General features: G+C 42.5%; 1 protein-coding gene across 1 annotated transcript; it reads left to right on the top strand.

Moving 5' to 3' along the window:
• The first annotated feature begins 14271 nt into the window (after nt 1-14271).
• Nucleotides 14272-72443, top strand: LOC126148354 (uncharacterized). Its single transcript, XM_049915753.1, has 4 exons — nt 14272-14324; nt 43518-43797; nt 62109-62699; nt 70934-72443. Exons 2-4 carry the CDS (start codon nt 43522-43524, stop codon nt 71324-71326), a joined length of 1260 nt encoding a protein of 419 aa, XP_049771710.1. The 5' UTR covers nt 14272-14324; nt 43518-43521; the 3' UTR covers nt 71327-72443.
• Nucleotides 72444-124082: the final 51639 nt, after the last annotated feature.

Here is a 124082-nt window from a genome sequence, read left to right as displayed (position 1 = left end):
TTTGTGTACGAGGTATTAAATTAGTGTTCCTGTAGCTGTGGGAATCATTGGTAGAAAACGAGTTTCACACCAATGGGTACAGTACTGATAAATATTCAAAATGATTATCAACCTATGTCTGCGTTCATCCACAAACAGAGGCGTATTTGTAATATTGAAGCTAGACTAGGTATCCTTGTCTTCCTTGAGTGGGCATTGGAAGGCGTTTACACACACTTATACGAGGGTAATCCCAAAGGTAAGGTCTCCTAAGGGACACGCAAGTGCCAACGCAGGCACAAACGAGAGATCCTTAATTTTAATGGCAAGCAGAAACCACAGTGTTGGCTGCATGGTGGCAAGGTGATAAAGAGCAAGACTATAGATACGAAGGTCTCAGGTTTGAACCCTCACCAGTCCCACAATTTTTATGTGTCGTTTTACACATATTTCCCCTGGGGCAGTGTTTGTTGATGTGAAAAATTCCGAGTTGCACTGTGGTCCGAATGCCACGTAAAACTGTAGGTTCCCCTATTAACTGGCTAGGTAAGTCAACTCAAAGGTCGGATGAAAGCAACAGCATACCACAAGTCCGTGCCTATTAAAGCACTGTGGTTTTCAAACCACTCTTGCGACTGATGACTGCTTTACTTTCTATGGGTTCCAAAACTAATGATCTTCGGTTTATTAATATTTTTGTGTTTTAATGCTTAACTTTGATACCAGTAAACGTAAGTAACCAGCCGAGCACTGTCACCGTTCGAGTTGTCAAGGTGGTAGACGACGATGCTGTCGACCCCAGTTACAATTTTGGCCATGGCTATGTTTCAGTCGAATACCTCTATGGGCCTTTCTGCGTATTTCAAGATATACTTTTATACACTTGGTACGCTTCTAAATTGATATCTGATAGAGCTGTATTTAGCAACATGAATCAGATATGCTTTCCGTGCAATATATCGGACAACACGTCAGTGCAGCGAGATTTCGTTTATGTGTTGCGCATGGTGCAAGAAATATTTGTGTTTTGCTTGCTTCTGTGATAGGTTTCACCCCACTGAATGCGAGCAAGCTCACGAATAGACTGTCAATAAGTGGAATTACGCAATAACACACCTAAAAGTTCTATTTTTGCATTATGTATCCCGATGAAAATAACTGTAAACAGGTTATATGCCTACTTGCTTATTATTAGCGCTTCTCGATGCTTTCCTCAAAAAAGAAAAAGAAAAAGAAGAATGAGAGAGAGAGAGACAGCGAGAGAAAACAGGAATGTATTTCAAATATCAGCTCGGTGACGCCATGTTCATCTCGTGATGTAAAGCAAGGGTAGTTGATAGGTACTATCTCGTTGTACTAGCGATATGTATGGCTACAGGGTTCTTTGTTTTCTCTCTGAAACAACTAGAACAGAAATCAGTAGCAAAGTAGTAAGAACACCTACTCAGTGCGCCAATTAAACACTCAGCCATTCTTGGTTATTTTGTTAATCGTCTGTAATGCAGTAAACATCCTTGATTATTGATTTGTAATTACTTCCATTGTTATTGTTATTCGTCACCCCACAACAGCTCTCCTATCACTCACTGCCGCCGATGCACGTAACGAACGGATCAGGATTAATGGAATGTGGGATGTATCGTCACGGAGAATATACACATTTATCTCGGCGTCTTGTGTCGGGGTAATATGAAAATCTCAATAAGAAAAGACGACAATAACACCCAACTATTTCTGTCCACTTAACACCATGACGACATACAAATTGGCGTCTCACTGTATTTTGATTGCCGGCCGGAGTGGCCAAGCGGTTCTAGGCGCTACAGTCTGGAACCACGCGACCGCTACAGTCGCAGGTTCGAATCCTGCCTCGGGCATGGATGTGTGTGATGTCCTTAGGTTAGTTAGGTTTAAGTAGTTCTAAGTTCTAGGGGACTTATGACCTCAGCAGTTGAGTCCCATAGTGCTCAGAGCCATTTGCACCATTTTTTTTTTTTTGTATTTTGATTATAATTCGTTAGCCTTTTTGCGACCTCATTTTAATACCTCGTGGGAGCAGGCATAATATTTTGCTTTTTGAACACCGCATAATAACACACAAAGGTAGTAGATGGAAGGATAGAAAGAAAAAATCAGACTCATGGGTGTGGATCCAGTTCATCATAAGAAGACTAAACAAGAGGGAAACATTACGAAAGCAATGAATACGCTGGTTAGTATACATTATTTGTACAGATCTGAAGATGAAAAAGCGCAGGTCTGCACAGTGCCCGCATATGCACTTTAGTTTCTGTCTTAATGGGCATAATTTTTAGTTTCTTCTCTTCTGAATTATCAAATGAATTGATTATTACGTGGTACAGAATAATTAGGTAACTGTGTTTCTTACAGCTTCCATTCGCACCAACATTTTTCTACATTCTCGTGCAATTCATGAAAATCATCACAACACTTCACATAGATGCAATCGATTTCGAGGTGCAAAGTGTTTGTTATCTTACTTTTCGTGACAGGTTGGTGAAGTTGATTTCCAAAGACTTTTTATTGTACTGAAATAATCTTTTGTAACAAAGTAACAAGGTAAGTGTTTTATTCGTATATATTTTGTGGGCAACTGTAATCGTGATGGAAGATTACACGCCTGAATGTTTGACACAGCTGGTAGGAGAAAACGCTGCATATTAACCAAACCCCGCGCCTCCTCTCCGTATCCTCCTACGACACGAGCACAGGATTCTCCTCCTATAACGCTACAGAGCTGTTCCTAGCACAGCTGAGAATTGGCAGCATCCTCACAAACATTTGGCAACACTGTGACAGTGCAATCACTTCCGCGTATGGTATTGAACTGACTCGCTAAATTCACTAGATATCCCCTTTCCATTTGAATGACTCGTGGTATATAATCCTCACGTAAACTAAGACACTCAGACAGAAATTTCAATTTTTTGGCTAAAGAAATGCTATTCTTCACATAAGTGAAAACTTTTAATAACTTTCACGATGTGTTTTGAGGCTGAGAAATATCATGACGAGAGTGGCGTGCTGGCAGCAGTATGTCCGTAGCCCCGTGGTACCGCCCGTGTCTCGTGTTCCAACGGTTAAGAAAATCGTCAGTTCTAACCGTGGTAGGGGCAGCGCCAGCGAGCTTTCTTCGTGTATTATTTCATGGAGCTGCGAATTCGCAGAAAAAAATCTGTAACAAACTCAGAAGAAAACCTTTACACATCAAATCATGTTGGCAGCTCGACTCAGTAAGTTGTGTTAATGGTCGTAGATCTCGGCTTTCTGACTGCCAAGCTGCTATACAATACAAGTGTCTCTGAAGAAATTCGAATCGACCGTCAACGATACGAAATTCAATAATGTTCTTCACTTAAGACTCCCATGCCAGGGTGATAAGTATGAAGGAAATAAATTGATTAGCAAATCGCAAGAAAATACTTTCCGCTCAAAGTGCAATGGTGAAAAACTTACAGTGCTGCACAACAGGTAACGCCTCTTTCCGCTGCTGACAAGCAAATTTTGGGTTTCTAGGAATACGTATCTTTATTTATGAAATGCAACATTTACATACCTGTTGAGTATGACACAGCATACCATTTAAACACAGACCCAATCGAAATTTAAGTGAGTAGTATTTTACTAATTCGTGCAGATAGAGGCACGCTTGTGTACAGATACTCAGTTTTGTTAAAACAGACTTACTTTCATCATAAGGTGGGTAGTTTTATTTCATTTCTTACAATACAGTACACAGTTTTCGTAAGGTTTCTTTTAGTGTTGTTAAAACAATACAAAACATGAGAGAGAAATTAATCATCAACGATATATGCGAATTCTCTGATGTTATCTATAACAGTCTGACAATTCACATGCAGTTTATTGATTACATACATGTAGAAAACCTGTTCTGAGTTAAAGCTGTCAAACAAGGTTTGAAGAAGAATAAAATGCCACTACCAGAAGACAGCTAATCTAAAAAATACTATTCTGACTATTTTGGCACGATGCACTCTCCCCATACATAATACAAAAGCTTCGAATGGTTCAAATGGCTCTGAGCACTATGGGACTTAAATGCTGAGGTCATCAGTCCCCTAGAACTTAGAACTACTTAAACCTATCTAACCTAACGCACATCACACAACACCCAGTCATCACGAGGCAGAGAAAATCCTTGACCCCGCCGGGAATAGAACCCGGGAACCCGGGAACCCGGGCGTAGGAAGCGAGAACGCTACCGCACGACCACGAGCTGCGGACCAAAAGCTTCGAGACGCATCTGCTGCCTGGCCGTCTATTAAACCCGAAAAGAATAAAATGACGCAGAAGTTAGCCTTTTTTCCACATGCGGCTATTTTGGGTTGAGAAATGAAGAGAATTATGTTCAAAGTTCCATTAAATTGTTAACTTCAGGAGAATTGCGTTTTAAAGAAATGTAGTAGCGAATGTAATAGAACACGCGACGTCTTATCAACAGTGCGCGACGCTTACCGTTTCGCTACTAGCTGTGACGTAGCTACAGCACCTCTGGAAGTGAACAACAGTTCCTCCACAACATTCCACAGTGCTGTGAGATGATGCATATGGCCGGATCTAGACTTCTGAGAGACAGACAGTTACAGCATTTCTTTTGCACTCCACGATGGTTTCAATAAACAGATAGCGCAATAGAGTATCTCAAATGGAAAGGAACACTTCCTATTTAAATTTCTGCATCCTACACTGTTGGCAGTTCTGTGTAGGTGGCAGTTACGTTATTTTATTTCGGTAATTACAAAATAGAGTCGAATGTAAGCACTGGGTAGCCAAGGCAGCTAGTTCATGGCGATTCGGTCAACCAAGTAAATGAATGTACTGAACATCCTGCAAACCACTACATGGAGCCTGTGTGTCAGAATTATCATCTTGTGTGCCGCAACAGTGTTATGATAGAGAACTGAATCGTAGAGAAGAGGGTTTGGAGGTCTGTTGGACTGATGCTAGTTGCATATGATGTTGGTCTCGGTTAGATCCCAACTTCTGCCGATGTTTTTTGATAAGGAGAGGCAAGTGAAGAAGGTATAATGGCATTGTGGTCTGAAAATCACATTTAACATGATATTCCTTCTCTACCAAGTAGACGTTAGGTGGAACCACAATAAAGTAAGGAGTGGCGACATGTAGAAACTCTATCACCAGTAACCTTTCTTATACCAGTTATTTATTTCTAGTGACGAAACAGACCCTGTGTATTGTCACAGGACACTTATTCCGTCTTTTATTTGAGCTTCGGTATGTCGATAAAATTGGTTCTGAACTGGGAATGCAACTCAGACTGCCCTTAACGCGGAATTTGATCCTTTCGTGACAATACAGCCCGACTACAACTTGTTGTTTGTTCAAAACTGCAGATTCTTCAACATCTCCACATATTGCGCATGAATGGGTTGGAATCCTGGCCTAGCACTAAAATTTTCACTATGTATTATGAAGCTCTAGGAGGAGAACACCTATCTGCTGGTGGATAATAATTTTTATTTTTAATGCATTTTCATTCGTTGTCAACACTACTGTAACTGACGTTTTTGACTCCCAGTGAGACACAGAACTATTTGCGACATCACTGTAAGTTCAAGGATGTTATTCCGAGCTGCTGGTGGAGAAAAATTCGGTAAGTGTCGTCTCTTTGTGTGTAGTCAACAACGATATGTGTGGGGTTCGATTCCTAGTCAGCACTGAACTCTTTGTTATATTATTTCTAGTTCAAACACGCTCACATGTCGCTGCTGGTGTAACAAACCCATACTTAACGTTCCTTTTCTCTAGCGATATGTGCCGGGTTGGAGTCCTGGGAAGGAAAAATTAATGTTTCGTCTCGTCATTTCGATTAATACATTTAGCTACTGCCGAGAAAATCCTATATGTCAAAGTTGATTGTGCTTCGATAACAATCCGATTAGGTTCTGGGTTCGAATCACAGTCCAACACAAAGCTTTACCTCACTGCATTTCAAGTAAGTTACTTGTGAAGTAGCAATATTTAACATCTCTCGTAGTTCGTTAACAGGGACAATAGATGCTGGGTAGGAATTCGCGTCCGTTAAAAATGTTACGTTATGTAATTTAAAGTTGATATTTGATAACTGATACTGTCTAAAAATGAGGTATATCACTCTCTTTATGCCTAGTCAGGAATGGCTGTTAATTTCCGTCAGCCACGAAATCTTAGCCTGCATGATTGGTTCAAATGGCTCTGAGCACTATGGGACTCAACATCTGAGGTCATCAGTCACCTAGAACCTAGAACTACTTAAACCTAACTAACCTAAGGACATCACACACATCCATGCCCGAGGCAGGATTCGAACCTGCGACCGTAGCAGTCACGCGGTTCCGGACTGAAGTGCCTAGAACCGCACGGCCACCTCGGCCTAGCCTGCATGACCCGGGTTTGAATCCATATGCAGAACGAGGGGATTCGTCTAGTCATTTGAAGTTCATACATATTCTCAACTAGCTGCTCGTGAATAACGTAAATTTTTAATGACATTTTGTGTTAAATAACAAGTATGGTATGTTACTTTGAAGAGGAAATCATGAATACGACGAACTTACTACGTGCATTACGTATGTGACTTAATAATGAGAGTGCTAACATTTCAGGTATGTCATTTGTTGCAATAAATGTGAGCTTACAGGCCTTAGGAACAGTCTTGTCTGTGATGAGATGTTCCCTGATATTAGTAGTATCGTGGTATTACTTTACATCCTGAGTTATTGCGATACAGAGCAGTGTTTTCTAGTGGTGATTTGTGGGAACCATTTTCAATAGTCAAACGACTGTACCAAGGAGCGATTAGAGGACCTGCTAGACAGCTGCGTTATGTAGGTCGCATGGGAATCAGGTGAAATGCAATTCAGGATGTTCGGATACTTTTGAGCACGACTGTAGATAAAATCAGAAGTTAAATATCAAATGTTTTCACCAATAGCGAAAGGATGGACCCTTAATTGACGATAGAATTGTTTTTGCCTGACTGGGATTCGAACCCAGCATCTAGCACCGTCGTTTTCTCGCCAGGAACAGACGATAAATAGCTATTGTTGGTTCATCAGTAGCGAGATGGGCGCATGTTTAGCTAGACATTAGGCGACAAAAAGTTATGTGCTGAATGGTATTCAAACCCCTTACACGTGGTCATGAAGAAACTTTAACTATCAAATAGTTTTCCAAAAATTGCTAGGAATGGCATGTTTGTACTTTCAATGATGTGATGGAAAATACTCTTCTGGCTAGAAGTTGAATCCACAACATGTCGTCGTTGGTGATCACAACGAACACAACGTCAAACCCAAATCCGTTTGCACCAGTAGAATGGAGAGGAATGTTTGAACTTGAAAAGATGTAAGGAAACGTTTGATCTTGTAGTTGTGATAAAAAGCTCATCATGTGGCTATGAGTTGAAACGAACACGTTACAGCTGACAACGCACGAAGAGACCATGAAAATGCAACTACTTTTCACCAGTAGTTCGGAGTTCACATGCTAGGGCTTGAAATGAAATAATGAATATTTTGTGCTGATCAGGATTCGAAACCAGATAGGTGCCTTTCGAGGACGTCTTGAAGAGTTTGCAATCTTCGAGAACACAGTGAAATCGAATTCTAATCCCAGTCCAGCACAACAGTTTTCAACGTCTCAGTTTCAAATAAAGTAAGAGCCTTGTGAACTTACATGCCCATTGGTTCATTAAATGAAATACGTTTTCTAGTTTAGGACGGCTTGCTGGTGACAGAGTCTCTGCCTTACGGGGTTTTTCCATCTGTCACAGCTCAAACGAATGCCCAGTCGGCAGCGAAGGGATGTTATCTTTACTGCGGATATTGAACTACGGAGCTTACTGGCGTTCTGCACTTGGCGTTTCTAGGGGTGAAGGAGAGCTACTTGTGTGTGTTAAAAATCTACGCCTGACGTGAGATGTGAACCTACACGTTTTTCACATCAATACAAGATTAATCAACCAGACCACAGAACCCGCTGCCAAGCACATAATTATGAATTGCAGAGTTTTCATTTAGATGTAGATGCAGATGTCAAGGACCGCGTAAGAGGAAGGAGGGCGGGATCTGGAAATGGCCAGAAGTGCAGAAGTGCTAAATATATGCGTGAAATGCTTGCAAAGTATTGCTTACTTAGATGTGTGTCACAGTTCGTTTTATCTTAGGACCGAGAGATAAGGAAGGACTGTTCTCAGAACGAAGAATGGGTTATAGGGAAGGGGAGATCAAAGAATACGGTTTCCTAGGTGGTGAGAGGAATGATAGAGAGTAAAGACAGCAGCAATTAGAAGAGAAAATGTAGCGTCATTGGAAACCGCTAGATTTGTTTACAAAGTTTTGGGGGAGTGTAATAGAAGGTCACTTGCGGTGATAGCGCCAGAGAGAGAGAGAGTATGAGAGAGAATAGAAGAGATATTAACAACGAGTAAACATAAATGTTCAAATGTGTGTGAAATCTTATGGGACTTAACTGCTAAGGTCATCAGTTCCTAATCTTATACACTACTTAACCTAAATTATCCTAAGGACAAACACACACACCCATGCCCGAGGGAGGACTCGAACCTCCGCCGGGACCAGCCTCACAGTCCATGAATGCAGCGCCTGAGACCACTCGGCTTATCCCGCGCGGCGATTAAACATAATATGAAATCGTTGGCGTATTGTGTGGAGGACGGAGGGTGTATTCATGGACGTATTTGAAATAACAAAAACTGCTGTGACAGAGTCCATCTACGCTGGTTAGTTTGTAAGTATGTAGACAGGGTATAAATGAAATCAAAATAGAATACTTAACAAACTGTATATTCACAAGAAACCCACTTGAATTAAAAGGGCAACTCAAAGGAAAGCTAACCCATATTGTATCTTTTCTGTTGCCACGCGATCTTCCACTAGCTCCCAATGAGGAAAAATGACGAAAAAGAAGACTTAACAAAACATTTTAAGAACTCTAATATTTTATCCAGAATCGTTCATTATTTTGTACTTGTATCACGCGTCTTGGCATAGAATGTATAAGCCGTCGGACGTAACAGCCTGAAGAAGCAACTTCCTCCCAGGCTTCCAGGACGCAGTCCCAAAGAGCGTCCGCAGTAGTTGGTTGGTTTCGTGGCCAGTTCTCTCTTAATGTTCTGGCGACTTCAGCCCACATGTTTTCCATGGAGTTCATATCAGCCGCCCGTGGCGGCCAGTCCATGACGTTGACACCAATCGTGGAGAGCCGCTGCTGAACAAATGCAGACTTGTGAATGGGAGAATGGTCCTCTTGCAATGTGACGTCCCCTTCTGCGTACAGCATTCGCACTGACGGAAACGTCACATTTTCCAATATGTGGGTATACTGCGCGCTGTCCAGAGTTCCTTCTATCCTGTGAAGAATTCCCGCCCCTCTCGCAGAATTCCAGCCCCAGCAGGTAACAGATAGCCGGCCACTTCTTCTCGTCGTGGTTACATATTCGCGTCGATGGCGAGTCCCTTGCGGCCTGTAAACCATTCATGGACCGTCGTTATTGGTGGAAAACACCTTCTCATCTGTGAAAATGACGTTGTCCCACGACGCCCTCAGATGGAGCTCCGCAAATGCTAGCCGGTATAAAACGTTGTCTTCGCTGAGCTCTTGTTTCACGGCGGATCGTCGTACATGCAGTCCAGCGTCCCCCAGCCTTCGGCGAATCGTGTCACTGGAGCCGGGGAAGTTGGTCTCCCGCCGCAACTGCTTCGCGTTCAGAAAGGGATTTTCTCTGCTCCTAGACACTAGGTCCCTGTCTTCCTGCTGTGAAATCACTCTCTTCCTGCCTGAGCCAGGAGCCCTGTTGGTGGCGCCTCTTTCAAGGCAGGTCCTCCACCATCTCGTTGCAGTGGTATGTGGTACGCCATACCGTCTGCCAGCTTCTCTGATGGAACAACCTCCTTCCTCAATGAAAGCGACGATTCTACCTAAGCCGGACGGAGTGGCCGAGCGGTTCTAGGCGCTTCAATCTGGAACCGCGCGACCGCTACGGTCGCAGGTTCGAATCCTGCCTCGGGCATGGATGTGTGTGATGTCCTTAGGTTAGTTAGGTTTAAGTAGTTCTAAGTTCTAGGGGACTACTGACCTCAGATGTTAAGTCCCACAGTGCTCAGAGCCATTTGAACCATTTTTTGACTCTACCTCGAAAAGACCTCTCCCAGTGAGCGATTACTGCAGACAGCCTGATGTGTATTTCTGCTTGCCGCTCTTATACTGATTCCAGGAGAGGAGGTAAACATATTTACGTCAAACGGAGCGGCAGAGGCAGAGGCATGCAGCGCAGCCGTGCTGGCTCGTCCCGGGTTGTTGGCCCACCAACGCCACCGCCAGCTCGCTCACTTGCGTCTCGCTTCGGCCAGCCTGGCTGGCCCGTAGCTCGCGAGCCGCGGAAATTAACATCATGATATCGCAGATATTAGGCAACACGTTACTAGGGATGAGTAAGGCCTTAAGGTTTGCAACTAAACATGCTACTCCTAGCTACTACTGAATATGAAGTTGATTATTAACGTGTCTTCATAACGATGTGTGCGGCGTTCGATTCTCAGTCAGCATAGACGGTTCCGTCACCTTATTTCTAGTTAAGCGTGTGCACATATCGCTGATGGTGGACCAACATTGGACATTTCTCGTCTGTTCCTGGTTAGACAACGACGGCGGTAGGCGCCGGGTTCGAATCCCGGTCAGGCAATACAACTTCAGTCGTCATTTAAGGTCCCAACCCCACTACTGGTGACAAACTGTGATATCTACATTCTGATTTTACGTACTTATTCAACAATCCGATTAGGTGCTGGGTTCGCATCCTTGTCCCCAGCGTTACATGATGGCATTTCAATTTTAAACATGTGCATCCTTTATTCCTTGACAATGCAACACTATACAACGTCTTTCGAGGTTAATTACCAAGAAGGTAACTGTCATGTTAGGGTTCCTGCTTTCGTACAAACATTATCGTCATTTACGTTCAAGTTGAGAATTGATAACTGATACTGGTGCAAACGTCAATATTTGACGTCACTTCTGCCTAGTGATCGAGTCTCGATAAGGCACAAAGCTTTGCTTGGCTAACAATGGCTTTACACTCTGGGTTTGCATCCGGATCCAGAACGAAGACGTTGGTCATGTCATTTAAAGTACAACTTCGTGTACAAGTAACTGTTGATGAGTAATGCGAACAATGATATTACTTGTGATTCGCTGTTAATGTTGGGATTTCCGTAGAGTGGTTGCCGCCGTTAATCACGTTTTCTTTTAACTGCTTAGTATTACATAAAGTTGATACGAAACCACTCCCCGTAGAACGTTGAACGACGTTCAGCATGTGTTGGGTAAACCTTTTAGACAGCAAAGAACTGGTTTCCAATTGAGATTCAACTTTTATAAATCCGTACACTGTCTCAAATATTTAACTGTGCCTAAGGATTACTGAACGATTTATGTGACAAAACTAGTTTTCCCATAACATTTGATATGTCACTTATTGTAATTAAGTTTAGTTTACAAACGTTATGGACTGTCTGATCTCTTCTGTACTATCGTGGTGTTACTTTACATCTGGACGGACTGTCATAAAGACCGGTGTTCTCTAGTAGTCTCTAGCGGTACCCATTGTGTATCTTACAACGACTGTACTGTGGAGGATTGCAACTATATGCAAAACAGATATGCTATGTTGGTTGCATACATTCAGGTGCAGCCTACACGTTGGAATTCAGGGGTGACCCACTTTTTTTGCTGTTGAGTGCACTTTTTAAGATTACTCAGATGACATTTTAATTACTTCCTTTCACGTACGTCTCGTGAAACGACCACGACGACAGAATCAGAGATATTACAGCATACATACGGGTATGTGACTTGCGAAATGTAGCAGAGGAGGAATTAGTGTTTAACGCCCCATCGACATCGTGGCCATTAGAGATGGAGCATAAGCTCGGATTAGGATAGGATGGAGAAGGAAAGCAACCATTATTCTCAACTATGAAACAGATTCTTTGTATCCTATACAATACGAACTTCCATGACTTTGCCAGAGTTTTTACTTCAAAGGTTTTACAATATTATTTTCAATAGTTTTATCGTAACTATATTACAGTTTTTAAGTAGTGAATACTGACAAATTTAATAAAGTACATACATGTATATGAAATTACAGAATTAATTAACTGAAGAATTATAACAGACTATTTTCTTGTGTTATAAGGCGCTGTGTATTACCGAGAGGTACTTTTTAAGATTACTCAGACGACATTTTAATTACTTCCTCTCACGTACGTCTCGTGAAACGACCACGGCGACAGAATCAGAGATATTACAGCATACATACGGGTATGTGACTTGCGAAATGTAGTAGTGGAGGAGATTAGTGTTTAACGTTCCGTCGACATCGTGGCCATTAGAGACGGAGCATAAGCTCGGATTAGGGAAGGATGGAGAAGGAAAGCAGCCATTATTCTCAACTATGAAACAGATACAATACGAACTTCCCTGACTTTGCCAGAGTTTTTACTTCAAAGGTTTTACATATTTTCAATAGTTTTTTCATAATCATATTACAGTTTTTAAGTAGTGAATACTGACAAATTTAATAAAGTACATACATATATATGAAATTACAGAATTAATTAACTAAAGGACTATGACGGACTATTTTCTTGTGTTATAAGGCGCTGTGTATTACCGAGAGGTACTTTTTAAGATTACTCAGACGACATTTTAATTACTTCCTCACACGTACGTCTCGTGAAACGACCACGACGACAGAATCAGAGATATTACAGCATACATACGGGTATGTGACTTGCGAAATGTAGTAGAGGAGGAGGAATTAATGGCCCCGTCGACATCGTGGCCATTAGAGACGGAGTATAATCTCGGATTAGGGAAGGATGGAGAAGGAAAGCAGCCATTATTCTCAACTATGAAACAGATTCCAGAATGAGATTTTCACACTGCAGCGGAGTGTGCGCTGATATGAAACTTTCTGGCAGATTAAAACTGTGTGCCCGACCGAGACTCGATCTCGGGACCTTTGCCTTTCGCGGGCAAGTGCTCTACCACCTGAGCTGCCGAAGCACGACTCACGCCCGGTCCTCACAGCATTACTTCTGCCAGCATCTCGTCTCCTACCTTCCAAACTTTACAGAAGCTCTCCTGCGAACCTTGCAGAACTAGCACTCCTGAAAGAAAGGATATTGCGGAGACATGGCTTAGCCACAGCCTGGGGGATGTTTCCAGAATGAGATTTTCACTCTGCAGCGGAGTGTGCGCTGATATGAAACTTCCTGGCAGATTAAAACTGTGTGCCCGATCGAGACTCGAACTCGGGACCTTTGCCTTTCGCGGGCAAGTGCTCTACCAGATGGAAGATTCTTTGTATCCTATACAATACGAACTTCCCTGACTTTGTCAGAGTTTTTACTTCAAGGTCTGCAATATTATTTTCAATAGTTTTTTTCATAATTATATTACAGTTTTTAAGTAGTGAATACTGACAGATTTAATAAAGTACATACATATATATGAAATTACAGAATTAATTAACTGAAGAATTATGGCGGACTATTTTCTTGTGTTATAAGGCGCTGTGTATTACCGAGAGGTTCTTTTTAAGATTACTCAGACAACATTTTAATTACTTCTTCTCATGTACGTCTCGTGAAACGATCGCGACGACAGAATCAGAAATATTACAGCATACATACGGGTATGTGACTTGCGAAATGTAGTAGTGGAGGAGATTAGTGTTTAACGTTCCGTCGACATCGTGGTCATTACAGACGGAGCATAAGCTCGGATTAGGGAAGGATGGAGAAGAAAAGCAGCCATGCCTTTTCGAAGGAACCATCTCGGCATTTGCCTTAAGCGGTTTAGGGAACTCATGGAAAACCTAAATCAGGGTGGCCGGACGCGGGTTTGAACCGTCGTCCTCCTGTCTCGGACTCCAGAGTGTTATCCATTGCGCTACCACGTTCGGTGCGAAATGTAGATGCAGGTGTAGACTACTCACAGTTACCGCAGTGTGGGATGTCTCACATGTCAAAACACCACGAGACTCAGTAGGTCGGTAAGGAAGCTATATTATTCCTTTGTAAGATTGCATAGCTGCATTGGGAATTTATGCTCTGTGCACTGTTCTCCGGTATCTCTGCGATGTCTAACAGGTGATAAGGCTCTTTCTCCGAATCGGGCATCGGCAGGCAGCAGCCGATTAAGCACGATCTGCGCGTCAGTTTGCTCAGCTGCTTGCTGCTGGTTAGAGGTGTTTACGCTCGAAGGGAACTAAGGTAAGGCAGCTGTGATTAATCCCGTTATTGCAGTGTTACTGGACAGCAGTCACGATTAATGCTGTGAAATGTATCCTACTCGCAAATTTTATGGCTAAAGCTGTTTTCGATTATTTTAATATCAACTTTATTGGACTTAGGGACGTTCATTGTTAACTTTTAGAATGCAGTTTCGGCTCTGCTACTTTCGTCATAGGGTAGAGATGCTAGTTTCCTGCATCGCTATTAAGTCACCAACAGCTAATTTTAATGTTACTTGAAAATATGTAACGCTAGCACTTTGTCACAGACATCCTGCCAAGGAGTCAGTCAGTGAGTTTTGCAGAGTGGAATACGCTGATGTCTCATCATGGTCTGTTGAGGGGACGCCTTTCAGATGTCCCATGCGCTAAGTTGTGTCAGGTGCTTACAACACTACTCTCGAAACGTATCTGGGTACATTGATACCCCCTTGCGTGTCGTCTAAGTGGTGTAAAGCCATGTCTTAGTACCAAGAGGAGTGTAGTTTTCACGTCTTTCTTTGAACCAGAAAGAATCACTACATATCATATTCGTTGTGAATCAATACTAGAAATCTGATGTGCCATTAGGAAGCATCTAAAGATATTTTTATGGTGAGAAACAGTATTCGTGTCACAAAACCACACCTCGCTCGTATGTTGCCGGCACAGTCCTGCCAAAGCAAAACTATGAAACAAATTTTTATTCTTTGACTCTGTATTCGTCATCAAAGACAACAGTCTGTTCCTATCTCAGCACTTTACTAACAGGTTTGCAATTCAGCAGGCGAGACAAATATGATACAAACACAGACAGCCAGATGATGAGAGCATCGCTCTGGAAACGAGTAGCTGTGTATAAACATTGCTGTATTATATATTGTGCGTTGCATAAATACAGTGTGTCATCGTAAGAGCGTGCAAAAGCTTAACAGGACTGAACAATTTGAGGCAGGGAACCTGGGGTCGGAGAAGCCAGCTTAAGGAGATAATAGGAATAAAATCACGTTACTGTGTACTTCTTTTACTGACGTTACTTATAGCTATCTGCAAATACCATCATTTCTACCTTACAAAATGTGTACCTTTGCTAAAACTGACGGTCATCAACCTCAATGCAAGCATGACATCGGCGAACCTCCCCTCCTAATCCAGCGACCAGGAAATACAGCATTGAGATGGATGCGGACATCCACACTGAAGTGGTGCGGTACACCGTCATGTTATATCCACATCCTCTCACGAACAGCCAAGGGTACTCCTCCAACAATTCAGGATCAGTTAGATCTCTTTGCACGAACCTCTAGTGCAGGTGGCCATTTAGACGGCCAGGTAGAAAATATGGGCCAATGAGATTGTCGCCTACGATGCCGGCCCAAATATTCACAGCAAAACGTACTTGATGGTGTGATTCTACTACAGTGTGAGGGTTTTCCTCATCCCAAACATGGCTCTTCCTGCTGTTCGAAATACCTTCAGGCCTGTTAGTAAATAGCACGATTTGAAGGAAAACTGGTCGATCAATGTACTGTTGCAGCATCCATTGACATAATGCGACCCATGGTACAAAGTCTGTCACAAGCGTTGCATGTATTCGTTGTGGATGATATGGGTTTAATTGTTGTTCCTGGAGTATTCACCACATGCTAGTATGTGCAGAGCCCATTTCACGTACAATACGACTGGTACTTGTCGTGGAATTCGCTGACACACGTTCCAGCACCTCCTCTTCAAAATCGAATGTGCGAGTGTTCGTCACGTTGCCAGGTTCCTCGTTTCTTCTTTCCAATGAACCAGTGTCCGCCTCCGGTAGCTGAACGACCAGCGCGACAGAATTTCAATCCTAAGGGCCCTAGTTCAATTCCCGGCTGGATCGGAGATTTTCTCTACTCAGGGACTGGGTGTTGTGTTATCCAAATCATCGTCATCATTTCATCCACTTCGACGCCCAAGTCGCCGAAGTGGCGTCAAATCGAAAGACTTGCAGCCGGCGAACGGTCTACCCGACGGGAGGCCCTAGTCACACGACATTTACATTTAATGAACCAGTCTCCTGTATTCGTCGGTCGAGAAAAATAAACACTTGTCGTGACGGATGATGCCTGTTAGGAAATCGTTCCCTATACAACGTTTCAGCACCGAGAGCGTTGTGGCCGAGCGGTTCTAGGCGCTTCAGTCTGGAACCGCGCGACGGTCGCAGGTTCGAATCCTGCATCGGGCATGGATGTGTGTGATGTCCTTAGGTTAGTTAGGTTTAAGTAGTTTTAAGTTCTAGGGGACTGATGACCTCCGATGTTAAGTCCCATAGTGCTCAGAGCCATTTCTGAACCAAGAGCATTACAACGTACTTCCCCATAAACAAGGTGCATATCAGCAAATTCTGCGAAACTGTACCGCCACTGATTCACCGTATTGTACTGTGCCTCACTGAATAGCACTGAGTAATGAATGGATCTGTCGTTGATCCACGACCCCACGTTCCCTAACCCAAATTGTTCAGTGCAGCATTCTCAATGTGCTGTTACAGTTTTTCATACTCTTACGGCAACACTTTGTACAACGTGTATAAATCTATCTGTCTGCAAATGACGCTGTTTTCGCTGGAGGTCCAAGAAATTGTTTTCATGAATTTAAACGTATTTAATAGCAAATAACGTCTATGCAGAAACATGACGGGAGTATACAATCACAATTACATTTTCCATTCTTTTCAAATGTCTGCCTTTGCTTTGCGAATGGAGTTGTAGTGCATATAGTACACAAAAGGAAGAAACGGACGTCTCGAAGATGTTTAAATTTTCCCTTTAACGTCACTCTAATGCAGTAAGTACAAAGGCCATACATCGGTTTTTATTACGTATTTACAAAGCTGTGCTTGGAATGAGGAGAGCCCTTTTTTAGATTAGGGAGCTATATTCCAACAGTCGCTGACTGCCAGAGTGTCTCATAGGATTACCAATATCCATCGTATAGCTTTCTTTAAAAAAAATAATATAAAAATAATATATAAAAAATCCTGCAAATTGTGGCTGGTTATCTCGAGTCTAAGTTGGATATGAAACAAAGTCAATTCCAGTATAAATATGTAACCAAGATGTGCACCACCAACAGTAGTTATCTGTCGACAATCACGGGTAAAGCAATTATATAATCAGCCACGCAATTCTACTAAGTGTCTATGTGACTGGCTGGAGTCAATCTGTCCCTAGCAGTATGTTTCCTCACAGTTCACATCCAGAAATACACTCTGAGCAAAATAATGATTTCCGGCAAACGTGCATGACCATCTGATAAGCAGGCCTCGTCAAAACTCATTAAAACCCTAAACTGCCTTCTGCTTTCCATCATGCCCATTCGCTTCGTTCTACGGTTTCATCTGCATTTTATATTTATTAGTGCACGATTCACGTTTTTGTATCTTGCGTTATTTTTAAATGAGTGATATGAGACATATTGTAATTACGGAAAGATTTATGGTCAGAATACCATGAAAGCACCAGGCAATGAATTTTTTCTTCCTTATTTTCTTCTCTCGCGACTTCTTTTAAACAATAAATTCGAAGTGTGTATTTATAATGTAGTGAAAAAATGAAGCTGGATCACTTGCTGTGACCAAATAACTTGCACAGGCTATAAAGCTAGGTTTATGTCTAGTGAGAGATGTTTGCATTAATCACATTTAAGGAACGGATTTTCGCATTGGTACCGTTGCACTTCGTACGGATGTACTGCTTAAGAACCAGTTTTCGTAATTTGTGCTGTGAAAGCGTCAGCCTAAATGTCATCCAAAACTAAACTGTGATGAGAGCGGGAAAAAAGCAATGGTTTCGATGAGAGAGACATATACGCAGAGATATGACTTCCAAACGCCTATCCGAATTATCCTATTTTTCGATGATAGGAGTGCACCATAAAGTGGCCGTGCATTTTAGATGAGAACAAGTTATCATTGCATGAAGCCTTTGTTTCAGACATGACATTTTAAATACACTTGATTGATGTGCGAAACATAATGTTCGGTGTAGTTCCTTTCTACCTTACTCTGAAAACGTTTTCGCCTAACAATCACAATTGACTGAGGTCAATTTGTTTTTTCCGCTGTTACAAACTACGGTCTCCTTGTCTTTGCTTCCAGTTTTCTTCATCTACAGAATTAAAATACCGACATTATTTAACTTTTAGAAGATGTATCTGCTGTGTAAGATTCTTAGGTCAGAGTAAACTATTCTTGGGACTGTCTCACTCGCAGCTGTCAGTGCGAGGTGTCAAAGGAAATAGGAAATGTCAGTATTCCTGGAGTGAAAGGAATGGCCATTTGAAGGAAAAAAGTTACCAACTTGTGCTCTACTGTGAACAGTATCCAAGACAGAGTACAATCTTGCACATTCATTTTTTCGCTAGTTGTGCGCTATTTCCATAAGCTTATTGAATCCATGTGAACTGCATGATATATGATGAGTTGTACTTTGCTCCTCATGTAGGCCAAGCGATGACCACAAACCATCGTAATCATCTTTACTTGGGTTTTAATTATGTTACCTGCAATGAAATTTTCTCAATGGATGCTTATGTGGGTGTAATGGACGCAATTAGTAAACACGTATAAAAAAAGTCCTCGATCTGTAACGGCAAACTGAAGAAAACTTTAATTATTTGAAATATTTTTTCTATCATCTCCTTAACACTGACACTCCGTACATACTCTGATAGAGGCCTCGCAACTCGATGCGCAATAACGAAATAGCCCCGGTAAACGAGCAGAACATGTTTATCACAGCCGGCTTCACGTAGGACGGCGCTTCCGCGCATGGAGGCGGAACTATAGGGAAGCGCGGAGGTGATGAAATCTGCTCATGCGTGGCGGCACAGTGGCCAAACAATGTCCGTATTGCCAGACTGTGTTGTTGAGGACAACAGTCAGGTTCATTTGCCTTTGGTAGATCGTATTTTACATTCATTATAATGAGAATAATACCTTTTAAAACCGATTTGATCAATGGTCTTCATGAGAGAAATCTTGCATCACGTATTGACGTTACGCCACGCTCCACAGCTATTGTCTATGAAACGTCAGAAGCGAAGAACAGCTGATGCAGCTTTGTAAAGACATCAAGTATAATTTTCCTCAAAATGACGACTGTCCTAACGACAAGATCATCGAGAGTGTTTGCAATAACTGGTACTTATTGCGTTTTGTACTGTATTGTAAGTAAAACCGTAATACATAAAATTATCTTCAAGCTCAAACCGAAATCATGATGTTTGCTTGAAGCTGCTTCTACCCCACATGTTTTTTAAAAATGTGTATAATGCGTGTTTACTGCATTTCATTGTAAATCACTGTACCTAAACAAGAATTACTCGTAGCAAAGTATAATGAAAAAGATTAGCGTGAAAATTTTCAGTATGTTATCATATTTTTCGATACCAAAAGGCATTATGAGAGTAAACTAACTTATTCGACATTCAGTGAGAGACCGCATATATAATCGACTGAACAAGCAAACAAGTAACCATCTTCTGCGAATAACTCGAGAGAATGCTGACAGATAACGTCTAAAACCACCGATATCTCAACAGGTAACCCTCCCTTTCATTTTAACGCATTTTTCAATTCGTGCCTTGAAAACAACATGGGTATACTTGTCGAAATATTGGAGTTTTTGACGAATTTATCCGGCCGCATTTTCGAGATTAATTAGAACATACAACAAGCTGGGAAAAGCTTAACTTCTCCTTGGCAATGAGTTGAACATTATAGCCTGAACACTTCATAGGTCACAAACTTCTAATCAGAAAAGGGTATGAAGTTCTCAAATACTATGTATCCAACTGATATGTTGAAAAACACATTTTTAAAACCGAGTCTTATAACCAAGAAATATGATAACTGGCATGGTAATTGCAATGGCCGACTTAGTAGCAAGGTATGGCAAGAATTATTCAATGAACCACTTCTTGAATGTGATAGCGGTTATTTCCGAATGGTAGACACGGCTGTTTTTCTTACACCTAAATACAAGGTTACACTCAGGGGTGAAACCAGAAGAAGAGTCTGCATCCAAAATAATTATCCCAGAACCTTTTCCAATGGGAATTTTAAAACCACCAATTGTTCCTGATCCATATTAATGGCATAGTAGAGTAGCCGTCTTAGATTGTTTGCAGATGATGCTGTCATTTACCGTCTTGTGAAGTCGTCAGATGATCAATACGACTTGCAAGATGATTTAGATAAGATATCTGTATGGTGCGAAAAGCGGCAGTTGACCCTGAATAAGGAAAAGTGTGAAGTTATTCACATGAGTACTAAAAGAAATCAGCTAAATTTCGATTACGCGATAAGTCACACTAATCTGAAGGCTGTAAATTCAAGTAAATACTTAGGGATTACAATTACAAATAACCTAAATTGGAACGATCACATAGATAATATTGTGGGTAGAGCAAACCAAAGACTGCGATTCACTGGCAGAACGCTTAGAAGGTGCAACAGGTCTACTAAAAAGACTGCTTACACCACGCTTGTCCGCCCTATTCTGGAGTATTACTGTGCGGTGTGGGATCCACGTTAGGTGGGACTGACGGATGATATCGGAAAAGTGCAAAGAAGGGCAGCTCGTTTTGTATTATCGCGAAATAGGGCAGATAGTGTCACAGACATGATACGTGAATTGGAGTGGCCATCATTAAAACAAAGGCGTTTTTCGTTGCGACGGGATCTTCTCATGAAATTTCAATCACCAGTTTTCTTCTCCGAAACATTCTGTTGGCACCCACCTACATAGGGAGAAACGATCATCACGATAAAATAAGAGAAATCAGGGCTCGCACAGAAAAATTTAAGTGCTCGTTTTCCCCGCGTGCCGTTCGAGAGTGGAACGGTAGAGAGACAGCTTGAAGGTGGTTCATTGAACCCTCTGCCAGACACTTTATTGTGAATAGCAGAGTAATCACGTACATGTAGATGTAGTACCATCACTCATTTCCCCGCAGGTAGTCATGAAATGATTCTGATTCACCCATGTTTCATCAAGGCAATTCACTGTAGAACTACCTCCTTTTCTTGTATTGTGCATCTTCATAAGGAATGTCATTCGTGCTGCACCTTCTTTCAATTAAAAACTCTTTTCTTAACATATTTGATACCATTGTTTGCACTTACGCAGGGCTATCTTTGAAGCTAATTTGCTCATGTATAATTGAAACAAGTTTTTCTGATGTCCGTTATCCCCTAATTATATACGTTTCAAACATAGAAAGCTTTAAAATATCTTTATCAAAACCATCCATTGATGTTACAAGTTTCTTGCGATTTCGAAGCTTTTTCAGGTGACAAGAAACGAAATTTTCCTGAGTCTTACAGCTCTGACACTTCCGTTTACTAATCTTTGTACAGTTCTCTTGCCGACAAGTACTTCTGCAGTTCGTTCTTGGGTCTTCAAGCTGTCAGGAATGGGAGTTTCCCTTTCAGATTCACATTTGAAAAAGTTATAAATGCGGTACATAATCCTGCTGGTCTCCTTCTGAAGCACCTACATCTACATGATTATCTGCAATTCACAATTGAGTGCCAGGCAGATGGCTTATGGAACCACTTTCAAGCTACCGTTCCACTCTCGAACAACGCGTGGGAATAAAATACACTTAAGTCTTTTCGTGCGAGCTCCGATTTCCCTTATTTTTTATGATGATCATCCTTCCCTATTTAGGTGGCCACCAATAAAATATTTTCACACTCTGAGGAGAAAGTTGATTGATATTTCATGAGAAGAGCCTGCCACAGCGAAACCCGCCTTTTTATTATCATTGCTACTTTAATTAACCTATCATATCCGTGGATCTCTCTCCCCTATTTCGCGATAATCGTTGACTTCATATTTTCATTATTTAGAATCAATTGCCCCTTTCCACACCATACAGATATCTTGTCTGAATTGTTTGCTGTTTGTTATGATTGTCACATGACTCTCTAAGACAGTAAATCACATCGTCATCTGCAACAATCTAGGAGGGCTGTTCAGATTCGCACAATTGAGACGACACTCCATAGGCACGCAATTTTATTAGAAGTCGCTTGTGAGGAACTGCACTTTTAATGCCGTCACGTGACGTATTTATTTCAAAATCGTACTAAAACGTTTACAGACATACGTTCACAGCTATACTGCTACAAGAAAGAATATCTTCGTCTGAACGAAAAATTCGGTAGCTCTGTGAATGAAGCTGCATGGCTGACATCGAAATAAGTGTCCAAGGAATAGAAAATCAACTTAAATCACTCAACAGAGGAAAGTTCACTGGAACTGACGGGATACCAGTTCGATTCTACACAGAGTACGCGAAAGAACTTGCCCCCCTTCTAACAGCCGTTTACCGCAAGTCTCCATAGGAACGGAAGTTTCCAAATGATTGGAAAAGAGTACAGGTAGTCCAAGTCTTCAAGAAGGGTCGCCGAGCAGATGCGCAAAACTATAGACCTATAACTCTGACGTCGATCTGTTGTAGAATTTTAGAACATGCTTTTTGCTCGCGTATCATGTCATTTCTGGAAACGCAGAAGCTACTCCGTTGGAATCAACATGGATTACGGAAACAGCGATCATGTGAGACCCAACTCGCTTTATTTGTTCATGAGACCCAGAAAAAATTAGATACAGGCTCCCAGGTAGATGTCATTTTCCTTGACTTCCGGAAGGCATTCGATACAGTTCCGCACTGTCGTCTGATAAACAAAGTAAAAGGCTGCGGCATATCAGACCAGCTGTGTGGCTGGATTGATGAGTTTTTAGCAAACATAACCCCGCATGTTGTTCTCAATGGAGAGACGTCTACAGTCGTTAAAGTAACCTCTGGCGTGCCACAGGGGAGTGTTATGGGACCATTGCTTTTCACAATATATATAAATGACCTAGTAGATAGTGTCGGAAGTTCCATGCGGCTTTTGGCGCATGATGCTGTAGTATACAGAGAAGTTGCAGCATTAGAAAATTGCAGCGAAATGCAGGAAGATCTGCAGCGGATAGGCACTTGGTGCAGGGAGTGGCAACTGACCCTTCACTAGACAGATGTAATGTATTGCGAGTACATAGAAAGAAAGATACTTTATTGTATGATTATATGATAGCGGAACAGACACTGGTAGCAGTTACTTCTGTAAAACATCTGGGAGTATGCGTACGGAAGGATTTGAAGTGGAATGATCATATAAAATTAATTGTTGGTAAGGCGTGTGCCAGGTTGCTCTGCATCGCGGTGTAGCTTGCTGTCCAAGATGTGCGTTTCTGGATGAGGTATCGAATATATTGCTTCCCCCTACTTATACCTCCCGAGGAGATCACGAATGTAAAATTAGAGAGATTCGAGCGCGCACGGAGGCTTTCCGGCAGTCGTTCTTCCCGCGAACCATACGCGACTGCAACAGAAAAGGGAGGTAATGACAGTGGCACGTAAAGTTCCCTCCGCCACACACCGATGGGTGGCTTGCGGAGTATAAATGTAGATGTAGATGTAGATGTCGCAAAGCGTGACGGAGGGAGATTCTCGCAGTCTAGTTTGTAAGTTGCGGTCAGCCGCTCGGAGAGAGAGTGAATCTTATTGGTTGCTTGCAGTTAATGGAGGAGGATGCGCAGAACGGCTGGAAATTGGGCCACCGTGCTACATGACGCAAACTTAGTAAACACATGAACTCACGTCTCCTCCTTGAAGTAAGTTTTTACATGGACGGTACATGGTTAACTTAGAGTTGCACATAAACGGCACAATAACTATTTGTTGGGCTGACACACCTCGAGAAATATCGAAGCTAATGTTTGAATTCACTTCGGAATGAGGACGTTTATAACACGAAGCACTACGATAGCCAATAGCAAAGTCCTCACATGGCCCTGATGCAGAAGTCACGTCTCAACGAAGTCTGTTGACGGCACTGACTGCGTCACACACAGGAGGTGACTGAATCAAATATGGCGTCGAAGATCCTGGTCGTTCCTTTGCGAGATTCTGAATGCTGAACCACTGTTATGGTCGGCAGCTGTCCCAGACAGTTCGATAGGAATGGAGTGGCTTGGCACAGCTCAGCGCTGACTTTAATATCATGAAGGCCACAGAATACAGCTGGGTCTATTTGCGGACACCTGCCATAGGCAAGTTGGTCCGTGGGGCCAGCGACTTCTTGTGGCGATTATGCTGCCACCTGCTGGTTCAGTGGGCATGTGAGACCTTCTGACTGTCATCTGCTGGAGTAGCCCCTGCGCCTTTGCTGTGTATGCTACCTGCTTGATGCCGATACGTGTCTAGTTTCTGTGTGAAAGGGTGACCTGCTCTGGCATTGCACTCTCCCCCTCCCTTTTATGGACGAGAAGGCGTGGCACATCTCAAAGTTCCAGGAAGTGATGGTGTCCTCGCTGGCGACGTGCAAAGATGGAGATCTCAGATAGCTGCTGTCAATATCCATGAGAGTGGGCACAAGGGTCACTGGAGGACTTCGCTCGTTGGCGTCCAGAGACGTTGATGGTCTTATGTATCGAAGTGTCTGACTCTGGAACAAAAATCTACGAAAGATTTCCGACCGGAGGGGTCGTGGCACTCCAATAGCGCATCTAATTGATGTGTTTGCAGCATCTAAAACCATCTTCGATTTGCACTTTGACCATTGCCTGAACTTAAAGACATGCTACAACCCCCGGCACCCAGTGTTGGCTGCCCTTGGAGAGGCTGAACATCCTTACCTCATCCTGTAGCAAGTATCATTGATGGCTCAAGTGCTAGGCCTTGGAACAAAGGACAGTTTGATGAATAATAGAGATTTGGAGACGATGCAGCCTACCATCCAGTTTTTAGACTGGGCTAGTGGGTAAGAATGGTAAGAGGCTAAGAACAATGTATTTTCTGAAGAAAAAGTGCCAAATTCAGCGGATTAAACTGGGACCCATTATCTGCCACTATGGATTCTGAGAGCTGCTTCGTAGAAAAAATGCAAGCCAGTGCTTGGATTGTTTTCACTGAGGATTTTGGAGACATTTAAGAAGGTTCAAATGGCTCTAAGCACTATGGAACTTAACATCTGAGTTCATCGGTCCCCAAGACTTAGAACTGCTTAAACCTAACTAACCTAAGGATATCACACACATCCATGCCCGAGGCAGGATTCGAACTTGTGACTGTAGCAGCAGTGCGTTTCCAGACTGAAGCGCCTAGAACCGATCGGCCACAGTGGCCAGCGACATTCAATAGACATACGATAAACCACTGCCTCTCTCAATGACTATCAACTAGGAGTATCCAAAGAAAGGGTCCACAGAGTCTAAGTGGAGGTGAGACCATGGCAACAGTGTATCTGGCCAGGGAAACTATTGTCTGTTCGCTCTAACAGGTGGTGCATACTGGAAATATTTTAGCAATATCGTCGTCAGTACGTCTACAATATACATTTTGGTGAGCCAGTTGTTTGGTCAAGACTATTATCCGATGACCTGTGTGGAGGAGCGTCAAAATGCTTTGTCTGAGGTCTTGTGGAACCACCAATTGGTGCGATTATTGTCCTCATGAAGCAATAGCTCACTATTGAGAGTTGATAGTTCATTTTTTGATACGAATAGGCTTGCACTTGCTGGTGGTCCAGTTGTTTGTGGTCTGCTGGCTAACCATTGTTCTATAACCTAATTAGTTTCCAGATCACTAGGTCGTCTAAAGTTCGGCGAGTGACGTCTGCTGAATCCAAGGGAAAGTTGGCAACTACTTATTCTGCTTCAGTATCCATGTGGAAGCAGAATTAGCTCCAGGTTTTGTCCACAGATAAGTCATGAGAGGGTACTGCCATTGGCGAATTACAACATGGCCCTATGCTCTAAGTCATAGGTGTATCCCACTAGGAAGAATGCCCATCACAGGAGACGATGCACCATTCTTGTTGGAATGTCGGAGTTGGCTTCTAACAGTGGGGAAAAAAGTTTATGATGATGTCTGCTATATACATAATCGTCCAACTCTGTTCGACAAAAATAATAGTCAGGGCTTCCTTTTCTGTTTGTAATTACATTCCGATTGTGTTAATGTCTTCGAGATAAATGCAATAGGATAGTACACCTGGCCAACCTCAAGGGATAGACCCATTCCCAAACCATAGTCCTATGCAGTTGCTGTTACAATTAAGGGCATTGAAGATCATAGACCATGAGACATGTGGGATGAAGACGAGCTTCTTTGAAATCCTGGTAAGTCTTAGCGGAGTGTTGATGACGAAGATGTTTCTGATGCTGGATATAGAAGGAGTTGGAGAAATGTGTCACACAGATCAATATTTGCGAAATCTTACCGTCAGAGAGTTGTACAATGATGTCCTCTACTGTATAGGGTAGTCCTGCTGTATAGGGTAGGCATCAGTGACGGACTGGGCGTTAATCGTCGTTTCGAAGTCTTCACAAATCCTTAGCAAACCATCCAGTTTTTTTACAATGGCGATGGGAGTTGCCCTCTGACAGTTGAGAACTGGGGTCATGACGCCCTCATCCTGAAGGCATTGGAGGTTGCTCTGAAGTTTATCCCTGAGCGCGAAAGGAAAATTGTGTGCTTTAAAGAAGAGGGGCATATCTGAGAGGAGGAGTGTCACATGTACCTCAAATACTGTGATGCCGGTAGAGGGACGTGAAAAATCTGATTCATATTTGGAGCAAAAATCCCATAGGTATGAGCTGGCCAATTTGAGCTATAAATTATAACCTTCCCTGTATACATAATAATAATAAACACTAAATTTCATGTGATGCATAGCTTGGTGGAAATATTTTCATCTAAAAACATTCCTGTGACAGGTTTATCAGTTTAATTTGATGCTGCCGCTAATAATCAAATACACTACCACCGCATAATTTCTCTTCCATATCACACACAAATTTTTAGTATCTTTTCAGTTGCACACATAAATTGTTTGACTGTGTTTATCAATATTCAAGTACTTTCCTTGACAATTTCCTAAAATTTAACCACTGACTGCTAAGTTTCCCACAATGTAAAATTCAACTTAAAAAGTTAAACAGTCCCTTACGTTTAATACATCAATATACAACTACATTACATTTTCTTTGTATTTCTGTCCCACATTGTTCAATGGAAAGTAAAATAATTTATAAAATATAACATTAAAAGTTTCAGTTATTATACTAAAAAATTACACATATTTTATATTTTAATTCATGTTGCCCAGTTTAATAGGTTGTACATTATTACTGAAGTTGTAACAGTACAAAAGAGCTATTTCTTTCGGCTTTGACCAAAAGTTTTTAAAAAACCCAGTAATTACTTCAAACGGAAATTATCTGGTTTTTCTTTTTTTAACTCAGGAATTACTATAAACGGAAATTAACTGCTTCTTATTTTAATATTTAGCACTGGAATAAGATTCTGAAATCTATTTCTATTAGTATAGTATCTACCGTTCATTATTTACAACAACAACACACAACAAATACAACAGCGGTGCAGACCACTCAATAACACATGCACGTTAAGAACATTAACAGAAGAATAGTAACTATAATATAATAAAATAATGGAATAAATGATAATAAAATATTGAAATGTGTGGCTTTTTTAAAACGTATTGTATTAATGAGATTAATTTTTCGGCATGAATGGCAAGTACAATAAGCTGAGCTATGCCTGGAAATAAGTTCGTATTAGTTCATATTATTTTGCAGGGAGGGGGGGGGGAATAGTTTCTTTCTCTACTGTAGATTTGTGCTTATCCTTCTTTGTAATACTACATCTAGTCGCCGTGTTCACCTTCGAAGTCTTGACCGTGTTCCTACTGAGCTTATGGGATCTTCGTAATTTTCCAAAGTACACAGGTGGGCTTCAGTTGTTGTAATTATCGTACTATTTGAAATAATAACTCACACGACCTTTCTGTTAATAATACTGTATTTTTCTAAACGGTGCACATATGAAACACATACTCCTCACTTATTCATAGCGACCCCAAAATGGCGGTCTACAATTACTCGCAAAAACAAAAATGGCGTGCTTCTCACTCGTTCACCAGCTGAGCACGGATCCTTCCTTCCTACTACTGATACAAGAAAAACTCGTCCGTTTTTCAACTGAAAATCGCAAATACATGACGGTAGGCACAGGCTCTACGCTGGGCTACCGCTTCATCTTTTCTCTTTGCGTTTAAAGAAGACGAAAACATAAAAGTAAGAAATGTAAAAGGTTTATCACATATGCCCCACTACTGTATACTGTCAGAAATAAGTCTCTTTATTCAGGGAGACAGTATACAGTAGCCTTATTTACCTTGGGGCTTATAGTTTAGTCACTTTGTGCACGTCAGTGGAGTTTTAATACCCTTATGTTACTACAAGTATATCTACAAAGATCATTTCCTTGGTCATTACAAATTTATACATGTAAACACATTCACATATATCAAATAATTACATTCACATACACTCCTGGAAATGGAAAAAAGAACACATTGACACCGGTGTGTCAGACCCACCATACTTGCTCCGGACACTGCGAGAGGGCTGTACAAGCAATGATCACACGCACGGCACAGCGGACACACCAGGAACCGCGGTGTTGGCCGTCGAATGGCGCTAGCTGCGCAGCATTTGTGCACCGCCGCCGTCAGTGTCAGCCAGTTTGCCGTGGCATACGGAGCTCCATCGCAGTCTTTAACACTGGTAGCATGCCGCGACAGCGTGGACGTGAACCGTATGTGCAGTTGACGGACTTTGAGCGAGGGCGTATAGTGGGCATGCGGGAGGCCGGGTGGACGTACCGCCGAATTGCTCAACACGTGGGGCGTGAGGTCTCTACAGTACATCGATGTTGTCGCCAGTGGTCGGCGGAAGGTGCACGTGCCCGTCGACCTGGGACCGGACCGCAGTGACGCACGGATGCACGCCAAGACCGTAGGATCCTACGCAGTGCCGTAGGGGACCGCACCGCCACTTCCCAGCAAATTAGGGACACTGTTGCTCCTGGAGTATCGGCGAGGACCATTCGCAACCTTCTCCATGAAGCTGGGCTACGGTCCCGCACACCGTTAGGACGTCTTCCGCTCACGCCCCAACATCGTGCAGCCCGCCTCCAGTGGTGTCGCGACAGGCGTGAATGGAGGGACGAATGGAGACGTGTCGTCTTCAGCGATGAGAGTCGCTTCTGCCTTGGTGCCAATGATGGTCGTATGCGTGTTTGGCGCCGTGCAGGTGAGCGCCAAAATCAGGACTGCATACGACCGAGGCACACAGGGCCAACACCCGGCATCATGGTGTGGGGAGCGATCTCCTACACTGGCCGTACACCACTGGTGATCGTCGAGGGGACACTGAATAGTGCACGGTACATCCAAACCGTCATCGAACCCATCGTTCTACCATTCCTAGACCGGCAAGGGAACTTGCTGTTCCAACAGGACAATGCACGTCCGCATGTATCCCGTGCCACCCAACGTGCTCTAGAAGGTGTAAGTCAACTACCCTGGCCAGCAAGATCTCCGGATCTGTCCCCCATTGAGCATGTTTGGGACTGGATGAAGCGTCGTCTCACGCGGTCTGCACGTCCAGCACGAACGCTGGTCCAACTGAGGCGCCAGGTGGAAATGGCATGGCAAGCCGTTCCACAGGACTACATCCAGCATCTCTACGATCGTCTCCATGGGAGAATAGCAGCCTGCATTGCTGCGAAAGGTGGATATACACTGTACTAGTGCCGACATTGTGCATGCTCTGTTGCCTGTGTGTATGTGCCTGTGGTTCTGTCAGTGTGATCATGTGATGTATCTGACCCCAGGAATGTGTCAATAAAGTTTCCCCTTCCTGGGACAATGAATTCACTGTGTTCTTATTTCAATTTCCAGGAGTGTATATTTATATTACATATATTTATAAGATGGCAAGATGGTCGCCGGGTGAGATCACAGGTTTTTTTCTTCGTCCGCTAAAATAACTTATTTAAGAGGAAATATTGTCAAATTTAAATTTTCTTAGTTTTGTATACCTGCTGTAGTGTCCGTTCGTGTCACACAACTGAATATTAGCGTCCCAGCAGCGCTTGTTCTTGAAAAAACTTGTTCTTTAACTGAAGTCCGGATAATCGCGACATAACCCGAAATTTTGCGTGACATAAACACAAAAAATTCTATTCAAGTTTTCTTGATAGTGTAAAATTCGTTTAAAACAGACTACTTCTAGTTTCATCAGTTTCTATTGTCACAATAAAAGTGCAATTAAACGTTTCTAAATCGTATTTAACTAACACATTTCGTATTGTTTACTAGTTAGATAGACGCGATCTAGGTCTAAATTCATTCTTCCCTCACTGCATCTCTATATCAGTACAAAAAAAAAAATCGCACATAAGACCTTTGTGTGGTTTTTTGTTTACCCACAGCCAATCTCGCGTTCTTGACAAATTTAAAACATTCTTTAAACTTAATTATTCTTTCGAAACTGACCATGAGTGAGAAATGTGGGAGCTGTTATAGGGTAGAGAGATTTGTTGCCAATATTGTAGGAAATATTTTCACTGGGGGGAGGGGGGGGATGCAGTGGGGACAATGTTCGGAGAACAGAAGGGGCTCTCTTCTGGAACTGCAGAGAATGCAGTAGGAACATTTTGACTGGGGAACAGGAAAGGAAAATCTGTGCCCTTGAGGCACAGTTGGAGGAAGCAAGGAAGGAACTCACAAGGATCAAGGGAGATAGGGGGGAGGAGGGTGGTTGGGAACTGGCAGCTGATAGGAGGATAGGAAGAAAGAGAACGCGATCTGACAGTTTAGTCATTAACACTAAAAACAGGTATCTACCACTGCCAGAGTTAAGTGGAAAAGAGCTTAAGGTAGAACGAGGAGCAGGAAATGTGCAGCGCACTTCAACCGAGGCCAAGAAGCCTACGAATGTACAATGTGTTAGGAAGAAGAAAGTGCTGCTGCTATGTAGTAGTTATGGGCGAGGTGTAGGCTCTCAGTTGTAGGAAAGTTTAGGCGCACTGTACCAGGCCACCAGTATCTTCAAGCCAAATGCAGGGCTAAGTCATGTGATAGAGGACCTAGGGTCTTTATGTAAGGACTTTACAAAAGAGGACCATGTAGTGATAGTGGGTGGGGCGGGAAACAGTTTGGACAGGGATGGTGAATATGGCACAGGTGGTGACCTGGACAAGATAGCTTCCGTGACTTATGGCACCAATGTACACTTTGTTGAGCTGTTCCGGCGTCATGATCGACCACACCTTGATGGAGCTGTGAGGCGAATCAATGTGGTGTTAGGTATGTCTCTCAGGACAGCGAACTTTGCTCATGTTTCTCTGATGCCCATCGGGACTATCAACAGATGTGGTTTCACTATGTATGGCCTACACCTAAACAGGACTGGAAGGTATGATTGGTACAGCTGATTCATGAAAGTATAGGGAGTGGATCTCGGGTCACACATGGTCAAATACCTGTTGTCATAGGTAGGAAAAGTAGGTCTTTTTTAGGATAAATCCAGACAACAGGTTCCCCTGTCTAAAGAGTATCTCCAGCCCTTTAAAAAATACTGAAACAATCGCTCACATTATAGATTGTAACACCTCAAATATCACATATACCAAATGTCACAAAGAAAAACAAACCATTGGAAAGAGTAACATGGGGCATTTCACAGCCTTAACAATCCTTCATCAAAACATGTAATCAATAAAAAATAAAATGCAACTATGGAAATAATTAAATAATTCTGAAAATTTGTTTTGTTTGTGATTTATGTTGTCGAAAAATGTGGAATATGAAACCAAATAGCATGCAATGCGACCAGATTGATATTTAAATGCGGCGCTTTCCCCCTCCTCACACCCAGACAGCGTGTCGTGGTGGTGAGGAAAATGTGCGGCCAAACTGAGGGCCATGGCAAGGCTCGCGAGTCGAACTGTTGGCGACCCCTGTTGTAAGCGGAACCTTCGCTGAGCATGGTTGAAGCGAGACAAGGTGTGACCTCACTGGCAGCGTGCAGCTGAGAGCAGTCGGTCAGATGTATTTTTGGCAGTGATCGAAGATGGCGCCTTCGTTTTGCCCCCTTTCTGGTGGCGCCGAATACAGATACTACGGTCGTGCTGGTGGTGTCTACGGACGCACCGCAACTGTTACAGCGGAATGAAAATGTGGTATTGTTCTGTTAATCAAATATACTTGGTGCGAAACATCAATAGGTGGCAGGAAGAGAACCCCCTACCACCAAAATTAGTTGTTGTCATTATGTGGCTTCCTTGCATGTAGCATCTGTACAGTCTCGTTACAGAGCCAAAGAAGTTTAGGAAAACTATGAAAAAACTGAAAACAACACAATGTGGCAACAATTTACAATATTTTATTAATAGTAACTTCATAATACTTGAATGTCTATTTCATTTTCTTGCTCCTTCGTCCCGCATAGGTGGAAGGCTGGTATGGTTATTTGGAATGGTTATTTAAGGAGTCGCCAGATGCCCTTCCTGTCGCCACCCCGTTACTCCCCGTAATATGTGTACCCCATCTGTCTGTGTGTGATGTTATGCTCGTGAAAATGATGGAAAGATTTTCTAAATGTTTGTGAAACGCGTAACTGAGGCGGAACTGGGGTACCTGCTTGGTATTCACCAGTGAGATGTGGGAAACCGCATAAAGTCCGTAACTAGGCTGGCAGGCACACCGATTCTCGTCGTCAGTCTCCAGGCGGATTCGATCTAGGACCGGCGCACAACTCGGTCCTGGAAGAGGCACCTTAACATGTGCAAATATCTGCGGAGGTTACTTCATAATTTTTAACCGTAGTCTGAGGATAACGCATGGCAACAGTTAAGTATTAATTTGCACTAAGCTGCCTTTTAACTCTGGTCCGTTCCTGAATTCAGTGAATGATAACTTCGATTACTTGTAGAACATTGTAGCTCTTCTTGGCGATGGCTAAGCCCTGATGCCGTCTTGGGGTACTGCTGATACTTTGTGATGCTCTCTTGACTGGAGACGTGTATACGCTTATACCCACGTTTGGCGGAACCACGGTTATGCCCTACGTGCTCCTCTTCACCGAAGCAAATCAGTGGTGACGAACGTCTTTCAGGAGAGCTCCAATGTTTTGAAATCGCGTAGGGAGAGATCGGGGCTGAGTGGAGTATGTGTAAGGGCTACTCAACGAAACTTCTGCGATGTAGTCGAAACGACATCATTCAGCTGCAGGAATACACTTGCCCACATGATGCCAAGGTTATTTCGAGTACGTTGCAGAAGTTTCGGTGGAAAGCGGTTACTCATCCTCCATATAGTCCGGATCTCTCCCCTTACGATTTCTATACTTTTGCAATCCAGCCGGAAGACATTCGTGGCCGGCGATTGCCTCGGACGAAGATGAGCACGCCTGGGTGTAACGATGGTTCCGTAGACAGCCGCAAACATTTTCTCACGAAGGCACTGATTGCCTTGTCTCACAGTGGGGTAAATGTATTAACAGACACGGCGGCTACTTTCAAAACAATAAACAGTTTACTTATTTTTTCCATCTCTCTCCTTTCCATTTGACTGCCCCTTATAAAACAAAAAAAAAAAAACAAAAAACATTATAAAAACCACTAGATTTTAGATTTATTTTTAAAGGTCTCACCAGAAACCCGAGAAAACGCAACTAATGTCTGAGGGAAAGGAGAAAGGGGACTCATATGATACGTTGCTTGTGAGGAAAAATCTTCTTGTACCGGCCCTGCTGACATGTTCACAATCTGCTGCGACTACTCCTGGTGCGGGGATTATTATGCCATCTGGCAGCCGGGCTTGCAGAGGTCTCCACAAGACGGAACAGTGGTCCAACTGGACGGTTCCTCTGTTGCGATATGCACCATCCCTTCACAGTATGTAGCATCTATGGCGCAATTTGCAACTCACCATCCAGTTCTCTATGATTACGACTCTGCTGTGCTCGTTGGTATTTTATAGGTTGTAATCCTAGTGACAGTGAACAGCTTATGACGAATTTGACTTTTTGATTTCATTGTGATTGATTTGCAGTCCACCTAATACCTTCCCTTGCTAATAATATGCCTCCGCAAACTTTATTTGATGTTGATTATAGTTCAACTGTATTCAACGACCCGTATGTGATTATTACGTTGTGGCGACACTGTGTGAAACGTAGACTACCAGACATTCCTTCGACAGAGCTGACGTACCATTGTCTAATTTTGATGAGTGTGACGTAGCGGAAATGATCAGTGGAATGACGAAAGCTTTTGGAGTGTAATTTAGTGTTTATCTTTTTCGGTGCGACCTTGGAAATGATTGTGCATAAGAAAAGGTTTCTCAGATAGCACAGCGTGAACTAGCGGTTTTGACGACACCATCAGGCAAGAGGATCTCATGCTCTCCATTCCTTAGACACTTGGGATGTCAAACAGGAAACTGTTCTGCGATAGGGATCTGAACCTTGCCGCAACTGCTTCTTTGTTGGGCCAGTTCTGCTGATGAAATTTTTTTATATCACTGGAACGGTACTCGCTTGGGACAGTGTCGTCGTGGCATTAATGTATAGTTCTCTACGACACGGAGGCAGTTAATGAAATATGGTTTACAAATCAACTATTATATGACGCAATAGCACAACTCAGGTAACTGTGCAGCTTTGGTGTTAACTCATTAGTCTTCTATTCTCTGAAAATATTTCTGAAAGTCATCCATCAAGGCTATACGAAAAATGTGATAAATTCATTAGTGAGACACAGTTTGGCTCTTTAGGGAAGGTTTAGGTACAAGAGAAGCAACATTCGCACTACAAGTTATACTACAAAACTGCTATGATCAGCGTAAAAATGTAAGTCTCTGTTTTATTGACTAAGAAAACTATTCGATAGAGTAAAACATCATAAACTGATGGAAATTCTCAAAAGAATTGGTATATATGAGAAAGACCTCCACTGTATAGAGAATTTATATGCAAATCAGACAGTGCAGATTAAATTTGATAATGAGGTCACAGACTTGGTCAATACATGCATACTGTCACCCCTGTTTTTATACTCTGACAGTATTTTTCAGGAGACACTTGATGATGTGGAAAAAGGCATGAAGGTTAACGTAGTGTATATCAACAATATTCGCTATGCTGATGACACGGTATTGATTGCTGGTAATTTAGATGACCTTCAACAACTCGTCAACATAGTAGGGGATTACAGCAATACTCTCGGTCTGAATATTAACATCAAAAAGACTAATTTTACTATTGTCACGGAAATAAAATGTCCCATAGAGAACGCCCGAAACGCCTTCATAAAATTTAAGAATATTCTTACAGGCACAGTCCTAGACCGGTTTGTAAGCCGGCCGGAGTGGCCGAGCGGTTCTAGGCGCTACTGTCTGGAACCGCGCGACCGCTACGGTCGCAGGTTCGAATCCTGCCTTGGGCATGGATGTGTGTGATGTCCTTAGGTTAGTTAGGTTTAAGTAGTTCTAAGTTCTAGGGGACTAATGATCTCAGAAGTTAAGTCCCATAGTGCTCAGAGCCATTTGAACCGGTTTGTAAAATGCTACATCTGGTCCGTGCTTCTATATGCGATAGAAATACACCGTTTGTTGCAATATGCTTGGGACAACAGTACATTTTCAGGCGGACAAACTTTCGAAATTACAGTTGTTACAATTTTCAACAACAGATGGCGCTGCAAGTGATGTGAAAGATATAGAAGACAACGCTGTCTGTGGGTGCGCCATTCTGTACGTCGTCTTTCTGCTGTAAGCGTGTGCTGTTCACAACATGCAAGTGTGCTGTAGACAACATGGTTTATTCCTTAGAACAGAGGATTTTTTCTGGTGTTGGAATTCCACCGCCTAGAACACAGTGTTGTTGCAACAAGACGAAGTTTTTAACGGAGGTTTAATGTAACCAAAGGACCGAAAAGCGATACAATAAAGGATCTGTTTGAAAAATTTCAACGGACTGGGAACGTGACGGATGAACGTGCTGGAAAGGTAGGGCGACCGCGTACGGCAACCACAGAGGGCAACGCGCAGCTAGTGCAGCAGGTGATCCAACAGCGGCCTCGGGTTTCCGTTCGCCGTGTTGCAGCTGCGGTCCAAATGACGCCAACGTCCACGTATCGTCTCATGCGCCAGAGTTTACACCTCTATCCATACAAAATTCAAACGCGACAACCCCTCAGCGCCACTACCATTGCTGCACGAGAGACATTCGCTAACGATATAGTGCACAGGATTGATGACGGCGATATGCATGTGGGCAGCATTTGGTTTACTGACTAAGCTTATTTTTACCTGGACGACTTCGTCAATAAACAGAACTGGCGCATATGGGGAACCGAAAAGCCCCATGTTGCAGTCCCATCGTCCCTGCATCCTCAAAAAGTACTGGTCTGGGCCGCCATTTCTTCCAAAGGAATCATTGGCCCATTTTTCAGATCCGAAACGATTACTGCATCACGCTATCTGGACATTCTTTGTGAATTTGTGGCGGTACAAACTGCCTTAGACGACACTGCGAACACCTCGTGATTTATGCAAGATGGTGCCCGGCCACATCGCACGGCCGACGTCTTTAATTTCCTGAATGAATATTTCGATGATCGTGTGATTGCTTTGGGCTATCCGAAACATACAGGAGGCGGCGTGGATTGGCCTCCCTATTCGCCAGACGTGAACCCCTGTGACTTCTTTCTGTGGGGACACTTGAAAGACCAGGTGAACCGCCAGAATCCAGAAACAATTTAACAGCTGAAGCAGTACATCTCATCTGCATGTGAAGCCATTCCGCCAGACACGTTGTCAAAGGTTTCGGGTAATTTCATTCAGAGACTACGCCATATTATTGCTACGCCTGGTGGATATGTGGAAAATATCGTACTATAGAGTTTCCCAGACCGCAGCGCCATCTGTTGTTGAAAATTGTAACTACTGTAATTTCGAAAGTTTGTCTGTCTGAAAATGTACTGTTGTCCCAAGCATATTGCAACAAACGGTGTATTTCTATCGCTGCTCGTTTAGTTTTCATTGCCGTTTCAAATATACCGGTCATTTTTGAAACACCCTGTACATATTACAGTATCGATAATATTAATTATCCACTCCAGTACATAAATTCAATTACTCTCCATAAAATTACTTTCATGTTTCGCAACATTATATCAGTCTGAGGTAGCTCAGTGCTGTACATTGGACCCAGCTGTTCCAATCACCGTCCGACTATCTAGATTTAGCTTTTACGTGATTCCCTGAATCTCTGAAGGTAAGCGCCCGGGTGGTTCATTTGAAACGGCACAGTGGACTTCATTTTCCATGTATCCACAACATGAAAATGCTCTGCATCTGATGGCCTTGTCTCCGATGAGATTAGACCGTAATCTTCCTTACTTCTTTTCAGTTAAATATGAAAGTAAAGAACCATTATATCACGGCCATAACATTTTTGAACCCATCGTGACAACCAGCAAGTGACATTATCATTCACTTTGACAATGACATGGAGATATGAAGAGATAATGTTGCCAAGAAGTAGTGGACTTTGGAAATCGTTTATCTACTCAATCTGCAGAAGTAGGATTCTGCCCATTTCAACCTGCTTGGCTTATTAATCTATACTACTACATAGACAAGAGTCGTTGATTGACGTTCCTACCAAAAATTTGGAAGTGTACTTAACCGATTTACATCAAATTTTTGCACGATGCTCAAATGAACATTCGGAGAGACATATGCTACATATTTTAATGTATATAATATAATACGTAAAAATATGTGTAAAATATAAAGGGGAAACGTTGTTACCAAAAGTACTCGACCATTTTACTTCATATTTTTACACTATACTTTAACGAACATTCGCACAGACATAGGCTATATATTTCTTTGTACACATACATAATATATATGAAATATATAGATATATAAACATTGTTACCAAAAACTCGAAAACTTCTTGACCAATTTACTTCAAATTTTTGCAGGATTCTCTGAGAAACATTCAGAGGGACTTGGGCAATATATTTTTTTAAACAACAGTGACAGATTTCCTGTTAAATGAGAAAAAAACTGTGCTGTTCGAATGTGCAGTTTTGTTTTATTTCCCGCAGCCAGTTTTAACTATGATAACAGGACATTTAAACCATTAGACACATTGTTTCTCCCATATATGGGCATTATCGTTTCTCATTATCTATAATTTTAAACAAAAATCGAATGCACGATGATGTGGTATTTTGTTTTCTTCCTTGCAATCGGTTTTCATAGAAAACGGGAAAATTATATTTGTGGCTTAGCGGCTTATGATTAGAATGCTACTACGGGATCTGAATTTGCAACAATAATAAACCAATAAAGGACAGATCGGGGGAGGGGGGGCAGGAAGTGGATGTAGTTGGGTGGATGGGGGATATGGAGAGACAAGGGGGGAAGAAACAGTGGAAAGAGAAGGAGGAGGTGGAAATGGATGAAGAGAGTGGAGGAAGAGGTTGATAAAGAAGGGGGGGGGAGATTAGCAAATGGTTCAAATGGCTCTGAGCACTATGGGACTTAACATCGGAGGTCATCAGTCCCCTAGACTTAGAACTATTTAAACCTAACTAACCTAAGGACATCACACACATCCAGGCCCGAGGCAGGATTCGAACCTGCGACCGCAGCAGCAGCGCGGTTCCAGACTGAAGCGAGGGAAGATTAGGTCATGTACACAAGTCTCATACACATTTACCAACTGCGAAGCATTCTGGGTTCGTTAGTGTTAACAGAAAGGCAGCAGTTGTTTGGTTTTCATTCCAGATCTGACTTTGCCAAATTGATGAATCAGCTCTAAGGCTCCAAAATGTGAGGCCTCCAAATCTGGGAAGGAAATTAACATTTCACATTATTTTATTGACTGGAATTTTATTTTATTTTATTGACTGAAATACTCTCTTTCAAATTCTAAAGGTGGCAGGGGTAAAATACAGGGAGCGAAAGGCTATTTACAATTTGTACAGAAAGCAGATGGCAGTTATAAGAGTCGAGGGACAGCGGTTGGGAAGGGAGTGAGACAGGATTGTAGCCTGTTCCCGATGTTATTCAATCTGTATATTGAGCAAGCAGTAAAGGAAACAAAAGAAAAATTCGGAGTAGGTATTAAAGTCCATGGAGAAGAAATAAAAACGTTGAGGTTCGCCGATGACATCGTAATTCTATCAGCAAAGGACCTGGAAGAGCAGTTGAACGGAATGAACAGTTTCTTGAAAGGAGCATATAAGACGAACATCAACAAAAGCAAACCGAGGATAATGGAATGTAGTCGAATTAAGTCGGGTGATTCTGAGGGAATTAGATTAGGAAATGAGACACTTAAAGTAGTAAAGGAGTTTTGCTATTTGAGGAGAAAAATAACTGATGATGGTCGAAGTAGAGAGGATATAAAATGTAGACTGGCAATGGCAAGGAAAGCGTTTCTGAAGAAGATAAATTTGTTAACATCGAATATAGATTTGTGTCAGGAAGTCGTTTCTGAAAGTATTTGTATGGAGTGTAGCCATGTATGGAAGCGAAACTTGGACGATAAATAGTTTGGACAAGAAGAGAATAGAAGCTTTTGAAATGTGGTGCTACAGAAGAATGCTGAAGATTAGATGGGTAGATCACATAACTAATGAGGAGGTATTGAATTGGGGAGAAGAGGAGTTTGTGGCACAACTTGACAAGAAGAACGGACCGGTTGGTAGCACGTGTTCTGAGGCATCAAGGGATCACAAATTTAGCATTGAAGGGCAGCGTGGAGGGTAAAAATCGTAGAGAGAGACCAAGAATTGAATACACTAAGCAGATTCAGAAGGATGTAGGTTGCAGTAAGTACTGGCAGATGAAGAAGCTTGCACAGGATAGAGTAGCATGGAGAGCTGCATCAGCCCAGTCTCAGGACTGAAGACAACAACAACAACATATTATTTTAACTGTTTTTTGTGGGTCTGATACGTGACGAAGTGTTAAAGTCCTGTGGCTACGCAAGGGACACTCAGATGTGATCCTTTTGAGAATGACACAAGGCCACGCCAGTGAGCAACATGCAGTATGCGTGAATGAGCTCGCCGTTACAATAGAAATTCCTTTTCCGGTGCACAATGAGAGGGATACACTTCAAGAAAAGAAAATACAACGCGATATTCCAAATGTGATATTCGATGGTAATCTTTCACTTACAATAGGCAAGTAATTTTAATATATGTTTTTGTAGCAGATAAAATGTGTATCTTTTTCTTTTATATAGTAACAAGTTTTATAAATCAATCTTGGTACCTTTTTGTAGTCTTTTAAGGCACAGTAGTGTGATTATACTCCCAATGATGAAAGACTAGGGCGTTCTGTTCACTATTTGCAAAATGATCCGAGTTGTTTCCAGGCACAGGAATGCTTTTAAATTTAAGTGATCACAAGAGCACGATGCAAATTTGCTCAAATACTTATAAATTTAAGTGGTCACATCAACACAATGGAAAACTGCACGAACTGTTGAAAAATGTTTGTATATACAATAACTCTCTCCGCCGTTGCTACTTCGGCAGAGACGAACTGTGACAAAGTACAGATTTTCCAAATGGATTTTGTACGTTTGTGTCTTCTTAATCTATTTTTATTATTTTGCTTTGTTTTTAAAAAAAATGGTTCTGAGCACTATGGGACTCAACTGCTGAGGTCATTAGTCCCCTAGAACTTAGAACTAGTTAAACCTAACTAACCTAAGGACATCACAAACATCCATTCCCGAGGCAGGATTCGAACCTGCGACCGTAGCGGTCTTGCAGTTCCAGACTGCAGCGCCTTTAACCGCACGGCCACTTCGGCCGGCTGCTTTGTTTTCGTGGCAAACTGCAAATGTTCAATGTCACAGGCTTTTCCACTGAACAGAGCTGACACGTACACTGTGTATAAACAAGTTAATAAAATAAACTTTTATTAAACGTAAAAGTCAACTCTATTGAACGAGAAAGTATATTATCCACTACGCAAAAAAAAAATCATGTAGTGAATAAGATCGCCGTCTACGTTTTCCCTTATAAAAATTGTTTATTCCTATTTATGGGTACATGTTTTTGATACCAAATAAATATCGATGTTTCGATATGTTGTTTCATTTCTCAGCAATTTACCACACTAATAACTGATCGAGGACCTCCGCTATGAAGTTCGCTTTGACCATTAATAAACTTCGTTATCGGCAGTTCCTTAACTGTGTTTTTGTACTTCGGCGTTTTGTGTTACAAATGATGTGTCGTATCTCATTTTCGCTGTTCAGTACTGGACTAAGCGAACTAACGTCGTGTTGACGTCCCGTCTAGCGTGAAACCTCCACCGTTAGACGGCGATGTCGCCTTGACGTCTAGTGTGAATTGGCGTTTGGGCTTGAAGCTTACTCCGTGAATTTGTTGAGGGAACGTGCGGCAGCTTCTAGTGCGGAAAATGCGGGTAAACTCTTTGTGTGAACAGGCACTCACTTTTTTGGTGGCCGCGCTAGAGAGAGTGAACGGAGTGCGTTGGATAGGCTGCGATGCGGGCTGTGGTGTATTTCACGTATTGCCTTCAATCCTCCCCCTCCCTCGCCCCTCTCGTTTAAGAGAAGGATGTAAATGTTGCATGTTCTTACGACACGTATACGCCTTAGCTAAAGACTTACACTAGTCACCTCTCGGAAACGACATGAGGCTATATCGCGGACCCAACGTTCGTTTCGTGGACCTGGTATCCTTCCTAAGCACCTATATTCCTTGTGCAAGTTACTGATTAAAACTAAAGATACAATTTTGCCATATCGTGGTTGCGAAAATGCAATTATTCGGCGTTTGCAAGTCCTATACTTGAATTTTAACTGGTTTCACAATCAGCTAATGATTCAATGGACAACGTTGTGTCTGGTGTTCTTTCTTTATAACATCTTATAGTTTCCTTCCGTGAGCCTTCTCACAGCATTTTGTAGCTACGGCTGCTGTATGACCTTATGTTTTTTGTACTTCGGTAATATGTACTCACATATTGTCCCCCTTCAACCATTCGCCATATATACTTACATTAATATTTATAACTGGAGATCCCATTGATTTTGGTAACTTTGCTTTCAATATAGTATTTTACTCGAGAGTGTTTAGCGATTTCTTCAACCCCAGCCAATAATTTTCCTCATCGTTGCGTTCATAGAGCACCAAATTACACTTGTTTAGGACAGATATGCCGCAATCAGCAACTGAAATATATTTTCTTTCAGCGCAAAGTTTGTGACTGTAGAAGTACACAAGATAGGCGACAGATGCACAAAATATCTGCTGCGTATAATTATCTCTCAAATTTTCAGGGCATAACTCTGAGTCAGTAAACTCATGCTCGTATTAAAGTACAGTCATTTCCAAGAAATATGCTCAGTGTGTTAGGTAACATTTAGTTCAAGTCAGATTAAGTTCTAAGCTAAAATAATTCTGGTAAATTACCGACTCAATATCGAGCATAATTTCATTCAAATTGTTATAGTCATACTTAAGCTAGAAAACGTTTTAGTTTGTGGGTTAAAAATTCACAAAAAATCCACTCTTCTTTTGGAAATTTTTTTGAAATGCTTGATTAGATCTAAAAACAAAGAGTCATACACGAACAAAAATGAAATGCTTCATGAAAATCGGAAAATAAGTTGGTGGCAACTTTCTCCTCGAAAATTTTTCATAATGAACCTGTGTCTTTGGACCAACAAATAACATTCAGAGCTTTGTGGTGCACAGTGATAGGCCTGTCAAAAACTTTAAGGTAGTTTCTAGAAAGGAAGAAGCACTGGAGGTCGTCTTGTAGTGTCGTAGTGCATACAGACAGAAAGTCAGCCTCACCTTCAGCACACAGAGTCCATATAAGTCAAACTTGAAACTCATCCATTTCACAGTCCTGATGAGGCCGCCTGTTCTTATTTATTATTGTTTGCAACTAAAACTCGCTTCTGTCAAAGGGCATTCACTAAGTGTGACGAATATCTTAATGCCCACGGAAGTAACGTAACCACCTGTGAAGCAAACGTGTGTAAAAACTTTCTTTAAAATGGTTTTCAAGACAGAAAAGGTGAACGGAGTTCCGTGCTCAGTGCTCTGAGAAACTGTAGAGATACACATCTTTTATACCCTTCCCTTTCTGTGTTTCTTGACATAGTAATCCTCCTACAAACTGAACTTCTCCATTTGTTAACAGGACTATGGATGCGCCAGGAAGCAATGGTCCGGAAGTGACAGATTATATCGACCACTCCATGATGGAGGTGGCCCTGAAGAGACATTTGTCCTGTGCAACCATCACGGTGGAGTCCATCGTGGTGGAGCCGGCGAACAAGGCTGGCGCCGGCTACGGCAGCCAGATGTCCAGAGTGAGGGTCGCCTTCAGGAAGGGCGAGGAAGAGGCGACTCAGCAGCTGCCGTTGGTCGTGAAGGCAGACGTTGTCACGGCGGAGGAGAGGCAGAAGGGGGAGGTGAAGGTGAGACGCATCGCCAAACTGGTGGTGGTCAATGACTAAACTTTCTAGGAAGGCTAGACATAAAGTTTCATTTATCACTTTGAAAGAATCAAGCTACGTCCTTAAAATTTTGCGATGGTGTTAGTCTTTTTCAACATATTCAACCTTCAGTGCGACATATTTTTACCAACTATGAATGATGTAGTAGCGACCTTTTTGTTGAAGCCTACGTTTTGGCAGTTCAGGATAATCACCTGGTTGTCATTCTGGAAATGCCTGCCAAGCAATGGTTTCTTCATCTCAGGAAAGATGAAGAGGTCACTGGGTGCCATGTCTGGAGAATATTGGGAGGCAAAAACGGACAGCCCAAAGAAGCAACATGTCCTGTGCAAAATGAGCTGCGACTTTCCATGCAGCTCAAACACTCACGCAGACAACTTCCCGTGACTCTCCAATTATCTCACCAACGTATTTTGATAGAATTCTCCAGTGACGGTTTTCCCCTTACGAGAATAACCTGTTAGCGCCACGCCACAGCAGTCCCAAATAAATTCAGCAGCACATTCTCTGATGATGGTTGTGTCTCTGACATTTTTGGTTTTGGTTTTGGTGAGTGAACATGTTTCCACTGTTTGCTTTACACATTTATTTGGGGGCGTCGTCCATGGTGACCAGGTGGTCAAAGAGGTCATCTGGACTGGTCAAACATGGCTGTAATATTTCTGCTACTGCCTCGGTTTGAAGACTTTTCCCATGGGTGTGAACTGTCTCGGAATCCAGCACGCAGCGACCTTATTATTTCCAAACTGACGTGCAAGATGTTGAAAACTGATCTACGACTGATTTTAGCGGTCTCCACTATCTCTTCGATTGTGATACGCCGATTTTGGGATCACCATGGCCGCCACTACTCTTACGATTCCTGTTTTTTCGCAGAGAGATGGCTTATTACTTTGTTCTTCGTCATACAGATTTGTTTAACCACACTGTAAGCCACCTAACCACTGTGTCATATGATGCTGTATTCTTGCCATACACTATCGTGGATTGTTATGCGTTGATCCTCTTCGAACGTAGAAAACGAATTACCGCACAATACTCCAATTTATCAAGGGGCTGCTCCATGTTTAGCGACGTATTAAGGGCTTCCAATCTGTGCGAGAGCTAGTAACGTATCATTTCTTGGCCGCGACTGTCGGCGAGTGATGGTCACTATTGTGAACGACAGTGTCGGCTTCCGAGTGTCTGCGGGGGTGCAGCTCTATTCTACAGCCTGGAGATAAAGGGAATAGCTTGTTCTAATCCAGCCAACGGGTGATGTTCCGTCCCGACTGGGTGGTCCTCAGTGGCGAATGTGTTTCACACAGAATGGCTGGTATTTCCTGGTACCTTATGAGAAACGAACTCCTGAGAGAGTTAGCAGGCAACAGCACCTTAAAAGAGGATTAGAGGATTATGAACGTTAGCAATAAATGGTCAACTGTAGTGTCCGTTTTCTGTTCTGGAGGCTTATTTTCCAAAAAAAAAACAAAAAAAACAAAAAAACCGGTGAGCCGGGTTGGGCGCAGGAGGCGATTTGGGCCGTCTGGGTGGAGGTGTTGAGGAGGCGTATTTCGGAAGTTCGTAGGCAGCGGCCAGAAAAGCTTTTTTCGTGTATAGAAGATTTGGAAAGTTATCGGATGTGCGTTCCCTTTCACGCGCTTGGGAACGTCTCAATCTGTTGTCTGTGGTCGCGATGGATATTGCTGTTTAGCGCACACTCACTGTTTAAGGTGAGGCTACCTGACAGAGCGTGGAGCAACTGGATAGCTGTAGGTGTTATCTAATGGATGAACGGGTCTTGGCGAGTGTTTTTAGAAGATAACAAACTGAGCTTTGCTTCAATAGAAACTTGAAGTGCGGAGTTCTCATCTATGTCCTCAGCCTCTTTGACTTCAGACTGTGTTCTTTGATGTTTACAGAAGAGGTAGGAGATACTGGCTGCCGATGGCGTAGTGACTGATTGCTGTGTTTGTTACCTAATCTAGTGGTCGGACTTGGGAGCTTTTGAAGATAATGAGATGGCATCAGGACACTGGTTCAAATGGTTCAAATGGCTCTGAGCACTATGGGACTCAACTGCTGAGGTCATTAGTCCCCTAGAACTTAGAACTAGTTAAACCTAACTAACCTAAGGACATCACAAACATCCATGCCCGAGGCAGGATTCGAACCTGCGACCGTAGCGGTCTTGCGGTTCCAGACTGCAGCGCCTTTAACCGCACGGCCACTTCGGCCGGCTCAGGACACTGAATAGTGGTATAATGGAAGTGACTGTTTTAACCCTGTCTCGCGTGTCGAAGCAGGCTGGTGGCCATTGTTTGGCTTTATAGCGTGGATGTATCAGTATCTAGAAATTATCCAGCTCCACCAACAACGTTTGAGAGGAAGTCTATGGAGTTATATATTGCGACAGTTGGCTCGCGCTCCGAATGGCGCTACTACACTCTTGCTCTTAAATTAAGGATAATGCTGAGACATGGTGAAACAACGCTCTGGTGGGCGGTTTGCGGGTTTAAATCACTTCGGAGTATGACCATGCGGTGCATTTGACCTGCGGTCGTCGCATGGTGGCGCTGGCAGCAGACCACATAAGCAGATGTGTGTTAGTGCATGTCAGAGTACGGTGCGGCTAGTAAGTGTGCAGACGTTTTCAGACGTGATAATGGTGACTGTGTGTTGAAAATGGCTCCAATAACACATATTGATGACGTTATGAGGGGTAGAATACAAGGGCGACTGGAGACTGGTCAAACACAGCAGGTCGAAGCACGGGCCCTCCGTGCACCACAAAGTGTGATCTCAAGATTATGGCAACGATCCCAGCAGACAGGAAACGTGTCCAGGCGCTACACTACGGGACGTCCACAGTGTAAAACACCACAAGGAGACCGATATCTCACCATCAGTGCCCGCAGACGGCCACGGAGTACTGCAGGTAGCCTTGCTCGGGACCTTACCACAGCCACTGGAACAGTTGCCTCCAGACACAAAGTCTATAGACAATTGAACAGACATGATTTATTCGCCCGGAGACCTGCAAGGTGCATTCTACTGACCCCTGGTCACAGGAGAGCCCGTAAAGCCTGCCCCAGTTATGTTCACGGACGAGTCCAGGTATAGTCTGAACAGTGATTCTCGCCAGGTTTTCATCTGGCGTGAACCAGGAACCAGATACCAACCCCTGAATGTTCTTGAAAGGGACCTGTTTGGAGGTCGTGGTTTGATGGTGTCAGGTGGGATTATGATTGGTGCACGTACACCCCTACATGTCTTTGACAGAGGAACTGTAACAGGTCAGGTGTATCGGGACGTCATTTTGCACCAGCATGTCCGCCTTTTCAGGGGTGCATTGGGTCCCACCTTCCTCCTGACGGATGATAACGCACGGACCCACTGAACTGCCATCGTGGAGATGTACCTTGAAACACAAAATATCAGGCGAATGGAGTGGCCTGCCTGTTCTCCAGACCTAAACCCCATCGAACACGTCTGGGATGCTCTCGGTCGACGTATCGCTGCACGTCCTCAAACCCCTACGACACTTCAGGAGCTCCGACAGGCACTTGTGCAAGAATGGGAGCCTATACCCCAGCAGCTGCTCGACCACCTGATCCAGAGTATGCCAACCCGTTGTGCGGCCTGTGTACGTGTTCATGGTGATCATATCCCATGATGATGTCGGGGTACATGCGCAGGAAACAGTGGCCTTTTGTAGCACATGCGTTTCGGGACTGTTTTCTCAACTTTTCACCAATACTGTGGACTTACATATCTGTGTCGTGTGTGTTCCCTATGTGCCTATGCTATCAGCGCCAGTTTTGTGTAGGGCCACCTTGTGTGACACCACATTCTGCAATTATCCTAAATTTATGAGCATGAGTGTAGTTCGTCAGCTCTGGCCGCCGCCGTGACAGGACTTACCAGATGCTATGAAAGTTCCGAGACGACGGACGAGTAAGAACGTTTCAGACTGCAGTCACGTAACTGCAAATAATTGAAAAATTAATTACGTATCGTAATTTCTTCTAGGTGACAGCTAAGAATTTATAACTAAACCATATAAACTTCTAAATGTAAATATATTGTTTTGTATTTTGAGTAAATAGCTAGCCTATAGAAATATGATGGCACCAATTGACGGCTGAGTAAAATCAAGATATATGTTAGTCGAGTAGAACATCCTTTCAATTACTGTACGGCAGGAACTACACTGATCAGATAGAACATTATTACCACCGACATACTATCGATATAAAGCCTTCCAGGCGATAGCAGCATCACCTGGCAAGGAATAACTGCTAGTCAGACACACGCACTGTGCGTGTAGTATCAGTGAACAGTTTTAAGTATGGGGATAGGGAATTCCACTAACAGATGCAACAGAAATGCAAGTGAAAATGTCATGATGTCATAGAAGCTGTAGGATGCCACTTTGAACAACCTTTTACGTGTTGCAGAGATAAATAGAATGGTTACAGAAATATATAGATCCATCTGGTAATTATGTGCAGCAATTAATAACAGTGGCCACCTACCTAAATTCATAAAATACGGTATATTAAAAATATGACTTAAAACATAAATAGTAACAAACGAAGAAGAGAAAAGGACAAATGAGATAAAAATTAGTAAAGACTGAGACAGCAGTGTCCTGTTTCAGATAGACTTTTTAACTTTTGTGTTGACAATGTCCTTAAAACCTGTAGATAAGATAATTATCTAGTGTTTAAATTAGATAAATAATCTAATATAAGTACATTAATATTTGTAGATGATACAGTAATAACCCAAGAAAGGAAAGACGACTTCCGATTAGGAGTACATCGACTGTATGAAATGTGTATAGAATACAATCTTAAATGTTCACTACATAAAACGTAAGGTAATAAAGTCGAAAATAATAATTAACTACTAAGTAAGTAAGCAGCTGTCACATTTTAAATATCTGGGCTGCAAAAGGATTTAGGGTTACGATAATAACAGAGATGAAATTCTATATCTATATTTCATGGAGCATGTGGAGTAATATATACAACACATAACTACAGACACCGACAACACACAAAAATTAAACTATGGCGACTCCATTACTATGTTACGTAAGCGAGAGTTGGATAAATAAAAAGAAAGATGGCAGCAAAATACAAGCAGCAGAGATGAGACTCTTGAGGAGGGCGAAAGGCCACACGGAGATTTAATAAAGCTGGTCAATGCACATATTATCAATGAGGAAATAAATGAACACACAGAGCTGAATGGAAACAACATATGAGTACAATAAGAGCTGAAATACTACCAAATATATTTCGGAACTGCAACCCGAAATAAGAAAACACATTGGTCGACCAAGGCTATAGTTAACGTTAACTCTGTGAAAAAAAGAAAATGCACATGTCTAATTCCTGCACGTAAGACACGACGACGACGGTGACTCCTTTGATTTTTATCGTAGTCTTTACTTGAGGAAATACAGAGACAACAAAAACGTTGGCTGCCTGTTGCATTCCTTAAGCTAATTTAATCTAGGAACACGCAATTCACCCACCATTACCTTAGATAAAATAATATACACCCACGGTAAATATGAAATGTTCTTGTTGTTCCTGATGAATTTCGCCCCAGTCGTCTTCGGCTGAGAGCTCCCAAGTCAGACTGACGCATTTGCCCTTCTTCATCATTCTTCAGAATTAGTGTCATCATTGGGGAAACACCGTGTGCACCTTAAGAGCAACTAATTTTAGGCCTCCTCAGACACGCATTTCATACCTCTTCTGAAGAAAGTAACGCAAACGAGCTCATTGTGCCTGAGCAGAGTATTCGGAAGTCTCACTGTATGTAAACAAGTGTGACATACGAAGCAGACAGTCTTTGTTCTTACAATCAAATAGCATAAGAACAGGTAAATTTAAATGAAAATTCCTGCCAGATAAACAACGAGTCCTGAACCAAGACTCTAAGAGCCATGGCTTTCGCGGGATATCTCTTACCAGTTGAGTTATTCATCATCACACGTAACCAGTTTCGAAACACTTTGCACCTCTCTTCTACAAACCGTAACTGAAAGCTTACTTTTACCAATCACATTTTATTTTATTTTTTAGAGTAGACGTGGGTAGGGATACTGCAGATGGAGTGATGGAGACCGTAAATATCAAATATCTCCACTTTATTAACAGATGTAGGCACATACAAAACACAAGTCTCGAGCTGACTGAGCTAGGTACTGTTGCTACAGCGGAGCTGCAGCGCCGCCCACAGACAATCTGAGCAGTTCTCTTGGGTTGTTCGCAGATGATGCTGTAATTTACCGTCTAGTAAGGTCATCCGAAGACCAGTATCAGTTGCAAAGCGATTTAGAAAAGACTGCTGTATGGTGTGGCAGGTGGCAGTTGACGCTAAATAACGAAAAGTGTGAGGTGATCCACACGAGTTCCAAAAGAAATCCGTTGGAATTCGATTACTTGATAAATACTACAATTCTCAAGGCTGTCAATTCAACTAAGTACCTGGGTGTTAAAATTACGAACAACTTCAGTTGGAAAGACCACATAGATAATACTGTGGGGAAGGCGAGCCAAAGGTTGCGTTTCATTGGCAGGACACTTAGAAGATGCAACAAGTCCACTAAAGAGACAGCTTACACTACACTCGTTCGTCCTCTGTTAGAATATTGCTGCGCCGTGTGGGATGCTTACCAGGTGGGATTGACGGAGGACATCGAAAGGGTGCAAAAAAGGGCAGCTCGTTTTGTATTATCACGTAATAGGGGAGAGAGTGTGGCAGATATGATACGCGAGTTGGGATGGAATTCATTAAAGCAAAGACGTTTTTCGTCGTGGCGAGATCTATTTACGAAATTTCAGTCACCAACTTTCTCTTACGAATGCGAAAATATTTTGTTGAGCCCAACCTACATAGGAAGGAATGATCATCAAAATAAAATAAGAGAAATCAGAGCTCGAACAGAAAGGTTTAGGTGTTCGTTTTTACCGCGCGCTGTTCGGGAGTGGAATGGTAGAGAGATAGTATGACTGTGGTTCGATGAACCCTTTGCCAAGCACTTAAATGTGAATTGCAGAGTAATCATGTAGATGTAGATGTAGAATTTCCTCATTGCATTGAAACCCTTGATCCCTGCTAGGCTGTCACAGACCCCCTCCCCCCTCCTGGGAGTGCTGAGCACAGGTGGATGGAGGTTGATGCTGCTCAACTTCGCACAGGCGTGCGCCACCTCCCCCGCCGTGGTTGGCTGCAGACGCAGAGTCACGGGTGGACATCATCAGGTGTAAGCTGTCTTAATGCATGATTTATTTTTGCTCTTGAATTATGTGTAATTCATGTTCCACATAATCCAAGAAAAGCACCATCATACAGTGGTTTCTCCATCCTGTTCATGTATATGACATTATTCAGGAGGCACATTTGCACACACATTCTTGTAAACACTTCTCAGATATTTCCCTGCTGTAATAAGTGGGTGGAGTGGAGGTGGCCGGTAGTAGTCAAAAGAGGTGCTACTGTGAGATATTATCTGATAGCCGATGAGGTCGTCGGAAACGAGAGTGGCAACTGGTGGACGTTGAAGGAAGGGGCGCGGTGGATACGATGCAGTGGATGTGTCTTGTTCTGATGACGGAACATGGGGAGCATCAAAATGTCAAAGGTATTGTCGCCCCATCTAATTACTCTGTGAAGTCCTGAGTAAGACGGGTATAATGCCGGTCCAACAGTACCACGCGCAATATTGCGTGGTCTGAGCCCCCCAGATCTTTATAAACGAAGGTTTTCTGCAGTCCATGCGCTTGCGGTGATAGTATCTTATGTTATGTGATTTAGCAGACAAGCTGCGGCAGTTCTTTGACTTTAGGTAATTGTGATTGGTTCTTGAAATCCGCCGGAAGAGAGAAAGTTTGTCTGTAAAGGTGTTCAGCGAGAGATGCACGGAGATGTTCAGAAGCCATACACAATCTAGAAGAAGCCATGAAACGGCGGCTGTTCATTCCCCGCCATGAGAACACTTTTTAGGGTGTAGTGCCAGCGTTCAAAGAGACCATTACTTTGTTGATGGTAAGTTATCGTTCGAAAGTGCTGATCACCGCATACGTGACAGAGTTCAGTAAAAAAGTGCTGACTTGAATTGCCTGCCTTGTTATTGTTGGGACAGGGCAACGGAAACGAGAAATCCATTGACAGAATTGGTGTGGCCTCGAACAGGTGTGTTACTCTGTCAATAACTAAAAGGATATGTCGATATCCATTTGAATCGGGAAAGGGGCCCATTGGGATCTAAATGGACATGCTGAAAACGGACCTTAGGAAAAAAATAACGAATGAGTTGTGGTAGTGCACGCCATCCTATTTTGGAACGCCAGCAGATATCATGCGTCCAAGATTTACAGTCTTTCTTGACATTTGGTCAGAAATGTAGTTGGGGAGTGGAGCACTGGGTTGTCTGCGACTAAGCCTGTGTCCTACGTGACCGACAGAAGCGAGCGATAGCTTCAGGCGACAAAACACAACCGCAGGTGTAGTTATGGAAGTGCCCAACGTAAGCGACATCGGTGTAGCTGCCTGTCTCCCGCTGCAACTGGCGACGTTTGAATTCCAACGTGTTTGAATCTTGTCGCTGCAGCACGCGCGACAGAGGGCGACAGCCACGAGTCTTCTTGGCAAAGCAGTGGAACGGACGCGACGGCAGCTATGAATTATTTAACATTCGATTTTAAGAAAACTATTCGGTGAAAAAAATTTGATTCTTCCGCAACCTATAGCTTGATATCCTTAAACGATAAAGGTCAGAATTTATTTTCGTTATTCGTCATAGTTACTGTGCTGCACGAAATTGAGTACATGGCTGCACGAAATTTTTAAGAATTTGCAGAGGTAAAATCACATTGTGTAGGCTTTCCGTATAGTTCATTTAAGGCTATACATTATTGCGTATGAAATGTAACTAATATATTTAAATTGTATTTAAAGTTGAGACCGGAATGATATCTCTCTTCATTCTTGACATATATTGTTTGTTATATCTGCGGACGGGTCGCTCGCTGCGAGTCCGAACCTTTCGTGCTCTTCGGGAATCAAGTGGTCGTAAAAGTCGTTGTATCTTATAAAAGGTTCAAAATATCGAAACAACGTATTTTGGAAATGACAGCACGCAGACAGGACTATTTTATCATATGATTAACACTCGATCCGTTTTTGTAAACGCGTGAGCAGAGCGAAAACAAGACTCCCTATAACTTACACTATGAGGTTTTGTCCAAATTTTCATACCAGACAAAGGGAGAGAAACAGGCAAAAGGGGTTTCAAAGTGACCAGCACGAGGTCTAGTTTGGCATGAAAATAACAGACTGCTTGAAAGTAATCAGGGTAATGAACGAAAACTTAATTAATAAGCTGAAGAAAAACTGAAATATTTCACGAAAACCTGCTGTAAATGAAGTGTCAAAATGTCATCTGTTCAAGACCTAGCTATGTTGCACATAAAAATATACATTGGTGCGTTATTTAAATGTCAAAAAGGCTTCCTTCGAATCTAGTTCGTCAGGAAGGCAAACGAGGAGTCAGTAAGATCATGCTTTCTGAGTAAAATGGAAGAAATCAGTCAAATATTTTATGAAATGATTTGTGTAAAAGAAATAAGCAGATCAGTGAAACGTTCTACGTGCCTTTGAAGGATACTCGAAATCATGAGCAGAAAATGAGCTGCACCAAACGTTTCCTTCATATTTTTTATTTCATGCTTTTAGACAAATCATTACACAAAAGTTTGACTTTCTTTTCAAAAATTTTGTAAGCTTTACTTTTACAGACTATTTAGAGGAATTGAAACGCTTGGCCTTAACACTGACGTTCGCAACATCAAATATCTGTAAAATTTCACAGTTCATTGTAATTTATAAGGAATTAAATGTGTGTAATATACTGGGATAAGTGTGAAGATCAAGTTCTTTGGCAAGACCTTAAAAAGATACTTAGCGATGCAGTGTACACAGTATGCATAAAACTTAGTATACAGAATCGTAACTGACTCAGATGAAAATGTAAGAATGGTGGGCAGTCGAACCCAGGAATTTTCCCTCACACATAATTATGTACTGTATACGCTACTCCTACACTACGTTTTTTTTTCGGGTCTCCTTCCTCCCCTACATCCCGTCCTTCCGCTCGCCCATTGTGCCTTCTTCGGCTAGCTTCTGTGCTATGTTTGGTCCATAAGAAATAGTTGACTGACGAAGTAAATGTATACAAGTAAGCAAAATCCCTTCTTTTGGGGTGGTGGAAAGAAAATAGATCCGCTACATTCTTCCGTCATTGTGCGGGAGCGATTCTTATAGGAGAGCCAGGCGTACTTCAGCCTGCTGGCGTTTCGTGTTTGCGTCAGCAACCTAATTGTGCTTCTACATAGGGGAAAAGGAAAACGAAATAGCCACCTTGTTGGCGTAAAATGAATGAGAAACTTAATACAAAATTTCATAAAGAAAAAAAGGAATCCTTGGATTGAACAAAATATCGTTCGATCGCTCTTCAGCTCTGTCGCTATGACAATGTTCGTTTCAAGAAATTTGCGTAATTTTCTTTGTATTTCTTTTGTCGTTCGAGCTTTTGATGTTCTGTCATCAGGTACATCCAATAATCTGTTTTACTCTTTATCTTGGCCGTTGAGATGTAATGGACTGTCAGCCCTTTGAGCCAGTTGGCTGACCTTTTAGAGTTAGGATATGGCACGTCATCAGGCAGAAGGACGTGTGTCGGTGTAAGCGTGTTAGGTGACGTGCGGAGAACATGTGCTAGTTTTTGCCTGAAGAGATTCCACACGTCTTTTCACTACAGATACCTATTGTTCACACCTATCATTCTGTGTGCTTATGTTTGCATTTAGCGTAGTTAGTCATGTAATAGTCATTCCTCTGCATTTATTGGCTGTTAAAAGTTCTTGATCATGTTAAAAAAATTCGTATTTAATTTATTGATGAGATAGTCGAATGCTCCTCTGCTCATTCACGTGTATTCGAAGAACTTGTCGTCTGGTGATCTTCGTAGTTGACGATACTTACGAAATTCTCCATGGGGATTCCTCCCTTTGTAAATTTCAAACACAGCATTCTCTTTCGCTTTGTTTCCTCAAGTAAACCTAATTCTGTAGCCTTACTCTCCAGCTACAGTATTCTGCAGGTTAAGGACGCCGTTTTATAGAAACAGCTGGTTGGCTCTAAGCAGGACACCCAAGGTTTTCGCCCGATGTTTCTGCTTGTCGCTGGAATCTCGCTTACGCAGAAGACGCTCGCTTCTGTCGCTCACGTAGGACACGGTCTAAGTATGATTGGGCTGATACACGTTGATTTTGCCATCTTATATTTAATTTTTCCAACTGAGATTTAATTAAAAACAGAATCTTCAAATCCAGTGTCAAACTGGAGTGGGGTGGCGCCAGATGTGAGAACCCAACCACCTGGACCAGCACGTGCCGGTAGCAACACTGGCGCGCACCACTCAGCTGCTGAGAGTGTAAGATAACTGGAGGTACTCTTACTGTGAAACAGAGATCTGACTAAGCAACTTCGTCTCACTTCATGCAACAACGTCACTGCCTGACGACACTTAAATTCACACCGAAACATTCAGATAAGCATTGTCCTAAAGCCTAATCAGAATGGCATTCAGTAAACAAAAAAATGGTTCAAATAGCTCTGAGCACTATGGGACTTAACTTCTGAGATCATCAGTCCCCTAGAGCTTAGAACTACTAACTAACCTAAGGACATCACACACAACCACGCCCGAGGCAGGATTCGAACCTGCGACCGTAGCGGTCGCGCGGTTCCAGATTGTAGCGCCTAGAACCACTCGGCCACACCGGCCGGCTCAGTAAACATTAAACTTGATAGCAACGTGCACAATGATTCAAAAACTAATATTCACAATCAAGAAGTTACATACTTAATATTTTTCCACGTGTCCAGTTAGCAATGAAAATTACTAGACGTAAGTAGAGAAACTAGTGGCCACTCTCTAAACTATACCCACAGCTACTTAACCCAGGGCGCTCACTTAGTAACTTCACTGATAATGAAATTAACGTCACTTGAAACTACGATAGTAAGTACTTACGCTAATATGTAATTGAAGTGAACACCACTAGCTGTAACTTAAGCTAGTTTTCAATTTTTAACTGAACACTCACTGGCCTGATCATGCGATAGCCTGATCAAAACTAACAGTAAATCGTAGCATACGGCGGTAGCTTTCGTATTAAACAGCACTATAGACTAATTTATCACTAAAGAATTAGAACAGTTCTCGCTGTAGGACTTTGCAAAAAAAAAAAAAAAAAAGCTCTGAACACTATGGGACTTAACTTCTGAGATCATCAGTCCCCTAGAACTTAGAATTACTTAAACCTAACTAACCTAAGGGCATCACACACATCCATGCCCGAGGCAGGATTCGAACCTGCGACCGTAGCAGTCGCGCGGTTCCAGACTGTAGCGTCTAGAACCGCTCGGCCACCCGGCCGGTGTAGGACTTCGCTCAAGAGAGCCAGTGAAGAAAGTGAATCACCACGAGAACGAAGACACGTCCGTTGTTCCTTACCTAACACAAGGGCACCACTAAATAAATATGCACACGTCTATAAAATAAGCAGCACGGACAAGTATACCGAATGTTAACATAACACAGCCAACAAGGACCTCGTTCCTTAGAACAAGCCAAAACACACAACGGCAATCCTCAATCCACACGCTGATCATCACACGTCGTCGATTTATCATAAATGCGTGGAAGTGTGTTCAAGACATAAGTAAAATCAAAATCACGACAACACTCAAAGTAAATATAGAGCTACTTAAGGCAACGACGTGACTAAGAATGCCCACGTTCATTCAACAACCGATCGATTAACGAGATCACGACGAATTAATAAAACGTAACCAGTTAAATTTATTAGCGTGTGGGAAACGTCTCTCGCAAATAACATATCGTCTAACAACACCACAGAGTAACCCCCTGACGTAGCCGAGCTGTCTGAGGCGCCTTGTCACGGTTCGCGCGGCTACCCCCGTCGGAAGTTCGAGTCCTCCCCCGGGCATGAGTGTGTGTCTTGTCCTTAGCGTACGTTAGTTTGAGTTAGATTAAGTAGTGTGTACGCTTAGGGACCGATGGCCTCAGCAGTTTGGTCCCATAAGACCTTACCACAAATTTCCTAACCCCCTGACGACCAATACTACCGAAAGTCTCAATTTAGTTGTTCAAGATTCCACGCAGTAAATACGCGAGGCTTTCTGGTCGTTCCTCTCAGATGACATGCTAAACTTATTCTCCACCAATAAATTCATTACTCATATCATTCCACTGAGATTCGGAATGAGATGCCACAAGGATCTCAAAACACATCAGTTAATACAAGACACCAGACAGACAAACTTATCTTTCATGTGTTTGGTGTATCGCAACACAAACGACACATGTATGCATATCACTGATCACACTATACACTGCAATCACTCACAAAGGAGCTAGAACAAACTCGCGAACACGCGATACACAAAATGCCACGAACACATACGCCAAACAAGCTCACTTCAAGTCCACACTGACAACAGCTTGTCGGTGCTTGCCGCAGAAAACAAACTCTGATCTGGAGCTAAGAGAACACGTCCGGGGCTAGAGTGTACGTTCGTATTTCAAAATAAATTACCAATCATTATGACAGTGGAGAGAAACAATTCGAAACCACGTACACTTCCAGGCGATTACTGCGTAGGATCTAAAACTGTGACGATTTCGTTGCACGTGGCCGAACGCTGAAACCGCAATTACGGAAATCGAATACAAGATTTAAAATTGCTTTCCGCAACTCAGATATCAATGTTCAGCTGACAATACTAATCACTGAGATTAAACTTCCTTGAGGTAAGCTTCTAAAAGTGTCGCATGTACGAGGGTTGTCCAGAAAGTAGTGCACCGCATTTTTTTCTCAGCCGAGAACAATGCTACGAATGCGAAACGTTACGTATACACTATTTGAAGTCTCCTGAATGAGCGCGCCAAGTTTTCGCCACTTCCGACAGATAGCGTAGCTGCAAGATAGTTCCAAAATGGCGTCTGTAGGTGATGTACGTTACAAGTAACGTACCGTCATTGAATTTCTCACTGGAGAGAAAGAAACTGCGAGGAATATTCACAAACGCATGTTCAAAGTCTATGGTGCATCTGCTGTCGACAGAAGTACAGTAAGTCGCTGGGCACGGAGGGTGAGGTCATCAGAAGGCAGTTCGGCGGAGCTCCACGATTTGCAGCGGGGAGACCATCCACGGCTGTCACACCTGACATGTTGCAGCAAGCTGATGTTATTCGCGAGAACAGACGCACTGCGACTCAGCAGTTGGCGCGGCATCTGTCAGTTAGCAAAGGATGTTTGGATTCTATTAGGCAGTCTCTTGGGTATTCAAAAGTGTGTGCAAGATGGGTCCTGCGGAGTCTAACGGTGGATCACAAATCGCACAGTAAGAACATTTGTCTTGATTTGCTGCAACGTTTTGAAGCCGAGGGGATGGCCTTCTTGTCGCGGATTGTGACAGGTGATGAAAGCTGGGTTCACCATTATGAGCGCGAAACAAAACGACAGGCGATTGAATGGCGCCGGTAAGGTCATGATCACTGTGTTCTGGATTTGTGAAGGTGTGATTCTCATTGATTTGATGCCAAGAGCCGGTACCATTAATCCAGAAGCATATGTCACTACATTAACAAAACTCAAGAAGCGCTCCTGGCGACTTCGGCGCCACAGCAACCCAGGAGATGTTTTGCAGCAACACAATAACGCTCGGCCGCACACAAGTCTGAGAACTGCTCAACAAATCGCAAAACAGGTTTGGACAGTGTTACCCCATACACCCCACAGCTCTGACCTAGCCCCCTCGGACTTCCACTTGTTTGGGCCATTAAAGGATGCCAGTCTTGGAAGACATTTTGAGGACGAGGAGGAGATCATTCACATAGTGAAGCACTGGCTCCTTCACCAGAAAAAGAATTGATACCGACAGGGCAAATACGCCCTTGTTTCACGCTGGAAGAAGGCCATAGAACGGGATGGATATTACGTGGAAAAATAGGCTGTGTAGATAAAACACTATTCTTTCGTGTGTGTAATTCTCATCATGTTCAATCAAGAATTGTTGAAGAAAAAATGCGGTGCTTTACTTTCTGGGCAACCCTCGTATGTCAAACGTCAAAATCCCAATTGGAATGGCACCTCACTCTAGAAACCTCGTCAAACGATCAAAACAATTTCAAGAGAATGAGTAACAACGATCAAACAACTGGACCAAAAACTTGAAGCACTTCAGTTACATAGAAGAATGCTAAACAGTATATAACTCTGATATTCTCTCGCAACGCTTAAGGAAACAGATCGACAACCAGAATTTTCCAAAACTCTGTAATAATTAATATCACGACAATTTGAGCAAGTCAGGACCTGCAACTGCGGGTAACTGTCAATTCTTGTTACCAGTAATTCTGGCGATAGTAAAAACCTGAAACAGTATATACTGCCCATGAAACACGACGGAAAGCCTGTTACAACAACCTTTGAATGCATGACTTCACGCCTCAGTGATACAACAACGAAAAGCTATGACCACAAATGCGAGAGGCGGCCCATAATGATAGCTACTCTACTGGCCATTAAAATTCCTGAACCACGAAGATGACGTGCTACAGACGCTAAATTTAACCGACAGGAAGAAGATTCTGTGATATCCAAATGATTAGCTTTTCAGAGCATTCACACAAGGTTACCGCCGGTGGCGACACCTACAACGTGCTGACATGAGGAACGTTTCCAACCGATTTCTCATACACAAGCAGCAGTTGACAGGCGTTGCCTGGTGAAACGTTGTTGTGATGACCTCGTGTAAGGAGACGAAATGCGTACTATCACGTTTCCGACTCCGATAAAGGTCGGATTGTAGATTATCGCGATTGCGGTTTATCGTATCGCGACATTGCTGCTTGCGTTGGTCGAGATCCAATGACTGTTAGCAGAATATGGAATCGGTGGGTTCAGGAGAGTAATACGGAACGCTGTGCTGGATCCCAACGGCCTCGTATCACTAGCAGTCGAGATGACAGGCATCTTATCCGCATGGCTGTAACGGACCGTGCAGCCACGTCTCGATCCCTGACTCAACAGATGGGGACGTTTGCTAGACAACAACCATCTGCACGAACAGTTCGACGATGTTTGCAACAGCATGGACTCTCAACTCGGGGACCATGGCTGCGGTTACCCTTGACGTTGCATTACAGACAGGAGCGCCTGTGATGGTGTACTCAACGACGAACCTGGGTGCACGAATGGCAAAACGTCATTTTTTCGGATGAATCCAGGTTCTGTTTACAGCATCATGATGGTCGCATCCGTGTTTGGCGACATCGCGGTGAACGCACATTGGAAGCGTGTATTCGTTATCGCCATACTGACGTATCACTCGGCGTGATGGTATGGGGTGCCATTGGTTACAGGTCTCGGTCACCTCTTGTTCGCATTGACAGCACTTTGAACAGTGGACGTTACATTTAAGATGTGTTACGACCCGTGGCTCTACCCTTCATTCGATCCCTGCGACACCCTACATTTCAGCAGGATAATGCACGACCACATGTTGCAGGTACTGTACGGGCCTTTCTGGATACAGAAAATGTTCGACTGCTACCCTGGCCAGCACATTCTCCAGATCTCTCACCAATTGAAAACGTCTGGTCAATGGTGGCCGAGCAAATGGCTCGTCACAATACGCCAGTCACTACTCTCGATGAACTGTGGTATCGTGTTGAAGCTGCATCGGCAGTTGAACCTGTAGACGCAATCCAAGCTCTGTTTGACTCAATGCTCAGGCGTATCAAGGCCGTTATTACGACCAGAGGTGGTTGTTCCAGGTACTGATTTCTCAGGATCTATGCACCCAAATTGCGTGAAAATGTCAGTTCTAGTATAATATATTTGTCCAATGAATACCTGTTTATCATCTGCATTTCTTCTTGGTGTAGCAATTTTAATTGCCAGTAGTGTAGGTGGGGCGGGAAACACACATGGCAGCTATTTTAGCACCAGTAGAGCAATGCGCCTGCGATAGTAAAAATCTGAAACAGTGAATACCTTTCTTTTCGCACTTAGTGCAAAGAAGAGTAAAAGATCCTGGGTAGTTGGTCAATTCCAATGTATACACAGACGAAAGCAGCTGCTGAAACAGAAATTTTATTTTACTTTTGTGACAGAGTGTCTTATTATTCATAAACAGTGGTTTCCTTTGTTATGTCAGTTTCCTATCCTGGTTTCCTTTGTTATGTCAGTGGAGCTAATGAGAAATCAACTGTGGCAATTAGTTTTAGTGCTTTGATTAATGTTCAATATGTTACTCACGTAAAAGTTCAAAACTGAAGATATGTAGGTTCTGTTAGTGCTTAAACCGGTGAAATAAAATGTTATTATAATACCTTCATATCTTACAAGGGAGTGAAATGAAGTACAAGAGCGATGTGACTTCTAGCCAGGATAGCCAAGGATATGAATAACTGAAGGGAGTTGCCTGAGCAAAAGAGTTAATTCAAATTCAACTCAGAATATTCGTTTCATGGAATACATTTTGGTGCACCCAGGACAACCTGTGAGGCCATTAGCCAGTCAACATGGTGATGAAAAGATGTTACTTTTAGTATTGGAACAAAGTACGACAAAAAAAGAGAACAGGAGAGATTGCACATCATTGACAGCTGTAAGTCGGCGCCAGAAATACTCTTGGCTATAGGCGACAGCCATCAGCCAACATGTGAGTTTCCTCTCGCGCTCTCTTCTGGCTAGTCGCAGCGTTGCATACTGGCTTGTTTGTCAGCAGGTTACACATGAACAAATCACCTTTGTTGAAGGGATAATTCTAACTGACACGTACGCCACAATTAATTTTACTTGAATATTGCAGAACACTCAAGTGAAAAACTGGAACTAAAATAAAGAAGTGAAAGAACACTTATACTACACGACCTGTAAAATAATAGATTTAAAAAATGAATATGTCGTGCTGAGCAGGAGCCCCACAGTCAGCCAGTGTTATCGGCCCCTGTGAAGCCTTATCATAGCCTAGGAGGTAGCTATAATGTAATTACTACAGTACTTTGCAGACTCTCCTCAAATTCAATATGCTATGTCTATGACACCTCGCACTGTCCAGACTAAGTGTACAAAAACATGAGGTAAGGCCCACTCTATCTTGTTCCACAGTGGGACATATTCAAGTTGGAGGCGCTGGTGCTGGCCGAGGTGATGCCCACGGCCCACGAGGCTCTGCGGCGGGTGGAGGGCGCGTCTTTCCGGCCACTGGCGGCCACGTGCCTGCACCACGGAGCCAAACCCAGGGGCTTCCTCGTGCTGGATGACCTGGTGGCGGCCGGCTATCGATTGGCGGACGATGGTCGACTTCTCGACTACCAGCACTGCGAGGTGGTGATGCGAGCTTACGCGCGCCTCCACGCCGGCACGGCCCACGTGCTCAGCAAGCGCCCCGATTACGGCGCTCAACTCGATATAGATTTCTTTTCTGGCGACGACATGCAGATTGTGTTGCGGCCAATGATGCAATGTAATTTTTATGCTGTCGCCGATTTCGTGAAAAGGGTTCCCGGCTATGAGCACTACGCGGAAAAGTTTGCGGGACTCGCAGATAAATTGTTGCCTTTAATGGCCGAGGCGTTGAAGAAAAAAGTTCAAGATACTAAGCTTAAGGTGCTCGTTCATGGTGACTGCTGGAAGAACAACATGATGTTCAAGTACTCAGCAGGGGAGGCTGCTGATGTACGGTTAGTAGATTTTCAGGTATGTGTATTGACTACTCAGTAACATGTTTACTCTATGTGTCTTCTTGTCTACTTTATATGTCCTTCACCTATGCAGATGTTGTCAGCGGAATTTTGAAGTATCCTTGCAATAGCGGCTGGTAAAACTTACGGGGTGTAAAGTCGCGGTCCAAGAAACTCTTATGTTCCTGACGTTTCGTCCACGTCTGCGCTGGACATCCTCAGAGACGTTTCTCCACTGAGTCTTGCCGAATGATCGGTCGGACGTCCGAGAGCGACATAAATACTGTAGGAAACGGGGCGTGGTCAAAGTAACACGTGATGAGCAGAGATAATCCTTGTCAGAGATAAGACTTAAGTATCGATTGTCGTCTTGTCAAAACATAAGAACTGTCTAGCGATTCTGCACAGCTACTGTCAATATGTCGCTAAGTTTCACTGCCTCCTCTTTCCTATTAAAATTATCCTGATCCTTATAAATTACAATGGCTTCTCTAAATAGTCGTGAATAATAATTTGACGTAGTAGACAAAATTTCTGTTTCAGAAAACATCACTTCGTGGTTTTCTGACTGAAGAGCATGCTCTGCTACAACAGATTTTTTTTCTATTTTTCCTAGTCAGCAAAGACTTTTGTGTTCTTTTAGATGTGTATTTACGCCCCTCTTGGTAGTTCCAATATAAACTTTACCACACATACACGGAATTTTGTATATACCGCATGTCGACAGAAGAGGGCATTTATCCTTCACAGATCGAAGTGCTTGACTTGGTCTATAGACCGGTCTGATGACATTTTTGTGTAAAATCTTACCAATTTGATCCGTTACTTTTTTAATAAAAGAGACAGGAACTGTATTTTTCCGTCATTGTGGTTCATCCTTGACATTCGGTCTTCTGTTGCTTGGTCGCAAAATTCTCTTTACCTCTTTCCATGAGTAGTCATTTTTCTCGAAAGCCTGCTTTAGATGTTTTATTTCAGCGTCCAGGTGTTTCGATGTGCATATCCGTTCGTCTCTATCGACAAGACTTTTAATGACACCTCTCTTTTGTTGTGGATGGTGATTGGAGTTTTTATATAAATATCTATCCGTATGTGTTACTTTCCGAAAAACTTTATGTTCCAAACTTCTATCGGACTATCTCACCACTAAAACACCCAAGGAAGATATTCTGTTATCATTTTCTATTTCTAGGGAGAACTAGATTTTTGGATTAATTTTATTTAGATGATCAAAGAATTCGGCCAAAGCCTTTCTACCATGGGACCAAACCACAAATGTGTCATCTACAAACCGGTACCAGCGAGATGCTTTATTATTTGCTTTGTCCAGAGCCGATTGTTCGATTTCTCCATATAGAAATTAGCGATCGCAGGACCTAATGGGTTACCCATTGCTACACCATCAGGCTGCTCATGAAATTCATTGTCCCTCTGGAACTGACTCGAAGTAAGGCAATATCTAAAAAGAGCAATCAAATCAACTTCGTTACCTGGAATCATAGTGAAGGACATTATGTCAAAACTTACAAGAATATCTTCAGGAGCCAGAATTAGCCCTTCAAGTTTCTCAATAAAATGATGCAAGTCTTTTATATATGAGTCAGTTTTCCCAGTATATGGCTGCCAGATATCTTGCTACTTCATACCTGGGAGAATTGTTGGCATTATCCATCAGTCTCAAAGAACGGCTAAAAGAACACAAAAGCCTTTGCCGACTAGGAAAAATAGAGAAATCAGCTGTAGCGGAGCACGCTCTTCAGTCAGGAAATCACGAAGTTCTCTGAAACAGAAATTTTATCTACAGCGTCAAATTATTATCCACGACTATTTAGAGATGCCACTGAAATTTATAAGCATCAGGATAATTTTAATAGGATAGAGGAGGCAGTGAAACTTTGCGACATATGGACAGTAGCTCTGCAGAATCGGTAGACAGTTCTTATTTTTTGACAAGACGGACAAGGATTATATCTGCTCATCACGTGTTACTTTGACCAAGCCCCGTTTCCTAAAGTATTATGTCACTCTCGGACGTTCGACCGGTCAGTCGGCAAGACACAGCGGAGATGCGTCTCTGAGGATGTCCAGCGCAGACGTGGACGATATGACAGGAACAGAAGACTTTCTTGGACGACGACTTTACATCCCGAAAGGTTTACCAGCAGCTATATCATCCGGTCGTGAAAGCCTTCATTTCCTTGCAGTGTTAGAAAATGTTTTTTGTTGTTCAGTATGATAGATTTTATTTCTGTTCTTATTCGATTGGTATTGTTGTCAGTGTTGTGATGCAAATGTTAAGTGGCTGATCCTATACTTCTACGTTCCTTTATGTCCTTTAAGGGACAACATGTCATTTGAAACATCTGATAGAAAAAGTGTTGCAAAAGTGTTATAAGTATAAAAATTTTAAAAATATATATATAAATTAAAATTTAGGAAGATATTTATCTGCCATGGTCCACTTACAAGAAGTCACTAAATGTGTGCTGCATCTCCTCCCTTATTTCTGAGCAGTTACAAAGAATACAGTATTGACACAACTTACACAACGTCCAGTCCAAGACGATAATAGTTTGCAGGATTGTGCTGAACAGGGTGTGATGGGGAGGATATGTCCACGCTCGAGAGCATCAAGAAAACATTATTCACAATGAAACATTTATTAATTATAAATACAGGTTTGTCTTCCCCAGGTGGTGGCAGTTCAGTCGGGCTAGCGCTGTGATTCATGGAAAAAGATTGGTCCATTAATTCGTCTTGCTCTAATTGCACACCACACTCTTGTTTTCACATCTTGCAGAGGTTGTTGATGTAATTCATGAGGATTTTCGGAGCTCCAACGTCTATTGTTCTGGGAATTTACGTATCACGACAAATGCAGCCGTGCTTCATCAGAAAAAAAGCATCTCAGATCAATTTCCCCAACGTGCACAGACTGTAACGGGCAGTTGAAATAACGACGTCGAGCAACACTATCCGAGTTCCTCAGTTGACGCACTACCGTTATTTTATATCGTTTCAATTTCATTTTGTGCACAGCTCTGTGAGCAGATGCTATTGACTCATCAATCTGAAGTGCCAAACGGTGCCGATATTTTCTCGGATTTATTTCCAAGGCCTTCCCTATCTCGTCTAATTTATTTTCAGTTAAAACACTAGGTTGTCTAGGCCTTCGTTTGTGTAACACATATCCAGACTCTTGAAATTTCTTCACTAATATGCGCATCGTTGAATCATTGGGGACATGCACACCGGGGAATTCAAGCCGACATTCGACATAAGATTCTATTTTTGCATAGTTCAGCACAAGAGACACTTGTTGAGCCTTCGTGTGTACCATACCGAATGGAAACTCGACAGGAAACTCAAAACAAAACACCCGAACACTCAGTCGCACAGTATAGAAGAACGTGCATGGTATTTCTGTCTGATCACCGGCCCAGCGACATACGGGCAGGGAAAGTTCTGGACTGGGCGCAATTACAATAATGACGTATAACAACAATATTAGAAGCTATTAAACTTGACAAAAAACTCAAAAGAAAGCAACAGTTCACTGAGTCGCACAACTTAGGGGGCACGCGAAAGTGCTGGTGTAGGAGAACTATTTTTTATCTGACACATTCATACAGTTTCAGTTAACGTTATTACCATCATTTTTCAAAATTAAATTCTCTACAACTTCTGTTGAAAACTTTGTGCAGTTGTCTGGAATTTAAAAATAAATTGGGCCAAGTACTTCATAAATTAAAAATTTTACCAAATTAAGTCTTTGCCTCTCTGGATATTCTGGAAAACTATTTCAGATACACAACTGGGACATGTTTTATTAGATTCACCACATCAAGAACAACAAAATAAATGGTAATTGTGCTTTACTGTAACCTCGTACAGTTTTGCATTGACTCCATATTAGCGAAGTTGCCAAATTTCAGGTAAAATATTTAATTGGCCATAACTCCATAACAAAATATTTGCGGACCTATGTTTATATGAACTTTTTTCTTTAGTTTTACTTGTAGAATAACATAATAGAAATAAGGGAGGAGATGCAGCACACATACTGTACATAATTGGTGCGTTTTCTTCGATTCTGTTTTTGTATAGTTCAACACGAGAAACACTCGTTGATCTTTCGTGTATACCATATTGAAAGGAAACTAGACAGGAAGCTCAATACAAAACACCCGAACACTCAGTCGTACAGTGTTGAACACCCGTGCATAGTGTTTCTGTGTGAGGACCAGGCCCAGCGACATAAGGGCAGTGAAAGCCCTGGGCGCAGTTACGATAATGACGACTAGCAACAATATCTGAAGCGACTAAACCTGACAAAAAAACTCAAAAGGAAAAAGCGGTACTCTCAGTCGCGCAGTTTAGGGAGCACACGCCAAGTATTGGTGTCGGAGAACTACGCGTAGCGACAACCGGCAGAGGCAGCAGGAAAAGCCGGCAAGCGCGCCACGCGACCCGCGCAACCTTTCCGGGCGTCTTTCGTGGGACACTCTGCACTATATAAGCCATTTATATATATTGCAGGCTACTGAAGATACATCATAAATACAAGAAGCGAAATGCCTATGGCAAAAAAACAGACTGCTTTACATTAGTTGCAAAGACGCAACCTAAAAATGGTTCTGAGCACTACGGGACTTAACATCTAAGGTCATCAGTTTCCTAGAACTTAGAACTACTTAAACCTAACTAACCTAGGGACATCACACACATCCATGCCCGAGGCAGGGTTCGAACCTGCGACCGTAGCGGTCGCGCGGTTCCAGACTGAAGCGCCTAGAACCGCTCGGCCACAACGGCCGGCTGACGCAACCTACCTCCATGAATTTTGAAAGATCTAAGGAACGATGGAAAACGGAAATCACGGCGTTTTCTTTGTTGTTTATACGCATTGTTTTTCCCACCTTTTCGATTCACTCTGACTTGGTATCAAACGCTTTCACACAGAGAAAAGACATTTAGGAAAATCACTCAGTGAAAAATGCAATGTTATTGTCGCCGTTATTTTATTACTGTGTGTGTGTGTGTGTGTGAGAGAGAGAGAGAGACAGAGAGAGAGAGAGAGAGAGAGAGAGAGAGAGAGAGAGAGAGAGAGAGAGAGAGAGGGGGGGCGGGGGTTGAGAAGCAAGATTTGTGGATGGCAAAGGCTGTTCAATACCTGTTTTCTTTGTATAATTCATTTAGAATTGCAGAGTTTTTTTATTACGTAGCGCTATGTATTCCTTTTAACTTCCTTTCCTTGTTTAGCAGTTCTGAGTGTGGGAATTCTCCTCTCTTGTAAGTTTTTGTTGGAGGAAGTTGAAGTTTTAAAAGCTCAAATTAAATTCCCAAACATGGAGTATAATAGTCAAATGGAGCTTCCAGGACCAGCAAGGTATGAAATGAGTGATTTGCAATGAACTTTCTGTGAAATATGTAAATATACCCGACATCAGTTTGCACCCCCCGAGGAGATACCAGCAAATATTGTGTAACGAGGCCTTTGGGTTTGATGACGGTCATGGTTTGGCAGTAAGAGGGTCCACAAGGTTCTTCATGTATGCCATATCCAGCTGAGGCCACTCATTGGTGATTTAATCCCACATACCTGCCAAGCTGTGGGAACGTTGATCGCTATATTTCACTCGCTGATCCAGATATTCTCGTTAATATGAATGGGATTAACACTGCGTGTCCCATTCGAGGTGTGATAGGATGCTGGAGAGTCTATTGGGCCAAGAACGTATGTTTGTAGCCCAGTGAACGTAGTTGATCTAATCTGGGAGGACGGGAGCTTACACAGCAAACTCATCATGAATCTGTCGAAGACAGAGGAACACTTTGTCACTAAGAGTGTTAGAATAAATATCCTGGCTAAAATTCAGAGAACCTGAGTGGACGAGCCAAGTCATTGTACTTAAACCACCCTCGAGAGTCACAGAGCCACCTCCAGCCTGAATAGCACCTTCCACACACTCGAGCTTAAACCCTTTACTGGGTCGTTAGTTCAATAACGCCTCGCATCATTTGAAAAGAGACAAAATCGAGGTTCGTCGGCCCATATACACATTTTCAGTCCTATACTGTCCAGTTTCTGTGTTATTTGGCCAACTGAACTCGTGCAGCTTTATGTGGTGATGTGAGCAATGGGCTTTTGCGATGTTCCTGACTTCAGATGTCCACTGAATGGAGTTACCTTCGCAAGGTTCGTTCAGAAACTGGCAGGGATCGACCTGCAGTCATTCGCATCAGCAATTCCTGTCGGGTACGAAACTGACAATAAACAACAAGGCGCTACAATCGCCTCTTGTTCCTGACGGTCAGGATATTTTTACGAGCACTGTTCATGCACCATTGGACATCACCATATATGACATACGATTCCTTATAGCCACATCGGACATACAATAAATACAGCAAAAATTGGGACATTTGAGTCATAGTGTGATCACGGGCACATCCAAAAATGTAAGCCTCTTTCTATCATTCTGTAACGTCTCCACATCCTTTCATCTTACTACACTGATACCATCCAACAGATTAAACATGCACAGCACTTCACTGCCATGACTGGCGTTAGACGTGGAGGTTGTAAGCTACCGCTCTCTTATCGACCTTAATGACAGCGAAAAATTAAACCGCATGTACGTAATGGAAATTTGGGAAAATCAGTCGTCACCGAAGTTAATCTGTCGGTAAAGAGGGAGGAAGGATTACATCTAAATGAAAGGAAAATGCAAATGAAATTGGTGGAAATTAATTTTGAAAAAGGGTAAAGTTAATAAAGAACGTATATGTGCCGTCGTTACGTTAACAATTAACTGGCGTTAATTAGATATTTGAGATTTGGGGAAAATTATGGTCGCCAGTCCTATGGACAACTTCTATGATAACTAAACAAGATAGGCTAATGCACATATAATTAGCACTAAAAGCGTGGCAACTGAAGGTTGACACGTGTTGTGTGAAAACTGAAAGTTTGTCAGAGGTAATAAATTACGCTACACTCTGACTTAATTTAGCAAAAGAATTAATAAAACCAGAAAACTGAAAGTTAATTTAGTGACTGAAATTAAATAGATTTAACTTTGAACTTGAATTAAATGATTTTGAACAATTAACAATAGTAAAATTTAGTACGTACCAAGCTGAGCTGCAGTCACAGGTAAGCTAAAATATGATAATAAAACTCGCACTCTTAATTTGTGCTTGTGTAATCTAAATATAGTTCTGTTTGTTTATTGTAGCCAGCTATGAATACTTTAACTGAACTTTGAAATTAAAGTAGTGAAATGGAATGATATTACTTTAATGCTGGCGTTTGAATTTCAACGACACTCGGGTTCATTTCGGAAAAGAAAAGGACCCTGCTTGGTAATGCAATTAGGACAATGAGCAACAAAGGTTCATGTTAAGTTGCTGTATTTTAGTGATGCAAATTGAACAGTTTGAAAAGCTGAGGTCTGCCATACAGTTCTAAAACTTTACGTACTTTCAGTCTTCCTTGTTGGTTGATTGAAAGTTTGAAGTCATCGATCGAGGAGGTGGCGACAATCAGTTATTGCCGGCCGTCGCTGTTGCAGAAGCTGGATGTTGGCGCGCCTTCTTCTCGACACGGTCACCAGGCGAAACGGGTTCTTGATGTGTGCCAGCTAATGCTTCCCGTCCGCGACACCATGTCAGGAACTATCATCGCAAGTCGAGCGCAATTACATGCTGCCAAACCCCGAAAGCGCGGCAACTCGCGGGAGCTTCACCCCAACCAGACTCCCCTCTTCCCGCGCTCCACGCGGCAGAGTTAACGCTCCCAAAGATCCTAAACACTTTGGTTCTCCACACGACCTATCGATGTAATCGTTCGATAGCATAGTTTTCCCTAGGCAAGACCCAGCGTAAAAATGCAAATAATATTTACAAAACAAACCAATTATACATCGACATAAATGCATAAATATATACATAAAATTGTGAAACAATTACAATACATAAAGACACAGCAATATCATATCTTCATGTAACAAAATAAGGAAACAATTTATAGTACAATAGATGGAAATAGGATATGCACTTTCGGCGTTAAAAGGTACCGGTTCTGCTCTATCTACAACTACCGAAAACGATCTGTGTACTCTTTCTGGTGAGCTTGGTGTCTTATTTTAGTCAGCTACACAGCTGAGTAGCAGGTAGGGCCTTTTAAGCCATCACTCCACTATTCAGTGGGATTCACTTTGTTGTGTTGCTCTTCGACATCCACAGCTGGTGCACGCGTCCAGCCCTGCGCGCGACCTGGTGTACTTCCTGTCCGCAAACGCTGGTGTGGACGTGCACGAGCGCCTGCCTTCGCTCCTGGAGACCTACCACTCACAGCTGCAGACGCTGCTGCGTGCACTGGGGATGGCAGCTGCGGCGGACGCCTACCCGCTGGACGAACTGCTCAAGGACATGGAGGACCTGAACCCCTTCGCCCTGTACACTTCCACATTCTGCGGTGTCGTGGTCTCCTCTGAGCACATCGGGGAGAAATACCAGCGAGCATTGCGGGAATTCAATTTCCAGCGGGACACATTGTACGGTATCTATGACAACGAACACTGCCGGGCCTACCTGCAGTACATCATCCGCCACTTCGAGAGTAAGGGGCTTCTGTGAGTAATGGCGACTATATGGTGCGATACCACAGTACGATTGATATAGCACAATAGCTTTTATACTTAATGCACCAAAATTTGGCACGGTACTATAGCGAGTGCACTCATTCGGAATGAAGTAGTTCTTAATATAACCTTCAACTGCGAGCGTAATAAGCTCAGTTCAGCTTGTCACAGAATAAAGGTTTTTTCCCCCACATGGCAGCAATCCGTCCCACTGGCTGTCGTTAAGTGGATTAATATATCGTTTTATTCTGTATTCGCCACTATTCAGCAGTTTTGGATATGTACTCATTTTCAAGTAGTAGTACAGTACAATCTATGTATATATTCTCGTACACTCTTACGCTTCTAAATTGTATACTGTGTTACAGCTGATCAATTTGGTGTCACCTCTATGACTGTAAATTCTGACAAACCCTCTACGTTTTTACCGTTGTATGACTTAACGAATACTTTGACTTTGAAACAAGTACATCCACTTTGTGGTTCATACAATACAACCATTTGAAATAGGCTACAAAGACGAAACTGCGCAGTAGAAGTGAATTAAAAAGAAAAGGATATTTTAATTCAGCTTATAATCGCCAGTGCAACAGGTTTTCATCATTCAGAAAATCTGTGTTGGCTGTGGACGTCATTACAACTAAGATATTTGAAGGAAGTATCTTTGGTATGGCGTGTCGAGAGTAGGTGTTTCCACAGTATTTAATCACGTGTTAAATTTATCAACCCTCGCTGTCGAGTTCTGTACTGATGTGTTCATTACGTTTTCACATAACATAAATTTCAAGAAACAGTGCGCAAATGGGTTCTTGAGCTGCGTACACTGTGTGACGTACGACAAATTATGGAACAATTCGGCAGATATTACACTTGATTGGCATAAAAAAATGTAGGACACATCTTATTTTCCGGGAATTTCGGTTAGGTTGAAGCTAATTATTAGTGGTGCTGCTGTGGAATGACGAGTTGTACCTCATTTTCAGTATCAATAGCCCAGTGTCACTCGAGATTATGTTGCAGCCTTTCATTTCTGCTGAGAATATACATCATCAGCCAGGTAAATAGTACAGCATTACATAGGATATTGGACAAATTGGCTGTTCTAACGAATAATAAAGAGGTGGATTACTGAAGGAATATCTTTTATTCACATATTTACGTATCCCCAAACATTTGGTTCCTTGGTATTGGTTTCCCATAAATAGAGCTTCCTGGCATTGGAACTGCAGATCCAGCGCTTATCAGCTGAGCGAATTTAAAAGAGTACACTGAAATGTCATTAAGCACAGGGAATCGTTCCTGGATGGATACAGCTGCAGTGAAAAAAGTTTCTTACGTAAGTAATGAAGTTGAACCACTTCACATTTCGTACGTGCAATTGAATGTAAGTAAGTATCCTTCAGCACACGTAAAAAATGTGAGTTGCTGAGTGCGAGGTCATTGTTGTTGAATGCAGTTGTTATCAATTGTTAATTCCTAAGGAACAAATAAATTGATTACTGAGCGCACAAATACACGGAGCAGTTCATACAAAGTTGAGCATACAGCTGGCCTAAATGTATCTAAACCAATGCCGACAAGAACTTTCAGAGTCATTGTAAATGATACACCGACGAAAACGCTGGCATCGCTCTCCATATTGGCGTTATCGTCGTACATAGTAGCAAAAAAAAAAAAAAAATGGCTCTGAGCACTATGGGACTTAACATCTCAGGTCATCAGTACCCTAGAACTTAGAACTACTTAAACCTAACTAACCTAAGGACATCACACACATCCATGCCCGAGGCAGGATTCGAACCTGCGACCGTAGCGCCTAGAACCGCTCGGCCACCACGGCCGGCCCATACATAGTAACAGTGTTGGATTCTCACAACGTGTCTGGTGAAGACTTCATTGACGGACAGTTTGCTCATCTCAAAGATCATAAAGTGAACAGAAAGGATTGTAAGCGACACACACACACAAAAGATATAATTCAAAAAATGGTTCAAATGGCTCTGAGCACTATGGGACTCAACATCTTAGGTCATAAGTCCCCTAGAACTTAGAACTACTTAAACCTAACTAACCTAAGGACATCACACACACCCATGCCCGAGGCAGGATTCGAACCTGCGACCGTAGCAGTCTCGCGGTTCCGGACTGCAGCGCCAGAACCGCTAGACCACAGCGGCCGGCACAAAAGATATAATTCTACCCTAGAATAAAATAATCGTAAACTGTAAGGTTGAACTCTTCATTGTTGCTTTTCCTCACACCACATACTTCCTTTTGCCTGCTGCATGACGACTCACAGTACATATGTTTTTCGGGATTTTCATAATCACTGTAAACAACATTGACACTTATCACTGACGATTCGTTCGAGGAATCCCAGTCCCACTATCTTACATGATAGCGTCCGTTATAGTCGTCACATGTTTTCCTGCTGCCAAGGGCCTTGTCTTGGGCTATTCACGTTTCCAGTTTAACTTTATTGATAATAGAAACATTCAGATTAATTCGTGCGGAGTCACTGTTACTTTTTCTAATGAGCTTCAGTTACCAGACGCCCTCGTTGTAACCAGTGGTTTGCTGTGGAGTTTTGCAAAAGTCTGTCGTAATATTTGGATGTACGTACTGTACTTTATCATCGGAAAATGCACTTATCTGCTTGTCAGTACAAAAAGGCGGAGCTTCCAGAGAATTTCTGGCACTACTACACATATCGAAAAAAGTTTTGCATCACCTTGGTTCCGAGAGTTCGGAACCTGTACAGAAAATTGGAATAGAGATCAACATAAGCAACATTTCCGCTCTTTTTATTGCTCAGGAAAACTAAGCATTGCATGTTGTACCACCATACAGCGAGACGTTCAGAGGTGGTGGTCCAGATTGCTGTACACACCGGTACCTCAAAAAATGGTTCAAATGGCTCTAAGCACTATGGGACTTAACATCTGAGGTCATCAGTCCCCTAGACTTAGAACTACTTAAACCTAACTAACCTAAGAACATCACACACATCCATGCCCGAAGCACGATTCGAACCTGCGACCGTAGCAGCCGCGCGGTTCCGAACTGAAGCGCCTAGAACCACTCGATCACAGCGTCCGGCGCACCGGTACCTCTAATACCCAGTATCACGTCCTCTTGCATTGATGCATGCCTGTATTCGTCGTAACATACAGTCCACAAATTCATTAAGGCACTGTTGATCCAGATTGTCCTACTCCTCAACGGCGATTCGGCGTAGATTCCTCATAGTGGTTGGTGAGTCACGTCGTCCATAAACAGCCCTTTTTAATCTATCCCAGGATGTTAGATAGGGTTCATGTCTGGAGAGCTGGCCACACTAGTCGAGCGATGTCGTTATCCTGAAAGAAGTCATTCACAATATGTGCACGATGAGGGCGCGAATTGTCGTGCATGAAGACGAATGCCTCGCCCATATGCTACCGATATGGTTGCACTAGCGGTCGGAGGATGGCATTCACGTATCGTACAGCCGGTCCGGCGCCTTCCATGATCACCAGCGGCATACGTTGGCCCCCATAATGCCACCCCAAACCTTCAGGCAACCTCCACCTTGCTGCACTCGCTGAACAGTGTTTCTAAAGCGTTCAGCCTGACCAGGTTGCCTCCAAACACGTCTCTGACGATTGTCTGGTCGAATGCATATGTGACAATCGTCGGTGAAGAGAACGTGATGCCAATCTTGAGCGGTCCATTCGGCATGTTGTTGGGCCCATCTGTACCGCGATTCATGGTGTCGTGGTTGCAAAGATGGACCGCGCCGTGGACGTGGGAGTGAAGTTGTGCATCATACAGCCTTTTGCGCACAGTTTGAGTCCTGTGACTGCACGAAAAACGTCATTCAACATGGTGCCGCTGATGTCATGGTTCCTCCGAGCCGTAATACATACGTAGCTGTCATCCACTGCTGTAGTAACCCTTGTGTGGCCAGAGCGCGGCATGTCATCGACAGTTCCTGTCTCTCTGTATCTCCTCCATGTCCGAACAACATCGCTTTGGATCACTCCGAGACGCCTGGACACTATCCTTGTTAAGAGGGCTTCCTGGCACAAAGTAATAATGCAGACGTGATCGAACCGCGGTATTGACCGTCTAGGCAGGGTTGAACCACAGACAACACGAGCCATGTACCTCCTTCCTGGAACTGATCGGCTGTCGGACCTCCTCCGTCTAATAGGCGCTGCTCACGCATGGTTGTTAACATCTTATGGCGGGTTTAGTGACATCTCTGAACAGTCAAAGGGACTGTATCTGTGATACAATATCCACAGTCAACGCCCATTTTCAGGAGTTCTGGGAACTGGGGTGATGCAAAACTTTTTTTTATGCATGTATATCAAAGCGATCATCCTGCGTGATTAACAGCATTCTTTAGCATTTGTGGTAATTTATTTCCGTGACGAGAGATCGGTTAGTTGGTACGATGTTGGGTTATCAACTTCAAGGAAATTTTTAGATCAACGACACAACTGAATACTATACCATCATTCAAAAATACTGTAGAATAATAAAGATCGTTGATAACCTTACTGAATTGCCATAAACAAAGCACTTGGAAACACTCCTTCATTAAAAGTACTGGTCGGAAGTACACAGACAATTTACGAGATATCGAAATGGTAATCTGTTTCTTCTTATGTCGCCTCTCTTGGTATTCTAGATATAAGCTCAGTACAAACACAATGGTTCAATACGTTCAGTAGCTAAGAGAAAGGGAACAGATTCATTTAGCATTCTTCATCAGTTTCCGCAAAATAAATGTCAGGATATTAAACACTGTGGTCGCAAGGGTGAGTAGCGCTACTGATGCACCTTCCTGGAAGTGTGCTCTGCAGTCGGAGAAATCTAGCAGTCGTTGGAGAAATCTAATCAGAGATACAGGGTGATAACAGTTATTGTATGATGGATTTATGTATAGCTTTCTCTTCCTGAGACATAAATAATTATAATGCTCTCACGAGGTACTTGTCGAACACATTGACAGCGGTAAACACAAGAACCAATACTTACATCCTTTATAGCAAAATTGTTGTGACTGATTTTTCTTACAAAATCTTGTTTCATCACTGAATAATAAACCTTCAGCGAATTTACTCCTCTTTCACAACGCTGTAAAGCTGCGAATATATTGCTCTTTCACAACGCTATGAAGGTCTGTATTGAAGATCTCACTATTTAGTTCCTGTATTATTTTAGATTCAGTCAATATTACTTATTCGTCAGGCAGTTCTTTTGTATATTAAACAGTGGGTCGTAACAACTGACTTTAATGGCTAACTATAACTTTTTAAACCCATTCAAGGTATGCACAGAAGAAATTCTGGTACACATATGATACTGAATGTGCAAGAAGTTAGCAAAAAACTACATTGTTTTCTCTCTTTGCGAATATCAAAGTTTGAGTAGCCATCACAGAAGCAGTAGTTTGCCTCTTTCATTTAGCCCAATTGAGAGGATAAGAACGCATGAGAGCAATGAAACATAAAAATTACCTGTTTATTGAGTGTAATGGGGATTTAATGACTATGTACACTTACGAAATGAAAAATATTACACTACAAAGCACCAGTCAGATATTTATTTAAATTTATGCAGCCTTTTTTACATAGTAGCCATTGCATTATTAAACTTCCATTTCTTTCATCTGAAGTTCATCACCAACATAAGACACAAATACACCCTTATATTCGTGATGGCTTGGTATCATGGTCTCACAATGTAATCTTGAAGACTTTCTTGCCTGAAACATACTGGGTCAGTTCTAGAAGATTATTGATTGGAAGCTGGTATGAAAGTAGACATCTTCCCAACACATTTCGGTGATGCTTAATGGGTGACAAATCAGGGGACTCAGGGTGGAAGTCCTGCATTATCCTGCTGTAGTGTGGCTATGAAGGTAATATATGCTTCTTGCGACGTACTGAGCATTGTGTCTCCCTTCAGCAATTACCAAATCAGTCGTGTCGGCACACCCAACAGTTCCCCACACCATAATTCCAGGAACTGGAAAGGTACGGGTCCCGAAAATCGCCTCTGCCTGTGACCTTTCACCAGGTCGTCTGTAGACACGTTTTCCGCCGATCTGACTGCTAAAAACTATAGCGAGAACACCATAGAATGCCACTCAGTGTCCCAATTGGCTTTGGCTCTATACCATAAAAGTCTATGTTGTCTGTGGTATGGTGTCAGCGGTAAACGACCATACCTACTTGATACCTCTACCCGTCTTCCAGTAATTTTTGTAAATTTGTATCTCTGTCCATAAAAAAGGAATCGTATAAGGTGGTTAATTTGAGTGAAATGTCGTTTTTGGGGGATCAGGAGTTAGGTTACGTATTAATAAATTTACGTGGGCATTTAAGTTCAGGGTCCCGGAAGGGCTGTACGAACGAATGATTTTGGACACGGATTATGTTCGCCATGTTGGGTTCGTTCGTAATTAGTATGAGAAGAACTTTTCCTTTGATTTTGAGCCTCATGCTGGCACTGAATTTTATAAGCACGTTGCACAAGTCGGTGTGCACGGGGTGCTTAGTAATAGTGATGCTAGAACCCTATATGATTACGAACCAAGTGACTTGAGCCCCGAACTGCGGTAACAGTTGGAGGCCTTGTCCGAAGAATTTAAGGATATTCTCACCAAGCGGCTAGGGATGGTAAAATGCAGGGAGTATAAAATAGAATTAACTGATACTGTTTCGGTTAGACAGGCCGTATCGTCTATCTCCACCGCTTATGAACCAATTAAAAGTTGCTGTGGATGAACTGCTGAAGGAAAGAGTAATTAGACTATCTAAATCTCCATACTCGTCTACCACTTTCCTGGTTCTACGACCTTATGGTGGGGTTTGACCTGAGGCAGATTACCACACACTCAACAAAAAATAGTCTTGCAGTCCATACCATTAACAGATTTTCAGTTCTGATCTTGGAGGTTTCAGAGAGCTAAGATGTTCACCACTTCTGATCTGGACTAGGGTTGTTGACAAATACCATTAGTAGAAGAGTAAAAACAATAGCCACCTTTGTGACTGACTGGAACCTTCCCTTCGGACTCTCGACTAGAGTTCCACGTTTGTCCCGTCTTTTAGATAATGCTCTTTTTCTTATTTGAAAGTGACTTGCATTTATCACTACTTGAATAATTTTTCTATCTGTAGTCGAATAGCAATTGGGCCTTATTAAGGAAGTCCTTCATGAAGTTCAGGTTAATCTCAAACCACCTAAGGTGAAATCTGCCCAGCCATAGATCTCCTTTCTGGGATTTATAATGTCTTCAGTGGGATTTAATATTGACCAGAGTCAAATAAAAGCGATTCACACCTGCGCACTCCTTGGGAATGTGACGGCAGTTGCCCACTTCGTAGGGTTGGCGGATTTCTCCCGAACGTTTGTCCCCTATTACTGTACTGTGGCTACTGCGGTTGGCCGTAGAGCATTGAGTGCAGAACGAGTGGTGACGAGATAGGCTCGGGATATCTGCGTGACACCAGTCCTCTCACAAGGGCTACATAATGAACAGATCGTTTGATTGTCTTTGACAAATAAATGTATGGCAACAGTCGAAATCTAGGCCGAGGACACACAGGGAGTCACCACAAACTGTCCGAAGCAGATTACTTGAAGCTGGGTCGAGATCTAGGGTTGCCATGCTTCGTTTTCAGCTGACATCATACCATGGGTCTCAGATTCTTTCATGTTGTAGATCCACTGAGAGAGTGTCTCGCTTCTGTTTGTGGTGGTCTGATCCACAGACAGTCTGGTGAAAGATTATAGCAATCAGTAATTCTCAAGACTCATACCTGTCCAATTCCTGGATTAGTGGTGTGGGGAACGATTTGCTACGGCAACGAGACTGATTCGCTGATTGCTGAAAGTAGGCTGAATGTTCACCAGTTCGTTAAAAAAAAGGTAAACCAGGATACTAAATGTCATGTTCCTGTAGAATAATGTGATATTCATACTGCAGTTCACACCACGAGTGCCTCGAGGGGTGTACGGATACTTGACTGACCAGTCTGGTTGCCAGATTTCTTAGCCATCCCAGAACTGATCGTGGCCCTTGGATCTGAGTCGAGTTGAATGAATGAACATGAGACTTCGAGGGTTCTGTGACAAGCTAGGCTCCAACTTCCTGGACTTGCGCCACAGAGACGAGAAGTATAGGGTCCCCCTAAACGAGTCATGTGTGCACTACACATCAGAGGCTGCTACCCTGGAATACACACAAGGGTTTTTGAGATGTGTAGGCTTTAACCATCCATCAAGCCATTGGGAAAATTACAGTTTTGTTAGTCGTGGCCATGGCAAGGCATACTGTGAAACATTCTCAAATGCCTTCTTTGAAAACTATGTAGAACACCTAATTCAGAATCCCACTCATGATGGAATTGTATTAGAACTAATGGCAACAAATAGGCCTAACGTCTTTAAGGAGGTTCTGATCAAAACTGGTATTAGTGACCACGACACGGTTTTGGCAACAATGATTATCAAAGTTCAAAGGACAACTAAAAAACGCAGTGTTGTCATGTCTCAATGAGCAACTTGAGACTTCCAGCACAGAGCAGGAATATGAAGAGGAACTATGGCCCAGTCTTAAAAGAATAGTTGACCACGCACTGGATAGATAGATGTGTACTCAGAAGAACAGCTCATAACGGGAGGGAACCTCAATGGTAAGCAGTCACTGTAAATAAACTATTAAAGAAATAGATAGTACTGCATAACAAGCCAAAAAAAAGCGTAGGGCTATAGACAGAGATATGCTGAATGAAACGCGTTTGATTGTCAAGAGAACAATGCGTGAAGCGTTCAGTGACTGCTGTAGCAAATGGTCTGTCACAGAACCGAAAGAAATTCTGGTTGTATGTAAAGGCTGTTAATGGCACCAAGGTTTGTGTCCAGTCACTCATGGACGAGACTGGAACTGAAACTGAACGTAGCAAGGTAAAAGCTGAAATGCTTAATTCCATTTTCAAACGTTCCCTTACAAAGATAAACCCAAGAGAATTACCCCAATTTAATCCTCGTATCACTGAAAAGATGAGAGAAATATGTTTTAGTGTCAGCGGTGTTGAGAAACAGCTGAAATCGTTAAGACCGGACAAAGCTTCAGAGTTCGTTGTAAGTCCCTAACAGATTCTGTACTGAATCGGCAGCTGAGTTAGCCCCTCTTCTAACTTTAATCTGTCGTAGATCCTTCGAACAAAGAACCGTGCCCAGTGTTTGAAAGAAAGCACAAGCAGAATGGCAGAAGTGATCCATTAAACTACCATCCTATATTCTTGATATCAATTTGTTGTAGATCTTAGAAAATTTCTGAGCTAAAGCATAATGGGATATCTCTATAAGAATGGCCTTCTCCATGCTAACAAGCATCCATTCCGAAAATATCGATCTTGCGATACCAAACTCTCAGTTTTCTCACGTGACATACTGAAAGCCTTGGATCAAGACAGTTAGATACAAGCAGTATTTCTTGATTTTCGAAAAGCATTGTCTCTGTACCACATCTACGTTTATTGTCAAAAGTACTATAATATCGGGTATGAAGATAAATTTGGGAGTGAATTGAGGATTTTTTTGGTAGGGAGGACGCAGCTTGTCATCTTGGATGGAGAGTCATGGACAGATGTAGAAATAACTTCGGTTGTGTCCCAGAGGAGTGTAGCATGGTGTATATTAATGACCCTGCGGACAATACTAACAGTAGTTTCAGTCTTTTTGCAGTTACCTGTAATGAAGTACTGTCCGAAAGGAGCTACATAAAAATTCCCTCAGGTGTTGATAAGGTTTCAAAGTGGTGCAAAGACTGGCGTCTTACCATAAAATATTCAGAAATGTAAAATGGTGCACTTGACAAAACGAAAAAACATATTATCCTACGACTATATCAAGGAGTCAGAGTTGGAGTCGTCCAATTCATACAAATATCTAGGTGTTAACACTTTGTAAACTAAACTGGCAGATACAATGTTCCTAGAACCGGCTGTAAATAATGACTCTAAGAATATACTACGTCCCTATGTACCGTTCACTTAGGGACAGTGACGACAACATTAGATTAGTTACAGCGGACTCCATACGTGAATGGAACGTGAAGTAACTCTAATAACTGATACTATGGGACATAACCTTTACCATGGACTTCATAATGGTTTCTAGAGTACAGATGTAAATGTAGATGTGGCGGGTAAACGCACAGTTTTATGCGAGCCTGCAGCCACCAGGTTTCATGAATTAAAACATCATATTGTGTTTCACTTATGTTAAGAAATTCCACAAGATTACATTGGAGGCTGTTTGCTTACACAGGAAAACGACTACAAGAATTTATTCGTGACCTTAGGGCCACACTGCACATTGATGTTAATAATGGACACTAGTTCCGAACAGAATGAGAAGTTTAATCATTTGATACACGTTATTTGATGAACCCATTATGAAAGTTCGATGAATATCGGACTGGTGTTTCGTGATGCATCATTGGTATAATCATTTTGTAATTTTTATAGGAAGCACAAAATTAAAATGTATAAATATTTACATTTTCTGTTGTTTTTCACCGGACTGCAAAACGCTTCCGTTACTAAGTTGAGGAAAACACTTTGGTCGTCACTTCGCGGGACTTGTTCGCTGAGCTGAACTTTTCAGTCAAGAAATGATTTAATTTCAGTTTATTATTACCCTAGACACTTAACAGATATTGACAATATGTCTTCGCATAGAGGAGCAAGTCTCAAAAATTGAAAAAAAAACGTTATGTTTTCCTAAGCTTAGTAACCGAAGTGGAATTACATTCCGTGTGATGCTTTCTTCAACCCTATTAAGAACAACAGAAAACATAAATTCATTATTCTGTATTTCTTATCAGACCTACACAATAATTACATTAATAATATTTTTCGTCGAGAAAGGGTATTCTGAAGCCAAAGAACAGGGTGGTTAGATTTAAAAATCGTAATTGAGATCTTATCTGAGTGAACAATAAGGTTCCAAAAGGACTTTGATAATACACTGCTAATCATTAAAATTACATCACCATGAGACGTACCATATAACGAATTTTACTTATGGTTCCTAAGCAGTATAACAGAAAGAGTACATAGTTAATTTGTCGGTGGTTTGGCGATACACAAATATGCGAAATCTAGTAAACAGAGCTGCTCTAACCCAGTTGAGGATCTTGTCGAACTGAGCTTCGATTTCAGACATGGATACGTCCTTCCATGCTACTCTATGCAAAGTTCATGAATTGTAGCGACTGGCGAGTAGTGGCATTCCAGTCTCTTGACAAACCACGACCAACTGTTTTCAAGGGATAAGAGGCCTACAAAACCTGTTGGCCACGCCAACAGTCGGACACCCTCTTTATTGAGGTACGTGGGTAACGACAGCAAGGACAATGTATGGTATTCTGTTATCTTATTGAAATATAATGTAACAGAGAACCTTAAAACATGGCACAGTCACTGGCCTCAACACGTCGGAAAAGTAACGCCTACTTCCAAAATTATTGGCTATGTAAACCAGAGGTAACTATTTTGTGTATCTAATGGCACCCCATAGCATCGTTTCAGGTACTGGGCTCACATGACGATGATGAGTACAATTTATGAACGTTAACGTACTTCACATACAGAGGCGTCCTTCTTGATGCTGTAGCAGAAGTGTTACTCACCATACCACTTCTGAGTATACTGTTTGATATATCGTGACTGTTAGTCCTCCGGCTTAACAGTGCTGCACCACGGGTGACCTACGCCAAAAGTCTCAGTAGCTGATGTTAAAGAAGTTAGCTGCCATCACCACCATACCACCAAAAATCTCCAAGCCGTTGTCTCACATCGATTCGTTAGTAAAGGAGTCCCAGATGGAGCCCTCACAGTTCCAAGAGTATGACAAAAATGCAGAGCCATGAATCAGCTATGTTGCGCGCCTTGAACGGCACTTCATCACGCATGGTATGACCAGCGGCATTTATTTTCTTTTTTTTTTTTTTTTTTGCCTTCTAAGGATCAGAAATCTGCCACCTCTCGCAGTATCTCAGTCCTGAGGTCAAACCTCATGCTTTGCCTTACGAACTATTAAATTCCTGTTTATTGCAGTATTTTGATGCCCAAGTGCACATGGCAGCCTCCTGCCTTCAGTTTTTTGGCTGCCACAAAAAGGCGACCGTTGTACACAGAGTGGATGGCCCTTTCTACAGTTTGTCGTTTTCAGTATTCTAATCCTCCATGCAAACATTCTTGCTGGAATCGCTAGTTAGAGATATGATCCAGATGAAGAACTTTAGAATGACCTCTTCATGCTGGACGATCCATCTTTACATACACACCTTCCCCTCATCTGGGATTCTGAACAGTCTACCGCGTCCTTAGCAGTTCTGTGGGACCCCCCGCAGCTCTTTGCTGCCCAGAAAACTCGCTGGACCAATACTGGGCTCCATCCTCCAAGCCAACCTGCTTTTTTGGAAAGCCCTTCTTTGGCAGAGGTGGTGTGGTCGGATGGTGGCCTCATCAATTACCTTCATATGGTAATCATTTTGTAGCATATCGGCTCCAGCAGTGCTACTTTCGTAGGGCCAAATCGACAGCCTTTGGAAAGAACAAGAAGCTGAAGTGCGCCGGTCGTCCATGAAGGTGAAAGTTGATTGTGCCCGACTGGGCTCCTTGCATTCTGGTTTGGATGACGTCTTCATCAATGCTACTTGCTTCCTCCACGTTCAGTCCATCCTTCCTACACTATGTGATCAAAAGTATCCAGACACCCCAAAAAATATATATTTTTCATATTAGGTGAATTTTGCTGCCACCTACTGCCAGGTACTTCATATCAGCGACCTCAGTAGTCATTAGTCATCGTAAGAGAGTAGAATACGGCGCTCCGCGGAACTCACTGACTTCGAACGTGGTCAGGTGATTGGATGTCTCTTGTGTCATACGTCTGTATGCGAGATTTCCACAATCCTAAACATCCATGGGTCCACGGTTCCCGATGTGATAGTGAAGTGGAAACGTGAAGGGGCACGTACAGCACAAAAGCGTACAGTCCGACCTCGTCTGTTGACTGACAGAGACTGCCGACAGCCGACAATTGAAGAGAGTCGTAAAGTGTAATAGGCATGCATCTATCCAGACCACAACACAGGAATTCCAAACTGCATCAGGATACACTTCAAGTACTACGACAGTTAGGCTGGAAGTGAGAAAACTTGGATTTCATGGTCGAGCGGCTGCTCATAAGTCACACATCAGGCTGGTAAATGCCAAACAACGCCTTGCATGGTGTAAGGAACGTAAACATTGGACGATTGAACAGTGGAAAAACGTTGTGTGGAGTGACGAATCACTGTACACAATGTGGGGATCCGATGGTATGGTGTGGGTATGGCGAATGCCCAGTGAACGTCACCTGCCAGAGATTGCAGTGCCAACAGTAAAAATCGGAGGTGGTGGTGTTATGGTGTGGTCGTGTTTTGCGTGGCACTATCACATCACAGGCCTACAATGATGTTTTAAGCACCTTCTTGCTTCCCACTGTTGAAAAACAATTCGGGGATGGCGACTGCATCTTTCAACACGATCGAGCACCTGTTCGTAATGCACGGCCTGTGGCGGAGTGGTTACACGACAATCACGTCCCTGTAATGGACTGACTTGCACAGAGTCCTGACCTCTTTTCGAACGCTGACTTCGTGCCAGGTCTCACCGACCGACCACGATACCTCTCTTCAGTGCAGCACTCCGTGAAGAATGGGCTGCCATTCCCCAAGAAATCTTCCAGCACTTGACTGAACGTATCTGGAATCTGTCATCAAGGCTAAGGGTGGGCCAAAACCATATTGAATTCCAGCTTTACCGATGGAGGGCGCCACGAACGTGTAAGTCATTTTCAGCCAGGTATCCGGATACTTTTGATCACATAATGTAACTCCGAGGCCATCAATGCCATCCAGTTGTTTTTAATATTATTACTGGTACTTCAACCAACTACACTACAACCTTCTTCTAGGCGGTTGAAAAGCTGCAGTAACGCCACCATTGAAGTAAAGAGACAGTCCAGTGCTTGGGTTCAGTACCAATCAGCGTCCCTATCAGCCTGCATTCTCGTCGTCATTGTGACGGAGGTCACGAAATTTTGTGTCTGAATATGTTCAGTGTCCTTTATTTAGAAGTTCACGATTCAATGACTTGCTTCCAACTATTCGTCCCGAGTTTATACATGCGGAATATTTGTTCAAAATATGCCTCTGTTTTCTCACATGCATCAACTTTGAACCACACTTCTCTTTCCAGCCTTCGGTGACGTCCAGGTTGTTTAAGACATAAATGTTCCTTTTGGTCTGCACAAGCTTCGTCTCAAGCTGCAACGCCTACAAGAGGAAGGAATTCTGACCCCCATTACAGTCAGTTAAAAACCGAATGGACCGTTGAGGATTTGTGATGATATTAAGTGAACTATCAATTCCCAGGCCGTCGTTTATGCATACCCTAGCCCTGTAGTGGAGGATATCATGGCGCACCTTGTCGGATACAAAGCTTTGCAAAAATTCTCTTGGAGGATATTTACTTGCAACTCTCCTTAGACGAAGCCTCAACACACCATTTGGTCTTTTCGGTGCAATTTCCTGCCCTTCAGCATCGCCAGCGCACCAGAAATAGTCACATTCCAAAGCTATTTCAAAGACCTCACGTCATACGTACTGGGGATTTCGAATTATTTAAACGATATCGTTGTCACCAGCAAAAATGCACAGGATCTAGAAATCACTGTAGACTCCTTGTTCAGCGGGTTCCAATAGGTGAATTTAAAATGGAAAAACGCTGTTTCTTCGTGCCACAAGTGGAATACCTGGGACATGTTTTTACCACATCAGGATAGGTCACACTACACATCAAACCGAGGCTATACAAAATCTACCAGCTCAGAGATATGCCAAACAACCCCATTCCGTGTTAGGTAAACTGAACTACTACATAAAACTTATTCCTCATGCAGCATCTAGTGCTGAACCACTACATAAGCTCCTTCAAAAGAATTTTAAGTGGCAATGGTCCTCCACATACGATAAGGTTATTTGAGACTGGGTAGGCTCTACTCTGCCCAGTGTCCGTCATGACATGCAACCTTTCCAATTCCCCAGTAGTGATGGCAGATGCTTCCGATTGTGGCTTGGCGCCCTTTTTTTCCTCGCAAACTCGCCGAGTTGAATGTTAATACAGGCACAGCGAAATAACAGACAAATCGAAAGAAAGCCGTGGCTACTCGTACAATTTTTGCATTGAAGAAATTTCCTGATTACGTATATGGACAGTTATTTATACAATTAACGGATCGTAAGCTTCTGATACCACTGTTCCAGGACCATCTGTTGCCTGCATAGGTGGACATTGTTCCTCCCTATTGTGATGTCACTATTACATTCGTTATCAGTCAACTGTGCCAACTCGGACATCCTATCACATCTCCTAGTGGGACAAGACACTGAATTTGTTGCACCTCCTAAAGTCTGCTTTCATATTCATGCAGAAGCTGAGGCAGTTGGTGCCAGCTTACTCACTCATGCTGCAATCATTGCTCATTGGTTGATGGGGAACCCAGACATGGTTCTAACTAAAAAGTTGGCCTGTCAACATGTCTCCTGGAGAGACAGCGACAAAGAGACAGAATACGTGGTTGAGATGTGCATGACAGTTTCAAACAAGCAGTTGGCACCGCCTGTTGGTATTTTCCTTGGACTGACATGACGTCCCTGTGGTCTTCTAATCATGTAGACTTTGCAGGACCATTTCTGGGCTAGTCTTGGTTGGTTGTGATAGATACCGGCAGCAGTTTCCATACTTTTCAACAAAAGCCATCCAGGCCTGTATCTCAGCTACAAATAGTCAGTTCTCCATGGACAAGCTCTCTGGGCTTTAAACCGACTGTTGCCACGGTTCCTGAATTAGAAGCATTCCTGGAATCCTTAAGTGACCTGTTGTCCGACACCAGTCTCTCTGCTTGGATTTTTCACTTCCGACGCTATCTGCAGTTGCCAGGAGTCATCGTTAGGCTACGCCGAAACTTGGACTCCGTAGCACACACCTCCATGACTGATATTTTGTCCCAACGCAGTGTTTGTGTTACTAGAGACAGTCATTTCCTTGTGAACCAGCGAGGAGCGTAGCTACCATAGAGCTAAGCGGGGCTATGCCTCGGGGCCCCAAGCTCTAGGGGATCCTCGGCCTCCATGAACGACGTTTGAAAAAATTATATCTTAGTTGAATCAAGAACTTTCGACTTCTAACTTTTTGGACCCTGACCAAAAAACCTCGAACGGCGCGAACTGGAACCACGAAAATTTCCCCCACCTTCAGAACATAAACATAAAAGGTCCCGATAAGACGTGGACCCTGTCACCGTTCGGGTGTTGTCGGTCTAAGTTCGCCATGGCTGCCAGTCTTTGCGAACTATCAGTGAGGCGCTGAATTACTGGCAGTGTGTTTGACAATGGAGTGTATGATCACATTTGAATATGAAGTATCTACAATGTATTATTACGGAACATTGTTGCTGCCGCGCGTCATTTCTAACGTCGAAAACGATATGTATTGCGCGCCAACTTGCAAGACCTTCAAAGCACCCACCTTTTCTCCCCGCGTCTGTCAAGGCTTTTATCCGCACGGTCCCAGAATTCTCCATCGAGGAAATTAAAAAAGATTACAGGATGAGCTAATGACGGTAAGTAATGCTTTCAGTGACTTCACTTTTTTACCTGCTCTTTTTCTGAACTGAAATGCTTTCCACCTGGCTGTTAAAGTGAGTATTCCCGAAGTTTTACCGTATTTTAATTCATTGGCTTAAAATCAATTAGCATTTGCTGTTTTGTTCTTTCTTTGCTGGTCGTCGTTTCACCAAATTGCCTGCAGGTGTTCACATACCTAAGAATCAGCTGTAACGGCTGGCCAGTCAGTGCAAACGTGCCGGTAATATTTGTGCGGTTGTGAGATTTTTTCGGTCTAATCGGCGACATTACAGCACAATTTGTCTTATGATTACCTGAGTGCACTAAAGAGGCCGTGCTTCAAAAAATTGGTTCAAATTGCTCTGAGCACTATGGGACTTAACATCTGAGGTCATCAGTCCCCTGTCCGCCCCCGGTAGCTGAGTGGTCAGCGTGACAGACTGTCAATCCTAAGGGCCCGGGTTCGATTCGCGGCTGGGTCGGAGATTTTCTCCGCTCAGGGACTGGGTGTTGTGTCGTCCTAATCATCATCATTTCATCCCCACCGACGCGCAGGTCGCCGAAGTGGCGTCAAATCGAAAGACCTGCACCAGACGAACGGTTCACCCGACGGGAGGCCCTAGCCACACGACATTTCATTTCATCAGTCCCCTACAACTTAGAACTACTTAAACCTAAGTAACCTAAGGACATCACACACATCCACGTCAGAGGCAGGATTCGAACCTGCGACCGTAGCGGTCGCGCGGTTCCAGACTGAAGCGCCTAGAACCGCTCGGCCATACCGACCGGCGGGCGTGCTTCAAGATCCACTTTAACTACAGGCCAATGAGGTAACAGGAAACGCGGAAGTAAATACAACGCAATGTTTACATCAGATTTATTCTTAAAAACATACAATATAAAGTCAGTGAAGTCTTGGAGGCCTAGGGGGCCCTTGAGCTTAGGGAACATGGGGGTAACCAAACATTAGGACTGTTTTTTTAGTTTACAAAGTTTTTGTTGAAGTGAACTAAAATCGTGGATAAATAAAAAGAAACCCAGTGGTGCGTTTACGTGAAAACAACGTCAGGAAAAACAGGAGCGTAACCAAAAACTGACAAAAATTGATAGCCTTTTTACTCAGCCCTCTACAAGTACTTCGAGCCCAAACATTTTTGTTGATTATGGCTCAGATAATGCGGTCTCTGATGGGAAGCCTATAGAAGACGCTTCGACAATAATTGCTGTTAAAAATACCGCCGGCCACGACGACGTCACCGATTATGTCCACGATATCTGCATGGCTTATGAAACAGGGAAATAACCGTCGACCTACACCCTACTCGACAAGGTAAATAAAACTTCCTATGACTTCGGAAACTTCACGAACAAGACATTGTGTGATAAAGAAAAAGGTATAATTCTTGAGTTTGGGCGGCTAAGCCTTCAGGACCATTTCCTGAAGATCTCCACCAGAACAACAGTTGTTTTTCAACATCGTACTATTTTTCAGTTTCTAAGTATAGAGCAGTTAATCGTTTTGGCCGTGTCAACCCAAAATTCTGGGTGTTGCCTACTGTCAACCTTGCTGGTTGTTTGCTTCGCAAAGGAATAATGTATAGTCTACGGGTAATCGGGAGTGGATGCACTATCAGAAACAATTAAAGAACATAGTTTCTCTAATGGCCATACGAAAGCATGTGCTGTGTACAAACTTTGGAAAAAGAATGATACTATCGACAAGGAAGCTGAAAATTAAATTGTTAAAGAAGCATCGTTTTGGAAAATGGTTTTTACAAAGTTATTCGATACCGTACTTACTCTAGCAAAAAGTTCATTGTCTTTCAGAGGACATCGAGAGACCTTAAGTCAGAAGAAAGAAAGCCACGGCAATTTTCTGTGCATTATAGAGCTTGGCGCCCAGTATTATCACATTTTTCGGGAAGTTTTGGATATTCTCAAAGGTAATCATTTTGACTTCTAAGAAATTCTTTCATTATTTTATTTTTTGTTCATGTTTTCAATTGCTTACGTTCCAAAACATTTTTAAAGTCACGCCGTTTGTTTTTAGGATCTACAAGGTATCTGAGTCCATCAATTCAATTAAAACTGATTGAATGCTTGGAGCAAAACTTGAAATTCAGCTTCTGGAACAAATTAGAGCATCACCGTTTTTCGCTAACATAATGGATACTGCGCAGGATATATCGAAGGTAGAGCAGCTAAGCATTGTTTTGCGCTATGCAGTAATAACCAAACCGGAAAATGCACAACCGATCGATATGGAAGTAAAAGAATTATTTCTCGGCTTTTATGCAATCAACAAACATGGCGCAGTAGATTTAGTCAATCAGGTGACTAGATTATTTTTTATTGACAGAAATATTGATTTAAAAAGGTGTGTGGGTCAGCGTTATGATGGGGTTAGTGCGATGAGTGGTGTTTATAACAGTGTACAAAAACAGAGTGAGAATGTTCAGCCAGATGCGGAGTATGTACATTGTGCCAGTCATAATTTGAATTTAGTGATAAATTATGCCGTTAGCAGTTGTGTGGAAGTGCAGATTTTTTTGGCAACAATGCAAGACATATAATTTTTCCCGGAATAGCATTAAGCGTTGGAATCTACTGTCGAAATTGACTGGCGAATCGGAAATATTCTAAAAAAATTGAATTCGACTAGATGGTTTAGTAGAGTTAATACGATACCTACAATAAAACTTGGTTATATGATCTAGGCATTATCAGAAATAATATTGTAGAGTTCCACCTAAAAAATTAAATTCGACTAGATGGTTTAGTAGAGCTCATACGATATCTGCAATAAAACTTCGTTATATAGTCGTGGCATTATCAGAAATAATACTGAAGAATTTCACCTTAAGATGAGCGGAGCGAAGCAGCATGTATTAAAACAAAAACGTTAATTTCGAGTTCGTATTCTTTTGTGCATTCATGAACTAAGTATTAATTGACATAAATTTAGCATCCAAAATTTTACAAAAACGCGATCTCGATTTGGACAAGGCAAATAGAGCTTTAGTAGATGTTAAAACAAAACTGATGTTTTATGGAAATGATTTAGAATCATTCAAGCACAAAGCCAGTGAAACTGGAAAAAGTTATGACATGGATCCCAATTTTCAAGAAAAACGGAAAAAGAAAGTTAAAAAACATTTTGATGAACTAGGTTCTGACCACCAGATTCAAAATAGGGAAGAAATATTTAAAGTTACTATTTTCAAAAATGTACTAGACGCAATAATAGCTCAGTTAAATACATGTGTTACTGACATGAGAGCAGTCTGAGCCGCGCAGTGCAGCCGCACGGTTTGAGGCGCCGTGTCACGAGCTGCGTAGCCCCTGCCGCCGGCATTTCGAGTCCTCCCTCGGGCATGGGTGTGTGTGTTGTTCTTAGCATAAGTCAGTTTAAGTAGTGTGTAAGTCTAGCGACCGATGACCTCAGCAGTTTGGTCCCTTAGGAGTTCACACACAAATCTGAACATTTTTTTTGCAATCTGTCAAATATTTAGTTTCCTCACACCATCATTTTTGCTCATTCTAGATGAAGCAACTTTATTACAAAAATGTAATCAGTTCCAAAGTAAATATTTTGATATAATAGACCCTATTTTTTCACTTCAGTTTATTAATACTTATCACTCTGTGCAACCTAAATTGACTAACATGGGCTGTTTGCCAATTAGGTAAGGTTGGTTCAAATGGCTCTGAGCACTATGAGACTTAACATCTGTGGTCATCAGTCCCCTAGAACGTAGAACTACTTAAAACTAACTAACCTAAGGACATCACACACATCCATTCCCGAGGCAGGATTCGAACCTGCGACCGTAGCAGTCGCGCGGCTCCGGAATGAGCGCCTAGAACCGCTAGACCACCGCGGCCGGCAATTAGGTAAGGAAATTATAACTAAGTATACAAAGCTATACAGCAATTTTATTATTTTATACAGTACCTGTCACTTCTGCACCAGCCGAAAGTTCATTCAGCAAATTAAAAATAATCAAAACCTATTTAATGAATAGTATGGGTCAAGGTCGATTCTGGCATTGGTACTCATGGCAAACCGAGCGGTCTAAGGCGCTGCAGTCATGGACTGTGCGGCTGATACCGGCGGAGGTTCTAGTCCTCCTTCGGGCATGGGTGTATGTGTTTGTCCTTACGATAATTTAGGTTAAGTAGTGTGTAAGCTTAGGGACTGATGACCTTAGCAGTTAAGTCCCATAAGATTTCACACACATTTGAACATTTTTTTTTTTTTTGAACTCATGGCAATCCAAAACAAGGCTGCATCAAGTCCAGAGTTAACGGTACTTATTGATGATTTTGCAAAACTAAAGACAGGAAAAGATAGTAAAATAAGTTGTTAAAATAAAATTGCCTACTTCGTTTTATTGTTTTCCTATTTATTAACTGTAATCTACTACAGCCACGAAAACATGGCCCCATCTTCCGACGCTTACCGGCAATTACTGATGGGAAATCGTAGCTCTAAACGAGATCAGGCTGACCGGTACGGCGCACTGGGCTCACAGCGCACTACGAGAGTAAGTAGCCGGCACTGACATTAGCCCACCTTGCCGCACCTCTGAGCACTCGCGGACGCGCGAGTCCTGACTTGGCTGTTCCCAGTGTGCTTCGCGTCAAGGGGCAACGTTTTCGTGGCTGAGTAACACTTCTTCGTGGTTTATTTTTTACTAGCCTCTGCCTACATCTTCATTCGCCTAGTATGGACCAACATTGAAAATTATTCCACGGGATCCTTTTATCGGTACGTAAGTATCCCATGCTCTACCCAGGTCGAACACTATCCGTGTGCAATATTTCATCCAAATCCAGCCAGAAGTTTTGCGTGAAAGCGTAACAAACAAAAACATTCACGTTTATAGTATTATTAGGAAGTACGATTAAATATTATCTGCAAAATTGCACATTATACACTACTGGCCATTAAAATTGCTACACCACGAAGATGGCGTGTTACAGACGCGAAATTTAACCGACAGGAAGAAGATGCTGTGATATGCAAATGATTATCTTTTCAGAGCATTCACACAAGGTTGGCGCCGGTGGCGACACCTACAACGTGCTGACATGAGAAAAGTTTTCAACCGATTCCTCATACACAAACAGCAGTTGACCGGCATTGCCTGGCGAAATGTTGTTGTGATGCCTCGTGTAAGGAGGAGAAATGCGTACCATCACGTTTCAGACTTTGATAAAGGTCGGATTGTAGCCTATTGCGTTGCGGTTTATCGTATCGCGTCATTGCTGCTCGCGTTAGTCGAGATCCAATGATTGTTAGCAGAACATGGAATCTGTGGGTTCAGGAGAGTAATACGGAACGCCGTGCTAGATCCTAACGGCCTCGTATCACCAGCAGTCGAGATGACAGGCATCTTATCCGCATGGCTGTAACGGATCGTGCAGCCACGTCTCGATCCCTGACTCAACAGATGGGGACGTTTGCTAGACAACAACCATCTGCACGAACAGTTCGACGACGTTTGCAGCAGCATGGACTATCAGCTCGGAGACCATGGCTGCGGTTACGCTTGACGCTGCATCACAGACGAGAGCGCCTGTGATGGTACTCGACGACGAACCTGGGTACACGAATGGCAAAACGTCATTTTTACGGATGAATCCAGGTTCTGTTTACAGCATCATGATGGTCGCATCCGTGTTTGGCGACATCGCGGTGAATGCACATTGGAAGCGTGTATTCGTCATCGCAATACTGGCGTATCACCCGGCGTGATGGTATGGGGTGCCATTGGTTACAGGTCTCGGTCACTTCTTGTTCGCATTGACGGCACTTTGAACAGTGGACGTTACATTTCAGATGCGTTACGACCCGTGGCTCTACCCTTCATTCGACCCCTGCGAAACCCTATATTTCAGCAGGATAATGCACGACCGCATGTTGCAGGTCCTGTACGGGCCTTTCTGGATACAGAAAATGTTCGACTGCTGCCCTGGCCAGCACATTCTCCAGATCTCTCACCAACTGAAAACATCTGGTCAATGGTGGCCGAGGAACTGGCTCGTCACAATACGCCAGTCACTACTCTTGATGAACTGTGGTATCGTGTTGAAGCTGCATGGGCAGTTGAACCTGTAGACGCCATCCAAACTCTGTTTGACACAGTGCCCAGGCGTATCAAGGCCGTTATTACGGCCAGAGGTGGTTGTTCTGGGTACTGATTTCTCAGCATCTATGCACCCAAATTGCGTGAAAATGTAATCACATGTCAATTCTAGTATAATATGTTTGTCCAATCAATACCCGTTTATCATCTGAATTTCTTCTTGGTGTAGCAATTTTAATGCCCAGTAGTGTAATTAATTTAGTAGTAAGTAGGTGTACCATCTTATGCGATACAGTGGGCGGTAAGGAGCTGATGATGAAGTATCTTTGCATCTGTGAAGTACTTAGCTTAGGTTAAATAGGGCCCAATTTCATTTTTGCTCTGGCCTCTTGGTTACATAGCTACGCCAATGGAAGCAGCACTTTGGTAACAGTGATTCAGTTTTCAGTGCCTGCCAGTCGATACGCATTTCACCCACTTCAGAGACCGAGAGCTAACCGTGAACTATTTCTTGTGTTGTGTAATTTTGCTATGGAGATGAAGAACTGAAGTTCCATGTTCATTTAAATAGACTTTCTTTTCATTGTCGACTTGGACTTAACTTCTCTATTTCGAACGCGGCATGGGCCACTTCTGTGTTGTTGCCGGACATACCACTTTCAGCGCCCTACTCTTCTGTTATCGCACCCAGGAAAGTTGCAACAATGGTCGCTATGTTGACAGTTCGTGCTGCTCCGGTCATCGTCGCACTTTCCTCGTGGATACTTGTCTTGTTGCGCACAAGCCTGTTTCCTTATTCGAGGACAATACCCGCTTGTACGACCATGCATAATCAGGCATGAGGTGTACAGGGACATTGAGATTCCGCATTGCGTTGAGTATGGCCATTCTGAAACCATCGATTTCACATTTGCATGAGAGTCGTGGAATCCCGACCAATACAAACTACAATATTGTGGAAAGATAACGTGCAGTCTCCATAGGCACAGATTCGGCCACTGTTGAATTCCGACACTTGCAGCTAGACGTTTCTTCTTTTGACACACAGCCAACATTCAGATACGATTTGTGCATTATATACCTACGTTGTAATATTTACTTAGATAGAAAATGTAGAAGACGTTACTTCTTCTTTGGGCAGATGTGCTTAAATGCTACTAATTTACATATCCAAGCCTGCAGTACACTTCACGTCACTTTGACCTTTGTTGCGTGCTGTCTTCATGGGGCCGTAATTTTAATGGCCAGCAGTGTAATAGTGAAGTTTACGTTTTGTCGAGGTCATTTCACTGTTCTACAATCATAGAAGATGGCATACTCTTTGCCATTGAGTTGTTTTTGGAGTATCACACACCTGTCTCTAATTGTCGATTAACATTTACTGATATACAGTAGAGAAGGCATCCCTCTTGGCAAACCGGAGAGTTTGAGCAGGAATGTAACACTGATGCAATGAACTGTTTTTGGCAAATTTCTCGCTATCTGCTGGAAGCCGTCTTGTTGTTTAGCACTGCCTAACGTTCGTACAGCACCTAGCTTGCTCTAGGCAGATCTCATGTGGGTGACACTCCTCCAGGTGCTGATATTCCTGGCAAGTGTCGGTTTAGAGGTAAGCTGCATGTATTGTCTCTACAGAGGAACGAATAGCCTGCTATCTGCTTGACGTACAAAAATATTAGGTCAATATGATTCTTACGTCTGTCATAGATATTAGACTATGTATGTCGACTGCACTAAATGACAATATATTGATTAAAAGTCTGCCGGCCGCAGTGGCCGAGCGGTTCTAGACGCTTCAGTCTGGAATCGCGCGACCGCTACGGTCACAGGTTCGAATCCTGCCTTGGGCATGGATGTGTGTGATGTCCTAAGGTTAGTTAGTTTTAAGTAGGTCTAAGTTGTAGGGGACTGATGACCTCAGATGTTAAGTCCCATAGTGCTCAGAGCCATTTGAACCATTTGGATTAAAAGTCTTCCATATGTACACATGGTTGGTGTAATTTTTCGCTTTACTCAATGAGAGTGTTCTTTTTGAGGAAATCATAAGCTGTAAAGTCGATGAAATGGAGAGTACTGTTTAGCAACACATATACGATGATAGCAACTGGCGAACTTAATAATTATCTGCTTTATATCGTTAATCAGTGGTGTGATTCTCCCTGTGGAGCTGTAGTCTCTTAGAAATGGAGGATCGTATGAAGTAAGTAGTTTTACCCATGATAAGAGATGTACTCATGATAAGAGATGTGCCCCAGCAGTATATACATATGTATATATATATTTTCCTGTCCCACTCCGCCTTATTTGGTGATGTCTTCCAGCCAGATAGGAAAGTGGTATAATGCACAAACTGTATGAATTTCCAAACTTCTTTGTATAATTACACACATATGCGCTGAAGCGATAATCACCAGACAATAAAGAATATTGACTTCCTTTTCTTCAGTGAACGCAACGCAGTTTTGTCCGTTAGATATAGCCAATGCAGACAGGATGAGTTATATTTGTTACATAACAAACAGGTGCATACTGAATCGCGAAATCAAACAATAGTCCGAAGGTTTAAACGACGAGCCACATGTTCAAGAAAAGCCCTCAGCTCGTACATAGCACAAGGAGAGACGACAGTTTTAAGTAGCGATGCTGTTTCAACATTAAGAACGGAAGAAATTAAAATAAACGTGGAAAGACAACTCAATGAGTAATGATAGTAGAGTTGGTAACAGCAGCGTGTTCTGAAGTTTTCCCTCCCTATGTAATGAGTATTTTCACGAGGTTTTGGAATTGCAGCCGGATGATTGACTTCTTACCACGATATTTCGGCTGTTAGCCTGTTGCAATAACGCATCTGAAGGCATTTGCTTGGTTATCAACCGAAATGTCCAGGGAATAAATCCACGTCATCCGACCACAATCACGAAATCTCATGGAATAATTGTGTTTCATTAACAAAATTACTGTCACGACTATAACGAAATATCAGACTTAATTCAAAGCCGTGATACCTAGGATACAGCAGGGTACGGAGGAGAATCATGGTTCGTACCCTTATCCCCAACGTAGCATAGTTTCCTGTTGTCACTGGCTGATAACTTTCATGAGATGAGGTAGCTATGACCTCTTACACGGAAGATCACAACGCCTCACATTGTGTGCAGATATATAATGTCACATAATCTTACAAGAACTTGGGACACAACAGTCAGATAACAGAGCTACTTTATTTACATCCAGTTATACGTAACATCACTGCGCAGTGTTACTCTGTGTGCATCTTCATTGCTATCCTCGCGGGGATAAACGCATCAGGCTCTCGTCCTCGAGACTGAATTGACGGGAAGTGAAACATTACGTGCTATCTGCGCACCAGTCTGCGGGTTCCTGTCGCTGCATACAGATCTTCTCCCTCCGAAACAGCTAAGGTAAGAATACCTTCCTTCGATTTTGTAAATGTTTAGACCATCACTCGACACTATTCAACATTCGTGTGAACAGAATGAAGCATGCTTTAGTTGTCCTACTTCCAATCTGATATGATGTGGTTAGCTACAAAGAGGTATAAGTGACAAAACCGAATATTTGGAGATATGTGCACCATATTGCTGTGGGAGAACTAAACTATTTGGTAGGAAAGGGATATAGATGTATCAGGTGATTTGAGCTGCTTCCCACAGATTATTCGAAGAACTAGTTTTGTCTTCGGATGCAAAGAGATTCAGGAACACATACAAGTCAAAAAAATCTGCTTCCAAACCATACAGTAGGTCACCAGTAAGTAGAGAACGAAGCAAAAGTCTGATAATGATGTGGTAGCTTCTGATGATGCTATCTGGAACTCGGAAGATCCGTTTCCCGTACTAGAAACAAGTGGGAGTATTTGTATATATATGTGGTACGAACTTGCTTAGAAATCTATGTTTCTGTATGTAACATTGTTTACTCTTTGCCTTAATCACTCCATTAAATGTATAATCAATAAAAGTTACGTGTATGTGTACGTAATACGTGAAAGTGGGACAAAATATTGTATTACATTGCTGTGGGTCACTCCAAACCTTCTATAAATTAGAGACCAAGCGATGTAAGAGACATCCTTGGAGGCAGAGCGGTGTCAGTGTTAATCACATTTTTGGCAAAAACATTACTGAACACAACATCTTGAATTTAATTCAATGTTGTTTTATGGACAGCTTCATCTGTAACCACTGCATATGATGGTTACTGTATACAGTACATGGAATCTTAAATTTGAAAAAAACTCTGAAGCTCATTCTCTCAGAATCGTGTCTGTATCACTTACATCTACATCTACGTGATTACTCTGCTAATCACAATAAAGTGCCTGGCAGAGGGTTCAATGAACCACCTTCAAGCTGTCTCTCTACCGTTTCACTCTCGAACGGCACGCGGGAAAAACGAGCACTTAAATTTTTCTGTGCGAGCCCTGATTTCTCTTATTTTATCTGTAGGCGGTTGCCAACAGAATGTTTTCGCAATCGGAGGAGAAAGGTGGTGATTGAAATTTCATGAGAAGAACCCGTCGCAACGAAAAACGCTTTTGTTTTGATGATTGCCACTCCAATTCACGTATCATGCCTGTGACGCTATCTCTCCTATTTCGCGATGATACGAAACGAGCTGCCCTTCTTTGTACTTTTTCGATGTCATCCGTCAGTTCCACCTGATGCGGAACGCACACCGCACAGCAATATTGGAGAATAGGGCGGACAAGGGTGGTGTAAGCAGTCTCTTTAGTAGACCTGTTGCACCTTCTAAGTGTTCTGCCAATGAATCGCAGTCTTTGGTTCGCTCTACCCACAATATTATCTACGTGATCCTTCCAATTTAGGTTATTTGTAATTGTAATCCCTCAGTATTTAGCTGAATTTACAGCCTTCAGATTTGTGTGACTTATCGCGTAATCGAAACTTAGCTGTTTTCTTTTAGTACTCATTTGAATAAACTTCACACTTTTCTTTATTCCGGGTCAATCGCCACTTTTCGCACCATTCATATATCTTAGCTAAATCATTTTGCAAGTCGTTCTGATCATCTGATGACTTTACAAGACGGTAAATGACAGCAAAATATGCAAACAATCTAAGACGGCTACTCAGATTGTCTCCTATGTCGTTAATATACACTCCTGGAAATGGAAAAAAGAACACATTGACACCGGTGTGTCAGACCCACCATACTTGCTTCGGACACTGCGAGAGGGCTGTACAAGCAATGATCACACGCACGGCACAGCGGACACACCAGGAACCGCGGTGTTGGCCGTCGAATGGCGCTAGCTGCGCAGCATTTGTGCACCGCCGCCGTCAGTGTCAGCCAGTTTGCCGTGGCATACGGAGCTCCATCGCATCGATGTTGTCGCCAGTGGTCGGCGGAAGGTGCACGTGCCCGTCGACCTGGGACCGGACCGCAGCAGCGACGCACGGATGCACGCCAAGACCGTAGGATCCTACGCAGTGCTGTAGGGGACCGCACCGCCACTTCCCAGCAAATTAGGGACACTGTTGCTCCTGGGTTATCGGCGAGGACCATTCGCAACCGTCTCCATGAAGCTGGGCTACGGTCCCGCACACCGTTAGGCCGTCTTCCGCTCACGCCCCAACATCGTGCAGCCCGCCTCCAGTGTTGTCGCGACAGGCGTGAATGGAGGGACGAATGGAGACGTGTCGTCTTCAGCGATGAGAGTCGCTTCTGCCTTGGTGCCAATGATGGTCGTATGCGTGTTTGGCGCCGTGCAGGTGAGCGCCACAATCAGGACCGCATACGACCGAGGCACACAGGGCCAACACCCGGCATCAAGGTGTGGAGAGCGATCTCCTACACTGGCCGTACACCACTGGTGATCGTCGAGGGGACACTGAATAGTGCACGGTACATCCAAACCGTCATCGAACCCATCGTTCTACCATTCCTAGACCGGCAAGGGAACTTGCTGTTCCAACAGGACAATGCACGTCCGCATGTATCCCGTGCCACCCAACGTGCTCTAGAAGGTGTAAGTCAACTACCCTGGCCAGCAAGATCTCCGGATCTGTCCCCCATTGAGCATGTTTGGGACTGGATGAAGCGTCGTCTCACGCGGTCTGCACGTCCAGCACGAACGCTGGTCCAACTGAGGCGCCAGGTGGAAATGGCATGGCAAGCCATTCCACAGGACTACATCCAGCATCTCTACGATCGTCTCCATGGGAGAATAGCAGCCTGCATTGCTGTGAAAGGTGGATATACACTGTACTAGTGCCGACATTGTGCATGCTCTGTTGCCTGTGTCTATGTGCCTGTGGTTCTGTCAGTGTGATCATGTGATGTATCTGACCCCAGGAATGTGTCAATAAAGTTTCCCCTTCCTGGGACAATGAATTCACGGTGTTCTTATTTCAATTTCCAGGAGTGTAGATCAGGAACAATAGAGGGCCTATAATACTTCCTTTTGGAACGCCGGATGTTACTTCTGTTTTACTCGATGACTTTCCGTCCATTGCTACGAACTGTAACCTTCCTGACTGGAAATCACGAATCCAGTCGCACAACTGAGGCGATATACCGTAGGCACGCAGTCTGGTTAGAAGACGCTTGTGAGGAACGTTATCGAAAGCCTTCTGGAAATCTGAAAATATGGAATTCATACTTATACCCGATTCCTCCTAACCACGTCATGAAAGAAGTTTACTGTCTTCCCCCCCCCCCCCCCCACTTCCGCCCCCATTACCACGACAGCTACTGTTCTAGAACAGGTGTCTTGTGTTTTTTGATCGTTGTATGCATTAATAACCGTTTAGCCGTTTAGCGTGTAATAAATTGCGGATTTACTGGAGCTAAATATGTTACGTGTGTTGGGGGTAAGGGAGTAATTCTTTTGTTTTTTGTTTTTCTTTTTTTGCATCGCTGGTGGATAGGTCTTTTCTCTAGCGATGTATATTACGCTATTTGATCGAAAGTATTCGGGCACACCTACGTAATGCATCATTGAGCACTAGATGTCAAAAAATGTGAATACGCCATTATGAAAGGTGGCGGGAAGTATAGTGTTGTCAATAAATTGCAGAAACTGCAGAATGAGTCGGTCAGGACAGCTCACCGACTTCGAACGTAGCCCAGTATTGACTGTCAGTTGCGTAACATTCCAGTTTGTAAAGCTGCACGAGCCTACTGTTGGCGATCTGATTGTGAAGTGAAAACGAAAAGGAACAACCACAGCTAAACCAGAACCAGACAGATCGCATGTACTGATAGACAGAGACCGTCGAGAATTGCGAAGAGTGGCTATAAGCAAAGGGGATGAAATTGGCGGGAGAAATCACTCGTGAGTTTCAAAGTTCTACCAACAGTCGAGCTAGCACAATGGCTGTGTGCAGGTAGTTAAAAGCAATAGGCTACAACACCCGAACCCTCAAAGCCGCATATTTCTCTACTCAATGCTAAGCGGCGCTTGAGGTGGTGCAAACGGCGTCGCTACGTGAGTGCAAACGAGTGTTTGGAGTGATGAACCTCCCTATACCCTATGAAAGTCCGATGGAAGAATTTGGACCTGGCGAATACCTGCAGAACATACCTACCGTCATGTATGGTGCCTACAGTGAAGTACGGAGGAAGTAGGATTACGGTATGGAGATTTTTTTTGTGGTTAGGTCATTGTCCTCTTGTTGAGCTTAAGTAAAGGCTCAATACAGAATATGAACAAATGTCACAGCATTGCATACTGCCTGCAGCACAGGAACAGTTCAGAGGCGACTTTTTATATCAGCATCACAACGCACACTGCCATAAAGCGGAATCTGGTGGGCAATGGTTCGCAGACAATAACATTCCTCAAACGGATTGGCCTCCCCTGAGCCGAGATCGGAACGCAGTGGAACACCTTTGGGATGGGTCAGAAAATGACTTCGCTACAGAACCCAGCATCCAGTTTCACTACCTTCTCCGGTTCGCCTCTTGTGGAAAAATGGACTGCCGTTCCTTTAAAGACACTTAAACACCGCAGATAAAGTCTTCCTAGACGGTTTCAAGCCACCATAAATGCGAAGGGCGGATCAACACATATTAATGCCCACTAATAGCTGTCCTAATACTTTTGATGAAATAGTGCATATAGACACCACTCAACAGTCATGTAAACAGAATAAAACACACAGTACTTGTCCAGTTTCCAACCAAATATATCGGGAGAACAGTTTGCTATCTTTCCCTGATAGCTCTTGCTCTAGAAGACGTGTCTTCTATTTTTTGATCTTGGAACAAATTACCAATTTACTGGAAATAAATATGTTACGTGTATTTGGTGTACTTCCTTTGTTGGTTTCACATCACTGACTGGACAAATGTTTTTTCTAACGATGCAAATTACATTAAAATCCAATGGGCGTTCATACGAAAATAATCCCACACACATTGTGGCACTTAGGTGATGTCGATGTGAAATAAACAAAAAAGAAAACATGAGTAAATGTGTAGTGCCATGTAGAATAGTATTGACTCAAGATCGCACGCAGATCTGTGCTGCGTGGGGGTAAGAGGAAGAGGGGCACTCACATTACTTTCACGGTGTATGACAAAATAGTCTGATACCTGACGTCAAATGGTTCAAAATGCCTCATGGTACACTTTCTACTACCCAGTATCCATTACATGTACTACCAAAAAAAAATTTTTAAAAACTATCTTCCAGAATATACACTAGCTTCTTTAAAAAATGGTTCAAATGGCTCTGAGCACTATGGGACTCAACTGCTGAGGTTATTAGTCCCCTAGAACTTAGAACTAGTTAAACCTAACTAACCTAAGGACATCACAAACATCCATGCCCGAGGCAGGAATCGAACCTGCGACCGTAGCGGTCTTGCGGTTCCAGAATGCAGCGCCTTTAACCGCACGGCCACTTCGGCCGGCCCTAGCTTCTTTATATTTGTACATTGCGTACTGATGATTCATTGACTACGATTATTGTTTGTTAATGAAGTGAAGAACTTTAGTGTTCAGTACGTTTTTTAGTGCACTTACTCTTGTTTTTGGTCAGTTTCAGCCAAGGAAGACACCATCTTGGACATTAAAGGAGTTCAATTTTTGGAGGAGTGTTACTTCGAGCAAAAATACGAAATCCGTTAATGTTTTAAATGTACCAGAGCAGCAATGCACAAGGTAGTGGCATACATTACTTCTGGCACTTCGTTATCAGTGTAGAACACGGCACATAAAACCCAGTCGTCTGTGATCAAAGTCAGCGAACACTGAAGAGGATTTGTTACAAGGCGCTATCTACCAGTATGAATTAACACAACATCTAAGAGCTGATCCAACTTGACTATAGACCGAGGCACAAACCACGCCGTTTGCCTTCTACAGGCATTGCACCATTAGTTGATACATCGTAGAAAGCATTTATGACCGACCGCCTCATAAGGAAGAAAGATTATCGTTGATATCACTTTCTTCGACGAGGTCATAACATACAATTCAGCTAAAACTGACATATCGATTACGCAGAACGGGCATATGGTTGTGAGTCTGAACAATACAAATTCCTGGATGTGCAGGCAGATGGTAAGCTGTCACGGAAAGCCCATGTTCAAGTTCTTGTCCAAAAAGTGAACGCTGCTATGTTCATTATTAGAACAGTATCTGCAGTGAGTTCTAGTCCATCAAGAAACTCAGTCCACTTTCCTTATATTCGTTCACTTGTGAAACACGGCTTTATATTGTTGGGTACCTCCTCCCTTTCGCAAAGCGTATTTTTGAGTCAGTCCCAGTAATATGTGGTGTAAGTTCCGAACCACTGTTCAAGAATCTGTCACTCAATAAATCAGTTCCTTTTATTTGTCTGAAGACAACATTTCTGTTGCATAAGACATCGTCAAGTACAAGTTATTTCTTTGTGAACAACAGAATATAACGTTACATTAACTTACATAAATTTTAATTTGTACTTGTATAAGTTATTTCTTTCTGGACAATAGAATACAGTGTTACATACTAAAGTTACATAAATTTCAGTTTACACTTTTATATTACCCAGTTTATAATATACATAATTTAGTTCACATTACAGTTAAATAATTTACAGTATTACATAAAAATTCCTGAACATTATAGAAAGCCTTTCATTTTAGCCATGATTCCATCATCATTTTAAATTTATTGTGTGACAGTTCCTTAATCCTTTTGTGGTGTTTTGTTCAGAAACACGTTGCCAATGTGTGTAAAATTGTTTTTGGTCTAGGATAGTCTAGTCCAGGGGACATTTATCAAGTTTCTTTTCCTGGTTTCATAGGTATGGATATTAGCCCTAGTTTCATATACAAGAGCATTCTCTTTGGCATAGACAAGAACTCGCAGTATGTATAAGCTGGGAACAGTAAGTATTTTGTATTTGGTGAAGTATTCTTTGCAGATAGTCGTGTTTTGTAGACCAATAATGCACCTTACTACTTTCTTCTGCCACAGGAAGAGATTCTTAGCCCCAGCAGAGTTCCCCCAGAGTGTTATCCCATAGTTCAAATGTGTGTGAAAAAATGCATAATAGGCCATAAGGAGGAGGTGTTGATTGACACAGCTTTTTTATTTTCTTATTAGGGACAGACCTCTTGATAATTTATTACAAACCTTTTCTGTCTGGGTATTCCAACATAACTTACTGTCAAGATGGATACCTAACAATTTCACTGACTTTTCCTTGAGTTTGTGCAGGTCAGTATCAAGGTTCCTGAGCGAGAAAAAAATATGTAGAGTTTTATCATCGTTTAGCTTTACTCTGTTGTCCCTGAACCACTCACTAGCCTCTTCCATCATTAGTACATTCATTTGTATCACAACCTTTTCATCTGTATGAAAAGTGATGAATGTGGTGTCATCTGCATACATCACTACTTTACATGACTACTTTCACTACTTCACTGTGAATACTATCATTGACCTCTTGATACAAGAGGCGTTCAGTAAGTAATGCAATACATTTTTCTCGGCCTTTTTCGGTTTAAAAAATGTTAAATTTGTTGTGTGACATAGTGGATAGTTTCATGGTGTTCCGACAGGTGGCGGCGCTAGGCCTAACCTTCAAAATGGCTTCTGTAACGGAGGTGTTTTCCAAGCACAGAGCTGTCATTGAGTTTTTTGTGGCAGCGAGACAGAGCATCAAATATATTCATAGGCGCTTGTAGAATGTCTACGGAGACCAAGCAATGAAGAAAAACACGGTGAGTCGCTGGGCGAAACGTCTGTCGTCATTGCAACAAGGTAGCGCAAACCTGCCCGAACTCCCGCGTGCCGGCCGGCCGCACACATTTGCGACTTCTGCAATGCTGGAAGATGCGGACACTCTCATTCGTGGTGATCCACGGATCGCAATCGAACACCTCGCTACACAACTGCACGTCTCTGCTGATAGTGCTGAGACACTCGTCCACCAGTTGGGGTACTCAAAGGTGTGCGCCCCCTGTGTTCCTTGCCGCCTAACAGAAGACCATAAGAGCAACGAAGGGCCATCCGTGTGGAAACTTTTTGTCGAATATCGTCACAGGCGATGGAACATGGGTTCACCACTTCGAAACGGCAATCCATGTATAACACTACCGTCTGCTACTGCTATACCATAACCTTAAAGTTGGAGGCAGGTCGTGAAATAAAACTATCTTGTTAAAACAATTATGGTGTAAAGCAATAGAGCAGTGTTACCCTCTGAAAGGAATTTTGTTATGTTGATCGTGTTGTACCTAACGGAGGTGGATTATCGGAAGTGAAAGTCAGAATTACGTAAATGTTTAAACAGTAACAAACAATAATTTACTTATCCACAGCGTCGAAATGATAATAAAAACGGTCGCCAGCTTAATTAGGCATAAGAATGAGTAACATTCTTGTTCAAGAACTGAAAATAAGTAACTTCAGTGGGAAAACACAGCCTACACTTCTTCACACGAGACTGCAATGAACTCTGACACCTGCATATGTTCACGTTAAGGTTGGAGCTGACAGAGCAGAACAAACTATTTGCATAAATATAACAGATAACGAAACACACTGTTATCTTGAGGACTTAGTCAAACTGAATGGTCTCAATAACGTTACTATTAATATTCACTGTAGAATCGTAAATTGGACATAGGTTCAAAATTACTTTTCAAACATTTTTCTATCTGACATGAAATATGGATATGGCTCATAGCAAAATTAGTTATTGTGCATAGATTAAGTCTCTCTCTACTAAACACCTTTCAATTTAGAATGAAAATTAAATGGCGTTCGCTAACAAATTATTTCTCACTGTCTTTTGAATAAATAAGTTACTGTTTCATAGATAGTGGTCTTCCTATTAATCGTTGTCTAGCATGTGGATCATGTTACACTATTAATATGCACTTTTAATACACAAGAGGAACCCAATATTGTACAGAACTTGACAGGAATAGCAACAGTAATTGAAACTTTCTATAATTAAGTAACTTTGAGCATTTGGACTACTTTCAATGGGGGACCTTAATCTTGAACAATGTAGTAGAGCAAAATAAACGCAGTTTCATTACATTAGTGAAATAAGCACTTAGCAAGCATGAACATATAACTCTCAGCAGTTGCAGTTCTGAACTTTTACTGCAGTGAAACACAAAATCGAGATATTTGTAAGATCCTTTCAACAAACTATATTAATTTTAGCACACTCTATTGCCATATTAATTTTAATATACTTTCAATAAACGACACTCGGTAAGCACTTTAGCATGGGAGGGACCCTAAGTGGATATGTGACTGAGGATAAATCACAGTAGGTACAAGAGTTCAGTCAAAATTTACCTTATATTTGTGTACACTATAGCATCCTATGAGCTGATCCTTCACTGTACATTACTATACTTCTTCTGTTCCATTACAGTGATTGCGCAATGTGGTGGCGAGTGAATGTTGGTAGGTGGATTTTCAAGTAGAATTGCTGAACTCTGTCATTCCTTCGTGGCGATGATAGATATCAATTCCAACACAATTCCAGCTAGTTACTGCATCCATCTGAGGCTTTGGCCCATTGGAAAACGGTACAAAAATCCCCTCTCGGCACCAGCACAATTCACAACCTTTTCGTGAGCTGTTTGAGGTTCAGCAGCTCATCCCCAACTGACTCTTAATCCACCTCTTCTATCCATGCCAACCACATTTTGCGCGCGCTGCAGAGTTCGTTCCAAAGGGGAACCACACCACCTTTACAAACAAAATAACTGAGAATTCTAAGTGAAGGTCAGCAGTTTACATAACAGCAAATAATCACTTTAAATAAAATAGACCAGTTACACATATTGGTATTTCTACAAAAAATTATTCAAACAAAATTACAAGTTTAGTTCCCTCCAAATGAGACAAAGAATTTAAATGATAGATACACTACATTGCATAGAATCAAACCATGTGATAAAAGATTTTACAAAGGAAAAATCGAACACTATTGTGCTATCAATACAATCAAACAATATTTACAATGATAGAAGGTAGAACAGACAAAAAAGAAAATTTTATGTCAGTAGAGCTATGGAGCATGGAGTGGCGCAACACCACGTCTCCTCTGAAGCCAAAGTTAAAAGCCGCACCCTCAGTCGGCAAAGTCATGGCGATAGCATTCTGCAACTCTGAGGGGTAATTCGTTTGATGTTCTCGCTGTATTGCGGTACTCTATTGTGTATGGCATTACTCTCAGGAAGTTCAAGAAACTACTTCAGCCTGTTCGTCGCCACAAAAACGCAAACGAACTTCTACTTCTTCATGACAACGCAAGGCCTTAAACAAGTCAGCGCACCCGAGAGCTCAGAAAACTTCATTGGACTGTTCTTCCTCATCCATACTACAGTCCAGATCTCGCAACTTCCGACTTCCATCTGACTGGCCCAATGAAGAATGCACTCTGAGAGAAGCGGAACGTGGATGATGAGGAAGGTATTGATACAGCAACACTTTGGCTCCGATGTCGACCATTAGAGTGGTACCATCCAGGCATACATGCCCACCTAGTAACGTGGCATAAGGCCGTCGCACTGAACGGAGATTATGTAGAATAATAGGGTTTCGTAGCCAGAAGAGTGGGGAATAATGTGGTGTAAGGAATGCTGAATAAAACCAATCTACTTTCAGAAGAGAAAGTGTTGCATTAATTACCTACGCCGCAGTGTAGGCTATAACACCCGTCTCGCTTATGAACATATGACGAGAAGTGGAGTATCAAAAATGGTTCAAATGGCTCTGAGCACTATGGGACTTAACATCTGAGGTCATCAGTCCCCTAGAACTTAGAACTACTTAAACCTAACTAACCTAAGGACATCACACACATCCATGCCCGAGGCAGGATTCGAACCTGCGACCGTAGCAGTCGCGCGGTTCCGGACTGAGCGCCTAGAGCCGCTAGACCACCGCGGCCGGCAAGTGGAGTATCGTTTCGATATCTGTCGAGCTACGAATGGTGCCCACAATGCAAAATACCGACATACATAAGAATATTTGAGCTCCTTTGCACAGTACTGGGCAAACAAAGTTAAAAGCCTTAATAGATATTGAAACATAAAATGGTTTTGTATACCTCTAACCCAGACACCCTGTATATTTTCTTTAATGTTGTTTTTTGTTAACACGTTAACGATATAAGCTTATTCCCAAGAATAACCAGTTCTGACTCAGTTAATAGCAGACGGAATTCCAATTTTCTTCCTAGATTACACTTTCTTGACTTTTGTACAGAAAGGCATATGGTATTGGTCTACATCCATTTTCGGTAAGCTACTAATAGATGTTAACAGTTATCCCCGCAGATTCAAGTCTAAATTGATAAATGTCGTCGTGGCTGGGAACATGAGGAAGGAAATCTGTGGGCTCCTTTTCAAAGCAACCGTACCGGGAAACAGTGAGCACATCTTTACAAAGAGCGCAAAACGCCGAACACTTCCAGATCATATTTATATCGATACCATGCAAATTTGCCGATAACCATTAATGTGAAGAAAATGGTAACACATTTATCCCGTAAAATTAATGATTATACAGGATGTAACAGATACAAGTACATGTATTTCTACTAGTGACTGGAGGCGGTGTACTAAACATAATTACTTCAGTATTTACGTCTTTTGCAGACTAATAATTACAGCTGTTGCAAGTCTAATGCTTTTAAGTGGGATAGTACCGCCAAGAACATGTGGCAAGAGCAAGCCATTAACGCTTCTTTTTCCTGGGACAGCAGGTCAGGTGTTAATGTTCGCCCACTGCTTGAATACTGCTCAGCAGTGTGGGATCCGTACCAGATAGGGTTGATAGAAGATATAGAGAAGATCCAACGGAGAGCAGCGCGCTTCGTTACAGGATCATTTAGTAATCGCGAAAGCATTACGGAGATGATAGATAAACTCCAGTGGAAGACTCTGCAGGAGAGACGCTCAGTAGCTCGGTACGGGCTTTTGTCAAAGTTTCGAGAACATACCTTCACCGAAGAGTCAAGCAGTATATTGCTCCCTCCTACGTATATCTCGCGAAGAGACCATGAGGATAAAATCAGAGAGATTAGAGCCCACACAGAGGCATACCGACAATCCTTCTTTCCACGAACAATACGAGACTGGAATAGAAGGGAGAACCGATAGAAGTACTCAAGGTACCCTCCGCCACACACCGTCAGGTGGCTTGCGGAGTATGGATGTAGATGTAGATGTAGAATGTGTGGACACTGGGACACAAAAAGGTTAGTCTATACTGATAGGGGTAGTCCATTTAGTGCTACAGTTTCGACCATGCAGGAAACATCAGGTAGTAAATTATGTGACTTCTTGCAGGAAGACTGTTCGACGCAGAAAACACAGCCAATACACTGATGTGTGTACCTATTAAGGTACCACACACAAAAATATCTGAACTTATACCCGTTACACCGTGTATAACCAACAGGATACAGTAACAATGAAGATTCCAGATTAAAGAGCGTGGCGCGACACGTTTTCTGAGATAATCACTTTTGTCAGCAACGTCACATTTCTCCTGTGAAATACATTTTATATAAATTTAATCAGATGTCTGTTTAATTAATCTAAGAATACAACTTCACAGAATAGCAAGGCAGCATCTGCTATGATACAGTCCTACACGCCACACACTATTTGTATAGTAAACGTATTACATTGTTTATTAAGAAATTTTTGCCAATCAAGTATTAGTAACTAAAACAACCTGTAACTTAAATTCCATAAAATTTCCGAGAAAACACTGCATCAGCAGACAGGGATGATAATTTTGTTTTAGCGTGATGTGCCACTATCTTCGTCACTAATAAATTTGAGGCACTATTAATATTTCTCTAAAATTAAGCTAAATATATTTTTATTGGCTGTAGGTGAACCATCCACCATAAGGCTTAATGTCCAATTTTAAATTAATCAGCACGATTGTGAGAATAGCCCTGTGTAATTATATTATACTTAGCATCAAGAACATAAAAACTGTAATTCTGTTCTTGGGAAAATGCTAAGCGTAAGAGAGTTTCGGGAAATTCAACCCAGGTGTATACAAGAGCCAGCCTGTCACTGGAGTGTGTAAAAATTCTTTTATTTGATGCCAAATTGTTTGCCAAGCTGTAGAGACAGTAATCGAATTTTGATTTTTGTCGTTGGCTATAGGGTTTCAGTGTATGCATTAGATGTAGGAGAGGAATGACACCACATACATGTTCTTTAATAGTGAAAGAGGGAGTTAGAAAGAACGCGCAAACCACTACACGGAAACACGTCGGTCGAAGACTTCGGTGAGGAACTGCTTATGGGCCGCGCACTGTTCCCCCGACCTTGGCTGACAGTAGACTATTGAGTGGTGTAGAGCACGGAATCGGTAGAGTTCGGTCGGGAATTGGATGTAAATCATATATTAGTAGGAATGGATACATTCCTTGAGAGTACACCCCGGCACATTCACTATGTACAAATTACTATTTACAAGTATACAGAAGTGCTCATATTAGATCGTACTACTCTTTTCTTCAAAGTACAAGTGGAGGCTGGAGAATCTTTCTAAATACTACCTGTTTCAAATAATACACGTCCAGCCCTTGACCCCTAGCGAAATAGAGGTAGTGTCCCAGACAACTACCGATCTGCTCTCCCACTCCACTCGGTGGTTGGCCTATTTGTAAAGAGCCGTTGCACACTGCACCACCTTTCTTGGGTGTTCCATGATGATTGTCATGCGGTTGCCTCATGGCGTCCGCCGTACTTTTCCGTCGTATACTTGTCGGCGCTGGTGCCTGTACTGTTCAAGGGTCAAGTTGTTTAGCTCGCTGTTAGCCTCGTGACGCTCCAGTGTCCCCTTCTTGTTAGCTGCATCTAACTCGTCACAAAAATATTTCATTTCCTCTCGCCAAGAGACGATTTTCCAACTTTATTACTAACTGAAGCTCAAGGGCGATTCTAGAAGTCGGTCTTGGTGGCGGGGGAGGGGGGGGAAGAGGGGGGTGGAACAATGGAGGAGGGGGGTTTGGGGGAATGGAATATCGCGTAACAAAAGGGCAGTTTGGGTCCTCTACAGACAATCTGGTAAAATTTAGTGTTGCTTAAAGTAGTTTTTGGTAACTGTTTTGGAGTTCGGGGTAAAAAATGTGTTTAAATAAATAATAAGACGCCTACTTTAAATTAAATGATATTTATTGGTTTAGATAGCAAGCTATTTTCCAATCTTATTCTTTTGTTAAAATAGTAATATATATCCAATGTAATATGATACTCCATGGGGGGGGGATATAGCCCCCATAGCACCCTGCTTGCCACTGCACCTGCTTAAGCTGAATAAGTGCCATATTCCCTTACATGTGGCCAATACAACATCAGCAATAGGCATATAAAAAAAACTTTTCAGCAGAGAAGTGCTAGAAATCATTTCGAGGGAATATGAAAAGCTTGTGGCTGTGTTATATAAAGAGGGGTTGCTCGACATTCAGTTACATGTTCTAGAGGATCAAGTGCCTGTACTATAGAATCAGCTTCATGCAGACGGTCGTCACTTTACGGATCTAGATATAAAGCTAGACTTTGGTGGTATTTTTATAAAAAATGGTTCAAATGGCTTGGACATCACACACATCCATGCCCGAGGCAGGATTCGAACCTGCGACCGTAGCAGTCGCGCGGTTCCAGACTGAAGAGCCTAGAACCGCTCGGCCACGCCGGTCGGCTATTTTTATAAAAAAGTGGGGGATGTGTGACTATCTAATATCAAGCCAAAACTTCTGCGGGCAAGAGGAAAACTATCAGGGCTGGCGGTAATGTTATTGTAAAGACCTCTGACACTGTTACATCTCCCGGGCTAATAATCATGGTATTGTCGTACTAGGGACTATGGTTTCTATTTATGGAATGAATTATGTGTCTGACCCTGTGGAGGCATGTTGAAATATGCACGTATTAAATGCTAGAGGTGTGCATGTGTTATAGCTGAAGAAACATCTTTTTTTCTCATTTCAAAGCACTGTTCGTCACAATATCGTCAAATGCAAGGAATTATGGTTATGTGTGACTAACTAACAGGGAGCCATGACTTCTTTGTGCAGGGAGACGGTAACGTTATTGTAAGCAATGGTAAGTCTGTTCAATGTGAATCAGCCTGCAATGGCAGAAAAACTTGCAAATTACTTTAGACACCGTGTTTGGAAAAATCTGTAGTTACTGTAAATAGCAATGGAGAATGAGCATACATTGGAGTTTTCTCCCCAAGAACGTGTTTTGGTGTGTAGAGTAACGCTGTGCTGGAATGCGGTAGCTGTCATTTATAGGGATATGTCTGAGATAAAGTGATTAAAGAGGGAAAAGTTCCACTACGGGTATGATGATTTTAAATTAATTGCACTTAGTCAAAAAGCGAACAGTATTATAGGAATTCCGTACACACACACACACACACACACACACACACACACACACACACACACACACACTCGCTCACGGAGCTTAGCCGACATATGGGTGAGTAAAATAGGTGTCACCTTTGTTAGGTGGAGATCCTGAAAGAACTCTGGTGGTGATGGTAGTCGGAATGTGTAATTTTGTAAGAATCCACGTAGTTTACATGCAGATTAACCATCTTTTGCGAATGGGTAATTATTAAATATAGTAATTCCTTCGGTTTTAAAACTCGGCAAACTGCTTTATAGCTTTAGATGCATATTGGAAAGACAGTAGTTTTATACATTTCCGACTCAGGTCAAATTAGCGCCAGACATATTTCCAGCCAAGAATGTGAAGTTCTGATGTATACATGTAACTGTAGATTGATCTGGTTGCCACAGCTGTGATTTATAGAGGGAAATTGATCGTAAGGTGATAAGGATGGAGGAAAAAGAGCATCAGTCATTCTGCTACATTCCATGAATTCTACGTCTAAAACAGAGCTCCATCCGTGTGACTGCTTATAAGGGTTTCTTTCAACAGCTATAATTGTGTTGACAAAGGTACGGTATTTCTGAGAGAAGTGTCCAGATGTAAAAGGGCTAAGACGATGATACAGTCATATGCCCCCTACTGTTGAACCAATTTCCGTAGACTCATACCGACGGGAGTACAGTCAAACATCTGTGTGTAATACTTATTTGGGAATCTGTTTCATCATTTCCACAGTCCTTACGTTAGTCATCCAGAGGCAACGAACTATAATTGTCATGTATCACATATAGTATTCTCAGTTACATACAGGCATCAAACACAACTGGCTCCATATATCATCATGTTGCAACAAAACTGCATTACGTCATCATACATTATAGTGGCCCCGTGATAAGGCAACTTCGGGCATTAAAGATTGGTTGAAGATACCTTTTGTTTGCTTCGCTAGTTCTATAAAGTTGCCTGGGTGGAACGTAGCGCTCACTTGGAGGTGAAATCTAGTGCTCTACTTTAAGAAATATATTACCCCTGACTTTTTTCTTCTTAGATTTTTAATTGTTTAGAATCGTCGTGTGCATACTTTTGTACGCACGATATTGCAGAGCCTATATTAACCACGATGCAAAGTAAAGTGTCTCACCTGTATGAGAATATACATAATGGATGTACGAGTATAGGTATTAGATTCATGGTTGATAGCCAAGTGGTAAGGCGACGCGCGCGATAAGCGGGAAGTCCGGGTTCGAGACCCGGTCTGCCACAGATTTTCAGTGCCGTCATTCCATTCTACAGCTGTTGGTTGTCTAACATTAATGTAAGACAGACTTAGGTTGATTATCACAACACATCAAGTCGCTTTACTACCGGTGTTGGGTTAGTGCGATGTATTATGTCACGCGCCACCATCTTTCTTTGAAAAAAATTGCAGTCTATAGTGTTTTTATAGGCAGAAGAATACGGGGATTGCGTCATTGCTCTATAAATAATAAAGCGAGAATGGTGGATGCTGTGTAGTACAGAGCACATATCTGTAACTGAAAAAAAACTACTGATTAACCTCTTAAGCGCAGTTGGAGTACTTTACCCCAAGCATCACATATTAACCAGGTCGAGGTGATCACGCATTGACAGTTGCCTCAGTGAGAGATAATATTCACTTAGGAATAGCATCTCCCAATAAAACGAACGACGCCGTTTCCCTCTACTTTGGCGCTTAGTAGTACAGAGTATCTACAACCTTGCCAACCAGGAATAGATTCGTGAAAGACAAGTATGCTTACAGATCTCCTATTGCGGATCCCAAGCATCGAAAACACTTCAGACAGACTTGGTTTTGAGATGTGTACTTGTTTATTGGGCAATGATGCAATGTAGCTGTAGCTTCAGTAAATACATACAGCTAGGTTTACTGCCTAAGTACGTGTTTTTGGGAGGATAGCAATGGCATGTGTACAAAAAGACAGGTATGCTGCTTATAGCAGTGCTGGTAGAGTGTAGCGATCTGGAGAGGATCGATGATTAGTACAGAGTCTGGAGGTTGTAAAAGGATGTAAATACATGTGACATAATATCAACATGAAGGTCGTTTATTTGTAAGAGAAGTTACCATTTCATTTCTTACCTTTTGTCCGACTTATTGTGCAGATGAGTTATATTACTTCTTATAATTTGTCCGGCTCTAATGACCTCGATGTCGACGAGACGTTAAATCCACTCTTCCTTCCTTATCACATTTTTTACGTAACTGTGTACCGGAGAACCTCAATTCTGAAAGGGGAGGGGGGTTTGTGAGTGAAGAAACATAGATTATTTCACCACCACCACCACTTAGTTCTGTATGTGAACTACCATTGCTGAGATCCACTGTGTATAATGAGCACCTACAACATTATGATGATAAATCGCGCAGCTTCCTCCTCGGGTGTCGGAAAAAAAACATATAATATTTCACCACCGTCGCTTAGTTGTGCATGGGGATGAAAGTTGTCAAGACATCAATGTACAATAAGCGTATATAGTATTATGTCAAAGTATCATGCAATTTTTTTCATATGGAACCATGACGTGAAGCTGCCAGAGCGCGTCATGGGCTACTTGCTGATATCCAATGACACCACTCTTGTCCATTGCTGATACAAGGACTATGATGTGGACTCGGTCGGAAAAGGCGGTTCGTGAGGCAGAGCGTTTCATATCGTGGTAGTCCCATGTCAGCCATCCAAGATACTAGTGAACCGTAATGGAGGGATGTGATCATTTGTCAGTGCGCTTACAGAAAATAAGCATTGCTGTATTTGTCTTTGTATTTGTCCCAATAGTGGTGATACTGTATAGTTCACTTGTAAGAGAATAAATCAGTTTCGTCCCTGGAATCGCATTGCGCCACTCCTGCCCATTTTTCTCACAGGCTAACCTTACCAAAGCGATGAACACAGAAAAGAATTCTGGGGACATGTTTCCTTGTAGCAATAGTTTATTTGCCGTACAGTCTACGGTCGCAGGTTCGAATCCTGCCTCGGTCATTGATGAGTGTGATGTTCTTAGGTTAGTTAGGTTTAAGTAGTTTTAAGTTCTAGGGGACTGATGACCTGAGGAGTTAAGTCCCATAGTGCTCAGAGCCATTTGAACCATTTTTTTTTCGTACTCAGAGCGGATATCTGCAAAGTGCTTACAGGAAGATGCCTAATACTTCGCTGCACAGGACTCACAGCATCATTTTTTCCAAAACAGGTGTAGTTGTGTTTTTGTACATTCTCCCCTTATTCGTCATCGAAGGTCAAATGTGGTGCCTCAATAAAATGATTATAAAACCCAGGGCAAATGAACAATGTGGTCACATTAACATGGACACGTTAACATGGACATGTTAAAGTTATTTTTGGTGTACCTGCACCGCAGTAGTATAGTATGAAAAAACCGACAGGGATAAACTTACCCAGTTAATGTTAACTGCAATGTTCGTTTTGACTAATTATAGACTTAATTGCAACTTGGCTGCTAAACAGTTACACTAATCTTTACTTTTAATTGTAAGAAACAAACAGTGTGCCTTACTTTTGACGGAATTATGATGGAGGTCTTTGATACAGACAAAAACTTAAAAGTGAAATACAATAACAGAAATTCTTAGATTTGTTATAATTTTGAACCTACTCAGAGAGGTCCGGTGTGGGCTATAACTCTCGTATGGCAGCGAAACTTGGTAGATATGGTAATACGATAATGAAGAACCAATTTAAGTTGGTAAAAAAATTAGTTTCAACTTTGGCCACCAGGTGCAAATCTGGTGCTGTGAAAGCAAGAAATACGTAAAGAAACGTTTCCGTATATGATGGATTAAGAATGTGACATGAACAGAAAAGGTCAAAACAAATGAGAAAGACATAATACTTTATTATTAAATACTGTTTGTACAGTTTGGTCACTGTGAGCACAGTTGATGTCGACGAGATGCTGAATCCATAAAACGACGTAATCAACACTTGCCCACAGCATTTCCGGTGTAATTTGAGGAACGCTTGAATTAATGAGCATTTCGCTCTCATTTAAATATATGGTCGAAAGAGTCGACCTTCAGGAATTGTGAAACGAACCCTCTCAACCAGGATCAAGTGCCACAAAGAGCGCAGTTTCGCCACGAGATGGAGAAATTCACAGTCTTCTATTGTGCTGCATGAGGCCTAGGCTCTGTAGTGTGCGAGTGAGAACTCACGTCATAGGGAAGCTTCGTAGAAGCCGTTTGTGGCCAGGGAGACGTAGCAGTGTTAAATATGGAGGACCTAAGATTGGCCATAAAGGGAAACATTTATGAAAAATATTTAAGTTTGTAGTAATTAAGGAAATGAAGCCACAGTAATTTTAATCTACCATCGTTCATAAATTTTCATGGTGATCCAAATAAAACTTGAATATTGATCATATCTGTAATAGTTTAGGATTTACTGTTAAAGTGAAATTAACAAGTTTTGTAACAAAGATCTGAATGCTAAAATCTGAACGCTTAGGTCGATCTTAACGATCGACATTTCATATAGAAGCGCATCATTAAAATGTTGTAAATATCAACTCTGTATCTTTATTTGTTTAAAAGATTTAAATTATCAGTGTTTTCGGTTAAGCATCAGATCATCATTTTCTCCACGCAAAACACATTGAACTATGACAGCATGACACCTTATTGAATCATTATGTAATAGAATATTTGTCGTAAAGCTTAGTGCGCAATAATTACTTTTGTTCTTTATTTGTTTATCAGAAAGCACATTAGTGCAAGGCTACTGGTCATGACATTCAAAGTTAAGAAGGTTTTATGTAAGAGAATTTAACGTTTATTATGTAATGGATATTATTGTTAGTTTATTTACAACGTGAAAGTGATCAAGGTTTGATTATTTAAATATGTTAAAATGTAAAAAAATGTAGAATAAGCTGTAGCCTATCAGATGGACGGCTTCAGGAAAGGGAACTGCACTGGTCAGTTGAGCGAAGATGTTCGGCTCGCGGGAAACGCTGTCGGAGACGGGCAGAGAACAGTTCTGGTCGAGACACCAAAGCGGACAGTTCGGATGGAGACGCGAAAACGGACAGTCGGTTTTTAGGCAGCTAGGAAGTGAAACGACTTAGAAAATTTCGCGCTGTGTGGTATCGCGGGACTTAGTCTCTGAGCGGCGAGCAGCCGCGCGCCTGGTGTGAACTCGTTAAGAGTTAGAGTGTAAATATCGAGATGTAGTATTGGACTTGTTTCGGGATGAGATTGCGAATGATCGAACTGTGTCAAGTGGATATGCGCTCTACTGTAATAGTAATTCTAAGTACGACTACTTTCGCTATTAGTTTTCTGTCCGAATAAACATCATTCTAACCAAATCGGAACTGTGTGGCCTACATCGTTAATTGAGTTCCCGATATTATTATTTCGGTTATTATATGTTATATTAACTGTGTATTTCGCAAACTTGTCATAGGCCAGACAATTTAACCAAAGGGTCACAAGTGTCTAATTTAGGGCGTGTAATGCGACACGTGCGGTTCAGCCCCTAGACGAGTTTGAGCCGAGACATTTCGACGAAGAGGAACCGCATGTGAGCCCGAACATCTTTGGTATGTAAGCTCGCAAACGTGTGTTCCTATATATGGCCTTCAGAACAGGTACAGACCGAATTTGTCCTTGGTAAATGCGTTCTTTTAGATATCCCCAGAGCGAAAGTCCTTGGTAAACGCGTTATCCCCAGAGCGAAAGGTCACATGAATTCAGATCAGGTGATCTTGCAGGCCGTGCATCTGAAAAACCTCTGGAGATAACATGTTTGTGGAAGGTAGCATTAAGCAGATTTTTCACTGGGGAAGCGACATGACGTGTTGCCCCACCTTGCATGGAAACAGTGGTTTCCACACAGTTGTGCTTTTCCAAAGTAGGAATCTATGCTGTGCAAGGAGGTCTCGATAGCATGAAGACGTCACGGTAGAACTGACAGGTCCTATTGGTGTATTCTCTCCAAAGAAGAACGGACCGAGATACCCATTCACAAAGGCGCTAGTGAATCTACACCACACAGTCACATACGGCGAGTGCAATAGCTCTTTGTGCATAACACTCTGTTAAACTGTAGCCCAAATTCAGCAGTTCTGTGTATTCACTGCATCCTTTAGTGTAAAATGTGCCTCGTCACTCCATGGAATATTGATCGGCCACATGTCATCAACTTCAGTCCATGACAGAAACCGGAGACCAAACTCAGCGTTGCTGCGGATCATGAGGTTTAAGTTGCTGCACCGTCTGGATCTTGTACGGGTACCAGAGTAAAATAGACCACAAAACTTTCCGTACCGTTGACCACGGGATAGACAGTTCTCGCGACACTGCATGAGCATTAGCACTACCCAGCCCACATGCTGCTCAGTTACAGCAACAGCAGTCTCTTCAATCACTTCCAATGTGACAGCACGCCTTCCTCTTCCAGGTGCTACACCACACTCATCCATGTTTTCGAATTTCATTATCATCTTCTTTAAACCACTTAATGACACCGGGCCTCCCCTCAGACCTTTCAGTCGGCGATACTCTCTCAAAGCAGCACTGTATTATCGCGAAATGGCAGAGAGAATGCCACGGACATTACATATGAATTAAGATGGCAGTTATTAAACGCAGGCGTTTTTCGTGACATTTCAATCACCAACCTTCTCCTCAGATTGCGAAAATATTTTGTTAGCGCTCACGTTCATTAGAAGAAATGATCGTTATAATAAAATAAAGAGAAATCAGAGCTCGCACAGAAAGATCTAAGTGCTTGTTTTCCCCGTGCACCATCCGATAGTGGTGGAAATACCCACATGTCTGTTATCGTGGTACCCATAACTCATAAGCAAGTTAGGAGGCAAAAGCATGAAGTTACGCAAATCACACACAAATGGATTTATATGGAACGTGTACAAGCTGCGTAACGCAGTCTTATAATGGTCCTGATATAAATCTTACAAGCGGTGGCTAACCTCTCGTACTCTTTATTCATTAAATTAATTGATTTAAATTACCCTCCAAAACTGATGATGAGAAAAGATTCTGGTGAGTGCGACTTTTTGACAGATAAAGGCCATCCTAAAAATTTACAATTACATTTATTTTCTTTAAATGTAATACAGAATTGATCACGATTTCATACAAGGAACAATCATATACATCAACGTAAACCAAACAAGATGTTGATAAGGAGCTAGTAAAAACAAAACTGCAAGAGATCTAGTGTGCTTCTCTACTACGAGAAGGGAGAGCAAAGAGGGTGTAATGTATACATCGATAAACAAGTGAATAATTGGATACAGCACCGCAGTATCACCTAAGGAGGCAAAGTGATTCTACGGATGCAGCCACTCAGAAACGTCATTTCGAATTTTGGGCAGCTGATAAATCAACTGAAATCCTAGAGGCTGGAGTTGCATAAATTACCGACAGTATGGCACAAGGCGGCGTGCTGATGACGGCTGCTACCTTGGAGAGCGCTCGAAGCGCGCAGAAAAAAAGAACAGAAAAGAAAAAAGAAAGAAAAAAAACGAAGTGTTCGTCCAGGTAACCAGACAAGTGAAATTATGAATGAAATTACTCTGCAGCAAAGATGACAAAGCACACGACTGACTCCTGGGGCAACCGGGAACTAACTCTCCATTCTCTTCCGCCCCACGCCCAGAAAGCGACCATTTCCTCGTGTAAGAACTCACCCAATCATCTCTGATAAACAAAGCTTTCGCCAATTATGGCCTTACAACAAATTCGTCTAAACTCTCACTACTGAACTCCGCCAATCTAGGCGCCCATACCATTTTTTCCCGCCAATTCCCGACAATGACTGCAAACGTGCGCTGACGTAACAGTCAAGCAGCCTGTCACTGCCTCCACAAGGAATTTGTGGGGGAAGCATTCTGGCGACAGGCACCAACAGAATATGATAACTGGGGTGCGACGTGTGGCTCCATTTTGTTGGCTATGCCGTGGAGCTCGGCGACTATTTCTTCGAAACGTCCCAAACAGTAGCCCAGCCGTGGCTCCGATCTGGAGCGTACCTGCCCAAAATATGAGTCTTTTGCGAGAAAACTGCCCACAAACATTGTAAAAATAGCGAACGGCTGTCGCTCTGGCCCCTGAGACCCGATACCACAAGAAAAAGCCGCCAGGCAGGGGTCAGGACTCTGTCCTTAATTCCCAGTGACCTTCTGCTATTGTGAGCGGTTGGCGTCGTCTCAGCCCAAAACATCGTCTCCTAAGTGAACTGAACACAATTACGAAACGCATGCAACCTATTCCCGATTATGTACATGCCGGTACATAGCATCCGATTACCTACTTTGCATGATAACGTAATACGCTAGTGAAAGGACATTAATTTGCAGATGTGCAAATTCAGATTTTGAAATGGAAGATAGACTGGTTTAATGGCCCTTAATGAGTGTATGGAGAGCCAGAGGGCCTGCCATCTTGCGGTGTAAATGTAGAAAAAAACTTGAAATGGTTCGATGAACCATCTGTCAGAAACTCAATTGTGAATTGTATAACAGCCATGTAGATATACGTAGATGTTGATGTAATTGCTGCTGTTCACATAAAACAACTTCACTAAAGAGCACAGTCTCTCTTCTTGACAGCTATTCTGTTCATTCACGGTATGGCTTGTCAAATTATAACGTGGGTGTCATACCGCCATACAGCGTACGGCGCGAGATTTGCACCTGGTGACCAAAATTGGAACCCTTTTTTTAGTGTAAGTTGGTTCCACATTAATGCATTAGCACATATACCACGTATTGCTGCCATACGATAATTACAGCCCACACTGGACCTCAGTGAATAGCTGAACTTTAGTTATAACCACCCAGCCTGAGCTTACCAAGCCTAATCAGGTGTGGTGGTTCTCAGCTCACCATCCCATGGTTTGACTACGATAACTACGGGGAATTTGTTTCCTTATACTCTGTATTAAAACTGCCTATTCACTAGTATGGAACAGGTACAGAAGACTTTTAAACTACGAGGGTTGTCCAGAAAGTAAGTTCCGACCGGTCGCGAAATGGAAACCACTGGGAAAATCCGGCAAAGCTTTGCACAGATGTGTTGGGCAGTGTCTCTAGTATGCCCGTCGACCGTGTCGCGTCGCTCTTTTCAGTTTTGAGTGAAGAGTGAGCACGTAAAGATGCGCAGGGAATAGCGTCTTCCGCCAAGTATGAGAGCCCGGTTAGAGATTTCGCCTGTGTCACGCAGCCCACATAACACAACTGTCGAGCAGTTCCTTCTTCATGTCAATTCTCGGCCGCACAGTGCAGGGGCAATGAAGACGCTCCTGCAGTGTTTCCGATTAGAAGTGTTTGATCACCCACAATACAGTCCGTAATTGGCTCCCGCCGAGTCTCATCTCTGCCCACAAGAACCGCTGGCTATCAAGGCAAAATTTTTCGACAGACAACGAGCTGCAGACCAGTGCAGATAACTGGCCGAAAGCACAGGCGGCTGCTTTCTATGACGAGGATATTGGAAAGCTGATACAACACTACGACAAAACACAAAGTTGGAGCAGCGACTATGTACCTAACTGCTGCAAATAAAACGTTTCTGGTTTTCACTGTGGTTTCCATTTCGCGAGCGATCGGAACTTATTTTCTGGACAACCCTCGTATTCCCCATTCGCGAGGTTTTACCGATCAGTCTCGAGAGTATATCTGCTTTATGTTAAATAGAAAATATTCTTATTGTGGCTATCTATACCATCAATACTCGGGTTGTTTAGATTAGTGGTCCTCCTTGTGACTAATTTACATCTATAATCAATGTAGAAATTTTCTGTCTGCAACCAGAGCAACCTAATAACAGCGTCTTTCACTTCGTCATCCTCATGAAATTAAGTGCAGTAGCCGAAACTTCGGTTTCCTGTAACAGGTGTAGCTGAGGATGACAATACTTTAAAAAAATCGAGGAATTAGTAGAGAAGGAACATGCCACATTTTCACTCTGTGGGAACTTTACGATACGGAAGGTCAAGAGAGCACTGAGGCTCTGCATCTGTCCACATAATGTCAGACAGCGTGTTTCAATGGAGCGTTTACTGCACTCCAGTTTACCTACACGGACTGACAGCAATCTACGTTGTTGAAAATCGAAAGGAGGAAAGAAGTTATATGAGGATTACATCCGTGCTAAACTGGCTGAGACACTGGAAGCCTGTAGTCAAGAAACCAGGTGAAATTCAAATATTTATTAGCGTTTGACCACATCCCTGACGAAGCGTCGTGGATGGCAAAAATGATACTGCCGAAATGGAATATTGCTGTAGCAAGCATTCAGAGAAGAAAGTCTTATAACATAGCATGGAAATGGAAGGGTTAGTCACCTTATGTGACTGTTCTTTTACAACTAACAGTTAGAAAGACATGTGAAAGATTTTTTGGTTTCTACTTGTATTCGAGATTTCTGGTTGAAGCTTCAGTTTGCGAAGAGTCTTAGTTCAAGTCTGTGATAATGGGAGCTAAATACTACTGTCACCTGTTGGAAAGCTATTTCTAGAATGGGAGTCCGCAGCTGATAGGTAACACCAGTCCCGATATAAATATGCTGTACTTGTTTTGCAGAATCCACATTCCCCATGTTATTTTACTCATGGTCTGCAGCCCAGTCATAATACACTATCTCAGCTTGCTAATGCTTCACTCTTATCTAAAACCAGATAATTCAACACGTTTTTGTAGCTTTCAGTCCAGAGACTGAAGCTCTTCACGCTAATCTGTCCTGTTCAAGGCTCTTTATCACTGTATGACTACCTCAACCTACATCGGCTTGAACCAACTTCCTATAGCCAGACTTCACAGTAGCCAGTACCGAAAAAAACTGATTAAATATTGATTAATTCTGGCAACATTTTAATTTTTTAAATGTTTTCAAAAGCGTTTGTCTATGCTAGTGAAGCTCTTCAAACGGGCAACAGAGGTAAAAAAATTTCAGTGTTAACTCGAAAGTCAATATCTCACGCAGAATGAAAT

The sequence above is a fragment of the Schistocerca cancellata genome, chromosome 2, assembly GCF_023864275.1.
Source record: "Schistocerca cancellata isolate TAMUIC-IGC-003103 chromosome 2, iqSchCanc2.1, whole genome shotgun sequence".
NCBI classification, from domain to species: Eukaryota; Metazoa; Arthropoda; class Insecta; order Orthoptera; family Acrididae; genus Schistocerca; species Schistocerca cancellata.
This window is presented reverse-complemented; position numbering and strand designations above follow the sequence as displayed.

Excerpts from the sequence above, each read along its gene's own strand:
- LOC126148354 (XM_049915753.1), top strand. The coding sequence starts at position 43,522 with ATGGATGCGCCAGGAAGCAATGGTCCGGAAGTGACAGATTATATCGAC. Across the intron at positions 43,798-62,108 it reads GGCAGAAGGGGGAGGTGAAG|TGGGACATATTCAAGTTGGA; the intron begins GTGAGACGCATC and ends CTTGTTCCACAG. Across the intron at positions 62,700-70,933 it reads TACGGTTAGTAGATTTTCAG|CTGGTGCACGCGTCCAGCCC; the intron begins GTATGTGTATTG and ends CGACATCCACAG.